The 144,179-nt window shown below is 39.7% G+C and overlaps 1 protein-coding gene across 6 annotated transcripts; it reads right to left on the bottom strand.

Moving 5' to 3' along the window:
- Positions 1-7,183: 7,183 nt before the first annotated feature.
- On the bottom strand, positions 7,184-83,170 carry gria1a (glutamate receptor, ionotropic, AMPA 1a). 6 transcript variants are annotated; one of them, XM_026188877.1, is made up of 16 exons: positions 82,535-83,170; positions 82,248-82,382; positions 61,960-62,199; positions 56,653-56,837; positions 51,863-51,916; positions 48,433-48,591; positions 47,968-48,135; positions 46,945-47,049; positions 46,078-46,185; positions 38,460-38,666; positions 37,322-37,767; positions 23,729-23,927; positions 22,759-23,006; positions 18,919-19,033; positions 12,013-12,147; positions 7,184-10,151 (listed from the first exon to the last, which is right to left on the bottom strand). In XM_026188877.1, exons 1-16 carry the CDS (start codon positions 82,620-82,622, stop codon positions 9,984-9,986), a joined length of 2,760 nt encoding a protein of 919 aa, XP_026044662.1. In that variant the 5' UTR covers positions 82,623-83,170; the 3' UTR covers positions 7,184-9,983. The 6 variants fall into 6 exon arrangements, 4 of the variants coding, with proteins under 4 accessions (XP_026044662.1, XP_026044629.1, XP_026044641.1 ...); XM_026188844.1 differs by lacking the exon at positions 18,919-19,033 and adding an exon at positions 19,764-19,878 and having other exon boundaries at positions 82,535-83,168; XR_003274165.1 differs by lacking the exon at positions 18,919-19,033 and adding an exon at positions 19,764-19,878 and having other exon boundaries at positions 10,089-10,151; positions 11,605-12,147; positions 82,535-83,169.
- Positions 83,171-144,179: the final 61,009 nt, after the last annotated feature.

Consider the following 144,179-nt stretch of genomic DNA (forward strand, 5'->3'; position numbering starts at 1 on the left):
CAGAAGCTGGAGGATGTCTGGTCATTTGTTCTGATACGAGCTGTTGGGGAATTGTATAATATTCTTATCTAGTTTATGAAAGAGTTTCCAAAACCAAATTTGTGTGAAGTTGCGAATAAAAATTTCCAGTTAACTCTGTCAAATGCTTTTTCTGCATCTAGAGATAATATTATGGTTTCGATGTTTTTATCGTATGAGTAGTCTATTAAATTAAGTAATCTACGAGTGTTTGTTGAGGAGTGCCAACCTTTTATGAAACCAGTTTGGTCAGGATGAATTAAGAGGGGGGTCATTTTCTCTAATCTCTTTGAGAGAGCTTTGCAGATTATTTTAAGGTCTACATTTAAAAGAGAAATTGGACGATAGCTTGAGGGAAATAAAGGGTCTTTGCCTGGTTTTAGCAGGAGACTAATGTTGGAAGAATTCATATTTGGTGGTAGTCTGCCATTTTCCTCGATTTCCTGCAACATGCCGTGGAATACTGGTGCCAAAATTATCCAGAATTCTTTGTAGAATTCTGCAGGGAAGCCGTCTGGACCTGGAGCCTTATTATTGGGCATACTTATCAGGGCTTCCTGGAGTTCACCTGGTGTCAGTGGTGAATCCAGTTCCATTGCTTGACTGTCTAGTAATTTTGGAAGAGTTACGTTGCCAAGAAACAGATCAATTTCATTTTTAGATGGGTTTATTTGTGGTGAGTATAAAGTTTCATAGAAATCCCTAAAAATGTTGTTTATTCTTCCAGGATCATATATTGTGTTCCCCGATAAATCTTTAGCAGCACATATAGTTGTTTTTTCTTTATTTATTTTTAGCTGGTTAGCTAGAAATCGACCTGATTTGTTACTGTGTTCAAAATTCTGCAAGCGAAGTCTTTGTATAAGGAATTGTGTTTTTTTATTAATAATTTCATTTAATTCTAGTTTTGTTTTGCATATTTTGTTCAATGTTTCCTGATCTTGGTCGCACGCGTAGGCTTCTTCTAGTGATTTGATGTTTTTTTCTAATTCCTGAATATTTTTGTTTTCTTCTTTCTTTTTGTGTGATGAGAAAGAAATTATTTTACCTCTCATCACAGCTTTCCCTGCTTCCCATAGAACAGAAGCAGATATTCCGGGAGTGTCATTAAAGTCTAAATATGAAGTCCATTCTTTTTTAAAATATTTAATAAAGTCTTCATCTTTAAGTAGTGATATATTAAATCTCCAGTTTTTTCTTGGCGTAGTGTTATTCTTGTGCATTAGTGTTAAAGATACAGGAGCATGATCGCTGACAGCTATAGGATGAATCTCAGTGTCTGAAATGTCACACAGCAGTGAGCTGCTGACCAAAAAATAATCCAGACGAGAGTAAGAGTGATGAACATGCGAGAAAAAAGTATATTCCTTACTGGTGGGGTGAAGAGAGCGCCATGCATCGCAAAGACCAAAGTCGCTCATATACTGTTTGATTATATTTGTGGATTGCCAATTGCGCTGAGTTCCTGTTGTGTTGAGCCTATCCATGTCTTCATTTAGTCCAAGGTTGAAGTCACCGCCAAGAATGAGTGTGCAATCAAGGTGTTCAGAGAGTGCACTAAAAAATCCGTGGAAGAATGAGGGTTCATCAACATTTGGACCGTATATACTTACAATACATAGTTTTTTGTTCAATATTGATAGTTTAATAATTAGAAATCTACCCTCTGGATCTATAACTGTATCGAGTACTGTAAAATTAACATTTTTATGTATTAAAATTGCTACTCCCCGTTGTCTAGAATTATAACAGGCTGCAAACACGTTAGGAAACTCAGGTGTTTTAAGTTCGTTTAAACCTGTGACAGGTCTGTGAGTTTCTTGTAATAAAACAACATCTGCCTGTAGTTTTTTAAGCTGGTTAAATATCTTTAACCTCTTTCCTCTGGAGCCAGCTCCATTTACATTCCATGTGACAAACCTCAGCATGCCCATAATTGTGTGTGTATGTCTAATGAGGTATGCTGGGTGTTTCGTTTAGACAGGTGGAGAGAATGTGGAAACATCCCTTGTTTGTAAATAGAAAGAGAAAAAGAAGTGTGGTGAGAGGCTCCATAAGTCTGACTATGTGTGTGAATATTCACTAATATGAATGTTGTCCAATTCCAGTGAGCCTGTGTGAACTGTAGCTTCAGTTTCCTGTTCTTAGCTGACAGGACTGGAGCCTGATGTGGTCTTCTGCTGCTGTGGCCCATCTGCTTCAAGGTTTGACGTGTTATGGATTCAGAGATGTACTTCTGCATACCGCAGCATGTGGTTATTGTTTCCTTCCTATCAGCTTGAAGCGGTTTGGCCATTGTCCTGTGACCTCTGACATAAACAAGGCATTTTCTTCTAGAGAACTGAATATTGAAAATAATGGATATTTTCTTTTTATTCAGACAGAAAAACCTGTTAGATCAACAACTCCTGAAATACTCTGACCAACAACCATGCTACGTTCTAAGTCACTTAAATCAACTTTCGCCTCTATTCTGGTTCAGTTTGAACTGAGTTGCTGCCATATGATTGGCTCATCAGATATTTGTATTAACAAGCAGAAGAACAGATGTACACGGTGAAGTGTCTGGTGAGTGTGATTTGTTTTTCATTTGTTTTAATCTTATTCTCTAAATGTGCACACAGGTACACAACACCCATGGAAGTCCTTGAAAAGCAGGTTTTTAGAAGATTTCTGGGCATTCAATAAAGTTGGCCACTGGTAAAAATGAACAGTTTCTGCTTTTTAGAACGACTACTGCTTTTTATTATAAGACAAGCTTAGTACCTAATTTAGCAGAAGTGAAGTAATAAAATCTCCCACAAGCTTGGTGACAGGGATCTATTGTATTCCAAAGCGTCCCTTGGGCATATCATTCCAAGGTTGTTCAAAGTTGTTGAGCTCTCATTGACAGATTTTGGGATGCATTTTGAAGAGAAAATTTCAGAAAATAGGTTAAGGCTTTAGGGGCTAATCACTGTGGAGTATTAAAGCTGTCAGTGCTGGATCTTTTACCGCAGTGCTGTCTCCTTCGAAAGCTATGGTAACACTTGTTATGACTGTTCATATAGAATTTCTCAAAAAGTGCTTCCAATCAGTATCCACCTGTACGCTCGGGTTTTCATTCACCATTGGGAAGGGGGAACGCTATTACCACGACTCCCCTGCTGTGCTGATCATGCTGTTTTTGTTGGGGAGTGATGAGGTGAGATGAGCCAAACATAGAACATAGACCGCTTTCACACAATAGCTTCGTTCTAAGCGAGCTTCCTGACTGAATCGAATTGATTCACATAAGTGTGTTAATAAAAAAAGAGCTGTTATAGATTAAATATCTAGAATGGGAAAAATGACTGCCATGTCAGTAGAATGAACAGCATGCCATCACCGTTTTACACTCCCCTTACTTCCCATTACATCCACTGATACACACACACACACACACACACACACACACACACACACACACACACACACACACACACACAAACACACACACACACACACACACACACACACACACACACACACACACACACACACACACACACACTGTGCTGTTTGGTAATGCATATGCACTTGCCTGTTTTTGTACAGGAAATGATGCATATTACAAAATCCCAATTAATTCAAGTGAGTTGCACACTGAGTTGCTGCTTGATTAAGTGTCTGTACACACTAATCTCGATGACCCTGATTGTTTCTGTTCAGTTGTCTAGCAGCTTATGTAAAACAGTCTTCCTTCGTCTGCTTTAAAATAAAACAGACTACCTCAGATTATTATTATTATTTTGGATCAGCGCACTCCTTTCAGACCTGGGCAACGCTTTATCCTTCTCTGCTTGTAATATCTAACGTCATATACCATTTGCCTAAGGCACGGAGTGAGATTTATGACTCCAGTGGAAATAAAACTGAACAAATATCCATAGTTTATTCCTTTATTCAGTTACAAAAGCATGATGACTTCTTTCCAGGACACTTTGGTTAGAAAAAAAAGAAGATTTCTCAAAAGTCTGACTCCTAACAGTGTTCTGTATTCTTTTATATTTATTTATTTTAAAACTTTGAACCCATTTATTGAACTTTGAATTTTAAAACTCAATTTTAACATTTGTAGAGTTAAAAAAAAACATGACAGTGTTTCTGGTGATTAGATTCCAGTAGTAAAAGTACCATGAAAAAAAAAGAAGAAATATTCACATGGTGATAGATTTTAAGCACTTCAAAAAAACAAACAAACAAAAAAAAAAAAAACCAACAGGAGATTAAATTAAAATCAACTCTAAACTGGCTTTGAACAACAAAAAGCGTCTGCAGATTAATTAACATCAGTGTGTTGTTTACTTTTTTCATAGCCTTCAAAGTGCCACCTAATTCTCCTTTACAATACAAACACTGAATGTCCCTTTTTTAAAAAAAACAAAAAAACAAAAACTTTTTCATTTTGTTTAATTTTTTTTTTGTTTTTTTTTACAAATCCTGTTATGCCATATAAAACATATTTCCCAAGATAAAGCCTCCACAGAAGAGTGCTGTGCTGTCGTAGTAATTAATACATCATCAGAAAAAAGAAGACGCATATGAAGGAGGAAAGAAAAAAGTATTCACACGGCAGGTAACTAATTCTGGTACACTGAGGCTTGATTTAAAGGAGAACAAACATTTTCACTGGGGAAGAGAAAAATCCTTTTATATACATAACAATGTGGAGATACATATGATTTTTGCTTGCCCACTTATGGCGGAATGGCGGAAAGAGAGGTACCACATTAGATTTGGTACCCTCGAAAAAGGAAAAAAAAGGATACAAACTCAGGAATAAAAATAAAAGCACATCCATTTGTGGAAGCAGAGGATGAGTGCTGCCTTTGTACAGGCGCTTGGCTGTAAAATAAGAGGTCAGCTAGATTCTGCAGTACATAATCCAAAGCTGACCTCTGGCATCCAACAGCAGTGAAAATCCCATTTCAAGCGCTTCGACCTTCCAGTCACCTTAGACTAAACTCACCCCCTTGGACACTGTTAAAGACACGCAGATATCAAGCCAGTGGTGATGGTTGATGCATTTTAGGACTTCTCTTTTCAAGGACTATAATTTTGAACCACTTTTTTAAAAAAGAACTTTAATTTTTACTCACATTTCCCTCAACTTGCTCCCTCTGCTTAATCTTCGGTTTTTCCTATATTTACTTGAAAGCCTTTTAACGATTTGGGTATGTGAAATTGCTGTACTCTGCAGTGGAATATTTGTGGAGGTGGACTGAGGTGGAGTGATAGCTATGTAAGAGGAAAAGATGTTCATGCTGGCTGAAGGCACATAATGCATCCTTTACATAGCTCCAGGCTCTGATGTGTTATGAAAAAAAAACTGTTAGTGATTTCTCTCCTGGCACATTTTTCAGCTGTACGACTACTCCATTTAAACAATCAGTTTGGCAATAGTATATATATATATATATATATATATATATATATATATATATATATATATATATATATTAGGGGTGCAACGATATTCGTATCGATATTGAACCGTTCGATACAGTGCTTTCGGTTCGGTACGCATATGTATCGAACAATACAACATTTGTAATTTATTTTATCAATTTTCCTTCTGACGATGCTGTCTGTGTTGAGCGCTCAGTGAATCTGCGTTCGACTACTCCGCCTAGGCTGCACTGTCGAGCGCAGATCCACTGAGCGCTCAACACAGACAGCATTGTCAGAAGGAAGAGGGCAGGGCACCTCCCCCACCCTCATTCAGATCTGGCGTTTGGAATTATTTTGGTTTTCATGTGACGTATGACCCTGAAGGTAAGCGAGTCATGGACTAAAGTAAAACAGTATGTTGGATGTGCTACGCAATGCTCAATTACATGGGTGGGAGCTAGTGTGTTAGCGCAGTTAGCTCGTTAACGTGTTGGCCGTCTAGCCCCATGCACGGAGCTATCGGCGGTAGCTCGTTAACGGAGATTTGCCGTGTTGTGGCGTTAAGGTCATTTCAACGAGATTAACCTGAAAGCACTAGTGGGAACACGACGAATATGACTGCACATTTATGCCGACATCATCCTAGTGCAAAGACAAGTGGAAGCAGACAAAAAAAAGCAAGCATGCTACTAACTTTAGCCGAGTCATTTAGACAGCTGTTAGCACATGATTCTCCTTATGCTGCTGAGAATATAGCCCAGAAGAAGCGGATAGTATAGCTTTTATTTTGGAAAGAGCCATTTCTCTGTAATAAACTCTCTTTTCCAAAGATGAGTGATTCCTCAATCAGATACAGGGCTTGCAATATCGCTAGCCCGACGTCCCGGAGCTAGCGATTTTTTCAGTCGGGCTACCAAAATCTATCTCTTCCCTGCCCGTCGGGCTATTGTAGGAAAAATATATGTCAATGCTTTTGCATTCTTTCAGAAATGTAGCTGGGTAATTATGTCATTGGCATCGGTGAGCCACTGTCAATATGTGACATATTGAAGTCGCGTTTGAATTTGCGCTTGTTTTTTTGCTTTCACTTTGCAATCGTGCGAACTGTGTATAGAGAGCGACAGCACTGATCTGTGAGTGATGATAATTTGTGCACCAATTCCTCTGACATCGTCTTATTAATCGTTAGCTTACTATGCAAACATGACGCAGCAAGCTTAAACATGTGAGAGGTTGATCGCGCAGAGAATCGCTGAGCTTATGTGAGTGAGTGTGTAAAAGCATTTCAGTTCTGCTGAGCCAAATAAGACAGGTCAGGGTGAAGAAGTGACAGCCAAAGAAAAGCTTACCACAAAACGGAGAAGTTATGACAAATCAGACTATAAGGCAAAAAGAAAGTGCAGCTTTATGGTTTCATGGACAAAAGAATTTCTGTGGCTGCAATATGACGAGCTAAATAACCAGGGCTGCACATAAGTGGTCCGCAGGTGCGCATTCGCTGTCAAAATAAAAAACACGCACAAGGGTTAGGGTTAAATTTAAAAACTGTACTTTTGAGTTAAAATATATATTTATAATTTTAATAAATGACAAATTAAAAATGCATGAACATTTTTTGTATCGAAAAAATATCGAACCGTGACACCAAAGTATCGAACCGAACCGAACCGTGAATTTTGTGTATCGTTGCACCCCTAATATATATATATATATATATATTTTTTTAAATTATTGTTGACAAATCCAATGAAAAGAACAAAACCAGCTATGATTATCAATCTTTCAAAACAAAAATGAACTAGTCAAAGTCTGATACTGTAACTTATTGCTCTGATACTGCCTAAAAAAATATCAGTGAGTCACCTGACCCTGCTGAAATTTCATTTCGATACAACAAACCAGAATACTGCATATTTCCTTCACTTTATCCTGCACCTTTTCTGCAATAATACCCAGAAACTGGGACTGAATGCTTCAGAGAGGCTGGCAAAACACAAAATTCCTAAGGATGATCGAGGCATGATGCATTTGTCGCAAAATGTGCAAGCCTGGGGAGGAAAAAAAGGAAAAAGCTAAAGCACTGGACCCTATCTACTTATATGCTTTTGTGCATTTATGATAAGAGCGTAACATCCAATACATTTCTTATCACCATGTGTATGTTCTCAGTTTTTCTAAAATAACAGGTCCTCCCGCTATTTGCAGTCAGCATAGTGCTACCAATTATTTCTATCTATTTCTATGTAAAGAAAATGCAGAGAGGGCTATCATAGAAAAAGTGTAGAAGTTGTTTAAAAAAATAAAATTGAAATATTACTGTCTGTGGTGAAAGCTTAAAAAAGGACACGTGATTCCCCGTAGTTACTGGATAAGTGGGAAAGCCACATTATTAATGAATGTACTGCTTTAAGGATTATTTCCTAATAAACCTTTAAAAAATACATATAAATTAGGTTTTAATATGTGATGCACTTTGTGGAAAAAAATTACAGCTGACTGTCATTTGTTGGTACATGGTTGGAGGCAATTCATTGGTTTGCATATATGAAAACTATTTTCATACATGAAAACAAATGTGCGCTGTTATTATAATTGCTACTGTCATGAGAATATTCATGAATATCTTACTTGTGTGTAAAATGTTGGTTTGAGGTCAGATGGGATTTAAGCAAAAGCTGTTTCGGCCCGTTGTGATTTATTGATGATCAGAGCCTTGTGAGAGCGACGGGGGTCAACACTGTCATCGCGTTTTGATTAAAACATCTTCATACTGAAATATGTGACAACACATTTCTCCTGGCTATAAAAAAACAAGTAAACTAGTGCAGACAGCAGCAAAACACTCAAATTGTTCTAATGAAAAAAAAAAACAAAAGTGAAAATTGTTGGTATCGTCGCATCTCTGGAATTATTGTCAATAAACGAAAAAAATAAAATTATAGAATCATGCCAGTGTTTCTCGTTTTCCCTCCTGTTACATCATCTTTCCGTTTTAAATCACAGAATTAGCTAAAGGTTTGTTTTCTGCCGTTGGCCACTTATGCATAAGAATATAAATTACCATGGTGTGTGACAAAATGGGCCCAAGAAATACAAAGTGCATCACCGACGGTCGTTTTATGTTAAATGTACTGAAATGCTCTGGTATGGAATCTTACTTTAGGGCCTAAATGCCAAACCTAGGATGTCTGCCCTTTGTCACATCTGCCCTCTAATGTCCCAGGCCTGTCACTCTGATTCCTTGATACTTGATGTGATCTGAAAGGGAGAACTCGGGAGAGCCAAGTAGCGCAGTGATCACCATAACCTTGACTTCCAATAGCAATACTAACTCCAAATCTGTCAGTCACATCGAGTGTATCAATCGCACCCCCTCCTTGCTGTGCTAGCTAGCAACAGCGAGGAAGCCGGCTTTCTGGCTTTTTCACTCAGTACTGAACAAAACATATCAATGCTGCAACAACTGTAGATAAACTCTAAATTTGTCTTCAAAAAGACTGTCCAGTGTATCAGTGATTATGCTATAAATGTCACAACAGCAGAATACAGTTTAAGGTCACTCAGTATTGTACATACAGGATAATGTGTCATTGTGTCATCTCCATTCTCTTTTTCACGTAGGTTGAGGTGAGCATTTATGAATGTGCCCAATGACTGCTTTGATGATCGATGTAAGTACTCAAACTCAATCTGTGTACAATGTTCCGCATTTGAATGGTCATGTGGCACTAAGACAAGGCATGATGTGCTCAATGACGTCTAGCAGCAATGCTTGTTTGTCGTAGCCTGGACAACTTCTGATTTGAACATCATTAACCGGCATCGAAACACAAGTCAAATCAAAAATACGTGAGACGAACTAATCTGCGCTATCAATCTAGCGTAAACCACTATCTCACAAAAATTGGCTATGCTACTCTGAGCACTTAGTCCTTCAAAAATGGAGTATAAATGTAAAAGTGAAGGAAGGTGGGGACATCCCGAAAACAACATCATATCATCGTAGCAGTCACAAGTGTTTGTCCTCCTCTGCCACATCTGTGCAAAGACATGATCCATCAGCCATCGGAAAGCATCTAGGTAGTACAAGGTCAGCAGTGGAGGTGAAGATATTGCACAAGCAGACTAACGTCAACAGCTCCATCGAAATGGCACAGCGCAGGCGTCACACTGAAGAATAAAACTCTTTTTTTTTTTCCACATAAATGAACACGGTAAAAAAAAAAAAAAGTCCAAAAACACGCCCAGTTGACGACTTCTTTATTGCAGCACGTTTCCCTTCTTTTTTTCGATATCTATTTTTCAAACACCCACTTACTAAAAAAAAGAAAAAAAAGTTGCGATTCTCTGTTCATCATTTGCGAGGAGCGGTTTTTAAGAGTCCGTTTTGGCAGTAAGTTTTTGTTCAAGTTGGGAAAGCCGGGAGAATAGATGGGTCAAACCGGACAGCCATGGGTTTTGTTATGTTTTTTTTGAGGTTATTAGAGTCCTATGCTCTTCTTCTTCTGCCCCACCCTGCCTATCCCCTCGCCGCCAGCACAGTAATATGATGATCACATGCCGGAGGCACCCAGTCCCATGCTGGCGGTGTGGCTCATGCAGGGCAGTGTCTGAACGGTCTTGGGGAAGTCGTGGGTGAGGATTCGTCCGTTCTCTCCGCCGCTCCCGTTGCCACTCATCCTGGTCAGGGTGGAGCAGTGCATGGCGTCGTTGATGGATTGCTGTTGGAAGCAAAAACATCGCAATTAGCCCACAGATCAGATTTTGGTGTATTTGTGCACACATGCGATATCTTGTAATCAAAACGGTGAATGCAACAGTTTGAGCTAGCAGCACACAGATAATGTCTGCAGAGAAGTCTTTTTTTTTTTTACGTTAATACACGCACAAAAGAGTCTGCTGCATGTACCTATGTTCCTTTTTGAATGTTAGGCACACCCAAAAAATCTGGAGCAAGTAAACTGTTAAACATTCCTTATCAGTTATATTTGCCGGTGTTAAAATTGGGGTACCAGACATTGTGCATCAAATGTACCAATTTGTAGCAGGAGGAGCCGAGTGAAGGGAGGGCAGAGAGAAGGGAGCTGAGGCTTCACTCATTGGTTTACTAGCTTCATTCTCCAGTCTAGTGCAATAAAAGCCACTGGGCTCGAATGCTGACTTAATGATGTGTGATGCTTGTGTGTGTGCGTGCACGTGCCCATGCGTGCCACTTCGCTATCTGTCCGCATTCTATAGCTGATTAAATCGGGCAAAGCCAGTGCGATCTGGAGCAACCAGTAAGTGCTGCACGGGGATTGGAGAATTATACCGGCCTCTAATTGGAACGGTGTTGTTGTTTCTTTCAAGTCAAACAGCATAAAGGCACCGCTGGACTAATAGGCTCCTCACCATTCTCTTCAGCATACTGATCAGGTGGCCCCTTTGTGGGCTGATTAAAACATAAGAGATTTCATGTAGACGATCACTCCTCGCATTCAGCCTGCCTTTTTTTTTTGTTTACATGAAAACGATATCAGTGCGCCCCCCTGGGGGGGCTTTGAAGCTGGAAGAATAAATCAGAGGCTGTTTGTTGTAAATTGATCCACGAAGCTGATAACTAACAGCTGCTGAAGACCAAACCTCACATCTACCAGTAAAGTATAAAGTAACAAGTTCTACATTTTAGATCTGTGAACATAACAGCAGTTTGAGTTAAGACTTTTCGAGGTCAAAGCAGTGATGGAAGACATGCGAGCCGCACGACGTCTGCCTTATGGTATACATATAAACGATGTTCACCACAATGGGGCCTGCATTAGCGAGACAGTCAGCAAAAAGAGAAGAAGGAGTAGGGCAGAGAATTGCTCAGAGGGACAGAAGTAGATAGATGTACCACTGTGATTCAAATTGCCTTTATACCTGTGCTGTGGTAGATTATTGTAATGGGTTAAGTAATGGGTTTTAACAAAAGGCCTGTGAGGAACATTGTGCAGTGTGACATCGAAAAGCAACATGTGTACTTAACCACACAGTCAAGAAGGAAATATTAGTTAGAGAACAACATATAGTGACAAATAATCCATCTACATGTAAATTCAAAGGCAAAAACTAACTACATTAAAAAAATGCTACATGCTAACAATCCTGCCACATTAACACATGAAACTCTAAGCAACTGCTCTGAAAACTTACTTCTCGAACGTGACGAAACAGGCATAAGGGCAATTTTGGAATCAAGTGATTGAACAACACTGCAGGAGATCAGTGACATAAAGACTGAGCGAGGGAGCGGCAGAGGTAGAGAGAAGTACAGGAGAGCGTTTGCACTGGAAGCCGTGGGAGGCCCTACTGTGATCACGGTTAGATGGGCGGGGAGGGGGTGTGGAGGCAGATGTCATCATCATCATCATCATCATCATCATGGCTTGATCACAGCGTTTCCTACCCCGTGGCTGTGCTCTGCCCTTATATCTTAACAGTGTTGTTGGCGTACAGGCCGTAGCTCTGCAGCTCTGTGTAGGGGGCGCTAGCACCACTGTCTAAGGCTGAGCAGTGAAAGGCCTGAGCGGCTGAGGCAGCAGCAGCTCGCGCGGTGGACACCTTCATTCGGCGCGACTCGGTCCTGGACTTGTAGCAGAACTCCACCAGTGCCACCAGCATGGCCAGGCCCAGGCCTCCAATCAGGATGTAGAAGACTCCCGCCACATTGCTGAGGCTCAGAGCGCTGGTCTTGTCCTGGGGGAAGGAGGGCGGAGAGAAGTCGTGAGGAGGCAATAGCGGCAGCAGTATATGACATATAATTGGACTCTTTCTCTCTCTCTCGCTCTCTCACATACACACAGACAAATTTAGCTATAAACTAGTTTCACAGACAGAAATCATAAGTGAAACGACTCAAATGGAGTACATGTACAGCAAAATGACAACTATAGACAAAAATATTGAGCCACCGCTGACTTCTTTACAATATTCTTAGTAAAACTGAACAAATTGTGCAATAATTTATTGAAACTTGTGGAACCACACGTTGAAATACTATATATATTACATTTGCAGTGTGTTTGGTATCATTATCATGCTAAAAGAAAAAAAAAGATGACATTGCACAGTGGAATATAATCTACTTTTCTTTTCTGCATGTCGAGATATTCCAAGGTTTTGAGAATCACTTTTAAAAAATTTTGCCTGTCAAACTGTGTTATATTTGACATTTTTTGTAGATTCAGGTAAAGAATTGGAAACAAATTATGTGTTTTGGCTAAAGTAGTTCTTTGATAAGCTGACCGTTATATGTAGACAAAACATTGGTTCAACCCTGGACTTTGGTGTCTTTTTATGCTTGAATCATTCATAGATCACTGTTCAGCAGCTTCAGGAACTAGGAATAGATTGAAAATGAGTGAAAGAAAGGAACAAAAAAGCCTGAAGAACCATTGGCCAGGAAGTCTGAACAATAATCTTGTTTCTTGGAAATAAAATGTTAAGAAATGAGGGTGGCTCGAGATTTTTTTGCACAGTACTGTTTAACCCACACTAATCCAAACCAGTAGAAACCCACATTGTAAAGAAAACGCCTCAACTATTAAGGCACATGAAGACAAGTTAACATAAAAGTCGACAAGCTAAGACACACATAACCACACAACAAGAAAATAGCAGGGATAACAATATATTTCAGAGGCCTGGCTCACAAAGCAGTTTTTAACTTTGGATCTAACTTTGGCTTTCTTATCTTGGTGAACTTGGGGAGGAGACCTAAGAGGGGAGGGGGGATCTTCTTATATGATACAAGCAGCAGCAGTAAATACTGCAAGTGTTAAAACGATAAGTGCAAAGGGCACAGAGTTATTCTGTGAAACTGGTTCAGTGACTTTGCTTTTCTGAGAAAGTTAACTCATAAATATTTGAAAGATCGTTGTGTGCGCGGTTACAAAACAGAAGCCCTTACAAACGGGAGGTACTACAAAAAAAAAAAATGTTCGGCATGCGAAGGTAGGACTCAAAAGGCAGTTTGAAGGTACGATGAGTCAAAGTTAGAGAATGGTGTTCCAGTCAAAAGGCCCGAGTGAATTTATGTTGGCACAGACTGATGCCCACTGCAGGCTCCTATGATTCATCAAAACATCCTTAAGCATGAATCGGGCTTAGGAACGCTCCCTCAACATTTGGCTCATTTTATCACCTGTCCCTATAAAAAGGATATCATGAATAATTTGTAGTGCAGCTAGTCTTCTCTCAAAGCCAGTACTTCCAAAAGCCACAAACAAAATCTGCCGTTGCAAGTTAACTACAATGATGAGCTTTTAGTGACTGCTTAGATTTACATAACTTACTTATTCTGTCGCTACAGGAACAGAACATTTGAGGCTAAACTGTAACATCTGATGACACTATCATATACAGCAGACAAACTGAAAAAAGCCTTAAGTTAAAAAAAAGAAATCAAACTTTACAGAGACATCATAATAAAACACTTTGAGATTATGCTCTGTCTTAGACTAAGTTGGGATTTATTGTTGTCTTCATGAGAGAGGAAGGCAAAATTATTATTTCCCAAAACAGACTTACATAGCACATTAAAATGTCAGCAATGATATTGAACCCTGTTTAATAACCCTACACAAGTGTATATTCTTTTTATAGTATTTCATACTCTACCTGCCTTCAAGTGCCGTGTATCTCTAATTCACTTCCTGCCACTTTGTGCGAACGTCAAGTCAAATTTCACACTTTTATTAAATTGTAAGTGGCTGTTTGCGTGAAATCCCACCTCTTGCATGTGCTCTGTAACAAAACTTTGCTGTTTATCCACTGTTTACTGGACCGAATTTAACTTTTAACTAATGTTAACCATATTAGAGGCTTTCTTTATATGGAGGCTAATATTCTGATTCTATTAAGGAAAAATCTGAATAAAGAAAAAGCTTAGAATAAGCAGGTGGAACTGATTACGCCTCTTCACAAACCACTCATGAAGAAGAATTTCATCACGTAATGTTCACTTTCTCGTTTTCTTTTCCTGCACACGTTCTCTGTTATGACGTAAATGCACGAGAACCAAGAGTGGGGACGCAGCGGGTAGCTGATCAATCGTGTGCTACAATAAGATAGCCACTGAGGCATGTGTGACATTTTCATTTCTTCTGCATGTCACTCCGCTCTGATTAAGTGCACGTGCATCCTCGCGTAAACACCAGACCGTATTAAGTCATGTTCCAGCATCTGACCCCAAATTTTCAATCAGAATAAAGATAGTGCGTGCATGACTATGTGCGACTCGCTTTGTGTGGCAGGCCCCAGATAGCATTTAACACTGACTTACATTTTACACAATGTGAAGTCAAAAACATACAAATTATAGTTTTCTTTTTAAATGATAACTTTTTGTTGTGAGGAAATGGGTATAGATAAACACACAAACACGCCCCATAACACATGCATTCATGTGACAACAGCACAAACAAGTTTTTAGTTTGACATTATTTCATATTATGGTTTGTTTATCTCTGCTGCAAGTGCCCCTAACGTTACATCTGTGTCTGCTGATGATATACAGAGGACATTAATTATTAAGGCTTGAATTAGTGAACCTACCAAACTGATATTTTCTGTATATTAAATATTCTTTTTCATGAAATTATGTGGGGAATGTTTTTATATCACTCAAATAGACACATGGAAAGTTGAGTGGTTTTTAGCAACTAAATAAAACTGAGGCATCAATTTGTTTGCTCAGATAAACTGACTTTAAACCAAAGTGCAAAACTGAGTTTAAAGTCTGTCCAAATATGTAGATATACTCTATAACAGGTGACGTGTGCCAAACTATGTGCTACGGAGGACTGAATCTGCTGTTTTATTCCCCAAACACACTAGACTAAATCTTGAATTTGTGTTCAGTCAGCTGAATTTGAAAGTCTTCCAATTTATTAGTTTTGTTATATTAAAACTGGAAGAAAATTTTACCACTTACTCACTTACAGTAATACATATATACATACCCCCCCCCCCCCCCCCAAAAAAAAAAACCAAACAAACCCTAATGACTAGCTAAAGTGTTTTACCACTCTACATTATAAATATGCTCGCAGAGGGTAGTTAAAGTCTGAGTTTTTCAAGAAGACGATTACAGTGTAGTGAAATAAAAAGCTGAATAAGTACTACAAGTATGCTGTATAGAGATAATGCTAAATAATTAACACTGGACCATTCCAGGTTATTTTGTGGCCACAGAAAACAAATAAAGTATGATGTGGTTAGTTTGAAATCCCTCTGGGTGCTACTAGGATTGTTAGCTTTGGAAAGAGAGTGCTAGCTTAACTGCTGTTAGCTCTTGCTACATTGTTAGCATACAGATCTGAGAGCAGCATCAAACTAATCACTGAATTCGATCAAGCAAAAAAACTTGATCACTTAATTTAAGTACATATGTGCATATATTACAATAAAGGCTTTTAATTAGTCTGTTATATGTATGGTGGCAAGGTGGTTCAGTGGCTGTCATCTCACATCTGGGTTTGATTGTGTGTGGGGGGTTTTCAGGGTGCCTTGTTGTTAGAGTAATTGCAGTCTCTGTCTGTGAGACACCAGCAACCTGTTGAATCTTAACCCTGTCCCTGACCCAATGTCAAACTGGATATAAAAATTGTATGTCACTATGAATGCACCCAGTGCTTAGCAAAGTCCCACTGTGACTCTTTAAGTTTGCCACTTTTGCTATGTCTTTGAAACCAAATGTACAAGTGAGGTGGGGATTTGACAGAGGAACTGGATGAACATAGGCTTGCAACAAAAAGGTAGCATACCCTGATTGATCATTCACCTGGACGATGACTAGCATATAAGCATCTAAGAAAACGAATGGATCACAATGGTGTATTTAATATGACTTCAAACTATCGACTGAACCTATAATTCCATCAGAACAGTTTTTACTAAGGTCTGTTTTCAACCAGAGGAGACGTCTCCTGCTGGGGGGAATGCAGGTTTATGGCTTTTCTGCAATTACTTTACTTTTCTTGAACACACTATTGTTTATATACAGTTTATGGCTGGGATAGGCTTCAGCTCCACTCTGAACTCTACAGAAAGCCTAACCTCAAATGTAACTCCTTGCAACTACTGTGATTTTGTTTGTAACATGCTCCTTGTAGACTGAGCTCTTCATGGCACATAGTTTGACACTTCTGCATAAACTACCAATAGAACTGTCGGTACAAGCAATGGGAGAGTTCAGTGGGCCACATAGAGGTACATAAAGAGGTATCTGAAGTAATGCGCTAAAGCTTTTCTGTCGGGAGAAACTCCTTTTTTTTTTTTACAGTAGATAACAAAATTCTAATGCATGCAAGAGCAGTGGGGAGACTTGATACAACTCCGGGTTAATATGAATTGACATGGCATCCATATATGCATACCTTAAATTAAAAGCGTTATGCCAGGATTATTATAAAGGCTAATATATAAAGGCAAGGGCCAATAGCTCATGTTTCATCTTTCTCACTTCATGCCCTTTTGTGTTTCTCATTCCTTTCGACAAAAAAGATTTATGTTCAAAAAGCCTGCTTGAGTAATTCATATTTGATCTACTGCACAAATATAATGTTATCCTAACACTTTGTGTGTGTACATTTGTTTGCAGGATTGGACAAACCGTTTTATAAGGATTCCTTCTACCCAGATCCAAATGTTTAACAATTAATTTTAACAGTCCTTGCTAATCCACCACACATTGTTTATTTACACACTGGGAACGAACAATAAATCTCTGACAACACAATCTCATCAGAAGGAAGAAATAAACAGCAGAGTACCACCAGAGTACTGGCCCAATTATAAGACAGTATTTCTGGTAAGTACATTTTTCAAAGTGGTGGTGGGGGGGGGTCATTTCACATTTGAAGATTTACTTTTCGTAATCAAAACAGCAGATTTTTTTTTCTTTGAATAATGGAACTGTCGATGCACTTGCACAGTAAGCTGCATTGAGTTCATTTGCTTTGGTGTTGCTGAGAAAGCGAGATTGAAATTATCCCTCGGCATATATCTACTAGTATTGATCAACACCCCAGCCGGCCTGTTTCAAAGTGAAAATATGTACATTTTGAAACAAACAAAAATAAGCTCATTTCTCCCTTGGTAATCAAATGTGTTTTATGCAATAAACAAAACTTTTGATCAATCCAGTAAACTTAGTAGCAAGACCACAAGGTGGTCTCTGATGGCAGTCTGGGGAGCTGTCAGTATAATTATCATAAATTGATGACTGTTGTAAAACTAGTCCAAACAGGAATTCATAAAATATTTGCAAAAGTATTGGGCCACACCTCTTAATCTTTGAAATCACCTGTTCTCAGTACCTTTGCAACAGGTGTATAAAATCAAGTACCTAGCCATGCAGTGTGGTACTGCATGGCTAAGTCCATTCATGAAATCTTATCCCTCCTAGATCCATAACTGTAATGTAACTGTAATGCTGCAGTTATTTAACTGCAGCATTAACATCAGCACAAACGCTGTGTGCCAGGAGCTTCATGGTATGGGTTTCCAGCTCATGGTGGCCCAGTACTTTTGTCTGTATGGTGTAGCTAATGAATTTTCATATGGTCTAAAAAAGATCTGATCAGTTAATGCACATAAAATGAAGTCATCTTGTTGTCCTGGATACACCTTTACATTAACATTTACGTCATGTTTTTGTGGAGCAAGTGGAGCAAAAGTCTAATAGATAATGCTGTGAACCGATGCTAATGACTCACACTGCAGACTTTATGACCCTTTTGTGACATTAAAATTACCATGCCATTTCCTTGCCATTCATATATGTGCACAGGCTTAGTTTAAATAGTACAATCTTTCTTTGCTGGCAAAGGTTAATGTTAATGTTACAGTAGAAGTGGATTGGACAGGCGGTCAAGTGGTGCCACTTTTGATCACGGACAGCCCATAAAGACATTGTTAGATATTATTAAACTACAAATGTAACAGTTTAGCTGGAAGAAAATGAATGGATGGACAGATGTAACAATCTCTTCGCTGTGTACTTACATAGTAGCAAAGTGTTTAGAATTCATTCTCCAGAGTGAAAGCTGAAGTAGATAAACTTTAGAAAAAGTGGCTTTCATTCACTTTGATTTGTGCATTTTTATTGGTTTCCTATTAATTCAAAATTAAGGTAATTAAATCCAAATATTTTGTTTCTGTAGAGAGATTGCAATAACAATTCTTTCAGGCTGAACTGACATTTATTATATTCTTCTTTAAAGGTAATGATACATGGAAAAACATTGATAAGAAAATTTTGTTTGTCTATTTTAATGCATTTTTCAACCATAAACAGGTGAGAGTTATCCTTAATCATCATCTTATATTTGGGCCAATACAGTAGAGCTGCCAGAGCCACATGGGGAGTGCTGCTAAGTGCAGCACACTTTGGGCTGGTCTAGTATTAAAGGAGGGTTGTGCTGCGAGGTGCTGTGAGGTGCCAGGTTCGGGTTGGAGACTAACCTTTCTTCCGGAGTCCTTGCTGCCACACTCCCCTTTATCGTACCACCATTTGTTTTTCAGTTTGTCTAAGACGGCTTGCTCATTGAGCTTCAACACCGCTAGGTTTACTGGGATTCTTCCAACCATAAGGGAATAACATAAATAACATATTATACCATGTTATTTTATGTTATTAATTCAGAGACATAAAGAGCAGCAAATAGATACACATGCCTGGATTTGCTTGTTGTCAAAAAAACAAAACAAAAGAAAAATGTCACACAAACCACACCCACGTGCACACAAATATATTGCAGAAACATCATTAGAAACATCAATCAAAGTGATATGAATTAATACTCCATCTAGCTCGGTTAGTTTGCTCCCTAAGGCAGTAGATGTGTATTACTATATCACTTGGGGTAACCGGCATACTGCTTGCACTCACTTATGCCACAAGGCTTTCTTAATTTGATCTTTTCCTATTCGAAATCAACCATGTTGTACAGCTAAACTTATAGTCCCAGAATGGATGCGTGGGAGCCACAACACAAAGAACTTTGCCGTTTTAATTAGCACTGATCAATTTTAAATCAGTGCTATTTTGTTTGAGCAGGGAGACATGATGCAAAAATTCCCCTCTCTATGCATTTCAAATTCATCCCCTGCCGGCCAAGCAATCACCCCCCTCAGTCCTTTCCCTTTGCTCTTCCCCACACCACACAGAGAGATTAAGTGTTGCTGGAGTGGTGGTGCAGCGCAGGCCTGCCAGTTACCCCTCTGTTCCCCTTCCCCCACTTCCCACCCCACCTCCCACTCTCAGTGGTGGTGGGTTTACCCGCAGGGTTTATCAAACTGGCTCTGACCTTGGAGTCCCCGCCCCCGCTGCCGCACTCTCCCTTGTCGTACCACCACTTGTTTTTCAATTTGTCCAAGAGGCCCTGCTCGTTCAGTTTTAACACTGCCAGGTTTACTGGGTTTCTTGAAAATAATATAAAACGATAACCATTAGGAGACACTCTATGGGACAGATATAAAGAGATTGGTCGTATGGTGGTGGTGGTGGTGGTGATAATGAAATGCTGACTTAGAATTGGAAGCACTCCTGCGTTTGGCTACTGGTGTTAAGCAGGAGCGCTGGCTTTAGGATGCACGTGTTAGTCACATACCTGCAATGGGGCTTAAACACTGAGTGCCAATACAGTGGGTTTTACCAAGGAGGGGCTTGCCTCAGAGAGAGGCAGAGCAAACACTATAAATGGAGATGCTTTTGGATGCGGAAGTCTGACTACAGATGGTAATTTCCTTTCAGCTGCACCAGCATACAAATTGCTATGGCAACTAACCTATCAATATTCAAGCCATAACAGCATTCTTGTGAATAGAAGCTGATACTGATTAATTTATAAATAACAGCAGAAACAAATTCCAGCAGAAGCTTCGACGGTTTTAACTGCTACGATCACTTTCACGATAGCTTTATTTCTCTAACTGGCTGAAAAAGATGTTGCCTGACCAACTGCAGACACATCACCCAAAGCACCTCCCCATGGGTAGCTCTGTCTCTCTCTGGTCACTGTGTATTTCCTAAAGCTGCAAGGTTGAGGACAAAGACTATCCATCCACAAATCACAAGAATGCCAGAATCTGCAATCAGAATTTGCATATAAAAGTAAAGATTACAGCCTTTACGTGATTGCCTTTTTTTTTTTGCTCAAATCAGCACCAATTCTTCTGCACAGGAACAATTTAGTTTGTCGGCATCCTGCCTTTCTCATCACTGAACACAGAAGAGTCTCTACCCCCAACCTGGAGGACATCACACAGCTGTAGGGAAGACAGTTTTTTTGGAGCTGGTAAAACCTCTAAATTCTTTCTTAGCCTGGCAGACTCAGAGAAAAAAGAAAGAAGTCACGAGAAGAATTAAAGTGGACATGGATGTTGTGGAGAGTCATGGTTTGGTTGGTTCAGCGTGAGCAGATGTCAGGGAGGTTACTGAATGTTAGCGGGATGGTGCAGACCCTGAAGATTGTATATGTCAGAAATGAAGATCAGAATTTACACAGAACGTCAGAGCAATTGACAAGAAAGTGATCTCTGAAGACATTCCTGCAAAATGAAGAGTTATTTTAGGTTTTTTTTCCTCAAAAGTTCTGTTTTCAATCAGGCCTGCAATGCAATATTAGCGCTATCAGCGCTATTAGTCTCATTTACTGTGTAGAAAAGAAATCTCTACTTATGCAAAAATCTAAAAAGAATGACAGTATATAAATGTCTAATTAGGAACTTCTATTGGAACGGGTATCAGTTCTGTAGTTCTGCACAGATACTCTATGAAATTTAAACACGATGAGAAAAAAAGAGTCAGATTATTGCTTCTCTAATATCCAGTCGTCCGTTCAAACTGATTCATTATCAATGCATTGCAGGTGCGATTGGACTCAGCTCTTTAAATTCATGGGTAACTCATTCATGTCCCATTCCGGATGAGCTGAATACATTTCCTCCTTAAAACCAAAAAAATCCGTGAGTCATTCTACTTGCCATGCTTTAATACCACTCATGCAATCGCAAATGTTTGTTATCTGTTAATGGAACTCCATATCAGACATCTGTGACCACAATGACAACTTGGGAATAAGGTACATCGCTAAGTAAATAATTAACACAAAGAGAGCGAGATCAAACGGGGGCCACCCTTAGCTGTTCACCACTCTGTCCCACTGCTATGTTGTGGTCTGGGCCAATCCCGACTACATGACTCTGAAGCAGATTTATATCAACCTCTTGTCTTATCGTTCATGCAGCATTAAACTTCATTTGCGGAATCTAATTTGTATTAAATTTTAAAAAGGAGCTTCTGATCGAGGCTTTAGAAGCAGTTCTACTCAGCATTCTGACCTCTGGCTGTCAACCAAGGAGGAAACCCATATGAATCCGCAGCGAGTTTGAATAAAATCTTCCCATATGGCTCCTTTCATTAAAATGAATGAGGCCTATTAGAAATAGATTAAAAGCTTCAGATGCCACCAGCTTCTGCACTCTCTCTGTAGTTGCGGGAGAAATTTAAATGGGAAGTTGGTTAAGGTGTTAATGTAATGTGAAATGACAGCTGTTGCTCTTGGACATCGATGGCAGGAGTAAATCCGGGATGAATTATCCTTCATTATGTCAATTATCACATTAAATGTCGCAAAATACAAATTCCACTCTGCTGACTTCACATTCAAGGTGTGAGCTCTGGCTTAAGTGGTAAAGCAGCTATACGGGATTCTTTAAGTTGTAAAATTGCTTTAGGGGCTCGGATTTTTATGATTGGCACGTTTCTATTTTTTGCGTGTGTGTTTGTGTTTAAGGGGGATGATTTGAAGAATATAAAGAGAGTTTGAAATATAATTGGAAGGCATCAAGGAAGCAAAGTGCTACTTAAAGAGGATAAGAGATCTCATCGTCCTGCTTTATACTTCTGCTAGTGCTCACAAGTCAGCTGGGAATAATCTAGCTGCGTACGTAGATGTGCAGACACAAATAAAGATGATCAGAATTGAAAATGGGAGGGATCGAGCTATAAATGCCAGTGCAATATGTGCAAACAGTTGGAGGATGACCGTGACAATAATGAGATGCCTTCTATATCTGATCAGAGCATTTATACTTATAAATTAATCTGGTAGTGCGTGCACAAAGCATTCAGAATGCATGAAATGGCACCAAAAAAAAATCAACCTAAGCACATAAATATGTTCATAAATGAGCAAATGCAGACCTCCAAATAAACAGGTGAGGGGTAACGCTCATGCACAGGCACCAATAAAAGCACATGAAGGCTTTTATCCAACCACTGCAGTGGCAAAGGTTTACCTGAGATGGGAGCCCTTTGGTGTGGCAATTCCATAACCTTTGGAGTCCAGGTTGCCTCCCACCTTCATAGTGTCACAGGGTTTCCTCTGCTCTATGTACTCATTCATAGTGGACTCCAGCAGGTAGGCATATTTGCCCTTGGACTTCCTGACTCTCATGACACCCTCGTCTGTCGTTTTGACAAACACAGACGGGTCGGCCGCCTTCATGTAAGACCACATCTTCTCAAACACGGCAATCTTAGACCTCTGACAGCCAGAAATGTTAATAAGAAAAGGGATAGAAGTACAGGGAAAGGGACTGTCAGTATATAAATACTTTATTATCTATCTTTAGAGTGTTAAAGGTAAATGTTAAAATCCTTAAAAATGTCAGGACTTTACTCCCAATTTAACTATTTATGCTCTTTTCATCCAACCCAATATCACTGCAAAATGTGTAACAGACGCAGGTCCACCGTGTCCATTTCACATTTTGCCTCTCCAAAACATGAAATGGACACACACGCAGACGTTGCTGCACTACCAGCACAGGGAGTGAAAATAATTCACAGGAAAGCGTTTAAACAGACATTAGTAACACATTTACATGTATGTACACATTAGCTGCCTAGCTTAATGGTTTCTGGTGATTAAGGACCCTGGAATGTCCAGGAAGTCACTATCGACTTTGTGCCTTTAAATATATTATCCCCCCCTGCTGGTAAGCGTGTACATTTCACGTTTTAGAGAGGCAAAGCGTGAAATGGACACAGTGGACCGGCGTGTCTGTTACACGTTTTGCCGTGATACTGTGTTGCTTCGTCAGTAGTTACTCACCGTTAGATTGCTGGCAGAGTCCACAGCTGTGTTTTTGTGATTCTACATTTACTGTCCTCTTATAACACTTTAAAATAACTTATACTTCCCAAATGCCGCTAGCTCACAATGAAAATGTTTAAACCCCGGGTGTGCCAGGTTTTGTTCCTCACCCTGAAGAATTCTTTGGTGGAGCCAGCATCCAGCGTTCCATATGCAATCTCTGTCTGCTTGGCCAGATCCTCGGCACTCTCTATAGGAGACACCATCCTCTCCACAGTCAGGAAAGCAGCCAGATTCGCAGTATAGGATGAGATGATGATGAGAGTGAAGAACCACCAGACGCCTCCAACAATGCGGCCTGACAGAGAGCTAAAAAGAGAAGGACAGAATGTTGTTAGTCTGTCAAAAATAGGTATGCAAAGATGCTGTTCACACATATCTTTCACAGACAGAGCCAATTCTGCATTAAGGTGGGGGAGAAATAAATAGGTGGCATCCATCTTTCTCTTTATGGAAAATTCTGCACGCAATCAAGAAGAGCTATCTAAAAGAACCCGGTGATGTTCGCACCATTCAAATGATCCACATTACATCACACTCACTGTATCATTCCTCTTTTCACTAGGCTTGGAGATCATACCCCGGTCTGCTAAGGAAAGATAACCAGCTCCACAAAGGCCCACTCAGCTTTCTCCCTGCCAAATTAATCTCACTTTAAGAAAGTCGCCAATATGGTTTATGCCATACACATTAATTGTTGGGGATTAAGAGGCAGACAAGAACACTTAGCCACTGCTCTAATTGCACTTCCAATAAAAAAAAAAAGCCAAATTCAAATGCCTGCACTGTGCAGTTCGTTTCCTTGTATCTCTTCACCTCAAGAGAACCCAGTTTGAACAGCAGCAGCAAAAATCATGTTGCATTACATATCAGACCCCCTCCCAAAAAATCACTGAGGCACAGGGTGGCAGAGCTTCTGCAGTGAAAATGACACAAATCTGAAACAAAAAATAAAAGGCTTTCGTGATTCACCTTTGTACCCACGACTCAAATGGAGCATGAACATGAAGGCAAGATTAAGTATGGAGGGGAAAAAAAGAGACAGGGAGAGAAGCCGAAACGTAATCATTTAAGATGCTTTTCAGATGACGGGCAGATGATGAAAGAGCAGCCATGGAGCGAGCCGAGAGCAAACACAGAACGGTTGCAGAGCCTTTGAAAAATCAGTCGGGAGGCTGTCTGTGTGTGTGTGGTGTGTGTGTGTTTTGACTTGCTCACTGCTCAAAGATCATATGGGTGTAGGTGAGGTTAAACTTTGACTGCACAGTGAAATCTTGTGTGTGTTGTGTGATGCAGGGCTCTCTCTCTCTCTCTCTCTCTCTCTCTCTCTCTCTCTCTCTCTCTCTATATATATATATATATATATATATATATAATGTATATATATATATATAATGTATATATATATATATATACACACACACTTGTACCTAGGTGAGTTGGGGACAAGAATAACCCCCTTCTCAACCTGAGGCAATGGTTCTCAGGCAGAAAAGGGCGGATTGCTCGCTCAGGGTTGCTGCCTTCAAGTGAAGAGGTTCAAGTATGTCAGGGTCTCATTCATGAGGTGAAGAGTGGCGTGGAAGACTGACATATTGCTGCAGTGTCTGCAGCGATGCAGATGTGATGCTATCCCGGTCTGTCCTGATGGGGAGAAAGCTGAGCATGAAGGCAAAGCTGTCCATTTACCGGCTGATCTATTTTCCTACCCTCACTTGTGGCCACAGCGTGTGGGTAGTGACCCAAAGAATTATGGATACAAGAAAGCAATGAGCTTCCTCTGAAGGGTATCTGGGCTTATCCTTTGAGAAAAGGTGAGGAATGTGGTCATTCATGAGGGGCTCAAAATAGAGAGCTGCAGTTCCTCCACATTGAAAGCAGCTGGCTGATGTGCTTGCATGGAGCTGTTTTAGGCATGTCCGACTGTGAGGGAATTTTGGGATATATCTAGGTACAGCTTACGGATGCCTCAGTGTCACCCTAGAAGAGCTAATGGAGGTGGAAGAGAGGGAGGTCTGGGTATTTATGCTCAAACTGCTGCTACCAAATAAGCAGGAGAAAATGGAAGCGATGATGGATGCCTATTTTTATGATTTACAGATATGTCAACACACTCATATATTTAACATACACAATACACACAAATATTGAGATACAGTTATATAACTTTCTGCACATCTGCAAATAATCCTCCTACAATAATATGCTAAGGTTCTTCAGGTGATATTCATAGAAGTGAACAACCCTTTTGTCATTTATACATTAGTCAAGAAGCAAGCCAGCCAGCCAGCATCCATACATCACATTATGGTTACTGAAGTGTCTGTATGATTCCTATAAGATCTTTTTGAATTTTCACAAGAAATCTGGAATCTGGCAATGCCATGTATTGATTGTGTGACTAACTATGCTACCTCTGCGGGCTTCAGGTATCACCTCAGTAGTGACACTGACACTAGCTAAATGCAAAACTAGTGAAAAACAGTGAGAAAAGATGAGGAGGGGGGAAAAATGTCAGTGTCCTCCACCTGTAAATCATTCCTGTTTTGGGGGTTGTCTCATTGTTGCCCCTCTAGTGCACCTGTTGTTAATTTCATCAACGCCAAAGCAGCTTAAACTGATTAACAGCCCCCTCTGATACTTAACTGACCAGATCAATATCCCAGAAGTCTAACTAAATAGGTGTTATATCTCGAGCAATGTATTACTATTTCCTATTTGTATAGGTTAAAAAGGCAGATCAGTACGGTCTAAAAAATTAATTGATAAAACAAGAAAGTACAAATCTCAAATAAGCCCGCTAACAAATATATTCAAGATCTAATATTCCACCAATATGTTCCCAATCAGCTGTTTTCTTTAAAATAAATGAAAGCTCTAGATTATGCTTTGCCGGGATCCACTATAAAACTGGCCATCTCCTATTATTCGTGACAACATAGAGATAAAGAGCAGAAATGATGAAAATAATGTTCAAGAATTTCAGAGTCCTTGTAGAAATAAGTTATTTTCAATCCTTTATGTTAGCGTTCAAACTACACGGCACACATTTTATTGTGAAAAGAAGAAGTTAAGTCTGTTATTCTAGGCTGAAACAAGTGAAACGAAGGAGGAATGTGTGTGTGTGTGTGTGTGTGTGGGGGGGGGGGGGGGGCAAATGGCATAGAAGATGAAAAGTAAACTGGATAGTACCACCAGAGGCAGACAAACTCCTTAGCTTTGACTGCTGCTGGCCTCCAGAGATGGCAGTAAACAGCTGTCTAATCCTTCCCCCTCAGTTGCCCTTTTTTTTTCTCCTTTCGTTTTCCTTTCTCTCGCCTCCTCTCTTCCTCTCTTTTCCCTTTCCTCTCCGTTCACCCTCCATCTCCGCTGTGCACGCCTGCCTGTCTCTTCATGTGCTGAGAGGGATGCGATTGGGGGGTGGGGGGAGGGGTGGTGACAGGGGTTTGGCCCGAGACAACAATACCCTACACCTTGGCATTGATGCTGACAAATTCAAGTATGCACGAAAACACACAGAAGTGCGTGCACACACAACACACATATGACCCACATGTGCATTTGCTGCCTTCCCGGGGATGGTTTACTGGCATGAGTGTGTGTGTGTCTGAGCAAGGGAACAAAGGGGTCACCATTTGGACGAAGAGAAAAGGGCTGTGTGTGTGCATGCGTGGATGTGAGGGTCGTTTGTGCACCTCAGTGTGTGTGTGTGAGAGTGTGAGTGGGTGTGTGTTGGGCCTCTTGCAGCAGTCCTCCCCATTTGAGCAAAGTGACTGGCAAACACAGACCTGTTTGTCTCTGTTTGTTTCCTTTTGAACTGCTTTCCTTTGAGCCTCCTTTCCGCCCCTCATACATTATTGCACAGCAGCCAACCTTGGCGCCTCAGTAAAAGATTAACTAAGCTGTCCTATTACAGTAAAGGAAATCTTCCGAGCAGCACTGTAATTTCATAGTCATGTTAAGGCAACGATTAATCAATTATTCACTCCGCCTTTAATTTTTTTTATTGTATTGAGAAGAAAATGAATGTTAAAGGAAGCAGCAGCAGAAGCACAGGCTCAACCGCAGCGGCACAGGCAGAAATACAATACTTGTGTGTATGCACATCGTTAGTGCTGAAATGATTAAACGATCAATCAAAGTGTCCAGCCACTGACATGTGATCGAGCAAATATAGCGCACACTTACCTACCAAACTCTCTTAACCTTAAAGATCTATTTACCTTCTTTGGCTTCTCTCACTATTACCTTAAATATTAAATTTAAAAAAATAAAAAAATACAGTAACCAAATAATATAATAAGTATTTTAGGAGCAGAAAAAGGAAACAGGTCTCATTGGTGTTGTTAAATTCAGTATCAAATCCAAATGAGCCTTTCGTTCTGTTTGTGTATTTTTCTAAAGTCTTTCCTGGAGCGTTTTGCTTCAGCTTCATAGTGATGGAGAGAAAACATGTCATGCAATCAAGAACTGCACCAGGTCTGCGGGAACACTGATTACACAGCTTCTTAAAGCCCCCTCGGCCACCAGGACTCACCACCCGACACCTACCCAAGTTTAGCATTCCCTAAATCAGCTTCTTGCTTACAGTGATGGGGTCCCTCAGGTTTGGCTTGCAGTGGTTGGAAGAGGACTGGGCTGTGACCTCACGTACAGTATTTACCTTTGGAAAGCAGATGTTAAACTCTCTTGTCAGAAAAAAAATCATCTTAAAAAGCTACACACGGCAGACCGGATCTCTGGCTTTGACGTTTCCTACGCGATCTCCACCCACAGTTCCCCGGGAATCTGCTATAGCGCTAAACTCTCATTAGAATTCCCCTGGCTGGCCTCCTCTTTTCGATATGGTAATTAGCAATGACTAATGACTTTAGCAAGTGTAAAAAATGAGCCAGTAATGGCCACATTACAATGGATTAGGAATTACAGAGGTTTAAATGAGAAAGAAAATGGTCTCTAATTATGGTGTGATTCTAAGACAAATCAGGGATGGTACAGGAGTTTTCTGATATGCAGCTTTTTTTTTCTTGTTTCCTTCTTCTAAATTAGTAGCCGTATGTTCTCAATGACTGGGAACGGCCACTCCCAGTGTGTTTCCACAGGCGAGCCTTCTTACATGCAACGGCATGAAACAACAGAAACGGCAAAAAGGGAGTGAGAGAGTAGCAAAGTGGAACTGGTGAGGTTATTGTGCCACTAAGCAGAAATATATATATAGATATAATCCGAGATAGAGTGATTATATCTGAGCTAATCATCCCCTGCTCTGGTGAACTGCGAAAAACATCCTTAGCAAAAACAACTCATTAGACGTGGAAATGAAGAAAGCGGTATAAAGAAGAAAGGACCACTATTCAATCAACACAATGAGACTGCAGAAGATAAAGTGGCCGTGCGTGTGTGTGTGGTGCAACAACCAAGTCAAGGGTTACTCCATTAGTTATTCTAGCATAATATAGCACACAGGGCTCTACAGTCATAATTCCGAGTTGTGTGTAAACATTATTTGTATTCTGTTTTGAAGGAGCTGAAGGTTTGAACAGGCCGTGAGAACTGAGGTGAATCATTTTTAATACCTTACTTGATGCGTTTGTCACACAGTGCTGGCACAGGATGATGGCCTGCATTACATTTGAATGAAATTAGAGAAGAAGAAGAAAAATAATAACTCCATAATTTATTCTTTTATTTGGAGGATTAAATGATTCTACTTATATTTCCTTTAAGAGTCCTTCTACTCACTTACTGTATATCACAGGGCTTTTGTTAATGAGCCTTTTCCCCAACTATGCCTCCACTGCTTGTAAATGTTATGGGTTGATAAAATTTTATTTAAGCTTTCTCCACAGTCTCCTTAGCAAATTAAAAAAAACAAACAAAAAACAGGCGGCTCAAATCATGCCTAATTGCACAGGTATGCTGGGATAATGAACCAGAATAGTATATTTATGAGTGCTGAACTTTTTTATGTAAAGCTGCCTCAATATAGGTCGCTGCAGTTGCAGAAAGCACATGCACGACCCCGGTCACGGGTTCAGAGCTCAGCGCAGACGTGGCAGCTTTGGCTTGATGTGCCACACACGATGCTTTTAGTGCACAGAAAGACAACAGACGCACACTTGTCTGACGCTTTTAGTGTGTTCTTGATATTGCCAAAGGAGCCTCGGGGGAACAGTAACACACTACGGCCGATATTGTTGCAAAGCCGCAGGTTTTGCTTTTGTGTGCTTGCGCTTTTGTTGCAAAGACCTCCCAGTTGTTAGGTCTGTATTATTTGAGAGCACTTTCATCTCCAAGGCCAAACTACATGTGAGCTTTAAGCATGGAGCACAAAAAATAATGATTTATTAAAGCTTCTCTCTCCATCTAAAGGTCAGCATTACCATGCCATTGAGCTGAAAAGAGAATATTATGGTAATGTTACCAGCCTGAAGCAAACACACCACAAGCTTGTAATTATACTCATTCAAGTAGACTATGGGAAAAAAACAAAACAACACTGACAAAAGCATTATGATTTCAAACGCTTTGTAATTATTTAATGCATGTTTCTTTCAATAAGAAGCAGTAAAGTTAACAGGCTGCTTTGCAACATATGGCTCATTTTGGAGCGGTCATGCGTGAATGCAAAACAAAACAAAACTTCAGCTTGCAGCCACCGCACGCTGACGGTGCAGGGGAATCGATATAATTGAGATGCAACTCTAATCGTTATATCTGTGTCCGCACACTTGTTTGCTGAATGATGCTGCGGATTGCTGTCTTAGCCTCAAGTAACCTGAGAAAAGACAGTTCTGGCAATCTGTGAGAGTGCTCAGCTCCGCGCCCACACACATACGCAAAGCCTCTTAGTCACTCCAGCTAGAAAAACAGGCAAATACATCACAACTGTTTCCCGCAAATCAATGCCATCAACACGCGTGTAAGCGGACTGACAGTGCGTTCAGGCTTTCTGAGCATTAATACAAAAAAGAAAAAAGAAAAGGAGATGCTGTATGTGTGCATTTGAGTGAAGTTCTGCACATCAGAGAGACTTGAAGGGAAACTGCTATGATTTAAAAAAAAAAAAAATCTCTTTACGGTTGCTATGGTGACACACTCTGCACTTAAAACAGTACAGCTGAGCTGAGAGAGATTTTAGTCATCTCACTCCTCCTCCTCTCACTCTTTTTCCTCTCACTACATATATAAGGGCATCCACCCCTATAGTAGAGTGGGCCTGCCATCACAAAGAGAAAACTCTCATCAACTCGCAGGCCCTCTCATAAGCCTCACAGCATCGCATCTTTCCAGTCAAATAACTGGCAGTGTTTACACTGGCCCAGGTAGATTTCCCATGTGGCCTCGAGCTCGGTGTATTATTCATGGTTGCAAGAAATATATCCGTATACTGTCACAGCTTGATTACAGCAAAAAGAAAAAAAAAGCCCTCTCTGCATGTGGAAATGTATGTGTGACTGATGTGACAGAGTAAAACGCCTCAGAGGCGATGGTGCCTTTGTCTGTGGTACAAAGTGTGATACGCCAGTGGGGAGTGTATATGGGCTCGTGCGTGCGTGTGCCTCGGTGGTTTCTGTTGGCGAGTGTGCATGCATGTAAGATCAAAAAGTTGCCTTCATGCGATCTCCGAATAAATAAAACATAAGTTGTGCCGTGAACTAAACCGAGCCGTATCTTTATGAATAAATCATCCCTTCCTGAACCCCCACCCCCCCACTCTCTCCAAAAAACTGCTTTATAGCAGCTAACTTATTCCACAATTATGTAACTCGGTGGCGTGTAACACAGTCTATTTTCTCAGTGCTCGCGACATTAATAACAACAATAAACACAGTGTGACATCCCGCTTGATCCCTGTGCAAGATCAATAATTCCCTTGATCACAAGAGTTCACCTGGTTCGTCACTGAGGGTTTGGTTAGCAGCCGAACAATAGCTTTCATGTCAGAAATAATGGGTGTGCCTGCATTATGTGGGAAACCTTTAATTTCAAGTGCAGTGTGCTGCGGGTGAGTCTGTGTTTGGGTTGAAAGGAAGAGGAAAGGAACACGTACAATATTCAGTTTGAAGCGTGAGCCATTTTGAAAGCTCTTCTCAAAATGGAATGAAGACAAACCTATAGGGTATCTATATCTAAACAAATAAAGTGATCACATCCTAAATGTTCTGGAAAAAAGTGACCCAATGCAAAATAAATGTTGAGTCAATGTTACAACAATGTTAAAACCTGACGATGTAATAGTAATGACATTAAAAGAACACAATAATATAATTGATCGATGATGATCTTTCTATAGTTGATCAGGTGACAATGAGGTTGAAAAGTCATAGATTTATAGCTGACCGGGAAATTATATTGAAATGTGGTGGATTTTATAGTTTAAATACCACAGAAGTTCAGTTGATTAGAAGTCATAAATTCAACAATGTGTCAGTATTAAACTGCAAAAATGATCAAGACTCAAAGGTAGAATTCAGGTTGACACTAAAACTTTGATTTAACATATTTTCAATTATTGTTTGCGATCTGGGTCGGGTTTCAATGAGACTCTGATAAAAGTTGTCTGTGCTTACATAAGTCAACAAATAAGTAATGGAGGCTTAAGTTGACACATTGACGGCAGAAAGTCAGCATCTCAACAGATGATCCAGATAATCCACGGAAAGCAGGGAAATAATGAACACTATGCTTGTGTTACACATAGTACTTGATCTGAAAATTTGACTGTTATGTTTTTGCTTCACGTAATGCTGGAGAAATGCAGAACAGAGAAATCAAAAATTCCCTGAGAAAACTGAGTGTTTAAACTCTCCTTTTTAGTGCAATAGCAAAAAAAATAAATACTGACCCTGCTGGGGTTACATTATACGCCTCGTATACAATCCGTTATTGAATGATTCTGACCACCAGCCTGAGACATTGCTGCTGGCAGGAAGGGTGTGAGTGACAGGGCTGATTTATTTCAGTCTACAGTCATATAACGGAGGGAACGCAGACACCTGAGGACCAGAGTGAACTCCACGGGGCCATGCATTTCAGACAAACGCGCACCTATTAGGAGACACGGACGACAGATGCCGACTTAAACATATCCAAACACATTCACCTGAAGAACACTACGCTCTTTTACTCAAATCCACTCAATATTTCCCTCATTGCATCTTCCCTGCTGCGCTTAAAATATAGTACAAGGAAAAAACTAGCTCTTCACTGTAACACAAGTATAGTGCTCATTATTTCCGTGCCTTCCATGGATTATTTGGATCATCTGTTGAGATTTTGACTTCGCCTGCGATGCGTTAACTTAAGCCTCCATTACTTTGGCAGGGTTCATATGAAGAGTGAGGGCCAAGCCTTGCAACAATACTACAGCTCAATGTTGATGCGATTAGCTAGTTTGAATCTGTTCGCACATTTTATGGATGTGCGACTGTTTAGGATGAGAGAGGTGAGGGTTTTTCACCTCTGAAGAATGGAGAACAGAGTTTATTAGCGAATGCTAGGACTGAGAAGAAGTAAAGAACGAGGAAGTTAACGGGTGCACAGATGAATGGAGAATTCTTTGGGTGTTTATGTTTGTGTGTGTGTTTGTGTGTGGTGAGGGTGAGGGTCAGTCTTGGAATCCACCTGTCTGCAGAGATAAACACAAGAAGGGCCCAACAGCACAGACTGGGGCTTATGGGAGGGCCTGACTGACAGTGCTGACATTTAGAAAGAGCACAGTAAACATGGCCTTGCACAGAATAAATAGCAGGGGGAGCAGTTTGGCCAATACACACACAATCACGTACTGTACGCATTAATGCATCGCATCAGTTTGAAGCATAAATTAATACAAGTGAGTCTATGCATGTGCACAGAGAAACAGAGCTGCATGTACACCTTGATGCACAGGTACACTGTAGACTGTTCCAATCTGATAGCCTACTATTAGAGCGCTGACAAAGAAAATGGCAATAAGTGTTTGCTTTTAATAGAACCAGGCTACACACACACACACACACAGATACAGGCTGACGAGAAAATTAAACACGCCTACTGATTAATCCAGGACAGAGTGGATCATCAGTGTTGTTCCTTGGCCTTTTGTCTCTGATTAAATGGAGAAGTATGAAGAGAGAAGTGCTTCAGGCTGCCTACCACAGAGCTGAATGCACCTCTAGAACAATCTGTTCTCACCTATTAGTAATAAAGGCACAGCGATGAGAGGTTTACAGGCACTGACTGGGAAATGTCAGCAAATTCAGAAACATAATGTCTTTTATCTATCTATCTATCTATCTATCTATCTATCTATCTATCTATCTATCTATCTATCTATCTATCTATCTATCTATCTATCTATCTATCTATCTATCTATCTATCTATCTATCTATCTATCTATCTATCTATCTTCAACCCTACATTTAGGCATGTAGAAGTGGTCAAGACGACGGGCTCGTCTGAGTATTTCAAAAGCTACTGTAATTTTCTCATAACCACATCTAGGGTTTACAGAGCATGGTCTAAAAAAAGAGAAAATATCCATTGAGCGGCAGTTCTCTGGGTGAAAATACCTTGTTGATGTCAGAGGTTAGAAGAGAATATCCAGACTGCTTTGAGCTGATAGAACGGGAACAGCAACTCTGTTATTAAACTTGTTAAAACCAAGCCATGCAGGAGAGGATCTAGGTACCCCTCCTGTCAGCTACGAACCGGAAACTGAGGCTACAGCCAAACTGAGTATTGTTGGTGACGATGCCCATCACTTTATGACCACAGCCCATCTTCTGATGGCTGCTTGCAGCAGGATAACGCACCGTGTCGAAAAGCTCAAATCATTGCTAACATTACAATGTGTTCCTTGTGCTCACAAGGCCTCCATAGTCATACAAATCATATCCGTTCAACAGATCACCTTTGGAATGTGGTTAAACAGCACACTTATATCATGGATGTGTAACCAACACAGCTGCAGCAACTCTGTGATGTAATATGTCAATACGGACCCTAATCTGCTTTATGTCAAATATTATTTCATATAGTCATATATATCCACATAGTCACTTTGTATATCAGCTGCTACCAAATTAACAAGTTCTTAATTAACTAGTTAGAGCTACAACATCAGACAAATCAATATTGTTGATGCTTTAAAAAAAACTAACCTAAGATCAGCCAATCGGCAAGGATAATGCTGATTGGCTGTGCTGCTTACATATGTGCTTACATAATAACCAACAAGTGAGTATCTAGGATTTCATAAGCGGTATTTGCTAAGACATCAATAACATTGCTCCAAAAAATACACGCACAATTCTGAGTGAGAAGTGTTATTTTGTACTTTAGCAAAGTTTTGAATATACAAAATGTTAAAAAAGTGACTTGTGCCTGACAAGGTATCCTCGCTCTAAAGCACACTCTATTTTATTGTCTCTTTCTCTCTAAATGGGACCATAACATACAAAATGAACATAACGCCATATTGAAAAAGACCTGAAGGTAGTGCCTTAGAATATAAACTGTTAAGAGAGTTTTTACTGAGGACGTCCCTGTAATACGCCTTCTTTTCGCAATCCGGAGAGAGAAGTATGGAGGTTTTAGGCACAGCCGCACTAGCTTCCTTTTTCACACTGACAGGACATATTCAGTCTATGAATAAAGTGGAAAAAGAAAGACAGGCTGCAGCTAGGTAAGAAAAAAAAAAAGAAGATGGTCAAACCCTACCTTACATACAAGAACAAAACCTTCTCAAGAAAGAATTTTTTTGATAAAAGTAAAACTGCGTACGCTGTGTAATACTCTGTTCTTGTGAATTTGTGATGTTACAAGCACTGTTGCTTTCATCTGACAAACCGTACAGTATGTCCTTTAACTCTAGCAGAAGAACTCATAATGCTTTAGGAGACACATCAGCATGCACCAGTGTGTGTGAATATGCACTGTGCTAACTAGAGCAACTAGGTCACCCAAATTTTCAAGGGGAAGATGTTTCCTTCAGGCCAGTATTCAGCGGGGTGAAACATTCACTGTGTTGGTTTTTCAAGACACCAAGCAGGCCATGCTGATCGCTACAGCATGTCCTGCTGCACACGCTGTGACATGTGCAGTTTTTTCTTTTTAGAAAAAAAAAAGTCTGTGAATTCCCCTGACGCCCCCCCCAAAAAAATCTTTTACCAAGAACCAAAAATGAACACTCAGACTCACCTTGAAAGGACACTCCAAGACAAAGAGAGGTATTTGACTGAAGTCCTTAGAGGACAAGCGCCCTTAAAGCCCAACCTCACTAATAACACTAATGAAATTCGGTTCCACCTCAAACCTATTTTACACAGAACATAAGAAAGTAGAGAGGAATGGCCTGTTTTGTCCTTTTAGCCGAAGTCAATGAAAGGTCTTGCATCCGCGGAGGTCGTCCCCCTCGCTCCTCGAGCAAAAGAAATGCAAATACTCTTAATTTTGTTTTTTTAAATTGCAAAGTACACACCATTCCACACACACAGCTCAAAGATGGCTGTGCATACAGAAGGAAGGGACAATTTTAAGGAAGCACCGTGACATTCCCTGGCCCTCTCTCTTTGTGTGGCATACAAGAAAATCAATAGTTAATCCAAATGCATTTTCTGCCTGTAAGAGAAGAGCATTTGGACAATAGGCTTCATCTCACATGAAGCACAGCACAGTCTGCAGGCAGAAAACAGTAAATGTCAGATGAAGGCCTGTGGGAGGAGGAATTCACTACCTACATTATGTACTGCTGAGCACCTATGTGCCGCATGCAGGCTCGTGGGTTGCAAAGTTGTTTTGTTTTTTTCCGTCCTGTTATTTGTGCAGGGTGAGGCCAAAGTGAAGATACACCCTTTAATTTGCCACAAGAAGGAAGTCGAGATGGAACGCAACGATGCTTACGATTACACTTTCAAGACGGAGCGCTGGGATCTCCAACTTCACGGTAGCTGCTACATAATGTATATGCAGCTTAATGTTTAAAGAGACAAGAAGCTCTGTCTACGAGTGACCTAACCTGTCTCTGCTAGTTCAGAGCTTACAGTGATAACACTGACATTATCTTCTCATCTCCCCCTGTTAGCGCCTCTGGAGAGCTCAGAAAGTCGACCTCAGTGTCTCTAATTTCAGACACTTAATGAGATTTTTAATTGGTGACCTTTTGAGAACGGTTTCATACCACAGCTCATGAGAGCACTTGAGGGAAGCCAACATATAACACTCAATACTCACACCAGGATCCTTCATAGCAGCTTCTTAAGGCTCTAATATTTGCACAACCGACTGGCTAATCACTTGTGAGATGCAGAATGGCAGGAATTTTGAATTTTATAAAATACTAAAGCTTTCTACTGACTACCAGTTTTGACTGTCCTAGATTTGTGCCATGTTTTTAGCACTATGGGAATTATCTGGAAACTGAATGAGACCACAACAGTCTGCAACATGACCACATCATAAGCTGGCTCTTCTGCCCTTCATCAAAGTTTTATCACTTCTTTGTATGACAAACGGCTAAGAAAAACACAACAAAATCTCAATAAACAAAACTCAAGTGAGCTGAAAAAGAAAGCAAGTCAGCATGCTGAGGCGTTGGTGTGGCAGATAGATATGTACTACACGTAGGTGGTACTGAATGTCTCTTTGTGTACCAACAAATAAAAGCAGAGACTCAGAGGAGTATAAAGCTTCAAAATTTGTGGCCTCAGCTTCTTACCGTGGTGAAATATCACAGCCTTGCTGCATGAAGGCGCCAAGTGAAAACCAAAGGGAATTGAAGATGCCAAATTCATTGGTTTGCTCTGGACTCTGCTGGGTGGTGTTCTGCTGCGTCGGTGTCTGGCCCTGCTGCACCCCGTTGGAAGCCGCCGCTTGGGTGGGAGTCTGCGGCTCGGCTCCCTCCTCGTAGTCTTCGGCGTGCCACTCGTACGGGCTGAATCGACTGACCAGGAAGAGGACGACGCTGACGCCAATGTAGGCAAACACAATGCACATCCAGATCTCGTAAGCCAGCGGGTCCAGGAAGGAAAACACGCCAGGCTTGGATTTGGTTGGTTTCTTGATCATTATAGAGATACCCAGAGACATGAAGGGCTTGGAGAAGTCAATCACCTCTTCACGGACCAGGGTGATAGTGAGCGGAGCCACAGCCACGTCTGCTTTCTGAGGAAAGAGCACAAAGGCAGGTGTAAACAGTGCTGGATAAAGTAGCATTTCATTGAAATTCTGAGGTGGAATGATACTTGTGTTTCCTTGTTTGCAGCAAAGGTCTGAGAGGATCACCGCAACCACTCAACGTGCACTACACCGTGTCTAGATATAAATGTATTCTTGATCATTATCCAAGTGTATTGCACAACGAGAAAGCAAAAGAAAGACCAGTTCTTTCAGTTTTAAGATGGTGTCTTTATCTTCCTCCCCCTCATCACAGCACAGTTGGTACACACAGCAAAAGTTAGTCGGTAACGATCCAGGTCAAATTAAAAACACAGCACAATTTCAGACTTCTGAAGAACAAAGTGGTTAGACTGTCGAAATTGCAATTCAGAGGAACCTTTAGTAATCATATAATCACAAATTATTCTAGCAGCAAACTGTAAGGATTTGTTTCTTCCAAAGTGAACCTTGCCCAAAGTCTAACATATTAAAATTATATTTAAATAAGCAGCGCAGAATACTAATAAAAAGAAAGCAAAATAGGTAATCATCCTTAACAGGCTTGGGGCCAGTGCGGTTTTCAATGTGTTAAGACCTTCAATAATCAGTATTCACAAAAGACATTTAAAAGTTAATTTTCCAGCTTTGACTGTGGGGAAAACAAAAAGAAAATCTTAGAAGAAGCTCCACCGACTCACCCCATACACCAGCTCTCCGACCATGCCATTCCACATCTTGGTTTCGGGATCTCGGGCTCCGTACTTGCCATCTGAGACGATCTTCAGTTTGTACTGGTAGCCCACATGCTTTGCTATCTCTGCAGCCAGCTCCACGATGTAGCCCTCGTACTTATCATTCCCCACAAGCTGTTCGTGGTTCTTCTTCAGCATCACGTATGGAGACTCCTGTTGGATGTGGGGCAGCCATGAGTAAAAACAGATTTTTTATGTGTTTCTTTTTATTTTCCTGCAGTTTTAAAAATCATTTACAGGAACTCACTCAACAGCTTCTGAAATGATTTCCCTGAAATTAGTGTGCACTTTGAAAATGAAGTGCTATCTCTTGTTCTAAACCGAGGCTTAGGGCAAAAAAAAGGAAAAAAAAGCACTGGCCCCCAGATATAATTGTAGGTTTAAAGGTTGAGAAGAAAAGAAAATTAAATGGAACTACAAGGCATTATTTTAGCTTTGTTCCCTGAAGGTAGGTATGCAATTCATCCACAAAGACCCTCTAAGTAGGATGAGTGCGACTGAATCGTGCACTGAAAAGCACATAGCATGCAGCAAGAAAACAGGAATTGGGCAGCATTGTTAGAGCCGAAGAGACATGAGGTATGATTCAAACGAGCACCTGTGTAAGTGCGTGCATGAAGACAATGAAGCTGACAGCTCTCTGAAACCAGGATAACCTCTGCTCCAGGGCCACATTGTTCTTCTTGTTACATCGACTACTGCACATCTCACACTGATTGACTTGCCTGAGAAACTGCAGCTGGCACTACACCTGGGGCTCCACTTTCAGAAATATGTATTTCATACAGAATTAAAGTCGCCTCAGTATAAATTGTCCAGCAGCACTAAGAAGGCCTCAATTCCCACAAGTTGTTATGTGTTCCTGTTTTAAGCGAGAGTTTTCTGCTGAGCTTAGAAAATCCTTCCATCGTGTTCACCAGTGTCTAGATAAGGAGGCGGGGTGTAGGGAGGAGAGGGTTTCCTATATGTGTTACAGCTATCTGTATTCTCCCGCTCTTTATGATCCAGGTGAAGGTAATCATTGTTGCACATAACTTGAGGCTGGTAGACAAATGGCACCCTGGGGAGGCAGTGAAGAGAAAGGACTGGCGTGCAGCGCTTTCACAGTGTACGCACTGGCGCACGCAGTCATAGACAAAGACAGGGCACACGCAACTGTGACCATGCCCACTACACACACACACACACACACACACACACACACACACACACACACACACACACACACACACACACACACACAGAAATACACACACACATGTACAAATGTGCACATGGAGATGTGGCAAGGCATACAAAAGGTCCTCCAGGACTGAATCACATTGACCTCGAACAGCTCCACTGAGATCTGCTGTCACTCAACCACATTAAATACAATACTCAGACACATTCGCTGCACATTTATACACACAAGAGCACTTGTGCACCTGAACAAATGCAACTACACATGTAGAAGTTCATATTTTTAATACGTTTTAAAAATTCAATCATTTTCCCTTGTGTGCTGACATTACCCAATATATTTTAAGGGTTATACAGACTAAAGGCGACAATAACACAAAAATCAGGCATGCTAAGATTAGACACATTTCACTCTTTGTCTGATTTCAGTGCAAAGCCGCAGTCATCAGCAAAGGAAGCTTTGATGCCCCATTAAACCAGTTGTGCCTCATTTCTCCACATCTCCAGGCCTAGTCTGTGGGCACAGGCTTGGACAGCAGGGACTACAGTGAAGAACTATGTGATATCAACACAGCAGCAAAACAACACCCACCCGTAGGCAACGAATCAGAGAGCACAGAAGTTAGAAGGTGTAAAAACTCCTGCGCCTGTGCTCCTCACACCTTATCTCTTCTCTTAGCTTCCAAGACAGAAAACTAATTTATCTTCCCGGAGAAAAGGACACTGATAGGAGATTATGTCAGAGAGAGTTATTTTGGGGGCTTACTCCGGAGACTCCAACTCTTGGGTTTAAATAAGGATTTTAGGCATACTTTCGAAAGTAGATGTCAATAGACTACATGTCAGGATTTTCCTTTGCAGCTACATTAGTGGCTACTTTCTTATATTTAACTCAGTAATCTTATTATAGTAATACTACAACAACCACTTGATTGGCTTTTCAGTGAAAATGATTCTAACAGGATCTCTGGTCTTCCAGTTGTACTGCAGACAGCTGAAGTGGCAGAAGCTACATGCATGCAGAATGTATTCCCGGCACTTCACATGTTCCACGTTGTGTTATGTTACAGCCTCATTCCACAAAGGATTCAATTCATTTTTACCTCAAATTATAAACATATTACCCCATAAAGACAAAGTTTTCTTGAAATTCTTGTAAATGTAGTAAAATTTGAAAACTAAAATATAACAACTACATAAGTATTGAAAGCCCTGGCTCAATATTTCAATCTTCTCTCAAGCTATGTCAGGTTGGATGGGGAGCGTCTGTGCACAGCCATTTTCAGATCTCAAGTCTGGGCTCTGGCTGTGACACTCTAGGACATTCACAGAGTGGTCCTGATGCCACTCCTTTGTTACTTTGGCTGTGTGCAAAGGGTCGTTGTCCTGTTGGAAAACTGGGGCTAAACCAGAACATTCTGGAGCTTGTTATAATCAAGGACACGTTGCTGCATTCATCCCTTGACCCTGACTAGACTCCCTATTCTTACTGCCAAAAAACATCTCCAGAGCATGATGTTGCCGATGACGCACTGCATTCAGGGCACAGAATTCAATCTTTATTTCATCAGAACAGAGAATTATTTCTCGATATTTGAGAGTCCTTTAGGTGCCTTTTGGCAAGCTCCAAGTGGCTGCCCTCTGGCCTCTCTCTCCTGGAGTGTTGGAGAGTTACTTTCAAACAAAGAATGTGTTTAGTTAACTATGTCTAATCTCTGAGATTATGCACTCTGTTTTTCTGAAAAATAGCCTAAAGGCTTGAAAACTGGGTACAAAAGAACCATGTAAGCTATCAATCTCCTTTTCTCGCAGCTGAATGGATTGCATTAGGGTTCACTTTGGGCTTCATTTAAGCTGAACTGACTACTGCAGCCATTTTGCACTAGTTTGTTTAAACATAATTATATCTGCTAAGTGGCAGAGATAGTTGGCTTCTGAAAATTTCTTTATCTTAATTACAACTTGGAGGCTGACTGGAAGAGTTTTTCTCCTCTCACTGGCAATGATGTCTATATATGCAGCCAATGGCTCTAAAAAGAGTGCACAAGTTGATGTGTACTGATGTCTTTTCTGTTATTCTACATTGTTTCTTGCCTTCATCAGCTCCACTAAGAATCTTTTATCTGGTGAGCACTGAAGTCATCTGAAGGAAGGCGTGTCCCACAAAAATCCCACAGTCATGCAGTCTTTCTATACCAGAACTCTGTAAAGGCAGCTAAAGCAGCTTTCCTATCAGATATTATTGAGACTAATAGCCACAACCCGCGAATGATATTCAAAATTTTTAATTCAGTGATAAATTCCTGTCCGGACTCTTCGAGCTCGGCCTCTCAGGCTCTCTGTGAGCAATTTCTTATTCATTTTAGTGGAAAAGTTTTATTACTGAAGGCTTCACACTCTCACTCTCTTGTGCTGAATCCTGTTCCGGTTTTACGATGCATGTCCACCTTTTCTCACTTTGAGCTGTTATCACTCCCCACTCTTAAGGGAATAATTGAACAATTGAGAAACTCAAATTCTGTGCATGATATCCTTCCATCCCGAATTATCAAGGAAAGTTTTGAGGAATTTGGGCCTTGCATCTTATTTTTAATGAATTTATCATTGTTAGTGGGCTGTGTCCCGACTGCTTTTAAACATGCGGTAGTGCACCCTGTTCTTAAAAAAAGTAATTGCGATCAGAAAGACCCTGCCAATTATAGGCCAATCTCAAAACTTCAGTTTTTATCAAAAGTTTTAGAGAAAGCCGTCTTTCTCCAAATACAGGCTTACTTAGTTGCAAATAATATCACTGACAAATACCAGTCTGGCTTTAAGCCAAACCACAGCACTGAAATGGCCATGTTAAGAGTCTATAATGATCCTCTTGTATTTGCTGACTCCGGTCGCCCTGCTGTTTTAGTTTTATTGGATCTGTCTTCAGCCTCAGACATGGTTGATCATAATATACTCTTGAGGAGGCTAGAGCATGTTGTAGGCATCAAGGGTTCTGCCCTTAACTGGTTTAATTCTTACCTCACAGATAGATCCTTCTCTGTTGTGATGGGAGGATACTCTTCCTCTGTTGCCCCTCTCTGCTGTGGTGTGCCCCAGGGGTCTGTATTGGCCCTTTATTATTCTCTTTGTATATGCTACCCTTGGGCTTCATATTTGAAAAATACAATATTTCTTATCACTTTTACGCTGATGACATTCAAATCTCTTGTCAACTGACTGATGATTTGTCAGCATCACTGAACTCCCTGTACGATTGCCTGAGAGAGGTTAAAGATTGGCTGTCAGATAATTCTCTCATTTTAAATGAGAAAAAAGCTGAAGTTATGGTGTTCGACAGCCATATTCCTCGAGACCAGCCTGTTGCCCTGCTGGGGCCCCTAGCTAACTCTCTCTGATTCTATGCGTAACCTGGGTGTCTATTTGGATAGCTCCTTTAAGCTTGATAAACAAGTATCATCAGTAGTTAAATCTGTTTTTTTTCAACTGCGCCAGATTTCTAAAGCTAAGCATTATATCACACAGGGACCTGGAAAAACGTATCCACGCTTTTGTGACCTCCAGGTTAGATTATTGTAATTCTCTCTACTGTAGTGTCCAAGCCTTCTCTCTTCGAAGGCTGCAACTCGTTCAGAATGCTGCGGCTCGCCTTCTTACTGGAACTAGAAAATTTGACCCTATTACTCCGGCTCTTGTTGATATACACTGGTTACCAATCAAATATCGCATTGAGTTTAAAATCTTGCTACTCACTTTTAAAATCCTGGATAACATTGCGCCCAGCTACCTCACTGACCTCCTCAATCTGTACATTAAGATCATCAGGTCAATTACTCCTGGCCCAACCTAAGTTTAGACTGAAGACCAGAGGCGATCGTGCCTTTGCTTCAGCTGCACCCAACCTTTGGAACAGCCTCCCTGCTTCTATTCGAGCCTTGGACTCAAGATTGAAAGAATATCTATTTGACTTGGCTTTCCTCACCAGTTAATACCCTTTTAAATCTTTTAAATTTTAAACTTTTAAATCTTTTATAAAATTTTATAAAATTTATTATTTTATTATTAATTTTACTGCTGTTTTTGTCTCAGCGGATTTTGTATTTATCTAACTCTTCTGGTCTGTTAGTGCCTCTATCCTGTCTATGCTAGTGCCCGATTTGTACCCTGTTATTAACTTATGTTGACTCTCCATATTACTGTGAAGCACTTTGGTGTGCCTTCGGGTTTTTAAATGTGCTATATAAATAAAACTGTAATGTATTGTATGCAAAAAAGAAAGCTTTCACAGGATTCTATACAGTCCTGTGAAAAATGAGGCTCATCTCATGATTCAGTAGCTGGTAGCGCCACCATAATTTTAAATTACTATTTTTCTCTATGACTTTATCAGTCTCTCACATCATTGTGAAGGAATCTTCACCCACTCTTATTTATGAATTTGCTTTAGTTCATAAAGACTTGTGAGCATTTGTTTAAGCACATCTCTCTTAGGTCTCCCCACAATATTTAAATCAGGTTGACGTGTGGACTTTGACTGGGTCATTGGAACTACTTGATTCTTCTTCTGTTGTACATTTGCTGCTGTGCATGGGAACAATGTCCTGCTGAATGACCCAATTTCGCCGAAGCTTTAACTGTCAGAGAGATGACCTCACATTTGACTCTAGAATGCTTTGCTATAAAGAGCATGCAAGACTTCTAGGTCCTGTCTCTGTGAAACAGGCACAAATCATCACTCCTTTCACCACACTGCTTGACTGTAGGTATGATGTGTTTGTGCCTATATGCTGTGTTCAGTTTGTAACAAACATGGTGCTGTGCATTATGGTCAAACATCTCCACTTTGGTCACATCTGTCCAGAGGAAATCATTGCAGAAACCTTGTGGTTTGTTCAAATGGATCTTTACCAATCTAAGACATGCTGCCATGTTCCTTTTAGAGAGAAGAGTCTCTCCTGTCAACTCTTCAAAACAAGCCATACTTGTTCAGCCTTCCTCTAGTTGTACTGTCACGAACTGCAACATTTAACATGCTAACTGAGGCCTGCAGAGTCTGAGATGTCGCTCTGGAAATTTTTGCAGTTTCTCAGTTTCGCGTCGCACTGTCTGATCTTGAGGTGAGTTTGTTGCGACTTCTACTCCTGGGAGGATTGGTAATCTGTCCTGAATGCCAACTTGTCAATATTTTTTTTCACTGTTGAATGATTGACTTCAAACTGTGTGCAAATGGTCTTATAAACCTCCACAGATTGATAGGCAGCAGCAATTGTTTCTAGATATTGCTGGTGTCTTCCCTCCTCAGAATTGTGTTAACATACACCTGAAAGCTCCAGAGCAGCAAACTGCCAAAATGTCTTCCTTCATAGAGATGCTCATACTTGCTGATGTAGGTTGTATTTTTTCACAAGACTGCAGAAAGTCATGTGAAAACTTTTTTTTTTCACATGACATATAAGTTAAGCTGCTTAATTTCTAATTCTGGTGTGCATATACCTTTCACATATACATTAGAGCCATTAAAGCCACTTTTCACTGCAAAAAAAAACATTTTCACTTTAAAAATATACCACTAGTAAAAAATAGGGAACCAGTTCATAGACAAGCTACTGAGAACATCCTGTACCTCCAGGGATATATTGTACTAACTTTAATATCCTCTACTGTACTATAGTCAGATATTATCAGCTATGATTACAAAATATAATGATACGTGTCACAAGAATGGATTAGGTCGAATCTGACCTCACTTGCAGACCATTTGTGTTACTGCCAATAAATACAACCTGAGACATGTTGGATGACCTAATGATGACATTTATGGTAAAAAAAATAAAAAAATAAAAATTTAAAGGATGCACTGACATACCACAGCCTCATATATAACAGTTACTTTGTCTATTTCATGAGAAGTTCTAATGCTGCACAGACACTTCTGCTGGTTCTTTCTAGTCTGCCTGTTTTTTTTATGTGTGTTGACATTACCACAGAGATTATGTTGACCTTTTGTGAGCTTTTAAAAGTGCAATAAATGTGTACTATACCAACTCTAACAGTCATCAACACTGTATGTCAGGCATGAGATTCTGCACTTCAGATGTACACGGAGCAATAAAGTTATACTGATACTCATTGTTATTCTGAGCAGGCTTCAGTCAGAATGAGAGCAGTTAGAAAATGTAGCTGGGAAAAGAAACAAGAGAGCAAGATACAATTGCGGACGCCTGCTGAATTCTTTCAGGGTCGTGAAATTTAAGGAACTCTACCATGATAGAGAATATGTTACTATTACTTTATCTGTTTCAGTCTCTCAAATTAAACACCCTCGTCCCCTAAAAAAAGCCCTTAACCTCTGTTTGTTTGAGTTTTTTTGTTTTTAACTCATACTTACCAAGATAGTGGTGACTATGTAAGTTCTGTTCAGCAGTGGGTAAGTCTCGTTGCTCCCTCTCAGGCTGGCTGTGGTCACGTACTTCTCATCTTCATTCCAGTAGCCGACCTAAGGCAAGGAGAATGTGTCACAAAGTAGGGCCCGTGTTTAATTAACTGCCTAAAGTGAAACTGACTATATGAGAGAAAAATAACTTTTACTCCCACTCAAAGACTCGAGCTTAAAGGCAGTTTATCATATTTCAGCTTATATTTAAGTCCAGCTCAATGACCTATCAAGCTGATTTAGCAGCTCTTACTGTGAATGACTGAAATCCCAAAAGAGACATGTATGTGGAGTGCACAAAATTTAATTGAAATGATGAGCTGTATTTAATAAAAATGTATAATTTATCAGGCATTTCAGATAAATTCAAGTACTTAAGTCTCCTCACTGGATAGCTTCTCCAGCGCAAGAGGAAAATATGAATTTCCTGCTATTTCAAATAAACATTCAGTTGCATTTGCAAGACTGAAAACATACCAAGAAGTAAGGTAAATCCATGTCTCTAATTTACCTTTCACCCTTAAGGTATTTGCAGCAGTAATGATGTACTCATTTGGGAGCTGCTCAGTGAGGTGTGAGAGTAAAAAGCTACTCATACACTTCACTGAAGGTAGTAGGAGATTTCTTGTTAAATGTAAATCTTAACTTTTTAAATTAGAAACTGGCTCTTTGGAGCATTCAGTCGTTTGACTACAGTACAAGGTTTTAAAATAAGCTACAGGGTTAGTCAGACACATGTAATAAGACTGCATACATATTGTCTTTTTAGAAAGGGGGCCCTTGGGCAAGAATGAATATCTTAAATCGGACCCTCAGGCTCACCTTCTTGGGTCCAGAGGGGGCCAGTTCCATGACACTAACAGTGTAGTTGGTTCTGCGGCCTTTCTCATTAAACTGAATGTGACCAGTCAATCCATCTATACGGACCTGTAATGGAGTCAAAGATATCGAATAAGTAATTCAGATCCTCTCACTTCCTTGGCTGGTACGGCTGCCCCGTAACGTGATATTCAACCAGCGTTTCAGTGCTAGGAGCAAGCACTCGCACATCATGCTAACATGACATGCATTCTAAGCGCAACTCGCATGTTTTGTGTCGTTTTCATTTGTGAGTGTCCGCGCGTCACTGTGGACATAAATGACAGACGGTGTGCACGTATGTGTGCAGAGTGCACCGTGTTTGTCTTGGCTGTGTGATGGAATTAATTGAGCGAACACGAACGGCTTCAATCTCCAGTCTATCTGCAGGCAGATGGCGAGACTGATTCGGAACAGGCCTCTGCGCAGCCACTCTGCAGACAGCGCCTTGGGCAGCACACTCACACAAGCACTTGTACTGTACGTAAATCCTCATGAACACAAAAGCAGTTTTTATATTTCCATATTTTGCGTGAATGGTGTTGAATGGCTTGAACTTAAATTTTCTTTTTTTTTATTAGCGTTCTAAATTTAATCCAAATAACTGTCCGTGTTCCTCAATGCACATGCAGGTCGGCGTTCGTGTGTCTCTGTGACATTAAGGAGTCTCACAGCCAGTCCAGCATTTTCATCGCCAAATATTACATTTCTAAACTCAATTGCTGATGTCATATTTCATGATAATCACAGTCGAGTGTTATTGCCTGCAGGTTGTGTTTACTAGCTATGATGTCACATTTGATACTGGAGAGCTCTCCAACGACTTAATGTGAACTTTACACGACAGAATGAGACCTAATTTGTTCAGCCAGCCCAAACTCAGGAGCTGTTAGCCAATGTGCCACTCAAGAAATTGTGTGAGTGTGCACGAGGATCTATGTATTTATGCGTGTGTGCATTAGTGTGTTCCTCTCCACGTGTGCAGACCTGCTGCAGGGCTCTCTGGATGTCTATGCCCTGTCCCCAGGGAGCTGGTGGGTTGGCTAGGCATTCTCCAGCGTTGCCCCTGCGAGATATGTCTATCCTCTGTCTCCTTAAATTCTGAAAGGCTGTGGACATGACTTTCACCCCGTCATATGTTAGAGCACCTGTGTACTGCAGAGAGCAAGTTTAATTCAATTACATTTCATGTCACAAACACTAGAAGCGCTTTGCTTAAACATCAGAGACTTCATTTCTATAACTTAAACTTTAGGTTACTTTCTTATGCCTGTAAATACACAAATACCTTGATATGGTATCACTCTCAGCTTGGTATAGATAAATAATTGCTATAGCAGAAATCCAAAATCCAAAAAGCATATTCAGGTAAGAGTTACCTATTATATAGACACTAGGCTTAGAGACTTATGGAAGAAGAAGAAAGTAACTCAGAAATTTAAGGGGTAGTACTTTGAGTCCAGGCTTGGGCACTTTGGAGTCCTTATTATCAAACTCCATCCACTGCTGGACGATGCGGCTCACACTCGGCTCTGAGTTGTTGACGAGCTGAAAGCCGGTTATGTTTGCCCCGCCTTTCCTCAGATCTGTCAGATCGATGTCCAGAAAACCCTGAGAGGAAACCAGACAGAAACAGATTACACACACATACTCACACAGGTACAGAGGATATGTTAACTCCCTGTGAAATCCAGCTGATATGTTCTTCTACAGCAGTGGATTGCAAACAGGGGTTCTGGTTATCCAGGCGTCACAAGAAAAAAACCCACATGTAAAATGGATCTCGCCTCTACTTTTGAGCTTCATAAGCAGTTTAGCTTATAAGCAGATGGATGAATGGATCAATTATCATAACTTGTTAAAAACTGCATCAAAGGGTTTCAAGCAGGTGAGCATTTTGTAAGAACACTGTCCAAAAAGGTTTTGGAACCAGCAGCAGGGCACCTAACATTTGGTGCCGCTGGTTGGGTAATTTAGCTAACTTTATTACATTTTGAGTACTGCTTTAACTGTGCCATCACAAGTTCAGGTTTTAATTTCTTAATAAAGAAAAAAAATCTTTCATTTTTACATAGGGAGATCATCCCATTGAGCAGACTTCATTTAGGTCTTTCCTGAGGGACAGAAGTAGTGAGAAAGAAAATAGAAAACCTCATTACATGGAAGGAGCAGTCCGGCACTAATCTGTGATAGACGGAGTCCTCATATGCTACTGTTAACAACAGCAGGATCAAAACCTTATAGGCTACTGTGAACAATGCAAGGCGAGCCTCAGGCAAAGAAGAATGGAGGAAGAAGCGATTTACTGTAATGGTATTTCCTTCTTGTATCCCCCCCCAAAAAAAAACTATTATGTGGAGAGGGCTGTTTTTCAGAGGTAGAAAGTAGGAAAGACAGTTTCAGTCTCTCAGCAGGCTTCCTGTCAGCGTGGGGAGAGGAGGAGGTAGACAAGAGGGACCGGGTGGGAGTGGAGACAGAGGAGGAAAAAAGATTTGTCTGTGATTTGTCTGAGGTTTAAAAGCAAAGTTTTGATTGATGAGGAGAAAAGGTGCCTCTCTCTGGATTGTCTCCAGCGTACCATCCGTTTTCTTTCTTCTCTGCTCTGATGTTGTTGTTGTTTTTTATCGTGCCATTTGAAGCCTTGGCTCTTTTTATCACATCCGTTCCGAATTCGCGCTTGTTTACTGTGTTTTGATTTTCATACAGTCAAAAGAACTGAAGAAAAACAAAGAGGACTTGCTGTTCCCTAGCCTAAAGTTATCTAGAATTGTTTTTTTTTGGTTTTTTTGCCCTTTTTCATTTAAGAGAAGAAGAAAAATACCCCAAACATATGCGGGCAACCAAGAGGGGCAGCATTCAGTCTGCTTTAACAGCCGCATTTCCCTTAATGTACCTGTATGTGTTGCCAGGTGTCCATATTTCTCAGCTCAACAGACAGACTTATGTCTTTTTTCTGCTCCATGAATGAGCTAATGCTGTGCAGTCAGCTGAGGAGGTTACTATAGAAACTAGCCTTTGCTAACACAGGACGTAGATGGGGGATGTTCCCGACAGAATTGTAACCACAATTTAAGTACTTACTGAAATTCAGTCTGTGCTCAGAATCAACGCACACAAGCACACATGTGCACTGAGGTAAGTAAATTAACTAAAAGGTCCAAGGACGTATAAAGTCATTTTCTTTCTTTTTTTTCCCCGTTTTTTTGGTCCAACATTTTAACGGGCCCATTATAAATGACTGTGGCCACTTTGTATATCATCTGTTATTACCGTCTAAGCTTTATTGTTTAAATTTAAATCTGGCAAACCGGTTGGACAAGGGAGATTGAGTCAATCTAAAACGCCAGCAGTGAGAAACTGTTCAAGCCAGCATCTGCATATTAATGTTGTTATTACCACAGCTTCTGTTGATGCCAGTTTTCTTTTCATTTAGCCACATTTATCGAGTGTTGTCAGGGTCTAACGTGTGTGTGGCGAGGAAAAGGCAGCAGACAAAGAGAGCTAATGGATGTATGCTTTCATACACTGGCTGCCTGACCTTTTTCTGTTGCTGTGAGTCTGCACAGCTTTCTGTCACTGTCGCAAGTCTCCCACTTGTGTTGCTGTGATTTCTATAGCTGTGGCAGTGAAAGGATATTTGACTTAGCTGAGCTGCAGATGGAATGAGGGTAAAACCAGACAATTCTATTGGGTAAACACAACTATTGAATTGGCAATAAACTACTGAAAGTTTGGAATCCAGTTATGAAATGAAATATAAGACAAAAGATACAATTTACATACATTTATATAAATTCAAATAAAGTGTGAATGCAGAGAAGAATAGTGCCGTGCAAAAAGTCCTGAGCCACCCCTGATTTCTCTCTTTCTCTTAGAAAATGAGAAATAGGCACAGTGAGTTACTGAAATCTGCCAACATATATGAACATTTATTCTTCAACAGAACCTGAACTCTTTAACACAAGCTTTCTTTTAACTTTATTTTAAGTGGTCTTCATGCCTGATTGTATTCCATTCTGTATTTTTATATCCAAGTATGATTTACTGCATTGGCAGTGTGTTTGGGATCATTGTTGTGCTGAAATGTTACGTTGTTTCCAGTCATATGCTTTCCAAATAATATTACATCAAAATCTGACGGTACTTTTCTGCATTTATAATGGAGCCCCAAATCATGATAGAGCTTCCACTGTGTTTTACGGATGGTTGTTAACCCGTCTACTTAAATAATTTCCAATCAATCTCCATTGAACAGTAAATGGACCAACTAAGGCATCTCTCAGGTCTTGTGTCAGGTCTTTGTTGGTTTTGTTCCCCTGTTTTTTAAGGAAATGGATACCGCTCATTTGCTATAGTTAGTATTTTTTAAGACCCGCCACTTCTTCTGTTGTCCTCAACTTTTTAAAGTAAACAGTGTCCAGATAGTTTTCAGTTAGTAAGTCTTTAAGAATCAACATGTTGGAGGAAAAATACTATTTTATGCTTGTCAAAGTGTTTTATCTTTGGCATTTTTTGTAGATTCAACTAAAGAAATGGAAACAAATGACATGTTTTTGTGACAGACTGCTAGTAATAAACTGTTGAAAGACTTGATTTAAAATAGATTCTTTGCTAAAGTGTCTGTTATGTGTCAGCACATATGATTAGATGATTCATAGGTAAGCGCTAACTGTGGCTTAAAAAAAATATTTGGAAATGGTCAGGTACAGGAAGTGGACTGAAAATGGGTGAAAAATCAACCAAAGAACTTCGGAAATGCTAGAGAACTATTGCTCAAGACGTCTTAAAAAATTACAAGAACATCTGGCTTCTTGGAAGCAAAATATAATTGGTTATTGGTGGTTATTAAGAAATTTAAAAAAATGAAAATAGTCTTTCTTACCAGATTAGCCAGAATATAGTGGTAGCTCTTTGCATTCTTTCCTTGATCTACAATCTGAAAGATAAGAACAAAAGAGACATAAAATAAAATGCGTGCCACACACACGAGCACACAAGGTTGTTTCGAATATATTCATGTGTGAGAAAGTGCGAGGAAGGATATGACACTCTCTCGGCATCACACCACAGACAGGACAGTGTAAAGCATTTGATCTTGTGCAGGACAGGCAGAAAGTAGGTTAACAGGAAATCAGAGCAAAGGGACTGGCCTTTGAACATGTTGGCTTTGAGAAAATGACAGTTCTGGAGTCAAAGAATGTCCTTTCCTCCCTTTCCTGCCAGTGATGAATGGTTCTGCTATGGAAGAAGTGTTCTTACAGCACTGCTGTCTTTATGCAGATATTTGTTCCAAAGAAAATGGCACAATATCTACCAAGCAAAATGTATCAACAGAAAATTTTGATACATAACCCGAAGAGGGAACAACTTAAAAATTAAATATTAAAAAAAAGAAGCAAAGACGGAGAAATATACACAGTTTAAGACATGAGGCAGACTCTTCCTAATCCTACTAGTCTTCTCTCTGCTCTCAGTATTGTTCCCTTGTGAGCTCTGGTTTGATCTTTGATCTGATATTTAAATATTTTACAGAGTTCTACTTCCCTGGAGCTCCATCAAGGTCTAACAATACCATGAAATAATGCAGGCTGTTAGTGATGAACTGTGCCAGCCCTTCTCCCACGCTTACACTCTGCATCTCTGTCCTGCCTGCGCTGTCATAATTCTTTCACTGCAGGCGTCGCAGGTCGGCCAATCACAAAGGGCCAGGACACTTTAAGAGATGGTTTATTTATATTATGAGTGGAGCAGGTAAACCGAGCGTCACTTTTACTTAAATCTAAATGTAGATTAAGTATATGATTAAAAAGAAAAAAATGTCATGCTTAGCTGGTGGCTAAATTATTTTTTTTTCTTGGCTAAATAACGAGTCTGCTGTTGTGTATAGCTACAGCAAATTTGGTTGTGTGTGTGTGTGTGTCCTGACAACAGTCGCATAAAATAAGGTCAAGTGAGCAGCATTAATTTAAAGCTTAATAACAGCCTTAACCCGGTGGATATGAAGTTTGCTTCATGCTCTCCATGCAGGCAGTGTGGTAAACATGGTTTTTCCTTTCTCTTTCTCTTTGCAAGCATTTTGCTTTGTGTATACAGTGCAAAGTGCACTCATTTGTTTGTGTGGTGTTCGCGTGTGCGTCTAATGATGCCGTAGGTCATGACAGAAGGTGGCATTTGTTATTAATGATGACCTCAACACGAGGGGAGCCCTGCGGCCAAGCCTCAGGCAAGGAAAAACAAGAAGGAGGGAGGAGAGACACGAACCAGTACTGACACCAATACAGGGGGAAACAGGGGGTACAACAGGGGGAAACACACAGCCACACTGGACTGTCAAATGGAAAAGTTTTGGCTTTGAGTAGCTTTTTTTAAATTATGCATGCAGATTTTAAGAGTCATTCAGAGTTCAGCCCAAAAAGAGCAGGTCACCCTTTTTGTCTCTCAGTTGGCAAACCCACTGAAACATCTCTGCGGTGGCTTTTCTATGAAACTGCCTCTACACTCGGTTTGTGTGATATACTGTCAGTGGCTGTATTGTAAGACAATATCTGTACGGTATGAGATGAATTAGATGCGATCAGTTGTGAGTTTAAAGGGCAAACCAAGCAGAGGTGTTGTGTATATATGTGTTTCTCGCTGGATGGGTGCACAGGCAGGGCAGCGTGGAGGCAGGGAGCAGATGTCGGTGATTGATGGTGGCTGTCTGAATGGAGAACTTCTCGGGCTCAGCTTCTGTAAACTGGTGAGAACTGATGCAATAACCTTAACTGTAGACACCAGGCCATCAATAACATTCACACAGAGCAGTGATAGCCTACAAATACAGATGGGGATGTGTGTGCACTTTTTTTTCTTCTCTGGAACAAACATAAAGAACTATGACAGTCAGACTGATAACATGCGTGGAATCAGCAAGCAAAACAAATTACACCTTGGTGCCTTCATATTATGCCAGAATGCCTGCTTGTAAAAGGCAGTAAACCCCCCCCCCCCACAAAAAACAACAAAGTGAACAAAAGTTTTTGAAATAACGGGTTCTTGGTTTCAGACAGCGGTTGAATAAAAGCAGCTCATTTTGAGTCAGCAACCACTGATTTTGCTGATTGAAAGACAGCTTTTCTTAGCAGCCTGGTAATTAAACTCGGGAACTGTACATGAGTTAGATGAAAAATATATTTTAATGTTTCCAGTTTGCTCATTTTAAACTGAGAACCCTGTGAAAAGGGTCTCTTGAACCTAAGTACTTCATTCATGATAATGTGCATGATAAAAGACTGTCCGTGGCAGGGCATCCACAGAGGTGACGTTTAATGTGGAAGACTAATAAATAGTAGAAATGTAACAGTTTAGTAATAAAGTGTAGATGTTGTATCCTAAATTATTGGTTTAATGTATCTACTGCTTCTTATTAACAACACTTAATAATCTGCCCTTAAAATCTCAAGAGCTAAACTGTCACCTGAGGCTGTCTCCAAAAGCAACTAATCCCCTTCAGTATTAAAATTTGAAACTATACAGCATAAAAATGTTCTGTTCTGGTCTTTTTAGCAGATTTTAACAATGCTGAATGTAAAACACTGTACACCATAACAGCACCTTCACAGCACCACTGACTTGGCGTTATAAAGCTAAAACTACATTGAGTTGAATTAACATTGTTATGGAAGCCTGTTCACAGTCTGCTAGGCTGCATTTGAGCTAATTCCAATAACCAAATGAGGGATGAGCCTGACTAGTCAGCTAGATCAGGGGTGTCAAACTCAAATACACAGTGGGCCAAAATTCAAAACTGGAACAAAGTTGCGGGCTAACGTTAATAGTTATTGAAATATATTTATTCCTCCAGATATAAGAATGAATCTTTTCTTATGGACTCAAACACATTTTGCTGAAAAACTGAATATGGAACAAGCAAAGCTTAATACTAAACAATATATATATTAGCTGTATAATACCAGTAGGCCAGCTCTAATAGTAATTTGGTATGGCTTCGCGGGCCAAATGTAATCAGGCTGCGGGCCAAATGTAATCAGGCTGCGGGCCAAATGTGGCCCGCGGGCCAGAGTTTGACACCTATGAGCTAGATGTTTGAATGTTTGCCAAATTTGCTAGTCTGTGTCAGAAATAATAGTCTGTTTAATGGATTATTTTTCTTTAATTAATGCAGAAAGGCAGTTACTCGCTCAAAGATGGTTCAAAGATGACACCACTGGCGACTACCTGGGGCTACAGCCCTGACACACAGCCAGCACCCTACTCACGTTCTTTCTACCAGTGGAAACAAGCTGGGGAAAAATAAACTGATGACAGCTGTCCTAACTAGCACTGATGTATAAAACCTGGAGAATAACAGGAACATAACCAAGCATCCATAGCCAGGTGTAATCATGTTCTGGATGTGAATGCTAGCAAGCGTAAACCAACGCGGCTGCTGTTAGTATCACAAAGGTTAGACATACTCTGCCATCTAATCTGATGCTGTGTGTTTGTAACTTTATAAAGGACAAAAAATGGCCCACATTTCAGCGGCTTCCAAATAATATTGAACAAGGAACACGATTGACAATTTCATATTGCTCCTGTAACACACATAACATATTTGCTGTAATGTGGACTCAGTTTAAATGTTTTCTTAGGATCTTTTACACTAGTCTAACTTTTTTCTCTTGGTTACACGACTAACAAATTAGTGATTTAAACAAGAGAAAAACAAACTGTAGCTACTGTCGGTGAAATGCACCCATACAGCTGTCTGTGGACTTTGCTAATAAAGCTAGCTAGCATTAGCCCATAATGTAGTGCTGTTCCCTCTCATCCAGCTATATTCATTTATGGCTCCAAACAACCTAATTGCAAAAAACGCCATTTCAAAAACCAGTGGGTGATGACACAGTGTGTGTGTCCATCACAATATTCTTACAAGCGTATAAACATTCACTTTTCATATTTTTAAACACTATTTTTAGCAGTTGCTAAGGAAACTGCCAACATAACATCCTAGTACTGGATCATGTGTAAACTGCGGTGGTTACTGTGATATCTTCCTTTAGCCAAACTACTGTTTTTGTGAATAATTAGTCAGAACCATTTTCTTCATATTATCTCCCTGTTGTGTTTTTAATAACCCTTTATAAAGGTAACAACAAAGAGACACCGCCTTCGTGATATAATCTGGAGTTCAAGGGACCTGCTCTGCCTAGTTACAGTTGCTAAGCTATGGTTGGACAGTCTGTGTTTGATGGAAGGGGCTGTGAACAGTCAATTGCGATGATAGGATCCTTTTCCTTTTAACAATGCGGAGGTGAGAAAGTGATGATCCTATCATGGGAGAACTGCTGGCTTCAAATGCCAAAGCTGCGTTATTTATCTTTTACTGTCCTTGATGCTCCAGCAGACGAGACATCACAATAGACCAACAGCCAACCACCACATTAAATTTATATCCCCTCCTTTCTTTATCTGATAAAAATGTGTATAAATTTGTCCTGAAATGTTTGTGCCTTTTTTGTATGTCCGACGAATTCTTTTAAACTTAAGCCACATACATAACTAATACTTAGCTTGACATCTGTCTAAAAGAACAGCTGTATGCTTTTGTTGTGCTATGAGGCCACGTTTTTATGCTAAAATTTGATTATACATTGTGAAAACATAAAAAAGAGTGAATGTTTTTACCATTTGCAGTATGTTGTTGAGTCTCTCAGTCTCACAGTCAATGATAATCTGGCCCTCCTTTCGCTTGTCCAAATCCTGGAACACCTTCGCAAAGGCATTACTCGATATGGTCTCCACATTGACTGAGGTCACCAGCCAATTCCTCTCTGCTGCCGTGTCAAGAACCTTCTGCAGCACAGACAGACCTGGAAGACAAGCAAATGAGAACATGTGTTTTTGCCAAGTGTACGGAATAACTGAAATGCGCAAAGAAAGCTCTGGAGGTAACTGTGTGGGCACCTGTAACAGAACTTCTGCAAAGATGATGAATGACTAGTTGGTATTCATCTACTGGGAGCAATCCAACAGTGTCTACATCTTATTAGACAGCATGCGAAATAAATTACATGCGGGGTAACCTCATGCTTTGTGTAGTTATATTATGAACTGCAAGATAAATTAAGACAACTTGTGAGCCAAACAGAAGCTGCACAGAAACCCAAACTGCCCCTGATAAGCTTATCCATCAGAATCTCCCTTGTAGCTCTGGTGATAAAGTGTAACGAATGCGATAGTCCATTAAGCACACTGACATATACAGGTGCACATTTCCAACTCGCACACCGCCGGGCTAAATAATCACCATTTTCATGGTAACAAACAATCAGCTAGACAACACACTCACAGTAAGCTTTAAGTCCTCCAAGCCCCAATTACAGGTGGCTCTACTCAATTACACTGTCACCAATACCCTGCTGACTCATTCGAGCATCACAGAGAAGCAGGTAGAGCAGCCAAAAAGCTAAAGGCTCATGCTAAGACAGGATATAAAAGGTGATTATGGAACACATTGATCTTGAGCTCTGATTTACAACCTGAGTCACTGTTGTACTTCTTTGCTGCTGGCAGCAGACCAATCAGATTCCTCTCAAGCTGGCAGCCGCAGTTGTTCCACAGAGTAAATAAAGTAATTTCACCCACGGCAGACTGGCAGCCATTACCCAAATGAATTATAGCAATCACAAAATTTAGAATTGCAAACTGATACACGACGTAGTTGTGTTTGCTTCTATGTTACTTAGCTGGCAAGCGCTGTTAAAGACTCCTTCGTTCCGCACATCACGCGGTTCACATATATTCTACGATAAATGCACGCAAATACTGGCTTTCCCACAACAACAGCAACAGCAGCAACAACACAGACCCTGTCAAAAGAAGAATGAGAAATGAAGTCACAGCCTCTGAAAGATGATTGCTTGGTCTTATTAGAATGCGCACCAGCTGCTCTCCAGGCAATTCACGCTGCTTTTTTTGACAACAGGTCATTAAGAAATAAAAAGATGGATGGTGTTTCACCTCTATATATGACCACAATATAGCACATGTAAATAAATTAGGGAACCAGACGAATGTGAGAATGCTGAATGGAACTGATACAGAGGGGTTGGTACATGGCTATTCCTTTTTACCTCATGGTGCCGACGCATTTAACAGAAAGATGAACGATAGAGTGATGAGCACGGGGAGACAGGAGATAGTGAGCTGTGAATAAAGTCACAAGGCCGGCTGTACTTTAATGGAGTCGAGCTGTAGTAAGTGTTTCAGCACCATGGACAGCACCACTCATTGTAACCAGGACCCGTGTTCCCAAATATGATAATCCTCCCAGAGAGCTCATCAAAAACTATAAAGAAAACTGTAAATAAAACTATAAGCAAAGAGTTCCAGCTTAAGACTGAGTCAGCTCAAAAGACAGAAAGGTGGTGACCCTGTCGCCAGGTATAACTCATTCTCTCAAAGGTTGTGCTTGGTTCAGTGAAAATGATGGGCAAAATCGGCAGACCTAATCATATAATTTACTCTGGAAATGGTTTAAACATGAATATAAAATTGTAATAAATAAGTTAGTTGCATAAATCTGAAGCCATACTTTAGTCTATGAAATATTTGAAAACACGGACCTACCAGTTTATTATGTTGGCATACTTTGCGCTTAATTATTAACAGTGAAAATTATTCAGCTTTTACAAATTACACCTACAACGCCGGGAAGTTCGCCATGTCTGTGAATGCTTTTGCAAGTCTGAGATGTGAAAAATAAAATGAACTGAATCATAATACGAGACCGTGGAAGAGCTGTAATTGTTTGTGTGATCACTCAGCTGATGAAAGCTGGACCGACCAAACTCATCACTGCTGCACTGCTGTGCTCTTTTTCTTTTTTTTCAGTTCAGTGTTATTGCGTTGGCTGGAAGATGTGAGTGAATTTTAAATGAGATCGACCACAAACATTATCTTAGCTCAGCATTTGGAGTTGACACACATGCAAATGCACAATTTATTATTATTATTATTATGCAGTCACTGTTATTATGGTGGGAAATTTAAATACTTAGTTACACTAGCTCCAAAAGTCACACCATTTCTAGCTTTACCTATTTCCATACAGCCACTGTGTAAAATCTTTGTATAATCCTGACTTTAAGAGAAACTCTGTGAATTTACTCATTATTTTCATTAGCAGCTACTTTTAGTACTGGGACACATTGAACCCAGAAGTTAATTGATTTTCATCTTTTCATTCTTTTGCTATTTATTTTAAATTCTTCTATTTCTTTTAAAAACCTAATATACTTATTTAGTTCTTAATCTGATTTTACCTTGGAATACAGCTGGTTAGCAGTTAAGGTGTGCTAAAATTAGTGTTTGAATCTCATTAATGGATTCTAATGTTTTCTTTATTTTTCATTTGTTTTGTTACAGATGTATTGATTGCTTGCCTCACTGACCGACTGATTTACCTCAAATATCCTCTCGCATTTTTAAATGTGCTTGATGCACTCCTCTAAATCAAAGTCAGTCTGACAGGAGAACTCACAAAAATGTTCCCTCAAAGGCATACTGAGAGAGAATGATATCATAATGGAATCTGGCTGTCGTAAGCACCCTTTTGGCCAGAGGCAGTACATGGGCGACCAGGGCAACAGACAATCAAGAACAGAGAAAATAACACTTTAGCAAACTATTTCCTGAATATTGTTTATGATAGGTTTAATGGGCTATCAAATTTGTTTTCCCATTCTTGGCTTCTGAAAATAAAAATGATAGGCACATTTATTAGGGGATGCTGTAAGAGAGCAAGACAAATGGTAATAGAAAAGGGGGGAAATACTAAAGCCTCTCAGGTGGCAGGAGAGTGATAATGCATGTGATATATTTGTATGTCCTTGACTGCTTTGGATAATGGATTAAACACTGGAAAAATGCTAACATAGGTAGACATTGAATATGAATGTATTAGACTAGAAATTAGAGAGCTTTTGGTCTTTTAAATCAGAAAAATGCAGGTTTACACAGTAACAGTCTGGTCTGAAAGTACATCTACTAAGTGAGCAACACACCAATTTTACAGTAAAATACTGTATTTTTTTAAATTCTCAATTTAATAGTGTTAAAATGTTAATGTTTAGCTATGCTGTGTTTAAACTTTGATTCCTTGCCAATAACTGGACTTTTTTAAACCAGGAAGTGAAACTTCACAAAATTTGTTTTTGTGTCCTGGGTCATTGTAGGCAACAATAATCTAGCATTTTTGTTTGTTTGTTTGTTTGTTTGTTTGTTGTCATAAGAGAAAATCACAGAAATAAATGCACTGTGGCTCCTCCTCACAGAAAGTTCACACACAGTGCTCACCGCTACAGCCTATGCTATGATGGCTAGCCCTGTTAAGCTATGTTAATCTTTAACTAGAAGTGGCCAAAGCTCCTGAAACAAAGTAAAGGTTCTGGCCAGTGTTCATACTCAGTGTTGTTTCATGTAGAGGACATTCCTACAAAAGCTGAGATCTTGTTATAGTTCCAAAAAAAAAGGACACGGAGTTTAGGGTCCATAGACTATCGACATATGGTTGCACTTTGTTCCTCATAATGAATTTTAAGACAGAGTACAGACAAATGATGACAAATAGTTTTGTATGGTTATGGTAAACCTTATACTTTAAATTGTACTGTACCATAATATGTTGTTGTAACTTACAAGAGATACACTGTAGAGTGTACGAGAGTTTCATGCTAGAAAATTCAATTCAGTTCAATTCAATATAGTTTTATTTATATAGTGCCAATTCACAACATCTCCTGAAGGCACTGTCAACTTAACTGATGCAGTGTACCTAATAAAACATAGTTTGATGAAACATTTAGAAGAGGCAAACACAGCTGCTCTATACCATACTACACAAACTGATCAAACTAAATACGATTTCTTTTAAAGGCTTTAAATAACCATGTAGGAAGAGTGACTGCAGTATAGTATCCAAGCAACAGAGACGACTGATATGGATTCTGCTGGCTCCATCCCACTACTCACAGGGGTGACCCTCTCAGACACAAATATACACACACACACAGGCATATGCAGAATTCGTGAGTAGTTAATAAATGGATCACAGAAGATAAAAAATAATAATAATCTGAGGGGCATGTGTGGCCGCTACGGTCATCATGCATTGACAGGCCAAAGACTGCTGTGAAATCTCTACTGTCACTGCTTGATTGTGTGCTGTGTGGAATGACATAATGGCATCTGTCTTTTAAAGCTGACTTAAATCTGCTATTTGTCACACACAAGTCAAACACATAAGCAGATACAAGCTGCAATAAGCTGTCATACAGCCTAAATGTATTGAAGTGCGCCTGCTTTTGGGCATACACAAAAAATACACAAATCATGGTCATGCTCCAAAACCCACAACACCTGGGACAGATGGCCTGGCATTATGGGGAAAGCTATAGCTGTTTGGCTCTGGGGGAGATGGAGAGGAAGAAGCAGGAGGCTGACAGGTGTGCTACTTTATTCTTGTCTGACTATGCAGGAGTGTCATTAAAATGTTCAATTTAAATGCTACAGCACTCCTTTTTTTCTTTCATCGGACGGACAAAGGAACTGCAGCAACCCTGGTCTCTGTTGAGGAGCGCTCAATAAAAAGCTTAATCTTTCGTACCATTGTGCGATTTATCTGATAGTCAGTGCAGGTCAATATTTCTATTCGGTGCTCCCTGTCTGTAAAAAAGTGGTGGTCTAAAATAAGCGTTCTGATGACTGCTTGTTGCTGCACAATGGCTAAAATTGACCCTGCTGCTGTCGCCATGGCAATATAAAGATGACAACTGGTGGCTGGTCTAACTACTGGTACTGGCTGTCTTCGTCTGCACGCATGCTCGTTTTCATGAGAGAAATTCCACCGTCAGATTCTGACATCCTTCTTTTTTGTAACGATGGAGGCAAGCCTAAACATCAAGTCAAACAGAGAGCCAGCAGCTTTCCTACCTGAGTTGGAACTGTACATGTAGACAAACTTGGACCATCCATAGTGTTCGATAACTCCCACCAGCGCATCCTGGAGCTCGGGCCTGAGCTGGATCACAAATTGGTTGGCTGTTTCAATGGGGAAGGATGGTGTCACAAAGCAGACGTGCAGTGCTCCACAGAAGGACATGAGCATGTTGACTGTCTTCCTGTCATACAGGCCAATGATGGCATACACACCTTTGGAGAACTGGGAGCAAACTGCAAGGGACAGAACAGAAAAACAAGCAGATATACAGGGTGTTAGTCTTTAAACCTTTGAACAATGAAATCAGCAAAAACATCAATCCAATTATCTTTTCATTGCTGTTACACGACAAATTAAACTTTGTCGCCATCCTGCCTACATTTGCTAGTAGGATAAGAGTGATATGGTCCAATAGGCAATTATCGTAATTAGCCTGTAGAGCTATCGTGTGCAGGTCTGAAGCTTTTCTGAGTCTAAGGTTATAGTAAGATGAATATCCAGGAAATTGAGAAACGATCAGGCTAATCGAAAAAAATAATCATTTCACTGGATGTGGTTAGTCAAACTGAACTAACCACATCACACAACAGAATTTTGTCTGAATTAAAATCAATTTAATCCATGGTTTGGATTTAATTTTGGTTTTTAAAGTGGGAGGATAGAGAGAAAGAGGAAATAAATATCTGTGGCATGCCGGGTGCTGTGAAGTCTTTAGAGCCTGAGCTATTAAATAGTACTCAATAGCATGTTTATGCAGGGCTCATCTGCTGGTCCAGCTGCATAGCATTAATCTGTGTGTTTTGCCTTCAGTGAAAGGTGGAGGTGGTGGAGGCAGATTAGGTGTAGAGAGGTTAATCAATGCATCCCCAGGGTTCCACTGACATTTTACTAGCAGCAGGAGGCGGTTTCCAGCTCTCATTTGCCTTTCTCCCTCAGTCCCTTCATTTTTCTCTCTCTCATTGTCTGTCTGTCACTCTGATTTCTTTCACACCCCCTAAATTCTTAAAATAGCTAATTTATGTTCGTGATCTTCTCTCGGCACTTTATATCCTCACCGTGCTCTCAGTAGAGCATGGTATCTTTGCACTTCCAGGTCTGGTCTGGGCTATTTTCTGCTATGGCGATGGGTGGGCCTTACTTATCTCAGTATTTACCAAACAGATTGAAGACGGTGCCTGTACCCACACGAAGGCCAGCTTGCAGCTAGGAGCTGAGGGAAAGACAGAGAGCGAGGATGGCCCATACCCAAAATGCCTAACCTGTCACAGACCTGCACCCTCCGGTCAGGCACGTGTGTGTGACGGAGATAGAGGGAGAGTGAGGAACCGAGAGTGGGAGAAAAAACAGGGATATCACAGAAAAATACACGCACGTACACGCCATGAACACGCACACACATATGCAGCCTCTAGTGCTCCAAAGCCTGGTGAGTCACCCTACTTAAAGCAAGCCCTGAAATAGACATTTTGCGCCTCGCCACACTGACTCAGTAACAGAACTATCTTTTCTTCATGCTCTTGCTAATAAATGGACACTCTCTCAGCTACTGCTTTCCACTAGCACACATTATATATATCCCCTTACAATTTTCTAGGACCAATTTGATGCGGTGTCCTCCATGTTCTGCTTGAATAAAAGGTAACGGGAGCTTGTTTGACTTTTTGTGCAGTGCCCCATTACTCTGCCCTACAGCAGGTTACAATGTTTCACAGAATATGAGTCATTTCTCATCACTTCAGTGTGTGCGTTTGGAAAAAAAAACACAAAAACCATGCGACAGAGACCTCCTGCTCCGAGTTGGCAAGACAACCATGCGCCTGTCTAATTCGACATAAGCATTAGCGTAGCTCAGCAGTCCGAGTCTTGATAGCAGTACACACCGGTAGCATGTTGAGTCTGTTTGTGTGTGAGCAGCTCGTTAGTGTTGCTCCACATGTGTAACGGCACTGGACGCAGGGCTGAGAGACCTAAACTGATCTCAAAGACCCCGGCAACACCTGTCCACTCTGGCACTGCGTATCTCCTCGCCACAGTTACAGCTGCCATGGTGGCAGGACTGGGGTTGCCCTGGCAACAGTCTGTTTCTCTGGCAGGGATTACAGTAGCTCAGAGCTGCTAAAGGACTTTCGTAAGATGGAGTGGGAATTGTGGAGTGTTTGGACATTTTGTCATAATTAGGGTTTTCACCTCGAGGAATTAGCAAATTTGCAAAAGTGACTTGGTTTTGCAAAATCCTTAGATAATTTCTGAAATAATGAAAGACAGTAGGGCTTCACTGCATCCCATTTTTATTATCACTTAAAACGAGAAAGGGATAATGCCCAACAAATTCTGACTTGCTATAACTGCGAGGTAAAGCTCTGCTGATTCTCATTTAGAAGCTATTTATCCTTTTTTAAGGTTGTTATTATTGGTTATATAAATAACCCCAGTTCCAACATCTCCAGCTTAGCTCAGCTCAGGCTCTCTATACATACAAATTAATGCCGGGGGGAGCAATTTAGAAACACCAGCACCCAGAATTCAGGTTCTACTTGTTACACTTCCTTATAATAATGTTACTTTTAGAAGTATTTTGTGACATTATAACATTAAAAAACATCCAAAATTGCAAAATTACTGCCATTAAAAGGAAATTTGTAACATTAAAACATTTATGCCATTAAAAATAAGCATGAAACAAGAAGAGTTTACTGTTATTGAAATGGATCTTGTTACATTATGAGGTCCATTAGAAATGAACTTGTAATAACAGAAAATTATTGTCATTAAAATGGAATTTGTTAATTTACAAGTTTACTGCCATTAAAAATCAACTGCAAATGATAATAAACATTACAGCCTTACCTACAGAGAATTACTCATTAACATATTTTTGCCTTATCAAAAATGAACACTGTTTACATCAGGTTTTGCAGTTTCAGTCAGAGTATTGAATATCCTATCATCTATGCCATGTATTAACTTTAACCCGTTTCATATCAAGCTGACACTGGTAGCATTTCCTCCACCACATCACCAATAAGAGACTGAACTCTTTAGCCACAATAAAAGCTAGCCATTGCTTTTTCTGAGCTGTCAGTGGCCACCAGTGTGTGAGTTTAGCTAGCAGATATCACAATGATTTGTGTTTACTCATAACTTTGTCAGTGCCCGTTTTAAAAAACTAGTCTCTCTGAATCTCCCTGGCTGAGCTACACAGTCATCTTCACTGGGGCTGGTATGGTAAAAATTTTTACTGTGAAGGATGGTACATCTGGAAAAAGTAACTAAACTACAAAAAACAAAAACACTAAAGGATACTTTTCTCTCTGCTTCATCTTTCCTTTTCATCCATTTTGGCCTTGTCGGCATAAAAGCAGTTAGACAGTGAGCTCCTGTGTGCCAAGGATCATACTATGCGAGTGAGAAATATCTGTGACTTTTTGCTCGTGAAGTTAACTGTTTAAAAGAATTTAAAGCTCTGTGCTCCTGATCGGCTGCCCACCACTAAACGCTAAAATTATAATATTTCAACAGCCGTGTATAAGCCGAGCATCCATGTAACAAATGATTTAACTGTAAAACTGTGACAAATTACCTGCGGTGTATGATAGCAGCCTTGGTGATTTCTTTATACTTTCTCTTTTTGTGGGATAAATAAATGATAAATGTGGGAGTTAGCAGATATTTGATAAACTCATACACACAGCGGATTGCAATCAGTCTCTGAGAGTTTCATTACTAACCTCTTAACTCTTACAGTTAGGCCTGTGTGTGTTTACTATCGAAATCTTAACATTGTCTAATGGTGCCTATCTGTAACTGTGCTTCATTTTAAATGAATGTAATTCATCAACCTGATTATTATGAGTGACTATCATTTGCCTGTTTTGGTGGCTCCTCCCTAAGATGGCAGCACTGTAAAAAAATATGTGAGAACCCCACAAAGTTAAGTTTAAATGCATTACCACCAATTACCCATAACAATGTCCAAAAAGTCAGCAACTAATTGTTTACTGCATACAGCTGCAGGAAAGCTCATTGGAACCGAGCTGACATTTTTATCCATACCAGGCTTTTCTTATGAATGAACAAGATGTTGATTTGCATTTGTTGTGGCCAAAGAGCTTTGGGCGGCAGAAAAAAGGAGAGAAAGAAAGAGAGAAAGAGAGTGAGAGAAACTCAATTCCTAAAGGGGCTGATACTCACGCAACAGGAGGAACTGTCAGAAACAACTCACGCACTCACGTCTTCCCTGTTCTCTGTTTCCTATGCCCTGCAGCTGTTCTTCTGCTTAGCATGAGCCAAATTTTAAATGACAGACGTGTCTATGCTGGCTGCATGAAAGAGGGATGTTTGTGACAGTTGCTCCTGCATCTGACGGGCTATTGGGCCGGTGTTTGGAAAAGGTGCCTCCTTAATAGTGACCATAACGGTTTACGATAGAAATATGGATAGACGACTTGATGGCTAAAAAAAGTACACTTTAAGTATTAAAACAGCATCCTGTTAGTTTTGATGGATAGGAAAAAAATATATTCGACAGATTTTTGGGAAAACAAAAGAAATTCATTTAAGGATATGTCAGTATTCGCCGGAAATATATATATATATATATATATATATATATATATATATATATATATATATATATATATATATGTATATAAGTCAGAGGTGTCAAGGTGCCCTTGCACATGCCTGCCTCCCAGCAGCTCCAGCTCCACATCAGCTGTTCCCTAACCTGTGTACAGAAGCGCGGTATTAAAAAATTGCTTCTTTGTGTGGGTGTATGTGATTCTTTTTTTCAATAGTCCGGGTTTGCTTGACATGCCAAAAAGAAATAAATAAGAAAAAAATAATCAATGCAGCTGAATTGAATTGTACCAAGAGCCCTCACAAATGTATTTTTAGGGCTTCACACAAACAGGTTTGAAAGAATCAATACTGTATAACAAATGTCATTTGAGTGCTGTGCCTAATGCTAAATCAGTAATTGATGTAATCTGGACTCACAGGTATACGGAGACCATAGACAAACCACAAATTCTGATATGTGTATCAGAATCACAAACACACGCAGACACACACAGGAGGGACACACGTATCTACTATTTTCCTCCCTTGGGTTATACATGCTATTATAATGTGCAACATTAAGGTCAGCGGTAGACAGGAAATTTCACAGCAACAGGAAGCTGGGTTTAGCTGGAGGGAGCATACTGATTGGAGAGTTCTTGTTCAGTCATCCATAAAGATCGTTTTTTTTGATAGAGCCTCACTACTGAGAAGTGACATGCCAGATGACTCCATAAAATAGGACATCCGATTTGGTTGCTCATCTTATCCTCTGGTCGACTGTATACCGTTCTCAGTTTGGTGAATTATTTACTGTGAAACTTCAAAGAAATCTGTTTCAAATGCTATGAAATCATGAATTTTTCCTGCGGGCATCACTAGACTAAGACTGAGCGCTGCAAGCTGCTAAATCCAGCTTTCTTCTAGCTCAGCATACTGTTGCTAGACTGATTCATAAAGTCATCTCATCCAATCCTACACCTTTACGTCATCACGATTTTCCAACTAGTCCCTTTTCAGACTATAGAAAGAGGAAAACCAAACACATTATTCAATTGTTCATGAATTCTTGAAAAAGGAAATTAAAAAAATAAGAAATTAGGAAACAAAAAATGCCCAGTGTGAGAAATTTAAAGGTCCTGTCTAAATTTTTCCCCTCACAACCCTGGAGCAACATCATAAAATCAAGGGATGAACATCGAGATCTGTTACAAAAGAGCTCCGAAACTACTGCACGGATATAAAACTGCAGATTTCCTGTAGTTCCAATGAAGCTATTAAGGTTTGATTGATTAATCAGCACAGTTACATTTTATAAAGGAATGAATGCACAGTGACCAGCGGCTGTGAACCTGTAGCACCATTTTATAGAAACGGTACGCAAAATTCAAGGTAAGTCAAGTTTCTTGTGGATCTTATGCTTCCAATCCTGCCCCCCAAAATGACAACTACGGGTAAGATTCCTACATGTATCGTTCATATCAACACAAAATCAAATCCTCAGATCATTTATATTTAAATATATTTTCATTTAAAATGTCTTTATACATAAAATCCTGATGATGATAATGAGACGCTTTTATAATTAGCCCTGGGACACACTGCTTATTTGGCCTATTTTTCCAAGTGATACAAAGTGGTTCTCAACACTCGAGACAGTGGAATGATCTGTCAATAGTCCTATTTATGTCAGATAAAAACAACATCACATAACTGAAAACCTCAAGTATAGTTTCAGTGTCCACAATAGGTTCTAATCCTGCTAAGCACCTGCACAATTTATCACTGTCCTGTGGACTTTTTGTTTAGTACGAAATACCAAATATCCCAGTTCTATCATTTCTAACAGCAGGTGTTAGGCTGCGGTAAAACTAGTGTTGAGATATGTACAGCATTGCACAGTCACTACCCAAATGATTCTAGCAGGTTGATGTCTTTCTTATCTTTCTTACACTGTTTATTACTGGAAGCGAAGATACTTTTTTGATTCTTGAACTGTCATGTAATAGATTTTATAGGCCTTCATATAAAATTTAGGGGGGGACAAAATCAGCAGCAATCCACTAGGCTGTCAAACATTTCCTTTTAGAAGTGAATGTATTGGTTGCAGTGTAGGTATGAACCTAGTAGCTAAAGCAACAGAGAGGCTAGTTGGATACCATTTCCCGTTTTTCTGCACCTGGTTCTGTAATGAAAGCCTTAAATTCCTCACAAAATAACGAAAAATCTATATAAAAAACATTTTAAATTTTTTGTTTTCAGAAAAGTAAACTTCCTTTTCTTTGCTGGCTTACACTGGTAATCCTAGGGTTTGGTACTTTTCTGCACTTAGTTTAAAGTATCCTTTGGAAACATGAGTGGAATGACACCAGCAGGAAGGCAGCTGTCACATGAGGCAGCAAAATACACCACCTTCACAAGGGTGAAGGGTCACTCAATCAACCACAGAGCACTTTGAGGGGAGATAAACACATCTGACACCAGACACTGCTCGGCGCACAGTTATCCTCCACTCAGCCACCCATGGCTAATAACTGCCAGATAATGTATGTAATAAAAACAGAGAGCATGTTGTGGTCCCTCTGGTCTCATCCATCTTCAGGAGAGCTAATCAGCTATGTTAATGAAAGGACGAGCAAAAGATGTCAATAACCGATTCAATCAGACCGCACATTTGTATGCAAGCATTCAGACCTGATTTTTCTTTTAAGGGTAAAAAACAATACCCCTTCATAAACGTTAAGCGCTAGCTCAAAAATATTTCAATAAAAAAAATAAAAAATAACAATAATGTCTCACTGGGTTTGACAAGACAGCGTATCACACACAGATCGTGCTTGTAAAGAACCCCCCAGGTGATGGGGTGGAGGTGGCCTACTCTGCGAGCCCTCCAACACAGCATGACTCACACAGTGCAATCAATCTCCTTCTGCGCAGAGGACAGGGACCCAGGGGACCAAAACACAGCACCAACCCAGATCTGCATGAAAGTCTCCAGACATGACTGCGTAGGAGGGTTTCGCTGTCAAAGCAGTTTTCAGTTGCATCGCCTTAAAAATCCTGAAAAATCTGCCAACGAGTATTTTTAGTCATAGCGCATTGTAGTGGTAATTCTTTGATCCATGTATGTTCCAGAAAATCGATACTTAAGAGTTAAGGGAGTCAAAACTGGTTCAAGAGGTTTTAAAAAGGGCGTTGGTTTTTTGACAGACGGCAATTTGTTGCTCCAGCGATTTGTTGTTTCCCAGGTTAAACAGCGTTACCTTCCCAAGCTCAAAAGAGATGTACTTCCTCAACAAAAGCAATAAAATTGTGTTTTGCAACAAAGAAAAAGGGAAAATTGAGATACAGGATAAAAAAGAGTGGCTGAAGGAGTAAGAAAGGGGGCAAAATAAGGAAAATATCGACTAAATCCAGAGAGGAAGACGCTGAACTCTGGGGGAGATGTGGGACCAACAGTTGAACAACCAAACAGGACTTAGACTGTAAGTCAGGGCGCACTGGATACTCATGAGAGTTTATATTAGTTGAAAACGGGGCCACGGAAGGTTAATAAGGATGAGCAAAAAATGAAGTGAGTCTTGAAAATGTAGGTGACAGCAGACAGAAGGCAAAGAAAGAGAAGCACGGGTGTCTGTGAGAGGAAATGATAAGGAGAATGCTGCGAACAAAGAGAACAGATGCCAGCCTAGCAGTGGGAAATAAAGGGACCACACAGTGAAATCTAGATCTCTCCTATTTCCTCTAAGTAATAAAACAATGGCACCGCATCGCCTCATTAAATGGGTAATCGAGGGTGTGAAAGCACTCCCCTCCGCTCCGAACATCTCTCTCTCTTCTGGTGTCTCACTCTCTAACCCTTTCACGCCAAGCTATTGTCTCTCCTTCTTACTGTTTCTCACCACGTCTCCAATCTGGTTTGCTGCGGAGCCCTGCCGCCTGCTGAACAAATGCTTACCTGGGCAACGGGTCAGAAACATAGCCCAGACCAGCTCCTGTCAGGGGGTATGGAAACTCCAATTATCTCCTTAACAATTATCCCTTCGCAATTATCTCCCCATCTGCGTATCAGTGTCGACAGGTGCAGAGGGACAGTCCCGCTCACACGCTTTCATTTCTCTGACAGGGGAAGTGATGGAAGTGGATATGAGGGGCAAGGAGAGCCAAACTCACAACCTGCAAGCTAATTCACTAGGAACCTCTGTATGAATTAAAAACCTTCTTCAACAGATTCCAGCCGAGCTCGTGGGAAATGATTGTGGTCACTGAGCAGAATTTATGAGCGCTGCAAAAAATCATTTCTATCTAGGGCTGCAAAAGTAGAAAATGTATTTATTTGAAAAAAAAAAACACACCTAGCAAACATTTGACTGTTAGTGCTTGATAAATGAATAATGTTATAGCCAGTTTTTTCTCAGCTAACTAATTGAGCCATTGACTCCAACTTGCAGATACTAGAGACAATCAATAACAGTACAGGACAAGGCACCTATGGATAATTCATGGATTAAATCCGCTACCCTGATGTATTTAAATCTTGATATCGATAACTCCGTAGAGTGGATTAGTCTCAGGCGTTTGAGGAACTGTGTACACATGCAGTTACACTACAGAATGTATGCGGCTCACAGGTTTGACAGATGAGTTCTATCATTAACACAAGAATACAAAAGCAAAAGCGCAAGGAATTAATTTGAAAGTGTAAAAAGGAATCAGCTGAACATGAGCAATATAAGGAGATCGTTTGCATTTGAGTGTGTGTGGGGGGGTTGAGGACTAGTAACAGGCATCAGAAGAATTTTGAACACCTCAAAACTCATTCCATCATCTCAAACGGAGGCATTGCAGAGTTACACAGAGTAAGGTGTTGTGTTGGTTATTACTTTTAAAATGTCCCTGAATGTTTTTTTTAGAAATTGTGGTGGCTGTGTCTGATGTTACCATGTGAATCCTGTGTAAAATGGCAATTTGAGCTTGTATAGGCTAGACAGCTCATGCGCGAGTATTTAGAGATACTCCAGTGCTTAACAAAAATAAAGTAACGTCATTACTGTCGAAATATAAAGTTGTGGTTGTGTGTGTTAGTCACAATATTGGAATTTTAAACTTACTACAGATACTCAGGAAAATACTTCAAATTTGATACCATGGGGCGATTGTGGCTCAAGAGTTGGGAGTTCGCCCATCTATCCATCAATTTCCATTGATGGATAGATGGGTGAGATACATATAAATCTCCCTTTCACTTTCCTTGAGAGGTTGGTATGTGTGTTCCTCAAACTCACCTGGGAATTTGAGAGTATTTCACAGTATCTTTGCTGTTACCAGGACAGCACTGCACCTACAGCTTGATGTCATCCATGTACGGGAGGTGGGTTATGGCTACTCCACTCTTGACTCTACAGGGAGTGCAGAATTATTAGGCAAGTTGTATTTTTGAGGAATAATGTTATTATTGAACAACAACCATGTTCTCAATGAACCCAAAAAAGTCATTAATATCAAAGCTGAATGTTTTTGGAAGTAGTTTTTAGTTTGTTTTTAGTTTTAGCTATTTTAGGGGGATATCTGTATGTGCAGGCAACTTAACAAAAAACAAATATATACCCATTTCAATTATTTATTTTTACCAGTGAAACCAATATAACATCTCCACATTCACAAATATATGTTTCTGACATTCAAAACAAAACAAAAACAAATCAGCGACCAATATAGCCACCTTTCTTTGCAAGGACACTCAAAAGCCTGCCATCCATGGATTCTGTCAGTGTTTTGATCTGTTCACCATCAACATTGCGTGCAGCAGCAACCACAGCCTCCCAGACACTGTTCAGAGAGGATATCTTCCCCACTCGCTGTCTGAGGAGGGTGCACAGTATCCTGCGGGACCAACATCACCCTGCGCGCCACCTTTTCCATCTGCTGCCCTCAGGGAGAAGGTACAGGTCTATACAGGCCAGAACATCCAGACTGGCCAACAGCCTGTATCCACAGGCTGTGAGGCTCCTGAACTCTCTGCCCCCCTCTCACGGACAATAACCATATCCAACTTCTTAATAGCAATGAACTGGTCTGCATTGGTGCATCATATCTTTATTCTCTTCCCCCTCCTGCCCCCCCCTCTTTCTTAAATAGATAACTATCATATCTGATATCATATCTCACAGTACAATAATATTGAATTGGTTGCATTGTTGTATTTTGTCATGTTTCTCAGGTCTTTGTCTGAATTTCTACGAACATTATTGCTAAGGATTGTCTTATTGCATTGGAGTCACACTGGGTTAAATATGTACACTTGGGTTTTAAGGGGTATTTATTATTTTCTTCTTTTTTTTGGGTTGTATGGAAGCCCCAAACGCAATTTCATTGTTCTTGACAATGACAATAAATAAATAAATACTAAATACTGTTTTCCCTCCTTGTAAATCTCACATTTGATGATGGACCACAGGTTCTCAATGGGGTTCAGATCAGGTGAACAAGGAGGCCATGTCATTAGTTTTTCTTCTTTTATACCCTTTCTTGCCAGCCACGCTGTGGAGTACTTGGACGCGTGTGATGGAGCATTGTCCTGCATGAAAATCATGTTTTTCTTGAAGGATGCAGACTTCTTCCTGTACCACTGCTTGAAGAAGGTGTCTTCCAGAAACTGGCAGTAGGACTGAGAGTTGAGCTTGACTCCATCCTCAACCTGAAAAGGCCCCACAAGCTCATCTTTGATGATACCAGCCCAAACCAGTACTCCACCTCCACCTTGCTGGCGTCTGAGTCGGATTGGAGCTCTCTGCCCTTTACCAATCCAGCCACGGGCCCATCCATCTGGCCCATCAAGACTCACTCTCATTTCATCAGTCCATAAAACCTTAGAAAAACCAGTCTTGAGATATTTCTTGGCCCAGTCTTGACGTTTCAGCTTGTTGCTCTTGTTCAGTGGTGGTCGTCTTTCAGCCTTTCTTACCTTGGCCATGTCTCTGAGTATTGCACACCTTGTGCTTTTGGGCACTCCAGTGATGTTGCAGCTCTGAAATATGGCCAAACTGGTGGCAAGTGGCATCTTGGCAGCTGCACGCTTGACTTTTCTCAGTTCATGGGCAGTTATTTTGCGCCTTGGTTTTTCCACACGCTTCTTGCGACCCTGTTGACTATTTTGAATGAAACGCTTGATTGTTCGATGATCACGCTTCAGAAGCTTTGCAATTTTGAGACTGCTGCATCCCTCTGCAAGATATCTCACTATTTTTGACTTTTCTGAGCCTGTCAAGTCCTTCTTTTGACCCATTTTGCCAAAGGAAAGGACGTTGCCTAATAATTATGCACACCTGATATAGGGTGTTGATGTCATTAGACCACACCCCTTCTCATTACAGAGATGCACATCACCTAATATGCTTAATTGGTAGTAGGCTTTCGAGCCTATACAGCTTGGAGTAAGACGACATGCATGAAGAGGATGATGTGGACAAAATACTCATTTGCCTAATAATTCTGCACTCCCTGTATATCTGTATCAACTCTTAGTGAGGAGCTCACTTAAGGGGTTGAAGACAAAATGGCAGTGGGGACAGCGTATCACCTTGGTATATTCCACACATTATGATCATTCACACTTTACAGTTCTAGATGAATGTTACATTATTATTACACTATTATTACACTATTAGCCTTGTATACTCCAAAGCACTCCTGTATCCATGTGTGGGGCAAGAGTTATAGGATTATGTGTAGCCATGTGGTGCTCAGGTTAGTTTGGCTGGTGTACTGCTCTGTCAACCATCAGCTTCTGCTTTGACCCTCTGGTATTATTCCCAATGCTGTTCTGAGCTGTGCTCATGTCTTCACTCAGCTTGGATATTATGATGCCTGAGAGGATCTTCCATGTTGTGGCGAGACAGGTAATTGGACAGTAGTTTGACGATACTGGATGCTTGTGGGGATTGTTTTGCCCTGTGTTAGCCAGTAGTGGATGAGTACCTGCTGTTAGCAAGTCCCTTATTTGTGCTGCCAGGCTTTCATGGTGTGCTCTTAGGTCCACTAGTCACTTGATATTATGGAACCTTTTCCTCCCAGATGTTCTTCCAGCAGTACGCAGGCAGACCCACCTAGCTCTGCGAGAGTACATCCTGAACGGATCTTTGGAGAACAAGGCATTTATTTTCTTGGCCTCTGTTTCTCTTGCTATATCTCTTCAGCCTACTGGCTTGAGCTGTGAGCCTTTGTTTGGCAGTTTCTAGAGGCTCGTTTATATCAATATTAATAGTGGTATCATGTTGTTCTTATTCATCAAGGACCTATCTCTCATGATGCTCTTCTACACATCTATCTATCTATGTTTTCTGAGATGGTGCTGCAGATGTTTCTATTTAATTGCTGGTAGTCTTTTCTCAGAATTAAATCTCAGACTTTAACAGAAACATAGATAGATACACAAATTGTTTTATCCTTTTAAATTAACACTGTAATGTTACAGACGTGCAGGACATATAACGCTAGCTCCAGCATTACCGTTACAATCTTATTATTGGTCACAGCTGCTAGCTGCTACATAATGATAACAGATGGTTATTTGTATCGGATAATTGCTAATAGTTAATAGCGTTGTGAATATCAACCACATTTCATGTGTTTAGCTGCTAGTGAGGGGAGGGGCTATGTGCCTGCCCGTCTGCTGTGTAAAGCTGTGTGTCAACTGGAAGAGACAAAGACAGTGTGGATATCAATACTTGCATCAATAATGTTGCAAATGCATATCCATTCCAACAGTAATTTTCAGTAGCAATTATTAGAGTCATTTGTTTATTTAGATACTTATTTTAGTATCAAGTTTGACATCCATAGTATCAAAATTAGTAATGTTAATACGTAATTATAATTACATTATCTTGTGGGTTTTTCACGCTTGGCTAAGTTTGACAGCCAAGACTGACAGGCATGATGACCATCCAGGTATCAGTTATAATGCTAATTTATGCTAGCAAAAAGTTAAATCTAGTATTGCAATGCATTTATCTGTCTGATTTATAACACTTCAGCCACACAAGTTAATGCGACTACACATAAGGAAATATACACAACAGTCTAAGCTGTAAGGCAAAATATGTGATGATGCATGATTTTCTGTTTCATTTCTTGCCTTTTCTGCTTCTGCGACTTTTAACAACTGTTGCAGTTCTTGTGTCACTTTTGTGTAATCTGTGCAACTGTGCCAACAACAACAGCAGTTGTATTGTGTGACACTGCTTAATATGCTTGTAGGCTTTGTTCCTCATTACAGTACACAGAGGCTCCTATAATGCACTGTATGACAAAAGAGGGACTCCGCTTCTGTCTTTGCTGCAAAAACATGACAGCTGCCATCATCAGGCGCTCGTCCCTCCACCCTGCAACACAAATCCTGGTCCTCATCCGCGAACACATTGTTTTCTAATTGCCAGCCCCAGATGTCTCAGCTCAGACCTCCACGTCCCAGCTCCCATTACCTCCAGAGGCGACAGAATTTTTTAAATACTTGGTGAGCTTGCATGAATACAGAGGAGGATTTGGAGTTGGTTTTGAAAGACAATGAGGGGGACAAACTGAAACAGAGTGGACACAATCATCAGTAATGTGTGTGCGTTTCTGGGCTAAATAAGATGTGTGATAAAGGCTGTGGTCTTGTCTTCACAACAGAACTGGCTGGTCAGTTCACTTTCATGTGGCAAGTCTTTCTTAGAAAAAGTCACATGAGGGCGAAGATATTAAATGACAAGTTGCTTATTTTCTGTTTCGCAGCCATTACTCTCTTCTTCCCTCCCTGCCCCATGTGTACATTCCCTCTGTCTTCCTTGTACAAAGCAACAAAAGCGCACACACACACGCACAGAACATGGGGAAAAAAATCTACCCCCCTCCTGCTCTGCATCCTATCAGTCTGCTGCTCTGGGAGAGGTTTTGGCTGATCTGCATTGATTGCTATGGGTCTTTCTCTATCCCTGGTGCTCTGTAGCAAGAAAAAAAAACAAAAAAACGGAGTCTTCTCATTCATCAAACCAGCACCTGCCAGACTCTAGCCCAAGAGAACTGCCACAAGTTTTTTTTCTTATTTGTTTTCCTTTTGTTTTCTTCTTGACAAATAACTGTGATGTCCCAAACAGTCAGAAGGGAGCAGTGATCTGCTTTTTGTCTGCCATTTTCAATAGCAAATTGAATACTCTGTAATCCCTCTGAACATGCATGCACTGTGGAAGTCAGTCACCACAGATGGACCTCAACGACTGATACAATTGCTACAACAGGAAAAAAAAAAAACCCCCAAATACAACCAGCCAGAGTTTCACTGACACCAGCCACCGGGCTTGAAATTGCAGCTTAACTCCCTACACCCCCACCACCACCCTCTTCCACTCATTGCTTTCACCCCAACTGAAACATGTCGGTTTGCACCTAGAAATGGAAAAGAATAAAGGATGACATCTTTTTCTTTTTTGAAGTTTCTCCTATGGAAAGCTGAACATTTCTAAGCATTATAGTGTTTAACAGAGTTGGTTGAATTCTCTTTTTTCTGTCGGCTTATTATTACATATTTATGCTTATAACTCCACGGAGTGATAGCTTTGGATGTGCTGCATTGAATAATACATTAAATGCATCTGTTCAAGCTCTGTCTCTTGTTAGCTATTGTGTGTGCGCGCAAGGGTGTGAACAGAGGATTTCAGAAAGCAGTCTCACATGCTCGCACACATTTCTTTTTTATAGTCAGACCATGGTACTACACTGATGGGGAAAACTTGAGCCATGTAAATGTGGCAGCGCATACACATGAGAAAACACAACATGATGGCAAAAGTTATCTCAAGGTAAAGGATTTTGTCCACCAGTTTGGTTACTGGAACGTAACTCCTATTGATATAAGCGGTTTGACATGGGATTGTAGCCCCAGTGTTCTGGATCACATGTTAGACTTTAATTCTTTTAATTTGCTTTTTTAGTTTAGGGGTCACAAGCCAAAATGTTTGGTAGATATTGATCTACATTTCCATATTTTGCATTTTGCACTGAGGCAAAAAATGTTTACCTGCACAACGGTGAAACCACACACTAAATTTCAATCAGTGACTAGAAGTGGTTACTACACTCAGAGTTCTCCTTTTTGTTTTCCTTGACGTGCTTTCTTTATGGCTGACAGACACCCTATATTTCCTCCCATGCCAGACCTCTCAGCCTCACTTCCATTAAAGCTCCTATAGTGACAAATTTCACAAGCTTTCACTTCTTATGGCATATAAAAAGAAATTATACAGACGAAGTCAAAAACAGCCCTCCTTTTTGTTTTAGTCCACTTTAGTTCAATTTTATTGATATAGTGCCAAGTCACAGCAACAGCTATAAACAGTTGTGCGACTATATCGTAAGGCAACAATACAGAGAAACCCTAACAATCAGATGACCCCCTCTAAGCCAGCAAATGGTAAAAGTGGAAAGGAAAAACTCCCTTTTAACAGGAAGAAACATCCAGCAAACCATGCTCAGGGAGGTGCAGTCACCTGCCATGACCAGTTCGGGGTGATAGGAGAAAGACAGGGCAAAGAAATGGTGTGGAGGAGCCAGTGATTATGGATAAACTAATAATAGTCAATAAAAGAAACAATAAATCACCAATTTTTGATGTTTTTTTCTGAGGAGTGGTTGCTACAGTTAATTAAAACTTGCTTGTTTGGTAAGTCCTTATTATGTACATGTCAGACTGTTACTCCACGACCCATGTCGGTATAGTACCTGTTTAGTTTCTTCCCATAACTCATATCCTCACTGATACTGTCTATGTGATACTATGTGATTTACAAGCAGCACACGACCAGTCCCCCCCCCCCCCCCCCCCCTCTCTCTCAACCACCACCACCACCCCAAACCCACACCCCCATCTACGCTCTATTGATCAGCTAGGCAGGCTACCACAGAGCACTCACTTCATTGATCATTGCCGCCTCACACTCACACTCTCTTTAGGTTTTTAACTGACCCTCAGAGAGCTGGGGAAAATACTGCTATCTACATCACACTGTCAACGCATATCGTGTTTTCCATGAACACTAATTAGTCCTAAAGAAAGGTTTATTGTCAAGATGGCTGAACGTGACACAAAATCAAATGTAAGTTAGGTGCTGCTGAAGCAAAACATATATTATTGGAAATTCCACAGTCTAGCTTTGCTGCTAAGTGCAATGTTTTTAATTCATTTATTTTTTATTTGATTTTTTGCCCTCTTTTTTCTTTTTACATTTTTAACCAAAAATAGCCAAAGATTAGTTGTAAGTCTTACCGCACATCAAAGTGAGAAACAGAGCATACAGGCGGGAGCCTGCAGAGACTTTGACATGAAGCTAGTGAATCAGAGACATCTGCATTATAAACCAGTAGCAGATTATGGTAATGTGATATCTAACTGTTGGGTGACTAACATTCTCTATCTATGCTGAGCATCCCTGGCAGCTATTTTAAACGATGCAAACGTATACAAGGAAACAGTCCAGCAAGCACTTTTACTGGAAATGTGAAAACACAGCAGTAAAAAGGCAATATTGCTAATTCTGTTACTTTTTGACTCGCTTTTGCCTGTCAACGTAAGATGGAAGAGGAGAGAAATGCAAATTAGCCTCACATTATGCAGACAGTGATGCCATCGTTATTATTACTACCCCGATGACTCCACATGCAGGAAATAAAATGAACCACTTTGCCCATAACATTCAGCGTTTTATGGCTTTCTTTATCTCTTCTCATTTTCTCTGTCACCTTTGCCCTACTTCCAGCCACCCGCCCCTATTCCTTTGCTCTTTAGGCAGGTGCCAGCGAGTGTGTGTGTGTGTGTGTGTGTGTGTGTGTGTGTGTGTGTGTGTGTGTGTGTGTGTGTGTGTGTGTGTGTGTGTGAGCATGTGTTTGTGGATGCTGTGTAGACTTGCTTCTGGAGGAAGTGGCTGGTCATAAGAGCCAGCTGATGAGCATCACCCTCATCCGGAGCTCCATTCATCCCCGTGCACAAGGGCCCATTCACCCTTCTGCTTTTCACACTCACGGACCCCAAGAGCCCCGGGCACATTCCCACAGTCGCACGCTTACAGAGGTGAACTGTCAGTCACCCGAGACATCCTAAATAGAAAGGGCACCCAGATGTAGATTCACGCAAACAAAATTCCTCCACGTTACCACACAAAATGGAAATCCAGGAATAGGCTGCGTTTCTCATCTGACTCATTATAAACAAGCCCCAGAGCCTTTCCTTTTTCTTCTCAAACATGTCTCTATAGCCTTCACATCCAAACACTTTTGAGAGCAAGTGACACACAGCAGGAAGAGGTGTCATTTTCATTTTTGTCATCTCCTTCCACTGCAAATCTTTCTGACACGCTTGTACCGTAGCCCATCATCATACCCATGGACTGCAATGATGTGCATGACATGGGAGGTGGGAGGGGGGTCAAATTTAAACATCAAAGACAGGACAGGATGGGTAGATAGAAAAGAAAAGGAAAGTCTGTTTGCATCATCTGCAGCTAAAAGAGAATAGATCTAATCAACCTCTGGGAAAAGTTGGATAATAGCAATGACCCTTGACTGAATTATTAGCACCAAATTACCAAAAACGTTAAGCTCTGGGTATGTGTGTTGCTTGGTAGGATGTCTGTGGATATCTAAGATATATATATTTTTAAGAAAATATGTACAATCAAATGGTTTCTGGAAGCAATTCTGGCAAAAATAGTCAAAAAAAAAGACTGAGAAAATCTAAGAAAAAAGGCAGGCGAGAGCCATCTGAGTTGTTCTTTGTGCTGATGTCTCGCCACTGGCTGCACGCGGTGACAAAGACGTTAATGTACCACACCACCACCACCAGCAGCAGCAGCCTCCCTACTGCGATAGGATCCATGTTTGATCCACTGGAGAAATCTGCAAACATTCAACAGCAGCCTGCCTCCTATATTTTACATCACGCTCCCTTCTGAGCAGAGGACAGTCTCTTTAATGAGGGCATCTTGGGTGTGTTTACATTTCATTACACAGCGCTCCCTGGCTCTGTGGCCTAAATGGCTGAAGGGTGGGGGAAGTTCAGGGGGATGATGGTTGAAATATCTGCTGTGGACTTTGCAGGTTTTGCAGTATTTCCCACAAGACACGCTGCAGATGGATGTCTCTGTATAGGTTGTGATTCATAAAGCGTGTGGTCTTGAGAACAAGTCACAGCATGAAGCTTAATGATATATTTTGTTAGACTCTGACAGATGAGGGTAAATGTCCTTTCAGTGGTTGTGTTCAGCTTTCAGCAGCAGCCAGCACCTGATGTCTATAAATCTACATGAGTGCCGCTGCAAGTAATGCTTTATTTCCAATCCAATTTTAAGCTCATAACCGAATCTCATAAGAACGACTACAACCACATTACATTAAAACTCTGAGTCAGAATACCATTACACTTGCATTTCGTGTCTTTATAAATCAACATTAATTTCTCTTCACTTATATCATTGCTGCATACATTCCGGCAGGGAAGTCATAAAGACCGGTTTTTGAATCGCGGGGAGGGTTCAGAGTGAAAAAGCAACGACTCAAAGTGGGAGTAGGAGTAAATGTCTGTGGATGAAGCAGTATCACACACCTGCCAGACAGACAGACAGGGTTGTCAAAGGGTATCTCCTGGAAGTGTGCGACTTCACTACAGAGAGTGCGAGTGAGCCACGGGCAAATTCAGAGGAGTCGAGGATGAAATGAGAAAAACACAGCTGAAGAGCCTCAAGGGTGACAAAATCGTGTCAGAATACAAAGGAAGGATGAGAGCAGGGCTAACAAAGATGAAACAATTTAGACTGACATTTCTTTTGCACAGCTCAGACACGGAGCAATTGTTGGTGCTGGCATAATGACACACATTATCACCAACAGGAGAATAGCATTCACACTGCTCTGACTATTGGGTTTCACCAGCAGGACTTTTAAACTTGCTTGATGACCATAAATCCTGCATCCCATTGTCAGAGAATCTGGCACAGTTTCTCACTTGAGTTAGCTGAGGATACGTCTGCCTGTTCCAGATCCATATTAATACAAAGAAGGAGGAGGGTGAAGTCCCAAAAGTTAAAACGTTTATTTTGTGTGCTGGTGTTTGTGAAGCATTCAGGGTGGGAGGGTTTAATAGTCTGTGTTCTGCCAGGAAAAGATAATCGGATTGTGATCCGTGGCTAATTAGAAATGCATTTGGAGTATTTTTTTTTTACCCTCCTCATTGTTTGGAGAGCCATGATCTGCGCTGACTCCTTGTTTTCTTTATAAAAGAAGCATAAGGCGCTCTGGGATCATTGGCAGCCGTTTTAAAAATCATATACGAGGAGCCATAAAAACAAAAAACCTGTTGTTACATGACTGAAGGAAAGCTGTCGCTGTCGCATAGGTTGCTTTCGAATCCCCGCGGCTTCCCCAGAGCGCAAACCACGCTGCAATCATGTAGAGGAAACAAGTCCTTTGCGGTCCCACGCAACAGTTAATAAGATAACCTACGAACACACGCTTTGCAGTAGGCCTGTATTAAAAGCAATTACAGCCTACACAGGCTTTTTTCCTCCTTCTTCTCTTCTCTTACAAATGGAGTTGCAAGCGCTCTTTACAAAGTCAATAAACGGATTTAAAGATTTAGGTTCAATAGGTGGACTACATGGACTAGTATGTAATCAGTTTCCACTGAGATACTTACAGGCATATGTCATGGAGAAGCTGTTCCCCATCATGACCATATCCACCTGCGGCACCAGTTTGGGGATGTCCTGGTGGTGAGAGAGGGCGAACCGAAAAACCTCATATTCGTGGGATCCGCTTGGGAACAATCCTCCTGTTGAGAAGCAAAGAACGAGGAGTTAATGTAGTACACAGTGGACACGAAAAGGAAAAAAATTAAAAAAGAGACACCGACTTAAGTTGAATCAGAGGTTGATGTTTTTTTCTCTCAGACAAAAGGTGACGATGTGTGTGCGCCATTCTCACCTATATTGATGTTACTTGGAAAACTTGAGCTTGAACCCAAGCACATCCCCAGTAAACTGGTGTAGAGGATGGTGAAGCTTCGCTGCATATTTCCTTTTGCATTGGCGAAGGGAAAAAGAGCCGAAATCCAAGCATAGGTTTTGTCCGTGTGTGAAGTTAAATCCCCCCGCTTCTCCTCCACTCCTATTGCCTCCCCTTAGAGCAGCATTTGCACCGACATCGATTCAACAGCGAGACAATTATCGCAATGGCGAGAGGAGGCACCTTTCTCTCTCTTCTTTTCCCTCTCACTGCTGATGCTCTCTTGTCCTTGGTTGCTGCTGTATGAGACGGAGAATGACTTCAGCATTAGCCGCACTGCAAAAAATAAACCCGTTTTGGAAAAAAAAACAACAACCTAAAAAACTGTTGAACCTAAAGACAATTTTAATTGCCTTTTACCCTAAACAAGGATTTCCCCCCTCCACGATATAGCGAGATAAGATATAGCGAGATAACTTCAGTTATTTGATATATAGAGCAAATTTTGGCTTTTCAAAGAAATATTTCGAGAGCAAGTGTCACTGCAACAAGTCTGGGCAGCGCGCAATAGTAAAGGAAATGACACAAGGACAGAAGCGAGCATTACTTAAAAAAGGCTGCTTTGGACAGGAAACAAGTAGCAATGTGTCACTCGATAGGAGGATGTTACAGCTGGAAAAGAAAATGGAAATTTTCACACTCATTATTTGACTAATGACCTGCGGGTAAATATTTTTTGCAGTGTGCGCCTTTGGAGCGCACACACAGGTCCCCCAAGACACGCACGGGGTTTAGACATTCGTTCGTTTCGTTGTGGAGCAAATATATCAACACTGACAAGACAGTGTTTTTGTAATGTCACTTTTATTTTGTAATAATTTTTGTGCCTGTAGATTTACATTAAAAAGTAAATGTATAACCCATATAACATCTAAAAACAAGCGTATTTCAAAGATTTAAGAAATGAAGTTTAAATTGGGTGAATGCGAATAAGAATTAAGTTTATTTGATATCTGTCTGCTTTTTAAAGAATACAGTCTAACAAGGAAAGGAAGCCCAAAATGACATGACTGGTTTATTCCTTAAGTCCCTAAATTTAAAAGATATTTCAGCATGTAACATCGTAAAACAGTGTTAAGTCCTTGCACTGATCAAGCTCATGTGGCATGGTAAAGAAGTCCTGCTGCTAATGAACACTTTGGTGAGGCTGTTTTCTCATCTTCTTCGCCATATAATAACTCTATAAGATACTCTGTAAATGATATTCCGTAAAACCACAAAGGACATTTTCAGCATTGTTTCCACTTCATTTTATTTTGATAGCCTTACTTTGTTAAAGAAGTCGTGTTAAATCACTTCATGCCTGCTCTACAGTATGTACAGTTATGAATACAAGATGACACTGTATTAGTGTATAATATGTGTTTTGATGGGGTACTAAGACAATGCAGCTAACAAGTGTTTTTTCAGCTGGAGCAATGTTGTCTGTAGGCTATAGTTAGAATTACAGAAGCATATTACAGTCTCTGACGTTTGCTGTCATTGATTACCATGTTACTGTAAACCATTATAATAAAACGCTGACATTTGGAGGAGGAACAATTAGAGGTTTGAAAGTGAGGTGAGTCAACTTTGCTTGGTTGGTAATTTAGGATTAATTAACTTTTCACATATACAATACACACTCTTTTTTTTTAGCATCACTTACTTCCCTATCCAGGACCATACAATAGACAATGACATCTCGCAAAAGAACCAGCTGAGAGATAAGTGAATCATTAGGTAACCTAATGGTTAGTTCATTATTATCCATAAATTATTCATACTGCAACTTTCTTTGTGAGTCATTCCTAGTTAAGGTGATCCAAACACAGAGCAGCACAAAGCAGTAATTACACATTCATTATTGATTATTTCAACATTAGTTCTTTTTTGTGTGTTTGTGTGTGTAATAAAACCCAGTTTAGTTCATGTATGAATAGTTAATATTATAATATGTTACATTATATTATAACCAAAATATAATACTTTTAAACAATAAAATCCAAATTCAAACAATATTATGATAAAACGATCAAACATCAAATCTTTTAGCTTAAGATACGCGCATTGCATCACAAGTCACCTGCATCCCAAATGTTAAACAATGAATGCAAACATTTATGGGTAGTACTTTCTATTACAGCCAGGTAATACTGTGATAATAGTGGGGTAATAAGCTGGAGACAAGGGGGGAATGATAATATAATTATATACAAAGTTATATGGCTAGCTATTATTACTTAATTACCAAGATAATGTACAAGTAATCATATTGTGTTAACATTAGTTATAGTTGAGTAATATTACACTAAAAGTCATGTAACTGGGTAAAATCAGACTACAGACTAGGGGTACAAATGTGTAAACAAACATATACCTATGAGGCAAAACAATTAGTAACAGCAGAGTAATATTTTGCTAACAATGTGATGACCTGCTAGATGGTATTAGAATTTTTATACACTGACTGGCTGATGTTTTAGTATATTAGGATATTATTACTGTATTGCAATGTTAATGTTTTTATGTATATTATGGATATTTTATTGATGATTATCCATTCTCCAGTCTCCAATCTATCTTCTTAACCACTAGATTCTTTGCTAGCTGTCATAGCATAGCTGTCAATGCTTCTCACATTTACGGTATTGCAAATGTTTGTGACAATTATGAAGAATAATTGTCTCACTTTACTTCAGGACATAAAGAACAAAAATAAAAGGTAAAGTATTCCAGAAGAAATGAAGAATTACATATTGGGCACTTTGTATGATACTTTCTTTACTACACGGAGCAAAAAAGTGAAACTAATGTTCAAGTATTCGATAATGAATGAGTAGTTAGTAGGATGTGCTGTTTATTATTAATAACAAATAAATGAGTGTGAAATATTCACTAGTTCACTTACACACACATAGTGCAGGACTTGTACAACAGTGGTTATGACTTTGACCATGCATTGTTAAAGTCAGGTATTGTTTTGTACACACTGAAATATTAACCAACACTGGGAATGTTCTCATGAGATGGATTGTAAATCATATTATGCTGTGATGCCCTGGCAGTAGTTTAGAAAATGAAGTGTTTTTTCTTGGCAAATTATGCAAATTAGGTATCCATTTATCACACTAAGTACAGCTACTTTCTTAAGTTAAACTCAATTTTGCTACTTATTGTTTCCATAACAATAGCAGGCATATCGCTCCCAGAAAATTATATTTAGAAGATTAGAAGCTTGCTTGAATTAGATTTCCAGTGTTTCCATTTGAGGAGAAACATTTTCTATTTAAAAGACTGTGGCTGACTACCTCTGGCTGTGCTTGAAACACTTGAGAAATAGAATTGCAGGAAGTGAAAGGTTATCTAATTTCTGAGTGATAAATTGTATATAGATACAGGCAGAATGGCTGATTTTCCTTGTCTTTGATCAAAATGATAAGGGGTTACCTCAAACATAGATGGTTGTGCAGGCATTCATTCCACTACTTTTTTTTTTTTTTTTTTTACTCTGGGTATGACCAAGAAGATGCCTGATTTATGCACAATATTCATCTTGCATCACAGTGTTCATGTCAGTGTTTCTGTTCTCTTTGTGTGAATGTGTTTGCCTGCGGTGCCCCGAGTGTGATCAGTGCCAGGCAGTCTTTTTTTAAGTAATACAAAGAGATCTTAAAAAAGCATTATAAGCAATGGCTAAATATTCTATGGTGCTAAGTAGAGGAGTAACTATCGCAGATGGAATCGCTTGTTGTTCGAGGTTAAAAATATTACCATTCGACAGAGTCTGTGTAACAGAAAAAAGGACATACGCTGTCTTTTTTGTTCCTAAGGACGTCTTCACCATAGATCATAATGTGAGCGTCTGTCTGGAGGGTTTTAATCGAAATCTATGTGAAGAGTATAATGGGCCTAATCTGTCAAAATCTGCTGGTTCCACTCCAGTTTGAGTGTGGAGGGAGAGAGAGAAAAAAGGAAAAATTCCCTGCATGTTATTCCTATAATTGAGCTACCACTCTTGTGCTGTTGAGAACTTGTGTGCGTCACACGGCTGCTGGCAAAACTATAAAACGTAATGTTGCAGAAAAGATAAGGGAACAAATATATCAAATGAGCTGAAGAGTAGTTGTTAGCAATCAAAATGCCAACCTCCTGCTTCTCTCCTGGTACCACAGAACCCAATGATAGTGAGGGCAAAAACACCGGTAAGGTATGAGAAAGTAAATGGCCAGACTATTATATTCCTATAATAATTTTATCACTGGCTGTATAAATGCCAGTGTATAAATACCTACTCAACTCAAATCAATATTTGTGTTTTTCTAAGTCTTGTTAAAGTGCTTGAAAAAACTTTCTTTCTATTTTGGGTGACTTTTTTTGGCCAAAGCTTTTTCACATTTTCACGATGATTAAAGTTTTCACCGCTCTCCAAAGGCAGTTCTCATCAGCAGACCCAAGGTAAAGCATTGCATGCTACCTACCTTCAGATTAGTGTTAGCAGTTATTAGCACATTGGTTAGTCTGCTCAGCCTAGATTCCTGAGATCCTCTAACTTTGTTTTTTTTTTTAAATATTAAATAAAGAGTAGAACGAAGACATTTAGAGATACTGACTCTGTATTATTGGCATCTCTAACAGCTATCCAAATGAGATTATTACACTAGATACAATAAATAACTTTAAATGAAATCTCAAAACCTATTATGCTATTATGTGCAAAAATCTTGAGTTACCTCTCATTTCTTTATATTGCATTAGGAAAATGGAGAAATGACTGCAGTGATTTACTAAAATATGCAACCATAAATGGTAATGCAGTACAAAAAGGCAAAAACGGAGTCTTTACAATTCTAACACCACCGTTATTCTTCAACACAGCCTGAACTTTCTAATGCAAGCTTGTCATTTGTTTAAGTAGACTTCCGGAATAGTTCTCCAGGCTTCTTGAAGGTAATTCAAAGCTCTTCTTTGGATGTCGGCTGCCCTTTGCTCTGGATTTTGTCAAGATGATCTCACACTGCTTTAATAATTTTGAGTTCTGGTGATATTATGTTTGAATTTTCTGCACTGGCAGTGTGTTTGGGATCATTGTCATGGTGAAATCAAGAGGTTTCCAGATGATGTTGTGTGATGGATTAATAATAAAGTTCATAAGTTCATCAGTTTTGACAGGATCCACAAGACCACTGGCTGCAATGCAGCAGCTATAGTCACCTCTCTCCTGACATCCTCTCTACACTTTGACAATTTGAAGCAAAAATTTCAAAATTGGACTCATCACTCCATAAGACCTGTTGCAGCTGACTTTCAGTCCAGTTCTTGTGTAATGTGGCATACCTCATCCTTTTCTCCCTGTTTTTCTTCCTTAACAATGGCTTCTTGACAGTCACCCTTCCACTGAGGCCCTCCTTGGCTTCAGGGAGGAGTATGTGGATCACCTTAAGGGCCACATGCATCTCTCAAGTCATATGTCAGGTCTTTGCTGGATTTTTTTTTTTTTCATTTCTTAAGGGCATGACTTTCAGATGCTGTTCATTTGCTGTAGTTAGTTTGTGTGTGTGTTTGTATAAATACTGTTTTATTCCTGTCAAACTCTGTGATCTTCAAAAAAGAATTTGTAGATTCCACTAAAGAAGGAATAAATGATGGATTTTGGCAACAGGCTGCTAGTAACCAAGTGTCTAAAATATCATTTAAAATTACTTCTTTGCTAAGTTGTCTGTTGGGTTAGGTACCAATTTTATGTTTGAATGATTCATAGGTCAGTTCTAAGTGGCTTAAAGAAAGAAAGAAAGAAAGAAAGAAAGAAAGAAAGAAAGAAAGAAAGAAAGAAAGAAAGAAAGAAAGAAAGAAAGCTCTTGGATGCAAAATACAAAGAAAGCCTGGGACGATTGTGCTGCATGGGACTTTGTTGATATCAAACCTATTTATTACTTTATCTTATTATTTATAAACAAATGACATCATCCTCATTTGATTCTTGATTCATGCCCACATTTTTGATGTTTCTTCAATCATTCTTAAGCACTTTGTGTTGCTATTGTTATTTGAACTAAACAAAACTTTTCTTTTCTTAATCAAAAGAAAAAATATCTAATATATAAAAACAGTTGTGCTGCGTTTCTGTATCACAGCATTTGTCTTGCTGACAAATGATGAGACACGTGGGGTTTTCAGTTTCTTCATTTTTATTGGTCTGTGATGGCATGCCACACATGGTAAGCTCCACACCTCACCACCCGCTGTTCACTTTAGTTTAATTTACAGTCACTACTTTAAAATATTCTACTTATTGTTCAATATTGTTTCTTTATTAAATGTATTCATTTTTCCATCACACCTTCCAATGTTTATATGGCGTGCACACATATTAACCTTGCAAGGTCAAAGTTCTGTTTTATGTTATATTAATACATCTTTCTTTGTTTGAGTTACCTGGGGGTTGGTGTCTCCTCCTGTGTGGCAAAGGGCTGGGAGACCTGAAGTACTACTGACAGCCTAATTGGATTGCACCACATGCTTCATTGCCTGGGGGGTGTTTCATGTTTGTTTAAATGTTTTGTATTAGTTGGTTATATGGCAGCCATCTTGTTTTCCCCCGTGTGTGTCATTTCAGCAGGTCAGTTTGTCATATGGTTGTTTGAGGTTCTGTTAATTATTATCTTGAGTTTAGTCTATTGAGTTGACCTCTTTTATTGGTCTGCCTGTTTAAGTTTTGGCTTTGTTAAATATATTTTCATATTTTTGGGTCAATAAAACCCATTTTTTGAATTAAAACCACCTGTGTCCTTTATGCTTTACTGCTTGGTCCCTGACATGGTCTAACAATTAATGTTGAAAAACAGTATTTTTTAAACATTGTGGGATTTTATAAGTAACATAACATATTTTACATTTCCATGAGGCAAAAACTGTAGAATATTTTCTTTTTGTAAATAAACAAAATAAAGATTTAACAGTTAATCCAGTCGTCTGGTCTCATCTGTATGCAAAGACAGGAAGATGAATTTAGGCACATCTAGATTATCATAAGACATTTATGAATCCCACAAGATGTTTCATCCTATTTGCCTTTGAAAACATTAAACAGATCCGTAATAGGCAAACAAATAAAGCGTGTGATTGTTTCCTTTAAAAAAAAAATCACAGTAGAACAGAATTCACAAAGTGCTAATGTGAAAATTGTCTCTCCCAATGAATTCTAACAGTTGTGAAACACTGATTGGACCTCACGTCACACGCAGAACACAGTAATGCATTCCAATGGTTTTTGCTTGGCACTTGTTGACTGACAGACACTGTGGAACTACACCAGCCTTGGACGACTGCCTGGCATTAGTACAGAATCAATAGGAAGAAAACTGTCCTGGACTCAATGCATACCTGATTTCTGCTCTGTACTTTAATTGGCATGAGTTATTGACATGTAGCTTAATTACTTGCCCTGGTAATTTATTTACCAGGGATGCCAAAGACGAAGCGTGCCTTTTCTAACAGGAGAAGATTGGTGAAAATGTTCACACTCCATATATTGGGGCACATTTTCTCAGAACTTACACATTTTACCTAAGATCAAGGTTACCTGTCATATTTAAAGACACACCTTTTCATTCATTTTCATGATATTAACGTTTCTAAGATACATTCTCATAACAGCTGACATCATTAAACAGCAATTAAGGAAATAAAATAAAAGCATTAGGTATCACACTGATACCTAATGGTTGCACTAAGACAACATAAACACACAGGAACAAGGTGTATTGTGGTCAGTGAGCTGCACCACGGAGAAAGTAGTGTGCTGCTTTAATACCTTCCCCAGTGCAGTTTTCAGTTACCAAACTATGGAAAGGAACTGCAGATGGCCACGCTTAATACTGGAAACATTCAGCCTCGTATACCCAGAGAGGCTGTTTATGCAAAAAGAACACAGTCAATCAGATAATGCCAATTATCAATCAGGCATACAGTGCAAAGAGAAAAAACATTAAGTGGTGTGGGAAATAAACATGCACTCCTGTTTTGCTGTTTATTGCTATTCAGGTGCTCTCTTGCTCTCTCTCACTAACTTTGTCTCTAGCTCCCTCGCTCTCATATGGTACCTGCATAATTGCCTTTCCCCTCCACTGGCCGCAGGGGAAGTGGAGCTCTCACAACGTTACCGTGGTAATACTGATTGATGGAGTCGATACTTGTGCGGTTCCAGAACATCGAGCATCGCCACACACAGACATGACAAATTTCGAGGAACAAATTATAATAGCCCGCATCATGATTAATCCCCTCTGGGGAAATGGAAATATTGTGAATACCTACGAACTCATAGAGGACATAGAGCTCTACAATAAGACCAGACTCCAGGCGCTTTTGTAACCATTGTCTAGCTGTACAGACGGGAGGAAGGATGACGACGAGGAAATACATGGTTGGGGCTGCCGAACAATGCTCGAAGGAGTATCAGATGATTAATCAGACAGATTTTAAATTCAGATTTTTTGCATTATGATTAGCTAAGAAATCATTTTCACTCTCTGCGTTCTCTTCTTGAGTTACAGGAGCTCAGTGTGAGCTTTGAGGAAAAAGAATAGTTATGGATTGTTATCACGGTCACAGAAGTAATTCAGCATAAAAATGGTGTGTCCATGTTATCTCTACTACATCCATTTACAGCTTGATCACTTACATCACACAACCCAGAAAGTAGATTAAAGAGAGTAATGTGTAGTAAATAAAGAACACTGCAGAATCACCTAAATACAAGTTTGTTTACATGTGAAGAAACTTAAATAAGATATTAAAGCATGACTAATGTTGGATTGTTGCATAAGATGCCAATATCAAGTTATTAATATTATAGGGCAATGGTGGATAACGGGAATTATGGGACTGTCTTGTGGTTTCTGGCAACAGGGTGTTGGAATCACATCAGTTTTGGGTTTTGTGAGTGGTGGCAAAGTTCATGACAATGAGCAACCATCTTGATAACTTCTATGGCTAGTTATTTACCAAGGAGGATTAGCAGAATCTTGAAAGGTTGGTCACTTTGTCTCCGAGTAAGACTTACAAAGAATTGCACGGCATTACTTCTGTTTGTCTGTGAAGGTTCTCAGTCATCCAGGTCTGGACTTTTTTAAGTTGCTCGAAAACGTTTCACCTCTCATCTGAGATGCTTCTTCTGTTTGTTTTTAATGGGGTTTTTTTGTACAGCTCATTCAACAGAGTACTGAACAAGAACTGTACTAACTCAAATTATGAATAAGAAAAACAATAAATAAATACATTCACTTCCCACTCCCAACTAGAGGAGCTTACAGACATGTTTCAAAAGAAGATCAGGACAATATAAAAAAATCAACCGGTATTTACCTGGTTCTAAAATGAGGTAAATTCACACTCACACGTGACACATTAAACAGTGTCATAATTTATTTAACAAAAACGAAACAAAAATGCAGAAGCTGTGTGTGAAAAACTGAGTGCACCCCATGATTCAGTAGCTTATAGAACCAGTTTTAGCAGCAATAAGTTGAACGAATCATTTTCCATATGATTTAATAGTTTTTGTTGCTTGAGTTCATTGATGCTTGTGAGTCTCAATGTCCTGCCACAGTGCTAATGTTTGGACTTGCATTTACGTCAGTTAAAAACCTGCCAAGGACAGAGACAGAGCTTAGAAATGAGTGAGAACCAGAATGTTTTCTCTTAAGATATGATATTTAATATGCAGCAAGTGTGTTGAGTGGCCACTAAAAAGGTTCTCGACAAACTATGTTCTAGAGTTGAAAAACCATCAAAGCCAAAAATCTGTTGTTTTTTTTACAGCTTTCTTCTTTTGCAGAAGAAACTCTATATAAAGAAATATGGATGATGGGTGCTGTGTGTACAAAACAAGGAAATGAAGCGAAATAACAAACACAGATTTTTTCATTAATTTAACTGGAGACCCAACAGATTTTGGATTTTAAATTTTAAACCCTGACACATCGGCCGGTATCTTTTTTTCTTTTAGAAATTTGATGCATAAACAGATTTTTTAAATATCTATTATTAGTTATTTATGAGTACTTGATGAGATCAAATGACAATACATTTTAAATAGTAATTTATTTTACTTAACAAGTTGTGGATTACTGGTTTATGCTATGCCTGTATCAGCTGACTGTGTGTTGCCAACACAACAGAGTGCTGTCTGGTAGACAAACTAAATAGCACTGACACTCATAACATGGTTAATGGGTGTTTCTCCTGTCATTCTAAATGCAGATATCAATATATCAGCAAACAGCTAATATTGGCTAATATATCTGCCGTGCTGGTATATCAGTCGCACTAGTCTAAACCAGCTATTTATCATTCCTCATGAGGCGTACATTAACCTCACTGCCAAAACACATACTTTATATTCCACATGACTGTATATGTTTCCTGGTTCAGTTGTTGACTGGCTTTTTGTTTGGAGACACAGAACAACAGCTCTATGTTTGATTCCATGATTCCCTCTTATAATGTCTCCAGTTGGGATTAAGCCTGAGTAGATTTGGCACAATATCAAGAACATGAATGTCGGGTTTACACATTGTATGTGCAGTATGTTGTCAGTATGTTATACTGACAAGAAAGAAAGACGGCTCATTATTTAATCTCCAAACATGTATATCACAAACTAGTTAGGAACTTTACACAAAGACACTGCTTAACTGCACACTACCTGAAGAAACTAATACCTTTTACTCCACCATCTGCTGGTACACTAATTAGTAAAAAAATCAATAAACAGAGCTGTTTACTGCACATTATTTTAATGACGGCAGATATGTTTCAGGTGAATGTCTACGAACAGCAGTAAATTTGTACAGCGCAAATGGATATGTTACGTAACTACCTCACTACCTAATAATTTAGAATATCAAGGCTGCTGTCTCTGTGTGAATATTCTGCCTTTGCTAATAAGCATTTAGGATCCATCAAAACAAATTAATGTTCTGAGCAGCTACCAGGGTCAGCTCAAATGAGATTGGACACACTCAAAGGCACAGTTAAAGAAGAATGAATGCTTAACGGGCCTTGAGTCAATCTTAAGCTTAGTAGCTTGTGTTTCATAGTGAACTCCTTTAATAGGATAGCCATTTCAGGCTAAAATGAGTGCATGTGTTAATTTTAGTGGTCACTTAGCCGGTGGGAGAATACAGTCTTGAAAATGTTAAATTATTTTTTTTGACAGTTGACCGTTATTATTACATGCTGCCGAATCAGTGGTCTGAATGTTAAGTAGTTGCATTCACCAAGGCCCTCAAAAATCTTTAAAAAATGGGTAGAATTTGAATGCAGTTAAATTAATTTTCTAATCATGAAATCCCCTTGAAACCTTTGAGGTTCATTTGAATAAGCACTCTGCTCCCTTCTTTCTCTCTGTCTCATACGCACATGGATACAGACACGAAGTTTAATATCATGACTCACGTGTTTCAGTATACATTGCAGGCAACAGAGATGGCATCGCCTTCCTGTGAAAGTAATCATGCATTGCATATTTGTCCAGGGAAATCAGTGCCAGTCTAATCAGTGTGAACATTTGTTAGTGTGTGTAGGTTAGTAACGTAACCTTTAATGGTACCTCTGCATAAGTTGCTGCGAGATGTTAAATCAGCAGCTCTAATGATCTCCAAGGCAACCTGATGCAGTCTGACTGACATTATTATCGCAGAGGAAACTGGAAAGAGGAGCAAAGGTGGAAAGGGCAGATCTGATGTTGTGGATGAGACTAAAGGAGATTTAACACAGTAAATAAAACTGAAGAACTAAAGGAATTTCATGAAGTCTGAACTCTGGCGCATACCTTTAGCACTCCTATTCTCAGCTGAAAACTTTATGAAGCAACATTCTCCACAACCTGACTCTTAGTGAAATCACATGGAAAAAGAAATCACATTTGCTTGTTGCCTGTTAAACACTGAAACCACTCTCTGGCAGTGCGCATCGCTCTGCTTTGATCACATTGCAGAACTGTTGACAGCAATAGTCAAAGAGCATTTGCTCCCAGGTGTCCTGCAGCTTGGATGCAGAGTTATGATTCAGTAGTGAGCCCGATAGATAGCCGCCTGGTGTTGGGCAGCGCGAGACGTGGAAATCAGAGAAGTGTGAGTAATACAGGTGAATGTGCCCACAGTTACTGGGTCAGCAAACCAGGTCACACACATTGACGCACCTAGTGCATTTACAAATACAAGTGGACTGGGATGTCCTCTTTCTTGTGACTCCCACAGCTAAGAATAACCTGTACTGTAGCTCATTTCCTTTATTATAAACTCAGGCAAGCTATTTGTCGTCCCTTTCAAAGATTAAACGTTAGATTGAAAGATCTGGGTAAAACAGCGTTAAAACAGCGCTGTCCCCTCTTCTCTTCACCCTGTACACCTCTGACTTCTGCTACAACTCTGAATTATGCCATATTCAGAAGTTTGCAGATGACACGGCCATCATGGGGTGTATCTGGGATGATCAAGAAGAGGAGTACAGAAGTCTGGTGAGGAACTTTGTCGCATGGAGTCACACAAACCACCTGCAACTCAACACCTCAAAGACTAAGGAACTGGTTGTGGACTTCGGGAGGTCCAGAGAAGGTCCACTCCCGGTTCAGATAGAGGGGGAGGAGGTGGAGGTGGTCAACAAGTACAAGTACCTCAGGCTGTGGGTGGACAATAAACTGGACTGGTCATGCAACACAGAGCACCTGTATAAAAAAGCCCAAAGCCGACTGTACTTCCTCAGGAGGCTGAGGTCTTTTAACATCTGCAGGAAGCTCCTGAGGATGTTTTACCAGTCAGTGGTTGCTGGAGTACTTTTCTATGCTGTGGTGTGCTGGGGGAGCAGCACAGCAAAGAGGGACTCATCCAGGCTGGAGAAACTGATCAGGAAGGCTAGCTCTGTGGTCGGCATGAAGCTGGACACTCTGGTGACAGTGGCAGAGAAAAGGACATTAAAGAAACTGATGGACATTATGGACAATGCTGGGCATCCTCTGCACACGGCCATAAACAATCAGAAGAGTCTGTTCAGTGACAGGTTGCTTCTCCCCAAGACAAGAACTAACAGACTTAAAAACTCCTTTGTCCCACACGCCATCAAACTGTTTAACTCCTCTCTGGAGGGGAGAGGGAGGGGAAACAGGAAACAGGAGGACAAAGGAGGGGGGAACAACTAAGCTGCAGTGCCTCTGCACCTCACTGTACAATACCTTGTGCAATACTTTTTGTAAATAGTCAACAGTGCAATAGACTCAATACTTGAAATGTGCAATTCACTTGTATTTTTATTTTTTATTCCTATTTATTCTATTTATCCCCTTTGTATATTTTATTTATATTTGTCTCTGTATTTATATATGTGTGTGTGTGTGTGTGTGTGTGTGTGTGTGTGTATATATATATATATATAACGGTTCTGTAACTGTAACTTCGGTCGTTGCTGTGCTTTTTTTGGAAGTCGAATTTCCCAGAGGAACCCACCCGAGGGATTAATAAAGTTCTATCTTATCTTATCTTATCTTATCTAATGAAGGTTGTAGGTACGCTTAGCGAGTATATTTACCTTTTCTTGACCTTCCCCAGCCAGTCATGGCGAACAACTGCCTTTCTCTGAGCCTGGTTCTGCTGGAGGATTCTTCCTGTTAAAAATGAGTTTTTCCTTTCCACTGTTGCCAATTGCTTGCTCACACAATATTCAACTTCATCTTTGAGATCACAAGACATTGCTCCTCTAAGCTAATCTGCATTTAATTTGGGTGTATGAGATATGTAGAGTGTACTTGATGTGACTATGGATGCTCTACATAGTTAAACATATCATGATGAACTATGTAGGGTCTTAGTCTTTGCATAAATATTACAGATATGCAATATGGTCCGTTTTCTGTGAAGGTCATGCTATAAGGTAACATAACAAATTTTTAACATGGTGTAATGCAGTTACATGGTGTAAATGCTTATATTCCACAACAGAATGAAAAATGCTTTATTTTTTAAATATTCTACTGTAAATTAAAAGTTTCCAAAACTGATTAATGTCTTGCAAACAAAAAAACAAAACAAACACTGCAACATGACTTTTTGAGTGCCAACTAAGGTGACAGCACTGGATATGATGTAAACATAGTATAAAATATAGCAATTATAATAATTTAGAGTATTTGTTGACTATAAGGCTGAAAAAAAGAAGCTTTTAGGAGCCATGTTCAAATCTTTATTTTCCAAACGTCATATTTTAATTAAAACTAACACCATCGCAACAAACACTGTGACCAACGGTACACAGCTGGCATAGTATCGGGCATCCCCCAGGCCAAGGGTGAATGCACAACAAGAAGGGTGTCACTGTAAGACAGCATGTGAGCTTAGCCCACGAGCACGGCACAAATTACAAAGCTTTACAGTGATTATTATAGAGCATATTTCCTGATGTCACACAGTAAACTATGAGTAACATAAAAACTCTGCTTACTGTCCAGCCTATGTGTGTGCCTGACTATTTTCACCTGTTCTTGACCATGCTTCCATTGTTAATTCACACTGTTTCCACTTGTGTCTTTTCAGTTCACCTTTCTTGCTTGCATCATGCTTCCAGTGTTCTCAGTTTGCTTAGATCTGTTCCTATATTTTTGTTCTATCATTTGGATATCGTGCAACCTGCCTCCTGTGTCCTGCGTTAAGCTGTTGAAACATAACATTCATTTCAAATCATGAATATATTTTCCACATAAAAATTCTAACTGAAATCTTTTGAATTATTAATGATCATGGGTTTCTTACTAGTTGGTTACTGTAAGTAAATCAAGTCCATGATTATCTGGCTACGCATACAAATGCCATGTTTTTAACTTCAGTCGAAACAATTTTAGCTCCTCAATAAGGTTATGAGTCTAGAATATTGATGTAATGTACTCTGAAATGCTGATGGAGCCACGGCTGCAGCAGTCAGACCTGTTTGAAACAAACAAGGACAAAATGAAGCTCAGTCCTCATAAAGTCATGAGAAAAAGGTTTGTGAAGGTCACAGCACATTCTGGCTGCTGAGAAATCAATTTCCTTTTCAGCTAAAATGTCCCTTGTGTTTTATTGACCCATATCTTTCAAGTTGCCAACCCTATTCTCTGGTCAACCCCAAGTGTCTGAGGGCCAGAAATGGACCACTGAATGGCAGTATGCAGCTCCACATCCGTACCTATCCATAAGAGTGGAATTCGATCATTTTCTCTTACAATTTGCATCTCTGTAAATTTTGCATCCACACATTCACAGCATGAGCTGCATGCTTGAGTGTTCACCATGTGGAGTTCTTTCCTTTTGTGCGTGGTTTGTGAGTGTGTATTTGTGTGTATGCACGCGCACGTGTGTATGTGTGTATATCAGACTGCAGAATTTGTGCTTTGCTTTGAAGGACAAGGAAGGAGGCCCGGGAAGCCAATCTGTTCCTCTGCAGATTAACTCTCTCATTCCAGGCTCCGTCTTTTCACCAAAACACCCACTATCTCCAGCGTCTGCCTCTCTCTCCCTCCTCTCCGCGGCTTCATCACTCTCTCCAGTTCCGGCCTTATTGCTTCTGTATACTCTCGGTCTTTCTCTTGCTCTCTGTCAATCAGAGACCTACATGGGCTGCTGTGGATTTGTGTGGGAGAGTGATGGATCTGTAGCTGGAGGCGGTGTAGAGATGCACCCCCATTTTGAGTCAATAACCTTGGTCTTTAAAGCTTCTTTATTCAGGTAAGGCCTATGCAAGGAACACACTGAGGAGACAGACCAAGACTGAGACCAGAGGCTGAGAAAAGACAAAGCCAGGAGCTGGTTTTGGCCCTGAGAAAAAGGCGCCCACTTTTCACTTCATTCAGTGAGTGGGAGGGAATGGATTAGGAGAATATTGCTCTCATTTATTAATATGTGTGTGGAAATGTTTTACCCTATACAGAAAAACAAGTATAAACATAAAATTACCATCAGATTTATGCAACACCGGCCTATTTTGCTCTTGCCACTGTAAATTAGAATATTCTGAGCCAGAAGGCTTGTGCAATCTGTATACAATCTGCATGATGACATGCCTTTATTTTTCTATATAAGGAAACATGTTTGCTTCATGGTGCATGGAAAAAGTAGTGCCAGTGTTCCAAAAGAGAAGCTTGAACCTCTGAGACAAGAAACCAGGAGAAATGCAATTGTTTCCAAAGAGGAAGCCAGGAAAGGGGTGCAGCTTTGTAAAGTGTTTCTGGTGGAGTAATAAAAAAATCTAACTGTAGTAAAACAACAATCAAAACTGATACAAAAGAAACAAACAGACTACAAGAAAAAGAAAAAAAAAAGAAAAAACGTGTGCATGTGATCTGTCAGATGAGACGAGAAACTCACTGCAATGAAAAAAAGAACCCAGATTCTCCAACAGCTGTGCTGATGCTAAGAAATTAAACTGTAAGTGATATCCATCCAACAATAAGTCATTTTTAGAGAAAGATGACATAATCTAAGACATAAGGAATACATTTAAGGAACAATTTTCATTTATATTTTGTTTTCTTTAAATGTAGTTTTTTTTTTTTTTAATTTAATTGTGATTGTGATCATTTTGTGTCATATGATTTTGTGCCATATTGTGTTTGGGGAAACTGTAAATAATAATACAAATAATAATTAGTAGCAGTAGTAATCATTTTAAAGACTCGTGTTTACATTTGAGACAACCAGGCGTTCATTTCTTTATACGGATGATCAGCTGTAATATACAAATTTGTTGCAAATATGTTTTGGGACAAAAATATTGATAAATTGCTTATTTGAGAATGTTGTGCATGCGCGATTTACATGGATAGGGCCACTGTTTTTTCTTTTTTTGTCCAATTAGCCAAGTGACTTTTCACTTGCTGTCTTTTTTGTGAAAGTGTAGCAAGAGGATAAAAGAGAAAGAAAGAATTAGAAAAGAGACTGTGAGAATGAGGACATGTGAAAGAACACACATTCCTGACCCTTGGGAACTCCTTGCATCTCCTCCTCCCTCCACATCAGGCCAGACAAGCACCAAAAGGAAAGAGGAGAGAAAGAGAAGGGTGAAATATGAATAGAGCAATGCTGAGTGGAAGTAGTGGTAGTGGGTGATGAAGGAAGAAAAACCCTGTGGGATTTTTCTACCTCTCCCACATCTTCCTGTTTAAACTTTTTAAGTCTGTCCCTTCTGTAATAGAATTTTGTGTTGAAAACAATGAAAAAGAGAGACACAGGGAGACAGAGGGGTCTTAGAAAGGTGATGTGGGAGGGTGGCAATATGCAGAGGGTGGTGTATGGTTGGATGAAGAGAGCTGAGAATAAGTGCAGGGAAACAGCGAGGGTACTAGCACTCTGCACGCTTTCATTAGCACTATAAATGCTAATGAATAAGTTCATAGCTTTGAAGATGCAGCTATGTTAAATATGCATGGATAATCCAACACCATACATAGAGTGGGGGAAAAGGAGTAGAAGAGGAAAGGAGTGACAGTGGGGAAAAAGGAGGAGGAGAGAACAAAGGAACGTAAGGAAGGGAGACGATTGAAAAAAATCCTGTCTTTTCCTTTTCTCCCCTCTCATCGCCTTTCTGCTCTTCACCTCTCCTCTCATCTGGTTGGTCTGTTAAAGTTCTACAGCTGAAATTCCCACTTCCATTCCCCTACTTCCTTGTTCCTTTAATTCCTTGTCCCTTTTGTTTCCTTCACTTTCTTCTCCTCAGGTCTTCTCTCTTCCCCTCTAATGGGGCATAATTTTTTTTCATTATGAAAACCAAACTATCATCATGGAAGCACTTTAAGAAAACTGATGAAATGTGAATTACTGCCTTAATTGTCGCAAATAAGAGTTAGCATGACTTTTCATAGCATTCCCGTCTCCCCTCCTACCCGCAGGGACAGATGCGGAGCCAGTCATTAGCGTTAAGTCAAAAGACATTAAGGCAAGCTGCTTGTGGTGCAGTAATGACCCGGCAGTTTGAAGTGATGACAACAGCAACTAGGGCTAAATCTCCGAGGAGAACAGCTTCGTTTTTTTCCTCCCTGCTAGAAAGAAAAGTGTAGGGTTTTGTCAAGACACACATCCCACACCCACATACAGATGCATTCTCAGATTATACTTGTAACTCACAATAAATTACAAATAACAATATCAGCATTTTTGCAAATGAAAAGCCTCCCTTTTCATTTAAAAAAATGGCAATGCACCAACTCTCAAACACAATTTAGGAAAAAAAATGCAAATGATGAATACAGCGTGCTGGTCGTTAACAGGTTAATGGCTTCCATTAATACCTCTGCAAAAGTGACAGGGGGATCAGAGGAGCTTCTTCAATTTGATTTCCAATTAATATGTATGAGTCGACCTGAGATGATATGAAGACACATTAAAGGAGCTGAGCAGAGATGACAAAGTTATCAGATGACTCGGTTTAAATGGGAAGTGACCATACTATTAATGGTTTCACCAGTGATACTGAAGATCAAGGAAAAAGGTGAGGTAAGTCAAGTTTATTTCTACAGTGCTCTTGAACAACATGATTTGGGTTGGGAATGACATAGAAAGTTGTATGTCCATTTAACTGTTATTTTATATGACAAAAGGGTTTTATGTCTCTGGCAGCTGGGTGGAAGAGCGCCATGTGAAAGGAGAGACGTTCTCATGGATGAACATTTAGCGACCAAGACACTAAGCAGTTTGTCAAATTAAAACCTGATGCCTGTTAGAGTAGTCATTACTGCTGTCAGTGTAACGTTAATGGATTAAACATGAACTTCAAGTAAAGTTCAGAACTTAAACGCAGCATTTCCAAGAATATTTAATATATTAATGATATACTTAAAAAAGTTATAAGATGCAGTATTCTAGGTTTCATGTTTTTCTCTTCAGACACAGGTGATGCAATGAAAAGCAACAATACAAATGGTTTAATGCATCAGAATTAAATCCCCATTCCACTTATTCGGCCTGCTGTGCCGTTTAACTTCACACCACGTTCTCACTACCAAACAGAGATGGGCAGTACTCGTAACGCGTTACTGTAATCTGATTACTTTTTTCAAGTAATGAGCAAAGTAAGGGATTACTATTGCAAAAACGGTAATTAGATTACAGTTACTTTCCCGTAGGAACGCTGCGTTACTGCGTTACTAAAACCGTGATTTTTTTGCGAGAATGTCTCACGACAGTGACGTAAGCGAGTGCGACATTCGTGGCAACAGCTGTGTGCAGATCAACAATGGATCACATATCGATTGTGGGAGAGAGTATGAGCGTGCAGCGTTTAAAGCGTGGAAGTACTGACCTTACTTTGAGTTTGATTCCATAAAAAGTGACAAAAACATTAGCGTTCATTGTGCGTGGGAAGAAAACTTCTTTTTACAGCGAAAAAAACTGCTAAACTTCCGAGCAAGCACCGAGAGCGCAACGACTTAATGGGAAATTCACAGAGAAACTCGCGGATTCTTCAACTGACCGCTGTGGCACACCTGCACCAGGGTAAACCTCCGCCTATCGCAGTCCTGCTTTACAGGTGAAAATAGAGCAACAGGACCGCTGAGTCTTTGACTTTATTTATTTTCTGCTGTGTTTTACTTGCATCTATTTGAAAGACTAAGTGTAAACACACAAAAAAAAATAATCTTTTATGTGCTGGAATGTGCAGAAAATAGGTTTAAATGTTAAACTAATTTATTCAAGTCAGAGAATGTTGCATATAATTACATTTTTGCTTGATGCATGAAGTTAAAAGATTAAAACTGATAAAACAAGTTAAAAAAAAGAGACTTTTCCATTTGATTACATTTTGTATGATGGATTATGTAGAAAAGGTAGAATTGGGCTGAAAGATCTATCGCTTTATCACCTCTTCAGGTTGTAAATCGTGTTTTTAAAAAGTAACTAAGTAACTAAGTAATTAATTACTTTTGAAAATAAGTAATCAGTAAAGTAACGGGATTACTTTTTTGTGGAAGTAATCAGTAATTAGTTACTGATTACTTTTTTCAAGTAACTTGACCAACACTGCTACCAAAGCATAACATTTTATGCTAGGTGACAAATCGTCAGTATATTACGCTTTCGGCCACCCAACACGTCCCTATATTACGAGTTTGGAAAAATGAGGAAACATTTGATTGTCCTATACAATCCTATACCGTCTGCCTGAGGGCAGCAGTTTCAACAGGGAATGGCCGGGGTAAGAAGTGTCTTTAATGATGTTCTGAATTTTTTTCAAGCAACGGCTTTCATGTAAATCCTTCAGCATTGGGAGAGGGCAGCCATTGATCTTTTGGTCGGTGTTAAAAACCCCTTGGAGTGCTTTCCTCTGAGCTGCCGTAACAAATGCCTATGCCATAAGTTAGTACACTCTCAATGGTAGCTCTGTAGAAGGACACCATCAGTCTTTGTGTGATATTACTCTTCCTGAGAATTCTCAGGAAGTACAGTCGCTTTTGGGCCTTCTTCAGTAACTCAGAGGTATTTATGCTCCAGGACAAGTTCTCCTCCATGTGGACTCCCAAAAAATGAAAGTCTGCCACCCTCGCCACACAGTCTCCCTTTATAGTTAGGGGTATATTGCTGCTTCTTTCTATCATCCCAAAACAGCAGCTGCATCATTGCTTGCAAAGCCAACAAACCGTGCATGTAATTTTTCAGAGACATCCTTCATAGGAAGAGTTTCTAAAAGCAGCACGCCACCACAGACAGCCCTGGTGCATAACTGCAGTTCAACAACTTGAAAGAAAGAGCTGCATAACTCACCTTTGTATGGAGTTTTCAACAATGAGGCAACTTGCTGAAACATTTGTATTATGGGTCTGCTATGAAAAAACTGTGATTTCTCCTTTATTTCGATAACAGTAGTTTTCAGTCTGGCACGGTGGCTTAATGAAAGTTGGAGTAGAACAGATCCTGATCAACACCCCCTACACGGTGTCATCTCTATTGTCATAGGATTGCAGCATTGAAAGTAAAAGCCATTTTATGATTTGATTGTTTTTGCACTGTAGACTCTTTCAAGATGCAGCACTAAAAATCAGAAGGGGTTTGGGGATCAAATGTTATCCCTACTGGGGATAAAAACAAGAGAATAAGATAAAGGAGGGAAATACAAATAACAGCTTACTCATGAAATGTGTGAAGGCATGAATGAATACTATTGATTTGATTTTTTTTTTACTGATTTGACTACAGTTAATCATAAAATGTGTTATTTGTTTCATCTTTGTTTAACTACAGATGCTGGTGATAAATATAGTAAAATATTTAGCGGCTATACCCAATCTAAGTCACTCAGAACATGCAAATGTTAAACAGAAGATGCCCAAAAACTGAGCCTTGGGAAATTCTGCATGCAACTTTTAAACACTTGATTGCCATGAAAAAGTTCCTCTCCATCTAACACGATCACTGGGGTATGTAGTCTCACCCACTTTCCTTGTCTCTCTTTTAATATGGTGGAAGAAAGAACAAAAGGGAGGAGAAGGTGGAGAAATAATGGGGGTGAGTCTAGAAAAAGGCATGCAGATTTCAGGACATATGGTGCACAAAGCTGGATAGGTGATTTGAGAAATATGCTGACAGCATGCATGAGAGCCAGAGAATCCAGGGAAGTTGGATAAAAGGTTTAAAAGTTGAATAAAATTTGCATATGTAGGCAGTGGGTGCAGAATAAGACCCAACATTTCAGCACAAATCCAGTGAAATGTGTCATTTTGCTGGGGGAACACTTTGATGTCAGAAACACAGCGCTTACTGTAAAACATTATATGTAAATGATAACAATACTGAAGCATCTACTTTCCCCCCCTCGTGCACTGATATGGATGTTAACGACCAGCTATTTGTCGACTCACAGTAGACAGCATTAAAGCACATTACTCCTCCATCTGTACCACTGTTCTCTGTGTTATGAATTATGCTGTTTAAATGGGTTCCCCCCCTTTAGAAGAGCTCTGGGCAGGGAGGCATCTAATGGCAGCTAAATGAATTCATGCCCAGATAAGGCGTAGGCTGCAAACACAGCAAAGCAACAACAGCTGTCACAGATAGAGAGGGAAGCAGAGAAAGAAGGGGAGGGGGCAACATAATTGGAGAGAGCAAAAAAAGGACCAGAGATGGGGAGAAGTACAAAGATGTAAAAACAAATGGAGTGTGTGAGCGGAAAATGAGAAAAAAATCTGTGCTGCGCTTTCCAGCCTCAACAAGTGAGGAGGTGTGTGGGAGAGAACAGAACAGAGAGTGACATTAGTTGTGAGGAAATCTATTGATTGCCACAGCAGCCATTATTCTCTAAGTCAAGAGACTAAAGGAAATAAAGGAGAGGAGCGTGATGGTTGGTGTTTGATGCGATACAGATTTTCGCCGACTGGAGGCTGTTGGATGGTGTCCACAATTTTTTTTGTTAATAATGATTTTTTAATTGAATTTCTTTTCAACTTGCTATCCATTTAGCGATGGCCTTTAAGGCTGGTGCCAGAGCTGTTGTCGCGCTGCGTTATGCCAATCAGGAAGAGCGACTGACATAGGCAAAAAAATAGAGATGCAATCCATTTATTTCTTCCTGAAAAGATGTGTAGTATTTTAAACTGTGGATGACATGCAGTCATGCTTTAGCCCAAAGCAGGCAGAGATATGCTGAAGGGGAGAGAAAGGGAGGCAGAACATGTACTAACAAATGGGGAGGGGGTGGCAGCTCGGTGGTGGAAAGGAGGGGAGGGAAGCATTTATGTATGATGGATGAGAGGTGCAGAGGACTGCAGACTGTCAGATGTTTCCTTTCTCTCTCTTATGCGTTTTTGATACGCAGATTGGAGGGAGGTTGGAGGGTGCGAGAGCCGAGAATCGAAGATAGAAGGCAGCGGTGGAATAAGGTGAGAGGGTGAAGGAAAGGAGGAGGAGATTGTATCGCTTGTATTGCCTGGCAGAATGTTCCCAGCACCTCTACTCATCTTTAATGAGGCCAGGAGAAACATTATGGAGATGAGCTGCAATGGGCCCAGGACTACAGCCCTAATAGGGTCACCGATCAACACATCTCCCCTCTTTCTCCTTTTTCCTCTTCCAGCGATCCCACTCTTTCTCTGTCCGCCTCATTGTCCAATTTGCTTGTGACCTTCCCTTCCCACTATCTCTTTCAATTTTCTCCTTTGCTTCCTAACCTCCACCTAAACACATCCTTGTGTTTGCCTCTCCGGCCCATCCTAATCTTCCCATTCTCCTTTTCGGAAAGCGAGATTGTGTCATCGAACTCTTCTTCAGGCAAACTGGCTGATCAAAAGATGAATAGGGCCTCTTATGATGTAAAGATGAGATTCATTGCAGAAAGCGTGCTTTAAACTATCATCTGTTGAAGAGAGGAAAGGAGACACGAATAGTGAAGAGGGGGAAATTAAAGGTGGGGAGTGATGCGTAGGATTTGGTGCATCTCAGATGGAATTTTGAGGGCCATTCCTAAATGACGGCTCATCAAGCTCTTTTTTTGCACATCGCATTTAATTGCTTTTATAGCTGTTCCTATGGAAACTACAGTTCTCTTTTAAGCTGCAGAGGGGGGTTGTTTCATTGCCTTTTCTCTTGGGGGTTGGTGCTACCATTACATGTATAGTTTGGATAAAGAACACTATTGATGGATAATATCACTGGGCCTCAGAGGAAAAGAATCACAAACCAGGGGAGGACGTATAAGCAGAATATGGGATTAAAAACACAGCATTTCATACATAAGGAAATGCTGAATGTGTCCATACGTGTATATAAGATGAATCCACATATGCAGAAATTGTCAATTAAGGTATGTCCCCATCAGATGACATAAAGATAACTTAGTGTGCAACAACCATTTTCATCTAGAAATCTTTCATGGTTTGTGTCTTGAAGCTACAAAACACTGTTGCTTGAATAAAACTGATGGTCTCACAGTTATATGATAATAGTCAAGAGATGTTATCAGCGGGTTTGTAAGAGCAAATGTTGTAGATTCCTGCGCCACTGTCTCTCAGCAAACTCATCAATTACACTTTTATTTCATTTGCCAACCACAAGCATTCTGTTGATACGCAACCACCTCCTAGAGTGATGGATGAATGTTTTGTGGTAATGTGGACATGATTTTAAGGGAAAGCAACAAGAAATGTGCATTTATTCTTAATTTAACTTCACAGTACATCAGTTTAGTTTCTTGCTTTACTCCATGACTGTCAAATATTTTACACACTTGCACAAGCTGTATACTGGTTACTTTTAGCCATGTGCATGTTCAGAACCTACACAGTCTCACAGAGTATTGGAGGTTTAATTCAAATTACCTACCAAAGCCCTGACGTATTTAGCAGATGAGGGAAATTGGAGTAATAGTTAAAAATTGATTTCCAATTCATTTTATTTGGTGTAGGATAACCTTTTAGTTTATTATGATATGGCAGTCATAGATTATTGCATTTTTTTATAAGAGCTTATGATATTTGGTCAGCTTTAGTCTCAGCAGCGGTAAAGTGTTTAATATGATTGTTTTGGTGTCCTGTTTGTGGAATGCTCCTGGCTTATGATGCCTACTAATATTGCACAATTCTCTAAATCATTGGTTGTAGAGTAATGATGCTGATACTTAGCTGTATGAAGGATTTCTTCATTCCCTATTTATACTGCTAAGTTTAGTATACAGGGTGGGCCATTTATATGGATACACCGTAATAACATGGGAATGGTTGGTGATATTAAAGTCCTGTTTGTGGCACATTAGTATATGTGAGGGGGCAAACTCCTCAAGATGGGTGGTGACCGTGGTGGCCATTTAGAAGTCGGCCATCTTGGATACAACTTTTGTTTTTTCAATAGGAAGAGGGACATGTGACACATCAAACTTATTGGTAATGTCACAAGAAAAACAATGGTGTGCTTGGTTTCAATGTCACTTTATTCTTTCATGAATTATTTACAAGTTTCTGACCACTTATAAAATGTGTTCAATGTGCTGCCCATTGTGTTGGATTGTCAATGCAATCCTCTTCTCCCACTCTTCACACACTGAAAGCAACACCGCAGGAGAAATGCCAGCACAGGCATCCAGTATCCGTAGTTTCAGGTGATGCACATCTCGTATCTTCACACCATAGACAATTGCCTTCAGATGACCCCAAAGATAAAAGTCCAAGACCTTGGGGGCCATTCAACTGGCCCACGACGACCAATCCACTTTCCAGGAAACTGTTCATCTAGGAATGCTCGGACCTGGCACCCATAATGTGGTGGTGCACCATCTTGCTGGAAAACTCAGGGAACGTGCCAGCGTCAGTGCATAAAGAGGGAAACACATCATCATGTAGCCATTTCAAATATCCAGTGGCTTTGAGGTTTCCATTGATGAAGAATGGACCCACTATCGTTGTACCCCATATACCACACCAAACCATCACTTTTGTTGTTCCAACAGTCTTGGAGGGATCCATCCAATGTGGATTAGTGTCAGAACAATAGCGGTGGTTTTGTTTATTAACTTCACCATTCACATAAAAGTTTGCCTCATCACTGAACAAAATCTTCTGCGTGAGCTGAGGGTCCTGTTCCAGTTTTTGTTTTGCCCATTCGGCAAATTCTGTGCGCCGATCTGGGTCATCCTCGTTGAGATACTGCAGTAGCTGGAGTTTGTAAGGGTGCCATTTGTGAGTAGCTAATATCCGCTGAAGGGATGTTCCACTAATGCCACTCCCCAGTGACATGCGGCGAGTGCTACGCTGTGGGCTCTTGCTGAATGAAGCTAGGACAGCCACTGATGTTTCTTCATTAGTGACAGTTTTCTTGCGTCCACATTTTGGCATATCCAACGCTGAACCAGTTTCACGAAACTTAGCAAGCAGTTTGCTAACTGTAGCATGGGAGATGGGTGGACTCGTAGGGTGTCTTGCATTGAAATCTGCTGCAATGACCCGGTTACTGCATTCACCAGATATCAACACAATTTCGATCTGCTCCTCACGTGTTAACCTCTTCGACATGTCAATGGCTGTGAACAAAGAGAAACTTGTAAATAACTCATGAAAGAATAAAGTTACGTTGAAACCAAGCACACCATTGTTTTTCTTGTGACATTACCAATAAGTTTGGTGTGTCACATGGCCCTCTTCCTATTAAAAAAACAAAAGTTGTATCCAAGATGGCCGACTTCTAAATGGCCACCACGGTCACCACCCATCTTGAGGAGTTTGCCCCCTCACATATACTAATGTGCCACAAACAGGACTTTAATATCACCAACCATTCCCATTTTATAAAGGGGTATCCATATAAATGGCCCACCCTGTAGTTTAACTATAAACCACCAGAAAGTGCCAGTACATTTAAATAATTCTCAGTACATCTATTTCTTTTAAATCTGAAGGTTCTTATGTCGAGTGTTCAGCCCTTGAGCAGATAAACAGTCCTAATATTCTGAACATTTAATTTACAGCTTGAATGAAAAAAAGCTACAGCTGCAGCTTCTCTCCCTCCTATAGAGATCAATTTGTCCGCCAACAGCCCTCAGTCCACTCCTTTTTCTACAGTGCTACTAAAGCAGAAGGCCACTCAAGCTTGAAAGGGTCATTGGTTGCTTGTATAGGTGTATTACACTTCATTTAAATCTAGTCTCTTTTGTGCTTTCAGTGTCTAAGCCACTGGAATTGGTAATAAAGAAGGATATATAAGAGTTTTCAGTTCTAGATTCCTAGTCTTCTTGTATTCCCAGAAATTCTCATGTTGATAAATTAGGTGCCATTTTACTGGAAATTCAACTACTATACACTGATGCTAATTAACATAATCCATCCATCCATCCTTTTCAGCTCTTCTGCTTATCATTTTCAGGGTCGCAGGGGGCGCTGGAGCCTATCCCAGCTGTCATAGGGCGAGAGGCGGAGTACATCCTGGACAGGTCACCAGTCTGTCACAGGGCTAACACGCAGAGACATTCACACCTATGGGCAATTTGGATTAATCAATTAACCTATCCCCACAAACTACATGTCTTTGGACGGTGGGAGGAAGCCAGAGTACCCGGAAGGAACCCACGCAAACACGGGGTGAACATGCAAACTCCACACAGAAAGACTCCGGCCTGATGGTGGAATTGAACTCAGGACCTTCTTGCATAATAGTACATAATACATAATAACACAATCCAATAAATATATATTTTTCATACCTAAGAAAAAGAGCCATGAAAAGGTTTTAGACTTCAACCCAGAAAATGCCCATGCTGAATGCCTTAGGAAGACACTCCTGAAAATCACTTTCACACATACAGTGCTGTGCAATAGCCTTGAGCACCCCTCATTTTCATACTCTGCTAGAAAAATGAGATATACTTGCAGAAATTTATTGAAACGTGCAAACATATACAAACAAAAAACAAAATAAATAACTTCAAATGAACTCTTAAAAACGATTATGTATTAATGCTATTACACAGAGTAGTGTGCAAACATGTTGAGTTACCCCACGTTTCTTTATACTGTGCTAAGAAAATGGGGGAAAGGAGTGCAGTGATTTATTGAAATGTGCAAACATAAATGGAAAAACAGTAAATAAGGTATGAGGTGTAGTCTATTACTCCACTGCAGGGGAGGGGTGGTGCAGCAGGCTTGAGGGGCAGTGCCAGGGAGGGTGGTAGGACAGCTGCATTGCATCCAGTAATCACACTCTTACCCCTTCAGTGACACCGGGGCCTGGAGCAAGAGATGTGTGTGGAGTCTGCTGGAAAGCTGCTCCACAGCGTCGGCGAAGACAAAACTCTGTTCAGTATAAATAAAAACAAATCTCAAGCACCACAAGTGTTACATGTCATGACTAGGATTACACAGATTTTGTACAATTCTAACAATTCTAAGGACAGTTAAAGCTCTTTGTGGATGTTACATGCCTTTTATTCTGTTTTGTCAAGATTATCCCACTCTGTTTTAATAATGTTGAAATCTGGACTCTGGTGAGGCCAGTCCATAACTCATAATGTTCCATTGTGTGTTTTTCTATCCAGATATACAGTATGTATACTGCACTGGCAGAGTGTTGGTGATCATCAGATCAGATGTGGGTCAGTTGTATTTCATGTGGTATTACATTCATCAAACTTTTGCAGCCCCCTACACATGACTGAAGATGCTCACTGTTTTACTTCTTTTCTGATTCGCTCTATACATATTGACACATTTTATTTTTTTATTCTAATTTGGATTGTCACTCCAGAAGAGCTGTTGCCATTGATTCTCGGTTTATTTTTTATGTGATTTGGCATACCTCAGTCTTTTCTCTTTGTTTCTCTTCTATTTTTTCCCCAAAGTTTGACATCGCACATTGCAAGTGTAATACACTGCTAAGAAGCGTTTGCAGTGACACAGACTTTGTTTTTCCATTGTCTTTTTAAATGCACAGATGTGTTCTTTTTTATTTTTTTATGCTTCCTTTTACACTTTTTTGTTTATTTTTGCGTTCCTTTCTCTGTTTCCTCCTTTCTTAGCTCTGTGAAAACCATCAGTAGTGAGTTGTTGAGATAAGCTGATGTTTTAATCCCCTCTAGCCCCTCATCATGGCTCATTGCCTTATCAAGGTCAAGAGATTGCTTAGCAACACTTACACCATTTTATTGGCATATTATTCAAGTGCAGAGGAAAACAAGAAAACAAGCATTTAGGCCAAAAAATCACTGCCAAATATTATTAGGCCCTGTAGTGTTTCTGATGACGGCCCATAAATAAGTTTAATGTTGCTAGTGCTGAAACTCAACCTTATAATCATTAGAGTCTTATTTTTAGCTTCTAATTGCTCTCTTCTAATTTGAACTAGCCTTGGTTACTAACTTCATAGCTATGCTTGCTTTCAAGAAAATCCTCAATCTAGACTTGGCTTATCCCGAGGCTTAGCCTTGGCCTCAAACCTCAAAAGCAACATTGTTCCTCAAACCATTTTAAGAATAATTTCAAACATGCACACATTACAGATCTGAGACCTAAATTGTTTTACTTACCAACTATATTCACAAATTCCTATTCCCTGTGGCTTAACCAAGTATGAAATAGTTAATAGTATTTGAAGCCATGGCTGTAATTGCTGGTTGTACAGGGCCAATCAAGAGGGTGTTTAATAGAATGGAAATTAAAAACAAAACTGTTACTTTGATGTCTGTCTTCTAAGGCTGACAGCAGGGAGTGAAGGTTATAACCCAGTGAGTGTAGCGTTTTAACAAGGGGCTGTTTGAAAATCAAGTGCAGCCTAACTCAAGGAAATATAACACCAATCAGGGCAGAAAGGATAAATGCCTCATTACATTTTAAAAAGCCATGTAGCCTTTAAAGTAACAGACACTCAAGGATACGTTCTGAGGTGGAGGCCAAAGGGATTTTACTAAAATAGTGTTACTTTGATATATGAAACCACTTACTTTTCTATTTTTATGGCGTTTAATAATCGATAATCACAAACATAAGTGCATACACTGTTACATGTATTAACTAACTATTAATCAATCAATCAATCAATCCCCCTTAATTAGATGTAAATTTACTTACAACTGAGTTTATATTCTCTGTATCATGAAGCGCAGGACTCTCCACTGAACCATATCTGTAAAATGTAATGACTAAGTTAATCCACATTGCTTGCTACAGGCCAGTAACTCTGAGAAGTGAGCGCAGTAGGCAGTAGCACACCATTATCCCAAAAAATTAAGAGATGGAAACACTGCACATGTAACATATAGTGTATTTAGCAGCAGTGTTGGTCAAGTTACTTGAAAAAGTAATCAGTAATTAGTTACTGATTACTTCCACAAAAACGTAATCCCGTTATTTTACTGATTACTTATTTTCAAAAGTAATTAATTACTTTGTTACTTAGTTACTTTTTAAAAACACGATTTACAACCTGAATAGGTGATAAAGCAATAGATATTTCAGCCCAATTCTACTTTTTCTGCATAATCCATCATACAAAATGTAATCAAATGGAAAAGTCTCTTTTTAACACTTGTTTTATTAGTTTTAATCGTTTAACTTCATGCATCAAGCAAAAATTTAATTATATGCAACATTCTCTGACTGGAAGAAATTTGTTTAATATTTAAACCTATTTTCTGCACATTCCAGCACATAAAAGATTTTTTTTTTTTGTGTGTTTACACTCAGTCTTTCAAATAGATGCAAGTAAAACACAGCAGAAAATAAATAAAGTCAAAGACTAGTGTCCTGTTGCTCTAGTTTCACCTGTAAAGCAGGAGGTAGGCGGAGGTTTACCCTGGTGCAGGTGTGCCGCAGCGGTCAGTTGAAGAATCTGAGAGTTCCTCTGTGAATTTCCCATTACGTCGTAGCGCTCTCGGTGCTTGCTTGGAAGTTTAGGGGTTTTTTTCGCTGTAAAAATAAGTTTTCTTCCCACGCACAATGGACGCTAATGTTTTTGTCACTTTTTATGGAATCAAACTCAAAGTAAGGTCAGTACTTCCACGCTTTAAACGCTGCACCTCATACTCTCTCCCGCACTCAATATATTATCCACTGTTGATCTGCACACAGCTGTTGTCACGAACGTCGCACTCGCTTACGTCACTGTCATGAGACATTCTCGCAAAAAACTCACGGTTTTAGTAACGCAGTAACGCAGCGTTCCTACGGGAAAGTAATCTAATTACCGTTTTTGCAATAATAATCCCTTACTTTACTCGTTACTTGAAAAAAGTAATCAGATTACGCGTTACTGCCCATCTCTGTTTAGCAGATCAACTGTGATGCTTTAGAGCTTAGTAAACACAAGTATACGAAACCTTTTGGATGGATATAAAGTAGATTTTAAAAAAATTAACTGAAAATTCGATATTGCTATTGAGATTATAGATGGTTCAGTATCACAATTCTTGCGTTGACTCAGCCCCAGTGTTGATATTGTTGGAATTTAGCACCTAAATCATTCAGTCCTGTCATTCATTGCTATAGTAATGAGTAATGTAACTTTGACCATACATTTTTCATTAAATCTTTTTTACAGACTACCCAAGCTGCATTAGGGAGACACTGTTGTTTATACAGTATTAAACAAAAAAATTAAATGTGTCGATATTTTTGTAGGGAAATGGGAAATAGGTGCGGGGATTTATTGAAACATGTTCCAATTTATAACATATAGGGCAAAAACAGAGTTTCTCAAATTCTATTGAAAGGTAATATTTGGTATTACCAAAATTATTCTTCAACACAGTCAAAGCTTTCTTATAATTTCTTTAAGTAGTCCTCAGGAATAGTTGGATCGATGGATGTTGGCTTCCCACAATGCATCAATAATTTGGAGCTGGGGAGGCCAATCCATGACCATCGCGTGCTTTTCTATCCATGTAAGCTTTTATTCTACTTTTCTTCAGTTTTGTCCAGTTTCCTCAATTTTAAGGATACGCTGCACACCTTCCTAAGATATGCCAAGTTTTTGGCTAATAGCTCTTTGGGAATCACTTTGTTGGTTGAAAATTATGTTTTATGCTTGTCAAACTGTGTTATCTTTGGCATTTTTCATGGATTCAGCTAGAGAAATGGGGACAAATTATATGTTTTTGTGACAGTCCACTTCTAACATACTGCTGAAAGATACAATTTAAAATTAGTTCTTTGCTAAGTTGCCTGTTATGTGGTCCATCCCTTGAGTTAGGTTTCTTTTTTATGCTTGGGTCAATGTTGAGTGCTTAAATACCCCCCCCCCCCCTCCTTTGAAGCAAACTATAAACGACTGATGTGTGCCTCAAGACTTTTGCACGATACTTATTTGTTGGTATGTTTTTATGGAGTAAAAAAATTTAAATTTCCACATAGCATAATTAACATAAAGACAGTATAACTCACTTTAATGTGTTAAATATGAGCATGTATGTATACATTTTGTTCAACATCATGTAATAACAGAATCTGCAGTTTAAACAGTTAAAACACAGACTTGCCTTTGATCCTTTTTATATAGGAGTATATATATTATACTCTTTTAGCAAACATATAATCCGTAAGCAGCCCCATCAACTAAGTACAGTGGGGCAAAAAAGTATTTAGTCAGCCACCGATTGTGCAAGTTCCCCCACCTAAAATGATGACAGAGGTCAGTAATTTGCACCAGAGGTACACTTCAACTGTGAGAGACAGAATGTGAAAAAATAATCCATGAATCCACATGGTAGGATTTGTAAAGAATTTATTCGTAAATCAGGGTGGAAAATAAGTATTTGGTCAATAACAAAAATACAACTCAATACTTTGTAACATAGCCTTTGTTGGCAATAACAGAGGTCAAACGTTTACTATAGGTCTTTACCAGGTTTGCACACACAGTAGCTGGTATTTTGGCCCATTCCTCCATGCAGATCTTCTCGAGAGCAGTGATGTTTTGGGGCTGTCGCCGAGCAACACGGACTTTCAACTCCCGCCACAGATTTTCTATGGGGTTGAGGTCTGGAGACTGGCTAGGCCACTCCAGGACTTTCAAATGCTTCTTACGGAGCCACTCCTTTGTTGCCCGGGCGGTGTGTTTTGGATCATTGTCATGTTGGAAGACCCAGCCTCGTTTCATCTTCAAAGTTCTCACTGATGGAAGGAGGTTTTGGCTCAAAATCTCACGATACATGGCCCCATTCATTCTGTCGTTAACACGGATCAGTCACCCTGTCCCCTTGGCAGAAAAACAGCCCCATAGCATGATGTTTCCACCCCCATGCTTCACAGTAGGTATGGTGTTCTTGGGATGCAACTCAGTATTCTTCTTCCTCCAAACACGACGAGTTGAGTTTATACCAAAAAGTTCTACTTTGGTTTCATCTGACCACATGACATTCTCCCAATCCTCTGCTGTATCATCCATGTGCTCTCTGGCAAACTTCAGACGGGCCTGGACATGCACTGGCTTCAGCAGCGGGACACGTCTGGCACTGCGGGATTTGATTCCCTGCCATTGTAGTGTGTTACTGATGGTGACCTTTGTTACTTTGGTCCCAGCTCTCTGCAGGTCATTCACCAGGTCCCCCCGTGTGGTTCTGGGATCTTTGCTCACCGTTCTCATGATCATTTTGACCCCACGGGATGAGATCTTGCGTGGAGCCCCAGATCGAGGGAGATTATCAGTGGTCTTGTATGTCTTCCATTTTCTGATGATTGCTCCCACAGTTTTTCACACCAAGCTGCTTGCCTATTGTAGATTCACTCTTCCCAGTCTGGTGCAGGTCTACAATACTTTTCCTGGTGTCCTTCGAAAGCTCTTTGGTCTTGGCCATGGCGGAGTTTGGAGTCTGACTGTTTGAGGCTGTGGACAGGTGTCTTTTATACAGATGATGGGTTCAAACAGGTGCCATTCATACAGGTAACGAGTGGGGGACAGAAAAGCGTCTTACAGAAGACGTTACAGGTCTGTGAGGGCCAGAGATTTTCCTTGTTTGAGGTGACCAAATACTTATTTTCCACCCTAATTTACGAATAAATTCTTTACAAATCCTACCATGTGAATTCATGGATTTTTTTTTCACATTCTGTCTCTCACAGTTGAAGTGTACCTCTGGTGCAAATTACTGACCTCTGTCATCATTTTAAGTGGGGAAACTTGCACAATCGGTGGCTGACTAAATACTTTTTTGCCCCACTGTAGATATAAAGTACATGGATTTTTCCAAGAGTAATAAAAACCCTTCAATTATCTTCAATTTTGCCACACAAAAATGCTTGGAGGCCTGATTCTTTCCTTGTGTCTGTATTTTTTAAATTCTCAGTGCATCCTAATATGCATTACCAATACATTACAGTAATTCACTTTGACTTTAAATCACATTTTGCCCATTCGCTTTTGTTGCATTATTATGAGGCAGCAGTGCTGAAGGTGGATACATCAATTAACATGGTAAGAACAGGTTCCAAGAGTTGCTGGTGAGTTCACAGGTTCATCCAAACAGTGCTTATCTCCAGCTGGCAGCTGGACGTGGTAGAAATAACTCAATTTAATACCCATGGCTGTTGCGTGATAATAGCCGCACTCTTGTCACAATGGGAGACTTCTCACCTCTTTAACCCTGTAGCTTCACTTCTCTTCTGCAAGCCACTGGCAGACTGAAGGAGATAAAATTTATATTGTCTGTCCTTCATCCTTTCTCTCATCAATCATCTCTTGCAAAATATTTCCAATTCTTGACTTTTGTATTTTTGTTTCTTTTTACACGTCTCCTCTTTTGTCTTGAGAAAATGAGTCTTAATTTCTTCCTTTTGAAAGCCAAAGTTACAAGTCCGCTGTATGCCAGGGTCACACACCTGTGACTCTATGGCATGCTGCTGCTCTAGACACCAAGTTCTGGAGAAGCTTTCATTAAGCAATGCAATCCAACCTCTCAGGAAGAAAGACAGCTTGGTGACTCACAGCCAATCTTAGTATGTCATACAATATTTGGCCAGACGAAAAGATTTCAATTCAGTCAATCTCAGACATGAGGGCTCACCCACAGTAATGCATGAGAACTTAAAAAAGATACAAATGACGAGACTGCCAACTCTGTGGCTAAACTTAGTCATAGTGCGTCCTTCTATACAACTTCTATAATTCCCCGAGTCAAATTAAAATTTGGTATTCAGAAAAACATCTAACATCTTCCCCCCTTTATAATCTCTTCAGTATCACAACTGTCTAGTTCAAAGTTTCTCACTGACTAATGACTTCATCCATGTCCATAGTTTATGGATGAACCATATGATCCAAGAATAGCAAAACTATTCTTGGGTCATATTCTTGGAGCTTTTTCCAGCTTTCATAGGGTGAGAGGCGGGTTATACCCAGTACAGATGGACAGGTCACTAATGTGTCGCAGGACTAACACATTGAGAAAGACAACCATTCACGATCACATTTACAGCTACAGCCAATTTAAAATGACGAGTTAACTTAACCTCATGCATGTCTTTGGAGGAAGACAGAGAACACACAGACACGGGGAGTGCATGAAACCTCAACACACAATGACCCCTTCCTAGAATTGAACCCAAGACCTTCTTGCTGCCTTTAATGTTCAGCAATATTAAATACTTACCTTCTGTCATCTAATGTGGCAGTCAAGATCACCAGAGAAGCATCATTTTTCTTTTCTTTCACTTGTAGCTCTACAGTATGTTCCTGTGCTCATTTATCATTTACGGACCAGTGATTTAAATGAATAACTGACTGTGACAGCAATGTCATGAAAATAAATCTCTGCATAGATGTCAAAAAAGCACAATAAATAATTAATTAAGAGAAAACCTGATTAGCTCATTACTGTGTAATCCAAAGAGGTGCGGTTTACCTCTGTTGTTGTGCTTTGTGACTAAAAACAATGCCAAATTATTTGGATAGACTGGATGTGCTTCTCAGCCTTCAGTCTCTGCAGACCTTTATGTCTATTTGACTCATCTACAGACACAAACACAGGGAATGAAAGCATGTTGTTGGTGGGCCAATTCATTGTCTATTACACCACATAATGTGCTGCTGCCTTGTGCTGTCCGTGTGCTCAACATAAACAACAGTGCTTGCTAATGTCTAAAAGTGGGAGGACAGATTCTCTTAGGTAATTCAGTTATGTCAAGCTATTCTGTGGAAGTAAATCGATAGAGCTGTTCACTTGATGCCATTGGCTGTGAGTCACAATGAATTAACTCACTAAAGGAACAAATAATGCAGAATACCCTATCGGTCCACTGACCTAGCTTCAAACACAGTACTCAGATACAAGTGTTTGGGCTACATATGGTTTTGACTGATGACATTAACTCCAGGTGAATCTACAGTAAGTTAATATCACTTAGCCACTGGTACCTCTTATATGGACCAAATTTAAGATATATTATGACATTTGGATGTAGCCCAAAAATATACTACACTGGGTAACCTGGAACTTAATGCAGTAGAAACTGTGTAACTAAATTAAATGGCTGCATGTTTTTATTTCCCTCATATATTTATATGGTGGGCTTGAGAACTGTTTCTTTTGGATGAAGTAAAGCATTAGGTCCCTTTGACACGGAACATTCCACATCGCAGATGTTGCACATAAAGGTACATTGTACTGCTCTATGAACGATGCAATAATCGTCCACTGACTTTTCAATGTCTCTAAAAAATTATCCAAATATAAAGGACTTTTTTTTTTATCATATTACACGGTGTCTCTGTCTGTGTCTTTATTTCTTTACCCACAAATGTCTCCTAGACCATCAGGACTTCAGTATCCAAACTTCGCACATTTGTTCTTCAATCATTTGCATTGTTTTTTTGTTTGTTTGTTTTTAAAGATTTTACTCATTGTGCAGCACTTTAATCAAAGCCTGTTGTGTTTCAATGTGCTATATAAAAAGTGACTTGACTTGACTGGCAATGTACTAAAATGACCTGTTTTGTGCCTTTATTTATTTAGCAACTTATAAGAGAGTCATATAGTTTAAATTTCAGAGCAACCGCATCTAATTTATATTCACAAAAGCTGGATGAAACTTCCCAAGCAACTATCTAGCAACAGGCTAAAATGACCTGATTGATGATTTTTAGCGTATAAACAACATATATCAAGCATTGTTTCACACTTTTCTCATTGTGATTAAATGTCTGTAGCATAGGCATGTACTAGTAGAAAACAATATTTTATTTATTTGACTGCCCTCGAGTGTTTACAGTATTTCTCTATGATCATCATCCCTTGTAAGCCAAATGTTTAGAGCCTGGCTAACCTGTATATACAGCTTAAATAACCCCTAAAGTTACTCTGCATAAAAGCTTCCATTTGATGAATCTGGAGCGTAGTGTCACGGTCCTGGGTCTTATGACCCAGTGTTTTGAGTTTCAGTTCTTTTGATGTTCATAGTGTATGTTTAAGCTTATCAGGTTTCCTAAGTTTATTTGTTATCATGCCTAAGTGTTTCTAGTTCTTATTATTTCCCCCTCGTGTTCCAACTATGTTAAATCTCCCTTGCCCTTCGTGTGTTTCATGTCTGTTGTCTTATGTTGTTATGTCTGCCTCTCATGTTCCTGTTTCATTTTGGAGAGATCTCGTGTTTTTATATTATGGATTATGTTTTGAGTCCTTTGTGGTACTGTTTCGTGTTTTCCTAGATCTCAGTTATGGTTATCTTAGGTTTTGCTCTTTGGCTTCGTCATATGGCTTCCCTGTGTTCCATGTTATGTCCACTGTGATGTTTTTGTACCATATTTCAGGTTCCTATATTCTGTCTCCCCAGTTGCTGTTAAGTTTGCATGTTTAGAATTCAGTCAGTGTGTTTCCTGTTTTACTTTGAAGGTCCATGTCTCATGTGAGTGTTTCTAGTTTTGCTTCCCTTGCCTCGTCCTGCTTTATTACCCTCAGCTGTTCCTCCATGTGTTCCCACTTCCCCTAATCACCTCCTGTGTATTTAAGTCCTCTGTTTTCAGTGTGTGATTGTCAGGTCGTCTGTTGTCCACGCCATGTTTCCCATGCCATGCTTCCAAGTTTCTTGCCTAGGTTTTTCTTATTGCTTGTTTAGATTCCCCAGTTTAGGTTTGTGTTAATTTTGCTTCAGTTTGCCTTGCCCTTTGTTTGTACCTCTTCTACTAGCCTTATTAAACGGCTCGCCTTTTGTTAACATTTCAAGTTCTGTTCCCTGTTCCTTGGCGTCTGCGTTTTGGGTCCTTTTTCAATTCATACAGTCTGCCCTCGCCAGACTGTGACACGTAGAGGGTAGAGAACAAATGACAAATCAAAGTGGGGTACAACCAAAATCAAGCTAGCCAGAAACATAAGCCTAATGAAAAAAGACAGGCAAACAAAGCAAGGCTATCAGCGCCCCCAGAAACATGTGACATTCTAACAAACACAAAAATGGCCAAAGGCCCCAAAGTGTATCTTCAAGCAACTTATAAAGGCCTTGGAGCGCAACCACTGGCTGCCACACTCAGACTTCAGCCAGTGACATGAAACACAGGGACACCAGCCACCATTAGCAGGGAGGGGTGGGACTCAGTTCAGGACCCGGAAACATTAACCTCACGCATTTTCCTTAACATTCTTTTAAGGGAACATAACAACAGGAGAGAAAAAGACCGCAACCAGCAATGGAGTGCACCAACTGACAGAAGGGAAGGCTGAGCAGACAAAGATGTTTTACTGTGCCACATCAAATTATTGAGCTCCATTTGCAGTATTATCATTGTAGATTAACATTTTTATGAGTGTGTGAAATTACCCATGAACGTCTATTGCCATGCAATACAATGAGGCACACAAGTCCCATTCCATGAATGGAGAAGCTGATAATAAAGAGGCAGCATTTTCACATCATCTGGTTTTGAAGAGAAAGGTTTCATGCACCAGTTGCATGTTAAGGCATTAAAACTTTTGGAGCCCTTTAAAATACTCCAGTCACAATAGAGAATAATAGTCTCACATCAAGGTCACCACTACAAATATAGCTCTGAGAGCTATCACTCACACCACAAAAGCTCTTTGTGTGCTTTATATTATTGTTGTATAAAAAACCTAGACCTGAACCTCAGCTAATAAGTTAAAGAGAACTGCATACTTAATTCACAGATGTCTTTTAGTTTCCTCAGCTCTCAGTCCTTGGAGAACATTGGTCAGACAACATGTAAAAATGTATCCTCCTGTGGCTCTGCTGGAGTGTTGCTGTGTAAAATTGCCAGACTTATCTTGATCACTGTTCCAGAGCACAGCTTTACAGGGGATGAGAGGATTGTGAGGTAGAATAGAGTTTGGTGACTTTTTTTTATCTTAAAGCATACGTGGAGGGACAGACCGCATTGGCAGCCTGAGCCACGAGTATGCTACAGCGCTTCTTGATAATCTTGTTGTTACATTAACAACAAGGATAAAAGTGTATCCTTCTCCCACACAGGAGACTCTATACACACAGAGAGAAATTCATCTGCCAGCCATCTGAGGTTTGTAAACACAAACAATAAGTACAAATATGTGCTTACTTAAATTGCCAGCCTCTTTGCCAACGAGGAAAAAAACATCGGGATGAATCATCAATTTGAATCTGAATTGTGCTCTCTTCACGATGCCTTTCTCTTGTTGACACTAAAGAATACAGACTTTTGACATCAGAGCTACAAGACTTCTGGCTATCAGCACAAAAAAACAAGAACTGAGATTCCTGTTGATTGGTACCAAAAAGCTTCCATGGGTCACAGGATCAATTTTGCAATAAAGAGGGTAAACAGCACACTGCCCAACAGCATCTGAAGATATGAGATGCATTCATTCTTGTGCGTTTTTCAGCCATGCTCCATGACTACTGTCACATGTGATTGATGGATTTTTCTATGCCTCAACACATCGCTATCAATAACTGTCAACACGATTACCACAATAACTGGCCGCTACTTTGCATTGCATGTGGCCTATCCCTCGACAGGTTAAATACATGTTTGCTTTTCTTTTTCCTTTATACGCCATACAGTCCGATCCAAATCAACATGAAAACTCTGACATATATATTTGAAAAGCAGCAGCTCTCATATAAAAATGATATATTTGATTTGCATAGCAGGCTGGCAGTGTGTTCAGAAAGACTAGATAGTACCCTGTTGTTGTTCCTGCTGTCAGAAAGAGACAAGGCTCCTTTGTTAAATGCCCCACTGTTGACAAGTATTATGACCGTGAGCAGAATTGAAAAGCCATGTAGACAGATTTCATTCAGCACACACTGATGACTCACTGGCTTACTGAAGTGAATTTTGATGCCACACATTTGAAACTGTTCAAAGCTGTGAGGGCAACTATAACCACAACACTGCCTCCATGTATACTTAAAAGGACCTTAGCAAGGCACAAGACAAAGCAACTGTCACCAGCTTTGCAAAGAACCATGGAGAGCAGTAAATAATCAAACATACATCAATAAAGATGAGACCCAAAAGCCAAGAAAGGCCTGAACATGGAATTAAAACTTGAAAGGAAAATACAGCATCTGTTATCTTGCTGACTAGGAAAAAGTAAAAAGGAACTATTACATTTTTTATTTGCCCATGATGCTGACTTATGGAATGAGTATAGGTAAAGCCATAACTTTACCTCCTTCTGCTTTTGATCTGCAGATCAATATTTGATTATAAGAAGTCTAGCTGGATCAGTGGAGACACACAAATGCGCGCGCGCACACACACACACACACAAACACACACTCCCACAAACACACACACTGTTTGTGGCAGTGTCGGGCAAACAACAGAAGAACTAGGAAGAGATAGATGAGCTGGCAGAGAGGGACTACTCTTTTGGTCCAGACTGCAGATAACTGAACATCTTTCACTATCTGTTCACACAATCCCTTTCTGCTTACAGTATTTTCTCCAGGATCATGCACCTCCTGTACATGAACCTAACAAGGTATTTTGATCTTATTAATGTGCGGGCATAATCAGCATGATATATTATACCTAATCAGCTATGGTAATAAGGTCATTCATTTAGCCATTCAATGCATTAATTAACAAATACTTTAATGACTTTGTACAACTCATGGGATCTATAAATTAAAACTTTGTATTTTAAAGCGCTGAAAGTCATTTAAAAAAATAATTGTACCCCCATTAAAATGCAAATTCATTTATCTAGCTGCTCTGAAAACAGTTCATGCAGTGGGTGGTTATGTTTTCTGCTCTAAAGCATGGCGTGTGCTTGTTGTTGTGTTGCCATAAGCACATGGACATACTGCTTGGATTGCATCACACCTGAAAGTTACTACGCTTGATCTAAATCAGGGGTGTCCAAGTCCAGGCCTCGAGGGCCGGTGTCCTGCAGGTTTTAGATCTCACCCTGGGTCAACACACCTGAATCAAATGATTAGTTTATTACCAGGCCTCTGGAGACCTTCAGGACATGTTGAGGAGGTCGTTTAGCAAATTTCATCAGCTGTGTTGGATCGAGGACACATCTAAAACCTGCAGGACACTGGCACTCGAGGCCTGGAGTTGGCCTGCCATGCTTTAGGACAATTCTAATGATACCATATCCATTTAATGTGCTAATATTTGAAAATTAAATCTTAACACAGAGTAAAGGTCCTGTTTTGTTATTCAGAGACTGACGTAAGGGACAAAGTAAAATGATGGCTTTCATGATGTGTAGTAGATTAAAAGCAAATAAATCATTTAACCCTTTAAACCCCAACCTAATTTACCATTTAAAGCAGGAGTCGGCAACTCCAGGCCTCGAGGGCCGGTGTCCTGCAGGTTTTAGATGTGTCCTTGATCCAACACAGCTGATTTGAATGGCCTAATTACCTCCTCAACATGTCTTGAAGTTCTCCAGAGGCCTGGTAATGAACTAATCATTTGATTCAGGTGTGTTGACCCAGAGTGAGATCTAAAACCTGCAGGACACCGGCCCTCGAGGCCTGTTGCTCGCCCGTGCTTTAAACTCTAACCCATCACTGGCGACGAGTTACGGTTTAAAGGGTTAAGGTACTGCTTAACCTAAAGGGAATATGAATATGCAACTAGATTCCTCATTTTAGATTATGAATGTTGGTATAAAATGTCATGATTCATCAGATCTGCATTTCCTGTCTAGAAAAAGATGGCGGCCTATTTAAAAACTCACCTCTAAATGTGACCTATTGACAGAGTTGATTGCAAATTCCAGTTCTTTTCTTTTTTCGTGGGCGTTTGCTGCTTTCTTATTTCATTTTCAGTCCAGTCCTTTTACCATTTTCAGAGGAATGTCTTAATCCTAAGGGACAAACCAGTGTTGTGTCTACACATAAAAGTAAACTTAGTGGAAAATTAATTTTAAACTGTATTTTAGGCACTTTGTTACTTGCAGTTTGTTTGGTAAACATACAATTTGTTCCCATTTCTCTATAGTTGAATCTATGAAAGATAACCAATGACAACAGAGTTATAAAAGAGTGGTTTTACACTAACAACGTGTTTCCTTGGGGAACTATTTTTCATAAATTTAAGGAAACCAAACAGGTGGAGGACAATAGAATTGCTAGATATCTACAGCAGGTGAACAGTATCAAAGTCACTTCCAGAAGAAATTGGAAAAAAGACCTGGTACAGGACCTGAGAGAGGCCGCTGGCCCTTCCATTTCCCAAAGCCTCATCAGAAATGGTCTCAGGGTAAGGGTTTCTGTCAAGAACCATATCTTAAGGAAGGGAAATGATTACGCAAGAAGTAGATTAAAAATCAGCCGTAAAAGGTGTTCTGTAGTGATGAAAGCAAATTTGAAATCTTTGCTTTCTGCAGGTGCGCCGGAAAGAAATGCAACTGTCTACAGACATCTGTAAATCTCTGCTATGGTTTGTGCTGCATCTTAGTCAGTGTTGTTGACGATCTTGCCAAAATTGGTGGAATTATGAACACAGCAAAGTACCATCAGATGTTGAGCTACCATGTAAAACTGTCTGGAAAGCTTCTGGTTGGCAACAGTGTAATTTTTCAGGATGGCAATGATCCCCAACACACAGCCAATACAATAAAAGCATACTTGGATAGAAAAACCTGGAGAAATATTCAAAAAATGACATGAAAGCTTTCCTAAGAGAGTTCAAGCTGTGTTGAAGAATAAAGGTAGTTGTACCAAGTATTGACTTCAAGCTCATTAGAACTGAATTGAACTCTGAATGATTTACTATATTTGCATTAATGTTTGTACTTTTCAATAAATCTTTTATTTCCCCGTTTTCTTAGCAGAATATGCAGAAATGAGAGGTGGCTCGATACTTTTGCACAGTATTGTAAGCGCCACAATAGCCCCTTATAAACCACACTTACACACACGGACACAAATCATGGTACCATGTCTAAGTGATTCTCAACAAGGTGCCATCCTATGCTGAGTCCTCCTTGCTAATGCATCACACGCTTTCCTCTGCGCCACTGATCACAGCCGACTGGACGCTTGGCTTACAGCTCAACACAAAGCCCCGTGTTGGGATTAAACACAATGACTGGTATCACCACTCTGGCCTTGCATCAGTGTGGCATTTGTGTACTAGCCTCAATTCTTCCTCCAAGTTAAGAAAGAAACTGAGGTCACGGTGGAGAGAAACAGTGTGGGCTGACAGAGTAAGGATAAAGGTAGGATGGATAGATGTTGCTGCCAGGACCTGTCAGCAGTGACAAATGGAAGTTGCAAAGATGAAGCAAGTAAGACATTAGAGAACAGTGATGTGGTGAATCACCAGTATGAGTGTGTGTGTGGCGTGTATGTGGATAGATAGGTACCCGTCTCTGTACTTTAACAACCGTGTGGGTGAATGTGAATGAAATGGAAAGTGTCTGTGTAGGTGTATCGATATAGGTGTGTCTCAGCTGTAAGGTGCCATCCCTGACAGCGACCCTCCATGATGTGAGAGTGCTGGGAAATTGATTTAGGTCATGTCTGAGGATGACAGAGATGAATCTGTGTGTTTGATTACAGCAAAAAAAAAAAAAAGCCAAATACCATCAGATTGAAATGGCACAACAAAGAAGAAACAAAGGTGAAGCAAAAGCTGAAAATAGAGAGAAAGAAATTGACATTTTTTCCAGAGCGTTGTTTTGTAGTGTTTGTGAATATTACTCAGTATCATACTGCAATTTTATTTTCTGTCAGTAGCAACCAGTTAGAATTTTATGTGAAGCTGATATACTGTAATGATAGCTAATGTGGATTTTTTTTTCAGGGTTAAGTGAGATAACCTTTTGAAGGGGTTTTAAATTGCATTATTGTCAATTCAAGAGCCAGCAATGCAGTAAGTCAGAGTTCAAGGTAAATAATTAGCCCTTTTTATGAGTCAGACTCATCAAGGGTGGTCTTTAACCAGATACTGTTGGAATGTGTGTGGCTGTGTAAGCATTATTAATTATTAATAAGAGTTCATTATTTTGGCTTTTTGTGTATTTATTTAGTTTAGCGCTTATTAAATACGTTGCTTCTGGCAACTCACTTCAAAACACAGAGCTTTTACTCGGGCAAAAGATTTGATTTTCTTTGTACAAGAGTAAATAATCAGTCAACCAGTTAAACTACATTTGTGTGTAATTCCACTATGTTACTCTGAGCATTGGATATAAAGTGAGAAATTCAAAGAAATGAAGAAAGAACAAATATTTTAATACTGCACACTTAAAATTATAACCATGTTTAATTTAAATCTCACTTGATTGAATAATTTTGTGATGTAAAAATGAAAAGTACTTTTTAAAGCAAATCAAACCTGCCCGAGACTGGAAACAAAGTTTAATTTAATGATTATACTAACTGCATATGGATTTCCAGGGTCTTTTCCAACTTTCTCAAAATAGATTTTTTTTTGTCCCTGAACACAACAATTCATCATTCTCATATGTAGGTGATTAAAAGACACAAAAGCTTCACACATTAATGACAGAGACCGAAGTTTAAGTAATTTTGTCTCCAAAAATGATGTGCTCATGATATGAAATGTTTTTCCTGCTGAAATGCATTCCTTACAAATGTATGTTTGCTGACACACACACACAATTTGTGTCCATGAACATGAAAAAAAAAAGATTTTTTCATTAACTACTGTGAGTCTGAATGTACATGATCTTTGATTTTCTTTCTTTGACAATTTTTTCTGTGTTTAGAACAAAAGAGTATTTAAAAGTCCAAGCTCAAACTATGTCTTCTTCTAAATCAACACAGTGCTCTAGCTACTTCTATATGAATACAATTTCCCCAGGGAATAGGGCTTCTCACAAGACAGATGTTGAACCTGAGTGAATACTGAAACATTAACAAGATTTATCTCCTATCTCCGCGTGCCAAGGGACTAAAATGAAGGATGTCCTCTCTTTTTAGGTTATTACTCATTTCACTATTTTCTCTGAGAGGCATGTTAGCCATCAGGCTTTTATAATGCAATCTTCTGTTGGTTTATCAATACTGACTCCATTCCATAATATGCTTATTTCTAGTTTGTCATTTACACTCATCCTTGTTTCGTCTTTTCTTTTTGTCTATGATGTAATGTTAACTCAACCTAAACATATCCATCCATTTTCTTCCACTTATCCGGGGCCAGGTCACTGGGGCAGCAGCACAGAAGCCCAGAAGCCCAGACCTCCCTCTCCTCAGTCACCTCCTCTTGCTTTTCTGGGTGTTTCAAGACCAACCGAGAGATATAATCTCTCCAGCATGTCCTGGGTCTGCTCTGAGGCCTCCTCCCAGTGGGACATGCTCGTAACATCTCCCCCAGGAGGTGCCTAGGAAGCATCCTTATCAGATGCCCAAACCACCTCAAATGGCTCCTTTCGATGTGGAGGAGTAGCAGCTCTACTCTGAGCCCCTCCCGAATGGCTGAGCTTCTCAACCTATCTCTAAAGAAGAGGCCAGCCATCCTTTCCGCTCCTTGTATTCCCTCCATGAATTGCTACCCTGGTTTGTGTGGAGGGGTTTGTGTGTTCCAGGGATCCAAGGGGCTATGTTTTCAGGGGGCTTTTTGCCTCCTGGTAGGGTCTCCCATGGCAAATTGGTCTTGGATGAGGGACCAGACAAAGAGCAATTCAGAATGGCCCCATGAATACAACATAAGGGAACAGTTTAACCTTCCTGGGATAGGGTTACCGGGCCCCCGCCCTGGGTAGGCCTGGGGAGGATGAGGGCCTGGTGGCTTGACCTTAGCCCATGGGGCCTGACCAGGCACAGCCCGAAGAAGGAACGTTGGCCTATCCTCCTGTAGGCCCACAACTTACAGGGCGTGTCATAGGGGTCAGGTGCAGTGTTTGCTCCGCAGTGGACAAAGACCAATGGTGGTGAAAAAAATCATATCTATTTTCATTTAATTTTATTACAGTTTCAGACATTTCAAACCTACATACATAAACCTATCAAGTCTGTACTGTATACAGTGACGTCAAAGTATCTGGCAGTGCCATGATTTTTGTAATTTTTGCCCTTCTTCACCACCTGAGTGGATCTGAATCAATCAATCAAGATGTGATTTAAGGGCAAGTTTTCATCTTTAATACAAGGGGTTTAACAAAAATAATGCATTAGGAATTACGACCATTTTTATACATTGCTCCCATTTTCATAGGGTCAAAATAACTGACTGACAAGCAGTGCCATAGCCTCACTCTTAACGAAGTAGGTGTGTTATCATCAGAGTCAACGATGAGGAGACCTTTTCATGAGTGGGAACCTAGAAAGGTGGAAGATGCAAAACACTGCTTACACTCAAGAGCAATAAAGCCAAATATTAAAAATAGTCTTGCCAGTTCTGAATATGAAAAATCTTTAGACAAATAAAATTGAACCTGTATTAGAATGATGGTAAGGGAAAATATGGCAAAGAAGAGAAACAGCTCATTGTTAAATTTTCATTTCCCTTATGTATACTACAATAAAACAAACGTATCGATAACACTTTCAGGGGCAAAAATATAAGTCTAGATTTACTCCTGATAAGCCCCCCTCAATATTACACAGAGTCACAAAGATATTTTAGGAGGACTGTGTCACTTTGCTACACTTATCATGTTGCTCACATACGCATGATGAATCTCCTTGCTTGTTTCTGTGGTCATCTTGGCCAAGGCAGCGTCTCTTTTCTTTCTTAGCCTTAGGCAGCCCATCTGGGAAAACTTCTGTTGGCCCTGGGGTCTGTTTAGATCAGCCAAAGCTCTTCAAGCACACACTCAAATTTGGCCACATTATGTTGTTTTCAAAAAATCTTAACCATGGAAACAATTTAACCAGCTGTGGTAAAACAGCTGAGGTAAACACATAATTTGTTTTCAGTACACAAAGACATGGCTCTGACCTTTATTGGCCTTTCAATCTGTTTTAGGGTTCAAAGTTGTCGTCTGATCTGTTTCAAACCTGCTGTTTATGACCTGTAGTCCATTCACACTTTGACAAAATCACATTCCTCTCCTAAGATTAGCCAAGGAAGCAAACAGCAAGCCATCATGTAACCTAAGCTACAACAATCACAGAAAGGCTTTATAATTATATGTAAAGCTTGATGCAATAGGCTCTAAATTTAAAAGGCTCTAAGTTCTCCAGAGGCCCGGTAATGAACTAATCATTTGATTCAGGTGTTTTGACCCAAAGTGATATCTAAAACCTGCAGGACACTGGTTCTTGAAGCCTGGAGTTCCCCCATCCCCTCATTAGAGGTCTCCATGGATTGGCCCTTGCATTAGACCATATAAAGTATTAGCAACTTGTGAGCAGATCTTTGGATCACTGCAAAAGTCAGCACCTCCTTAAAAACAGTAAAAAAAGATTAAGAAAGAAATAGTTCATCCTAGTTAATAACTGGAGAATTGATCATTGCTAGTTAAGGCTTACAGATTTTTTTATTCACATGAAAATGGAGAGCTAGCAGGGCATTTTTCCTTTTTCCACTCAACAAATCAAGGTGCTTGAATAACAAAGAAGAAAACAAGAGTCTTTACGTACAACTGGGTTCACGTTGCTAATGCTTCCATGAAGTTCAGAGAAAAGTAAGGTCAGAGAGCCAGCTGCAGACAGAGTATGAGTGGGTCCTGTGACGTAGCTTGGCTATAAATACTATGTTCCAAAGGCCATATTGACATTTAGGTGCTGATTTATCTGGGAGTCTGGCTCAGGTTTATAAGGTCCTCACCACTGTTCATGGACAGATGTGATGTTATCGAACCCTCCCCTGTCTAGCATTGTGAGAAGTATGAAATGGACACAAATTGTTTCTTTTTTGGGGGTTGAGCATGAAGGGGTTGATGGTTTATGCGACAGTTTCAACAAGCAGAATGATGGTGCTTACGTTATGAAAGGAAGGACTTATTTAAAGCACCCCTGGTTCGTTTTCTGCATAGACAATAAGAGATGACTTATTGTTGGACAGGATGGACACAAATAGCCCCGGGCTGAATCATCAGTAATAAAGGATGAGCAACTACATCAGGAGATGTTTGATTCTAAGATTAAAGTCTGGGGTACAAATTAATGTGCAGGAAGAAGTCAGCCATGGATCCTAAAGTGCATCCAGACAACAGGAAACTAAAATGCACCACTAATGGCAAGGGTAAGCTAAAGAGTGTGCTTTTAAGAAAACTTATAATATGATCTACCTAATTCAATTTACTTTGTGCACTGATACAAAATCTACTCAGTGAACTTAGAAGAATTAATAGCCATTTTTATATCAGATTATAATGTAGATCAAGTTAGATGTCTTCTATTTAATGTTTTTCCAAACATAAGTAAACATACCCTTGCTTACATTTTCCAGTTAGCGATCAAGCTTTTTTCTTGTATTAATAATATTGGCAGGTACAAAAATAATTTTGAACCGTCTGTGTAGTTGCAAGTGGTAACTTACTCTTTCTAAAGATTAAAGTGTTACAGATTTTCTGCACGAGGCATTATTTAAAACAAAAGGCAGAGAATTACTCTGAAAATCAGAGTAATTTCTGTGCTAACACAGGTTTTTTTTATGGTATTTTTATGGTATTTTTTTATGAAGAAAAATAAAACCACGCCGTAGCAACCGAGCTAGAATGATAAACAAACTCATGCTAATTACTTCCCGTAACAATTTTAAGTCCTTCATTTCTTTACTGGAATTTTATAGTGAAACATTGTCAAGTATACCATTTAAAAATTACATTTAAAGATATTGTGCCTTTTCAGTGGTGTATATTTGTTTGTGTTGACTACACCGCTGGCCATTAATTGTCTATTTTTATGTAAGTGAAAAATAAAAACCCACACAATAATAAAAAATAAATGAAGGACCTAGTTGCAAAGCCAAGGGAGGACATTTTTTAATTCACTCAAGGCTTTTGATTTCCTAAAATACAATTTCAAAGTGTTCCCAGTTTGCATAAAGAGGTTTGAGAAGTGGCAGAGCCATAATTCACAGGACTTTCAGCTACTAATGTTTTCAAGACAAACTTATAAAATAACATTATGAAGTGGGGAAGATTTCCACTACCAGCAGTTCCCACTTAATCCAAGCTGTGTAGTTAAGTATGGCAATTATAATATTGTTGTTCAGTGAAGAAAATGACTGAAAATTAAACATATATTTGCTGAGTTTCTTACAGTCTTGTTAAGGATCTATGCCTCGGTATTTAGACATGTCAGCTATCTCGCAACAATGCGCAAAACATTATTTTTAAACATGAAGAATTGTGGTTAAACAGGAATGGTGAATAGCACCTGCAGGACCACCAACCCCTACAACACAGCTCTGTCATAATGTTATTCAGCACAAGGTTCTTGACTCTTATTTTCTTGTACTGCTACTTTTTTCCCAGTTCCATTTATCTTTCTTTTGTTGAATGCTAGCTCAGAATTGATCATTGCTAAAACAGTAATCCATAACCCATTCATCATGTTACACCCAGCGCTCCTATGAAATCTGTCTGTGTGGAGGATTTTCACAATGCTGTGTCACTTTATGTAGTTTGATTCTGGCATCCTAACTTCCTTCCATTTTTTTTGCCCACTCTTAATCCAAACTATAGCCACAGTCAGCAAGGTCACTGAGTTCTTTACAGAGAGAAGTTTGCATCCACTGCCTGCAGCCACAACTGCTGAGGCTCACAGTGTTGACTCTCTTCTCGCTAGATCTCTGGCATGTCATCCTTATGCTGCCAAGGAGCATATGGTTATGTGCTGACATAGTAATTATATATATTTCCACCCCCCCCCATCTTTTATTTTCTCTCACAGCTTTTTTTGTATGTGTCGACTTCTATGTTATCCAACATGAAAAGGGCTTATGTCGCAAGTTCATGTCAAAAACAGCTAATGTTAAAATTATGTAGCTTCAGGACTGACTAAATACAGTCAAGGTTTTTAAGCTCTGTTGAATGAACTAATGGTATCTTTTACTCACTGAAAGAAGTGTGAGCAAATGTCGGCACAGATAGCTTAATAACAATTAAGGTTTTAGTGTTAAAAAACTGAAAGTCTGCAAATAATGATGAATTAAATGCATATATTTTTTTAATGTTGTGGAAACTAGTAAGAATTTAAAAATATGGAGATGTTTTGTCATATGTTGACATCAATGGCTTGTATAGGCAGAGAGTTTGTTACAGTTGATCCCTCCAGAAGGTGGTGAATTATTCACTGTTTGGTTGGCAGGAAGCCTGGGATGCGATGAAAGCCCTGGCTCCCACCCCAGGAGGGATATTGGCTGGGAGGGAAACAACTCGCAGATTCCTGCCTTTCACCACTTCCCAAGCGGTGAGCTAGTTTAGCATAGTTATTGGTCTAACAGGAGTTTGTTCATTAACAGTCCCTTGCTGGCTGACAACATGTGGTCACTGTCAGTTAGAAAGGAGTGACAGAAGAGGTGGGATTGTAACTGCTGGGTTGAGAAGAATCATTAGGGCGTATGACAAATGCCAAGGAGTAAAGCAGCAAGATCTAAGGAAAGCAACTGATGGGGTTAGCTGTGGTCACCGGCTAGTCACAGCAATTAAGGTGAAATTCTAAATATAGGATTCACTGTTAAGCTATTACAAACCAGATATTTCTTCATGTTTTACTATGATGATACCAAAATAATCAACTCCAAAATGTACCAAAGTATTCTTTTAAATATTGCCTCATTGTCCTGGGAAATTTCCTAGACAATCGGCTTATTTAATTCAAATTTGTTTATAGGAAGTCACTTTTCAACATGCTATGGAAGACTTTTTTGGCATGACAGTAACATATCTAAGAGACCATCTGAGAAGAAGAGAAAAAAATATATCTGTATGTTTGCCATTTAAAACGAATCAGAGTGGCAGTTAAGTCTTTTTGAAGTCTGACTTGAGTTTCTGCTTGTGTGCAGTCCAATGGTTGGCACAAGCAGCTATTTTTATCTTTGCGACTAGGTTGTTGGTATTGATTTTGAGGAGGCTAGCATAAATGAAGCATTAAATTTCATTGCCTTCCATCTGGATAAGAGGTGTAGACATATATGTAGCTGTAGTTTATCTATATGTTTACTGGGTTTCAAGATTCAGATATCACAGAAGTCTAAAGTCTCAAAACATGTCATTTTTATCTACTGTATAGCCAAGCTTGTTAGCATTAGCCTAGAACACATCAGTGGGCAGAAACTGGTCCCATTCAATGAGTTATAAAAACAATAATCTTGTTTTATTTATGAGCAAGTGCACTTTAACACAACTACAACTTTCTCACAATGTCTCTGACACATAATATGTAAATTAATATGTAAATATGATCGTGGCTATGCATTTACAGGCAAACAGCTGGATGAACAAAGTGTTTTTGAGTGCTAACAGCTTCCCCGACTGGCAGTGTATCCAACTGTTTATTTCTGTATACCCATCTAACCCCCTCTTACATATTGTCGCCCTCCCATCTGTGACACTTTTGTAAAACATGCGTGGATCAAAGGAAACGCTGCTGTTACTTTACTCTTACATGGCTGTAACAAATTCTGAACTGGCTTCAAAATCATTCTGACTAAGAAACACTCTGATCTTTATTGGTTGTTTAATTTTGTGAACGTGTCACTCACTTGGAAAAACAGACACGACGCAGCTGGCTTGAATTCACTTAGCTAAAATCCAAAAATGACATGCTTTTTACAATGTGAAGAAAAAAAAGCTATAAAAGATCCATGGGGAAGTTTTAAACTGCTGCTGCAGCATAATCCACTTCTACGCTTGGTGAGTTACAAATGTTCATAGTGTTTCCAAAATATGGATAAATACACTGTGTCATGCTGTTGCAATCTTGGATACTGTGAAGAATTTTGGTAACTCTTTGGGACATATTGAGCACACAGATGGACAACAGAAAAGGGATTAAACTGCAGAAGGCATGTGAGAAGTTTTAATGGATTTCTTCTTCTGTTATCTTTTTAGCCACAGTAAAGCTTGTCAGCATAGATGCATATAAGAAGAAGATGGTTTTAAAAATACTGCTTGCTTTGAAAAACTTGTTGAGGTGCTTTATACTTAAGTTATGTTCTAATTTTTAGTTAGCAATATTTTGCGCATTTGCAGACTTTCATTCTAAACATGAATCTTTTATTGCATAAAAAAACAGCATAAGCAATGTCAACAACAAGCCTCTATTTTAGGGAACCACATAAGGCGAGGACGGTCTCAGTCGCACGCATTTAAAGATATTCAACATCTCAACATCCCACTGACGCACACGTGCACCCACATTTTCTCACTTACATCCGCACACATTAAGCCTTAACCCCCACAGAGAATCTAATCATCGCCAGTCGAAACATGTAGTTCACCTCCTTTGGGTAAGAGAAAACCTCCCTAAATAAGAATGGCTCTATAATGAGATTTTTATGATGGATCTTCAATGTTGAGACTGACCTTGTTCACCACCTTACCCTCATTTAAGCCATAAATCCATCTGAACCATCAAAACTGAAGATTTTTAATTAAATGTGTGATAGGAAAATTGGAATACTTATCTGGGTATTTTTTTTTTACATTTTCCCCTTTGAGCTCAAATTCCATTATCTTTGTCTCAAGCACTGTCAACGCATCAAGATTTCACCTCACGCGGCAGCGCTTCAATACTCATTTTAAAGCGAATGATTGCTGCTAAGACGAGGAAATTAAATGTTCAAAGCATCGCGCTGTAATCGCAACGTGCACCAACAGTCAACTAAACTCAAGCTCTCTTCCCTTACAGATGAATTGTTTCTTTTATCATTGAACCCCAAAAAAAGCACGAGTATGACATTTTCTTCATTGTTAACAAGCCGGACTCCATGCCATTGCTTTTGGCAAGAGTTGTCCTTTGTGTCTACAGAAGGCAGTCTAAACCCTACATACTGTACTCCTGATATATCCCTTAATTCAAAGTTACACCTGGATCACTGTGCTGATTTCTGCATCAGTAAGATTTACAGTCTGTTAAGTCTGCTATTTTAGCATAATTATAGGGATTATTGAATTTGTTTATACTTAAAAACCTGCAATTTAAGTAGATTACCACCTATTTATATTTTTTCCATTTTCAGTCTGCATTCCTTCCTTTCCCTGCACTGCCCATGTCATTTATCATTATTCAATAGTGTATAAAAGTGGAGGTGATTAACATCTGTGGGCCTCCTCTAGAAACATTTCCCATGTCTTCTCCTGATCCTGATGCCTGCTGCCCCTTGGAGCATGTAAATCTCACCAGTAAATATTTCATCAGGGTCATGCAGAGTAACCCCCCCTCCCCTTTTCCTGGTCTGGTAATAGAATTTGGAGTGTGTCTTTGCCATCACAATCAGTCTAATTAAATCAGACAAACAATACTTGTGGTATACACTCAGTTTACCTGCTTACCTAATGCCATACTTTCCAAAGACACTAAAGGAAAAGATAAACAGCGTCTGCCCGGTAATTGATGCTAGAGAAAATCCGAAATTGCTCTCACGATAGGTTTAAGGCTGTTTGAGCAGAATGTTAAATGAAAGAGCCTCAACTAATGGCTTTAACTAGTCATTTAGACAAAAGTGTCCATTCTTTTGTCAGTATTTCTAAAGCTATTAGATAACTCTGCTGAGGTCTAAATACAATTGATGATGCAAAAGTCGCTCATCACTTCCACTGAGCTGTGGAGAGAAAATATTGATTTGCATGTGACAGTGATATATGCAGTGCAATAAACTGCTGCAACAAACCAGGTTTTAATCTGGCTTTTGCCTTTGCATTACAACGTCCGTAAGCCATAGCAAGACCTTAGAAATAAGTAAGCATCTATGAGTATAAAAACATCTAATGGTTTCCTTTAAATTTACCAACTGTAATATGAGTATTGGTCTAAAGGGTTGGTAAGAAAAGTAATTGGACTGTTCTGTGTATAGCACTTTTCTACTCTAACTAAAAGCCCTTTTTTTTAAGCACAAGCGTCATTCCCCCGACACAAACACTTTCATACAGCACTTTATTCTATGCCTTAAGTGCTTTCTATCTATCATGTACACATTCGGGGAAATTGAGGGTTGACTATTTTACCCAAGAATACTCCGTCAATATCTCAAACCACTGACCTTCACATTTGGTAGACAAACTGTTCTACCACAGCTGCCCACAAAAAAAGTTTTAGGTGATGACCAGTTCTGTTGTTCTTGCATTGTTTTGGTCCATGGGTAATTTGAACATAATATTTTCTCGGTTTTTCCACAGTAAACGAGGAACCCTACATTTTTTTCCCCTATTAAAGTTAGCATATGTGGCAGAGGTTGTTTAAACTGATATTTGGGGCCAGGGAAGCCTCATTTTGACTCGTGACATGTGTCTCTGCTATTGTTATCTATGACTAAGGGTTCTTACCCGTTCCTGTATGACAAAGTTTTGTGCTTCTAATAACAGAAATGCCAAAATCAAGCAACAGGGAATAACATTTCACATGTGGCAAGCATGCTTAGATGGACTTGATTTGTGTGAAGGTTCACAAAAGACCAAGGTTAGAAGACACTCATGTACAACACCTGCTCATTGTGAGACTGATACTCGGTGAGAGGCAGGCTACACTCTGGATATTCCCCGGTAATTATTTACTCTGTTAAGCATGTTAGCCATGACATATTAGATTCAGCCATGTAACTACTGACAGAAAACAAAACACTTTAATGAGAGGAATATCCCCTCAAAAACTATCAAGGGGATGGTCATCCATTATCAAGGCTACTAGAGGTTAGGGAAATGAGAGAAGAAAAATTCTTGAGGGAGTAATCTAGCTGTTTTATTTTAGCAGGAATAATCCAAGGGAGACAGTTTTAATTTCCAGATGCCCCACAGCAGTGACCCAAAATTAATTGTTCCTTTTGCTACAGAGGGAGACCCCATGAGACAGACAGGGGAACATAGAAAAAAAAATCCTGGGTAATTACACAAGTGTAGAGCACTCTTCTATGGAGCGAGACTCTTGGTGGCCATGGATTATATGAGAGAGCTGACCCAAGGCTGAGCAGGAGAGAATTAAAAGTGTTGACATATAGGACTGCAGAGGCTGAGAAGGCTCTGTAAAATCAGCAGTGGCAGCAGTCCAGGCGAGTTAAGTATGTGTTAAAAAGTGAAACAGCATTCATTGTTTGGGTTCATGTCCTGTGAAGGTGCTGAAAATGTTTCAGGTTAACACAAGAAGACACGGAGCTGAGCCTTCTCCCCTGACAAAACATCTGTGGCTGTTTACATTACTTTATGGCAGATAGTAAACAGCTGCATTATATACTCACTCCGTTTAGTTAAAACCTCACTGGGAACTATTATGCAAATCTCTCATTTCACCACATCCCAAAGGTGCTCCATTCTTGATGACATGTCATGTTCAAGAAGCCAGTTTGAGTGACAAGAGCTTTGTGGTGTGTCATTCAGCTGGAAGCATCCATCAGGAGATGAGTACGCTGTGTTCATAAGGGAATGGACATGGTCAGCAACAATGCTCAGGTAGGCTGTGGTGTTTGAACAATGCCAACGATGCTCAGTTAGTGCTAAGGGTTCCAAAATTTGCTAAGGAAAAACTTTCTCTAATCCATTACACCAACCTGAAATGCTGATACAAGCCAGGGTGGATCCATGCTTCATGGTGTTTAATACAAATTCCCGTGAACTGGTGCCATCTGTAGCCTCAGTTTCCTAATCTGGACACTGATCTTAGCTGATAGAAATGGCACCCAGTGTCTTCAACTAGTCCACCTGCTTTAAAGATCAACATGTGTATTCAGAGATGCTCTTCTTCAACCCTTGGTGGAATAGTCAGACCAGTCCATCTCACGCAAATGGCTCTACTACATTTCCAATTCTCTTGGGTTGAACTTTACTAAATGGATGAAGTTGCTGCCACACGATTAGCTCATTTGATAGTTGCATTAATGAGCAGTTGAGCAGAATAGCTAATGAAGTTGCCAGTGAGTGTATATCGTATATCTAACAAAAACAACTCAATTAGCCAACAGCAAGAACTCCCCATGAGTCCAAGAAATATTTTAATAACCCCAAATCATTATTGTATTTTGAACAGATCTTAGCATAATCAAAGTTTCAGTTTCATTTAAGAAAATATTACAGAGTCACCACATTGTTAATTTGAAAAATGCATTATGGAAACTATTTTATTTTCTCTTCCTACCTGGATTTGTATCATTTGCATCACACTTCAATCCACTCAGAATAAACAGATAATAAACCTGTTTTTTGTTTTTTTCTAATGTTCCTGATTTACATGAGGTCGTGGAAAATGCAAACAAGAATGCACAAAGGCGACTTTTAATTATTGCCTGAAGGTTTTCTATAGAGCCTCCTTTGCGAAAAATCTTTTGTTTTGCTTCATTTTTCAGAGTCACAAAGTGCTTACGACTAAGGATCTGTTTTTATCTTTCGGGACCTTCTAACTGACTCACATCTATTTAGTCACACAGTTATAGTTTTTAATGAGAAAAACACAATAGGGGGAAAAATAGATTCTGGCAACCCAAACTATCACTCAAGTGCTAAGCTTTTATTGCAAAAGAAAAACTCTATCTAGACATTTCTATTGTGATGCACCGCAATTACTGAACTTTCTCAAAAACAAACAAAAAAAAGAAAAAATCAGTTTACTTTTTTAGTTTAATTACTTTCCAAAATATCACAGAGAATCCATTCAAAGTGACATTACTTCAGGTGTGCTGTTTCTCCCTACATTAAATATCAAAGCTAAAAAAAAAACATCATTTGAATTTTTTCAGACATAGCTACAATTAAATGATTAACTTGGTAACACTTAAAATAAGCAACCCTAAGGGTGATTTATCAGTAATAAATAGCAAACAGTTGTCTGAATTATGAATCATATCTGATTGTCGACCATTGTGTGACTATCGTGTGACTGTGGGTGTATTTACTTCTCACACAGTCCTGCTTTTTCCTTTAACTATTCTGAAAAGAGCCTATTGGAAACTAAACTAGTACAAAGTAGTCATCTCCCCTTCCTCTCATTGCCCCTGTAATAAAATTTGCTGTCACTGGAATAACAGATCTCGTCCATTTCACATACGAACACAGCCTGCTTCATCAGATTTACTGTGCCAGTAGCTTTCAAAGTCAGCTACTGTGGGACCATCAAGGTAAGTTTTCCTGCCTTGTGTGTTTGTGCAAGGAGGCATTTGTGTGCGAGTGCTTTAAAGTTGGCTGGGTACTCTATGCTTATTGCCTTTGAGTATTATTCTTTTTTAGGGTCTCTCCTGGAGGGTGTACTGCACTATTGATTTGTTAAGTTAATACATTTCTTCTTCTAGCTCATCATTCTTATCTCACGAGGCTTCGTGCTTGCCTGTCTCTAGGTGAAGTAACACATGGGAGCAACAAACACTTCTCGCACACTGCTGAAAATTACAAATCTGGGTGGAGTCTGATGAATACTTTAGCATGTGGTGAATTTTTACAGCACCAAAATGGGGGGAAAAAATCTGTCATTGTATACTGAGGTTTGTTTTTAAGAAATAAGATATCTCATTCCCTTTGTCTCCAGTGAGCTACAGTCTTTATTGAAGAAGAGAGGATGGGGCTATGCAACAACCTATCATGCTTTAGCTTGAGGCTTTAAGAGATGCTGTATTGTCTTTTAGAAAAGCCTTGAAGTGTACATGAATCCAGAGCTGTCACTGTAGCTAAATCAAACGCACACCATTCAACCTCCTCTCCCTGAGGTGATGTGATGCAAAGGAAAGGTCGAGGCTGTGTTAATAGCTTACAAATCTCTGTCTCAAAACCTTAAGTGAATAATATTCTTACAGTATGTATAATTCGGATGTGCAGAGTGTAACAGGATTTCTTCTATGAGGTTTTTTTTTTTTTTTTTAAATTTTATCCAGTCAGAGCAGGACCCAGTTGAAGAAAATAAAGGGGACATTCCCTGCTGCAACAATAATCCTCAAATAACAAGTTAGTGGTAGCGACAGACCATTAATCCATTGAGAACTCATTACTATCCATATCTCCATTTACATCTGAATTAGACCAATTAGGGGAACAAAGCAATTCTGCCACATCCAAACCACTATAAATGAATTAACATCATCTGATTACATTGAAGCATGGTGAAATCTATACTGTCAGGGTACCAATTAAATGAATAGCAAGCATTAGAAAAGCTATAGCAGTCATGGACCATAATCCTCTAATTACTATAATCACATAGGGTGAAGGAAAAGCTTTTTTTGGAGACCTTTCCATTCATAATACTGTTTTTAATTATTATTTGTTTGTTTCCCAAATTTATCTGATGATTAACCCACGACCATTTTTTTAAATCTGTATAAAGATATTAGTTATTAGTTATTAGTTATTAGTTATAAGATAGTGAAGCTTTTCTTAGACTAAAAGCCTTCTGTAGTTTCTTCACATTGCTTGTCCTCACTGTTGGCCCAACTGACCATGTAAACATCTAAAAACTGTCCCAAACATACAAAATTAATCTGGGATCTTAAATGATTTGCTGTAATTCAAGAAAATGTAAATTGTTAATAGAATGTTTTAATTAGCACTGTGTGCAATATTTATGCTGATTTTTATCATATCAGCATACTAAGAGACTTTGTCAGACTACTATAGAAAGAAATCCCATGATGTTGTGTAAACTCTATGCTGAATGTCTGATTGGATCTTGTAAAAAAGTAGGTACATCCTAGGAAAGCCTTTCTGTTGATGTGTAGAGTATCAACATAGTGTCATCAAGATTGTGGATAGTGGGGCTTGGAAAGACAAAGCAAAAAAAAGAAAAGAAAAGCAGGAATAGCCTAGTCATAACCCAGTGATGAATTCCACTCAAAAGTTGGATTATTGAGTTTTAAATTCATTACAGGCTCAACTCCAAAAACTTTTTTTCCTTTTTTGCATCATGTAAGATTCATACTTTTAACTAGTCATGACTTACAGTACACATCCCAAAATTAGATTCCAACTTCTTTTGCTTATCTTTAGTTAGCTTTTAGTTTCAGAATCTGAATTAAAAACAAACAAACAAACAAAAAAAGCAAACAAAAAAAACTTCATTAGTTAAAATGTCAAAAGAGATGATGTCACACTGCTGGAAAATTATGCAAAAAAAAAAAAAAGATTTTGTAAGTGCTTGACTGGCTTCTGTAGCTAAACCGGACTGATAGTCCATTGCAGCTTGTAAGGAATTTTGATGTCAATCGTCTTTTTTATTTAGTTAATGGTAGTTTTCACTGAAACATCAGGTGCTTAGTGAAAAGTTGGAACAGAAGAGGTCTGGATCATCCCTCTCTGTGCAGTGTCATCTTGATGGCTGAAAGTGAAAGTCAGTTCCTGATTTGATTGTGCTGTTCACAGTTCAAGGTACAACACTAAATATTAAGGTGGTGGATAAATTTTTATCCTCACTGCAGTGTTACGACCCAGTCTAGGGGTACAGGAATGCAACATAAGTTTGAAAAGACTGCCCCGCCCTGGTCCCCAAAACCATACACAGAGGGAAAACCAATTTCTTAGTGAACGGTGGTTTATTTTTCTACACTGCAAAAATGAAGCTCCGGGGTGAACGAAGGCCAAAATAACAAACTAAACAAGCTAAGTCAGGAGGAGGTGCTATCTAAAACCCTATGTGAAATCAAACATCAAACAAAAGACAAGCGCTACACCTAACTCCCTAACTGAAATAAACAGGAGAAAACAGTGCAAGGAAAAACAATAAGGCAGCTCACCCCTTCTGTTCCAGTGCTATTTACAATGTGCTATTTACAATGAAAACTAATGTACACACTATATACAGAACTGAGAAAAGTCGCAAAAATCACAGGCACAAAAGTCACAGGTTTTGGAGGCCAGGGTCAGGTCTGCTGCTGCTGTCAGTGGCTGCCCCGGGACAACTGCTGGTGATGGATTTTGAATGCGACCACATGATCAGCGGACCAATCGGCAGCCGTCAGCTCATCTAATCCGGGGCCTGCAAAGACTTAAAGACACAGACAAAAACAGCCACCAAAACAGATTATGGACAGGGCCATAACAGCAGATAAAAAAATAATATAGCCGAGGCAGAGACATGTAGACTGGGGGGCCTTGAAAATTGCACCCTGCTTGTACTAATGAATAGTGTTATAACAGCATATTAGTACCAAGTACCATCACAGTTTGTGCAGTCTGTGTTTTCAAAAATGTTAAATTTATGGGAAGAATATCAAGCTATGGAGTATCCTATTGTCTTATACAGGGAGTGCAGAATTATTAGACAAGTTGTATTTTTGAGGAATAATTTTATTATTGAACAACAACCATGTTCTCAATGATCCCAAAAAACTCATTAATATCAAAGCTGAATGTTTTTGGAAGTAGTTTTTAGTTTTAGCTATTTTAGGGGGATATCAACTTAACAAAAAACAAATATATACCCATTTCAATTATTTATTTTTACCAGTGAAACCAATATAACATCTCCACATTCACAAATATACATTTCTGACATTCAAAAACAAAACAAAAACAAATCAGCGACCAATATAGCCACCTTTCTTTGCAAGGACACTCAAAAGCCTGCCATCCATGGATTCTGTCAGTGTTTTGATCTGTTCACCATCAACATTGCGTGCAGCAGCAACCACAGCCTCCCAGACACTGTTCAGAGAGGTGTACTGTTTTCCCTCCTTGTAAATCTCACATTTGATGATGGACCACAGGTTCTCAATGGGGTTCAGATCAGGTGAACAAGGTGGCCATGTCATTAGTTTTTCTTCTTTTATACCCTTTCTTGCCAGCCACGCTGTGGAGTACTTGGACGCGTGTGATGGAGCATTGTCCTGCATGAAAATCATGTTTTTCTTGAAGGATGCAGACTTCTTCCTGTACCACTGCTTGAAGAAGGTGTCTTCCAGAAACTGGCAGTAGGACTGGGAGTTGAGCTTGACTCCATCCTCAACCCGAAAAGGCCCCACAAGCTCATCTTTGATGATACCAGCCCAAACCAGTACTCCACCTCCACCTTGCTGGCGTCTGAGTCGGACTGGAGCTCTCTGCCTTTACCAATCCAGCCACGGGCCCATCCATCTGGCCCATCAAGACTCACTCTCATTTCATCAGTCCATAAAACCTTAGAAAAACCAGTCTTGAGATATTTCTTGGCCCAGTCTTGACGTTTCAGCTTGTGTGTCTTGTTCAGTGGTGGTCGTCTTTCAGCCTTTCTTACCTTGGCCATGTCTCTGAGTATTGCACACCTTGTGCTTTTGGGCACTCCAGTGATGTTGCAGCTCTGAAATATGGCCAAACTGGTGGCAAGTGGCATCTTGGCAGCTGCACGCTTGACTTTTCTCAGTTCATGGGCAGTTATTTGGCGCCTTGGTTTTTCCACACGCTTCTTGCGACCCTGTTGACTATTTTGAATGAAACGCTTGATTGTTCGATGATCACGCTTCAGAAACTTTGCAATTTTGAGACTGCTGCATCCCTCTGCAAGATATCTCACTATTTTTGACTTTTCTGAGCCTGTCAAGTCCTTCTTTTGACCCATTTTGCCAAAGGAAAGGACGTTGCCTAATAATTATGCACAGCTGATATAGGGTGTTGATGTCATTAGACCACACCCCTTCTCATTACAGAGATGCACATCACCTAATATGCTTAATTGGTAGTGGGC

This window comes from Astatotilapia calliptera, chromosome 2, assembly GCF_900246225.1.
Source record: "Astatotilapia calliptera chromosome 2, fAstCal1.2, whole genome shotgun sequence".
In the NCBI taxonomy this organism is placed as follows: domain Eukaryota; kingdom Metazoa; phylum Chordata; class Actinopteri; order Cichliformes; family Cichlidae; genus Astatotilapia; species Astatotilapia calliptera.

Coding starts and splice junctions, on each gene's coding strand:
- gria1a (XM_026188877.1), bottom strand. CDS start 82,622: ATGCAGCGAAGCTTCACCATCCTCTACACCAGTTTACTGGGGATGTGC. Junction 48,592..51,862: donor ACTATATTCTGGCTAATCTG/GTAAGAAAGACT, acceptor GTTTCCTCTCAG/GGTTTTCTGGACATCGATCT. Junction 23,928..37,321: donor GGCTGTGATATTTCACCACG/GTAAGAAGCTGA, acceptor TTCTCTTTTTAG/CTCTCTGTCAGGCCGCATTG.